This window comes from Hemiscyllium ocellatum, chromosome 1, assembly GCF_020745735.1.
Source record: "Hemiscyllium ocellatum isolate sHemOce1 chromosome 1, sHemOce1.pat.X.cur, whole genome shotgun sequence".
In the NCBI taxonomy this organism is placed as follows: Eukaryota; Metazoa; Chordata; class Chondrichthyes; order Orectolobiformes; family Hemiscylliidae; genus Hemiscyllium; species Hemiscyllium ocellatum.
This window is the reverse complement of record NC_083401.1, coordinates 34,345,204-34,489,382: the sequence shown is the minus strand read 5'-3', so window position 1 is coordinate 34,489,382 and position 144,179 is coordinate 34,345,204.

The following is a 144,179-nucleotide window of genomic DNA, read 5'->3' as shown; positions in this document are numbered from 1 at the left end:
TGAATGTCTATAAATCAGATGTTGTCAAGTTGAGTTCATTACATTCTCAATCATTTACATACTGTTGTGTCAAATGTGCAGTTGTAATATAGTGTTACAAATTGTAATCTCGTTTTAAAAATGGATATGAAGGACTTTTAAGCATAGTGCCCAAAAGTCATCTAAATTCTCAAGTGGATTCAACTCTAATTGGAACCAATTTATATCCAGAAGGATCACGAGAAGTATTTGAAATTTCCATAGGGGCAAACAGGAATTTGAGGACAGTGGTTCCCCTGGTGGTGTAAATAGCTTTTTCCTACCTCACCAAATCTGGAAGAATGGCAGCCATTCAAATTAATGGCCGAGACAGTTCAAAGTCAATTACACAGCTAAAATACAATGGAAGTGTAGTGGTAGTGTCTCTGCCTCAGAAATGTGTCATAACATCCAAATAGGATGGTTAAAAATACAGGGTACCTACAATGGAAGTGGCTATCCTGCAAATCTGAATGAATACCTAATAAAGAGGTGTAATCATGAGTTTGGGATAGCGGTATTTTAAGTTTCAAGCTGTATAAACATGTCTTTGGGAATAGCTACTTTGTTACGAGATCGTTGAAGAACCTGTAGGATATTTCCAGATATCACTTAGAGCTGAACTAACCGTGGACAGAACGTGATAGTTTTGGTTTTCTCTCTGGCACCCCAGAAGGTACAGTAGAAACCCTCCCTGTTTTTACGTGGAATCCATGTTCATGTCAAATGTTGAGCCAGCAAAACCAGGTAAGAAAAGGGACCTTGACCAACTCCTGAAGCTGCTCTACCTCCCAGGTCCACTGACAAAAGTAAACTCTTATTGTTTACTGCCTGAAGACATTGCTGCTATTGGGAAACATGTACTTACATACATTCTTAGCTCACATACCAATTGGAGTAAACACCTTTTGACATGATTGTGACACTATTTACTTTAATGTTCATACTAGATACAGGTCTAGTAATGGTAGAAGGATGGACACTGATATTAAGAAGGACTGCTCGAAGAGAGAAATAGGAATAGCTCTCCTTGAAGGCTACAGACTGAGTTTATTTATGGTGGAGTTTAGAAGAGTGAGGAAAGATTTTATTGAAATATATAATCCTGAATTATGTTGATGACATAGAAAACATAGAAACATAGAAGACAGGAGCTGGAGAAAGCTATTCCACTCTTTGAACCTGCTCCACCATTCATCAAGATTATGGCTGATTGTCCAACTCATTAGCCTAATCCTGCTTTCTCTCCATAACCTTTGATCCCATTCAGCCCAAGTGCAATGTCTAGTCATCCCTTGAATGCATTCAATGTTTTAGCATCAACTACTTCCTGGGGTAATGAATTCCACAGGCTCACCACTCTTTGGGTGAAGAAATGTCTCCTCATCTCTGTCCTAAATGGATATTCATGAAGAGGATATTCCCTTTTATGGGTTAGTCCAGACTAAGGAGAGCTGTTTAAAACTTAGGGGTCAGCCTTTCAGAATAGAGATAAGGAGAACTTTGAGTTTTTAGAGTTTCTTGTTTTTTTTGCCTGGCTGTGGAACTGTGCTTCAGAGTAGGGTGGACACCAGGTTATTCAATATGTTTAAGGCAGTGGTAGATGCATTCTCATGAGGAAGTGGAAACAGAGATTATCAGAGATAAATGGGGGCATTGTGGAAATCGAAACTGATCAGTCATGATCTTATTGAATGTCAAAGGATACTGGAAGGGGCTGAATGGCCTCCTTTTGCTTCCAACCTGAGTATTTGTCTGATGAACTATGACGCCAGCTGGAGGGGCGTGACTTTCTCCTTCTTGTCATGCCTCACTGCCTCCATGTTCACTTTTACAGTTCTCTTGATAGGATGGTCCCATTCCATGATAACATCGTGGAGATACAACATATAATAAAGAGCGTGGAAAACCAGCAGTGCTGTCTAGTTAGTGGTCACACTTCTGCAAGATATGACAGGTTTCTCCTGACAGGGAGACATGACTTTTTTCTAAAATGAATGACCTCATCCTCCCAATTATAACTGGGTGGCACGGTGGTTAGCACTGCTGCCTCACGATGCCCTGAACACATGTTTGATAACAGATTTGGGGGTGACTGTCTGTGCGGAGTTTACACGTTCTCCCCATGTCAGCGAGGGTTTCCTTCCACAGTCAAAAGATGTGCAGGTGATGTGGATTGGCTGTGCTTAAAAACAATATTGTTCAGGGATGTGCAGACAAGATGGATTAGCCATGATAAGTGTGGGGATATAGGGTAGGGGGCTGGGTCCAGGTGGGATGATCTTTGGAGGGTTGGTGTGGACTCAATGGGCCGAATAGCCTCTTATTGCACCGCAGGGATTCTGTCTATTCACTTTTTCTGGAAACTGAAAGTTCCAGTGTAGAATTAATCAGATAAATTTCTGAAATATTTAATGTGAATTCAAAAACCTAAAATACCAAAAGCCACACCCTGGTTAAAGAGAATAAACAAATAATTTACAAGAGAGCAAACTATGATCATTTTAAATATTGGTGGCTCCTGACTCACTATGGGGCTGTTATGGAATTGACAGGCAGTTGTTCAGATTGCATTTGGATCCCATACAGGAAATTTAAAGGAACAATGAACTGTCTTTAAAAAAGTGATGATTCCACTAAGTTGGGAGCAATTCCCACAGGAGGAAACAACAACTGAAGCAAAGGTTCTCTCAGTGATGCAAGAGACAGAGAGGGGAATGAAACTTAAAAAGGGTGCCGATGAAAAATGTCAGACTAAAAGTGTAAGGGTGAACCAAGCTGAATACAGAATATCATGAGGGGAAGTGAAAAAGGAGAGGCAATGAGACAGTATGAGAAAAGACTAATAGAGCATGGAATTCAGTAATCTCCAGCAGGCATATAAGTAGTACAGAGGCAGTAGGAGGAAGGATGGGAGTGATTAGGGATCAAAAGGGGAATCAATGCACAGAGGAAGATGACATGTCTGAGGTGCCAAAGGAATACCTTGAATCTCTCTCTTTCGCAAGGATGAAGATGCTGCCAAAGTCATTGTGAAAGAGGAAGTCATTGAAATTCTGGGTGAGTTAACATGCTGATAAAGCATACGGAAAAATAAAGTGAAGAAGTCACCAGGATCAGATGGAATGCATCGAGATTCTGAGGAAAGGGACTGTGGAAATTGAGGAGGCACGTGCCCAAAAGTTTCCAAACGCCTCAAGAGCAGAAGAAGCAAAGGACTGAGAAACTGTAAATACCAATACTCTGGTTCAAAAAAGGTATAAAATAAAGCAATAGACAATTTAGTTTAATACATTGGCTTGGCATCGACCGGAATAGTGTGCTCAGTGCTATACATTGGAAAGGATAGATTAGATTTTAGAGAGAGTACAAAAAAGATTCACAAGAATGGCTCCATGATGTATAACTTCAGATTGATTGGAGATGTATGGTAGATGTCTTTTCACCAGCATGGGGGATTTCAAGATGCAGGAGAGCATTTTAAAGGTGGGAGGAGAGACATTTTACAAAAAAGATAGAAGGTATATAAATATTTTACATAGAGGGTGGTTCATGTGTGGAATGAATTTCCTGAGGAAGTGGTGGTTCACTTACAACATTTAAAGTACATTTAGATAGATACATCAATAGGAAAGTTTTGGTGGGATTTGGACCAGGAGCAGGCAGGTAGGACTAGTTTAGTTTGGGATTATGGTAGCATGGACTGGATAGACTGAAGGGTCTATATCTGTGCTGTACTATTCTATGACTATGACTCTAAGCTGTAACTCTCCTCTTTGGAACAGAGAAGATCGAAAGGAGATTTGACAATGGTATTCAAACTCATGTATTTCAAAATCAGAAGGGACCCAGACAGATTAGAATGAGAGAAACTGTTCACATTGTGGGAGGGGATGGAAAATCAGAGGACGCAAACATAAGGTGATTGTTAAGAGAAGAACAACAATATTAGAAAACACTTTTACACGGCAAATGGTTAGGATGAACTGTCTGAAATTGAAATGGCTGATTCAGTTGAAGTCTTGAAAAGGCAATTGGATAAGCACCTGAAGAAAATAGCAAGGCTGCAAGGACTCAGGCTGATCAGTGTATCTAGGTGAGCAACACTTCCAAAGAGCCAGTGTGACATCACAGGCCTTCCGATACTAGCTCCATAGTTAGGTGGATTAGCCATGTGAAATTGCTCAGAGTGTCCAAGGAATAGGCAGATTAGGTGGATTTGCTTAGAGAAATGCAGGTTTACAACATTAGCATACAGATGGTAGGTCTGGCTGGGATGGTCTTTGGAGGGTCGGTGTGGATTAGATGGGCTGAATGACCTGCTTTCACACTATAGGCTTCTATGATTCTATAAGTCTTCTCCTGTTCTATAGTCTGTTACATTTAGACCAAATGTATCTCATAGGAATTTAGGAATTAAAAGCCGGAGTAGGCAGTTCAGCCCTTCAGGTTTGCTCCTCTCATTTTCTGCTTGTCTGTTTGTTCCGACCTGTTGCCTTTTCTCTTGGTAAGGTGTCCACATCTCCTATCTTCTGAGTCTGACTGTATAGACATTTATTACTCACGTCTTTATGGGAAAATTCAGAGGCCAGTACTGGTATTGTGGACTGACTTAACTAAACCTTGATTGGATTTTTGTTCCTACTGAGTGGAACATATGGGATATCCACAGTTCTTCCTTAGTTTTTTTTTAAACTTGGTAGCTCTTTTTAATCTTTCATTTTCTACTTTTGACTTTTGTCTCAGTTGATAGCATTCTTCGTTCACCATTAGAGGGAAATGGTGCCTACTGTCTCATTGGAGAACTTGATCACATGGTCTTGGTTGACTCCCTAAGGCATTACTTGAGGTGATTCTGCTTTGTCTGAGGTTCCATCTTTAATGTGACATTAAACTGAAGTCTATCTGTCTCTTGCGACCTCTCAAGTTAATGTTAAAGATCCCATGACACTTATTAAAGATGAGAAACAGTTCTTCCGGTATGACGGTCAATATTACAAACAGCAGCAGTAATAAAAACATTATTGTTATTCATTCCTGGGATGTGGGGCTCAGTTAAAAGGCTCCATTATTGATTCTGTGAATAGCTGTAGCTGATTTAACACACATAGTGGCTACGTTCAGTGCCCTACATTATTCGTCATTCAAAAGATCTGGAGATGGAAGTGACTGGAAAGGTGATCCTAGTTGGATGGACATGGAGATTAAACTATGACATGATGGTAACATATTTATATCATGCCTTTTACAACCTCAGAATGCCAAAAAGAACTAAACGTAAAATTATATTGTAACCATTGCTGTGGGAAACATAGCAATCAGTTAGTACACAGCAAAGTGATCATGACCAGGTAACCAGTTTTCATAATGTTGACTGATCGATATCACATATTGACCAGTGAGCCAAGAACAAATCTCTCGTCTCATAGAAGTAGTGCTGTGAAATATTTTATGTCCACCTGAGAGAACAGTTTAACACTAGCCAAGGAGGTGGTCCTAACTGTTTTGGGGGAATGTTACAGGCAGCATTGGAAAGGTAGTGCTGAGTGCTTTCCTGGGGTGACCTTAACCGTCTTGGAAAGGTGCCTATAGTTGCTTTGAGGACAGAACTGATAACGTCGCTTTCGTTTGGAGAAATTCAGTCATTGTTACAAGAGCTGATCACTACAGTCTTCAGCATCCAAAATGGGCTTTCCTTGAATGCAGTAACCATTTTGGAACTTCACAACATATCAGCATTTTTTGCTTCTACAAGGTATAATGATCATCTGATTGAAGAGGTCAGCACCAAATAAGTATGACCTTCCCACCAATGGCATACCCAAGCTGCACACTCCATTTTGATATCACAAAGTCAAAAAATAAACAAAAAGGCTCCCAATTCATTTATTATAATAGTCTTCCTGGGTGAAGGGAGATAAATAATTATAGTGTAAGATCCTGAGTTCGTGGCTCTTTAACCAGAGCTTGTTCCAAAAGGTTAACTATTTAGCTGCTACTGAAGAGTGTGTTAGTGGCCAAGCAAGCATGAGGAGATTAGCGAGTGCTTTTTCCTTGCCTGTTCTGGTTAGCTCCTTGGTCTCTGCATAGCATTACTCTGGTTTCATTACTGGTTCAATGGTGGAATTCTCAACTGCCATGTGGAAGGCCAGGGTTTAGTTACCAGCCAATTCAAAATAGGCCTTTTTGTCCATTCATGCCACACTCTTTCTTTCATGTCATTATATTTCTGAGTCTGAATCCTAGTACACCTCAATGGCTGCAGCCTTTAATTGAATTGAATTGATTTGAATTCATTGTCATGTGTACCAAGGCACAGTGAAAAGCTTTGATGGTTCTTGATAGTTCTTCTGATCCAGAAGGCCTGGGTTCAAATCCTATCTGTTTCAGGATGCCTCATAACACATCTGAATAGATTTATTCAGAAAATATAGTGCTCTGCAATCCCTGAAGTTAATAGTTGATGCATAAAGACAGGTGAATCTCCCTCCAGAGGTATTAGTAACACTTCTGATGGGTTTTGAGTACGCGATACCCAACAGTCTGTCTTTCCTGTGCCCTTTTGTTACATAGGAAACCATCCAAATCAGTTTGTACACAGCAATTAAGATCCCACTAACTGGGATAAATGACCAGCCAGGTTACTGGAGTGATTTTAGATGGAGGAGGAGGCCCTGATCTATTTGGAATGAAGGCACATCCAAATGAAATCTAAATGTTTAGAATTCTTGAGTTTTCTTTTGAAAACAGACTCTGTTTAGGGGTGGCTGGTATTAAAATTCCACACCGAGATTAGCTCAACATTGAATGATAACTGAGTCAGCTTTGATATATCCTCCATGTAATTGGCTTGTCAGGTCGCAGACTCCAGGCCTGACCATGCGAGCCAGGGCCCTTCATTTTATTTTATAAGCCTGAGGATAATGTATGAAATAGTTTCAAAAGTGAAAAGTCAGCCATCAATTCTTATCACAGGTAGAACTGTTCTTCTAGTTAATCTTATGGACTGTGTGATCAGGCCCTTGCGTTGAAAGACCCAATAAACCTGCAGGTAATGATACAAAATGTGTTTCTGTTTATGTGCTCAGAGCTTTACTGAGCATTGTGTTCATAAAACAGAATAAAGTAATTGTAACAATGTTCACTTCACAGTTTTGCACTTTCTGAATATGATTATAAGTACTGTGCTGCTATGGTGCCAATCACAGAGAAAAAACAGCGAACCCTCTATACTCTAAGAAAAAAACATTATATTTGCTGCTTATGTGAAAAATGATGAAACTCTAAATGAATAGTTGACCTTTACCAAATGACATGAGACCCACTAGGTATACTGCCACTACATCTACAGTAGCTGTTGGAAATTGCAGTCCACTGACTGAAATAAACAATAAGATATCACATATAGGTCTAAAATTGACTGGATTTAACACTGGGAAAGTGAATTATTTTGACTCGCCAGTCAGAACGCATCAGCTCATTTTAAATCATCTGTATCATCCAGCAAGAAATGCTTTTTGTTATTTTACACAGCAGTTTTAGAATTTGAATGCTCACACTGAGCCAAGCGCCATCCGTTTATGAACCCTTTCACATCAACAATCCACAGCACCAGAGGGGGCAGCTTCCCCCTAAAACCTAACATTTTCATACACTTCAAAATCAACCAGCATTGTTGTAAAGAAAAAGCTAACGGCTCCTACCAAGAGTATTAAGTGGTCTTTGAGTGTGATGTCGTCTGGGTTTGTGTATTGACCTTTGGCCTGTCATGCCAGTAAGTCAGTGAATCAGCTGTCAATTGATGGCTGGTGTAAATGGGAGCCTGGCCAGTCTGATAAAGCTTGATTACCTGAAATGGCCTGGGTTGGATAAGGTTAAGCAATGATGAACTCCTAGGACTCTCGACATGAGAAGGCCCTCTCAGTAAAAGAAACATACATCTTGTGTCAGAGTACAGCCTTTGGAGACTTCCATTTGTTACATGGGATAACAAACAATTCATTTTCCTTTATTGCATGCCCCCTCCTCCAACAAGTCCCCACAAACCCTCTCTCTACACTGCAGCAGAACAATTCAGCAGAGAGTTCCTGCTGGTAAGAAATGAACTTTTGGTTTCATGGACTTCCATAGTTCTGCTTGTCATCTTTAGAATTGCAAACTTGTAAAAGTTGACTTCTAAATATGGAGGAGATGTGCATGGCTTTTAATCTGTAACATTCAGATGAAAGAAAACTGTCATCATACATTTCGCACTGGAGTGGGCATGGGAGACTTCGAACATCTGCTTGATCTCACTAACCATCGAAAAAGATCCAAACTCAAGGTGCTTTCACATAACAAATGAACATTGTAAATGGGGGAACATTTGATGAAATGTTGTTTTGCTACTTTTTTTAGTTTATGCACTAAATTACATTTAAAAGAGTCAGATCATGAAGACATTTTTTCACCTAAGGTCTGAAACTTATTATAATTTAATGAACTATGTACTTGTGTATCAGGGTCAGGTTTGCAGAGCATTCTGAATGGGGATGGTGAATTGCCAGCATTTGTGAGGCCACCTGGTTAGAGCAGTCATTTTGCTGGGATTATACTAAAGGCCTCCCAACAGTCAGAGGGAGACAGAGAATCAGATCATATGAGGTGCGAGTTGAATAGGGTTATAATAGGGATTTTAACTTTGCTCATGTTAACTGAGAATGCCTTAGCATGACAGGATTAGACACGGCGGATTTTTTAAATTGCATGGAGGAGAGCTATTTATGCCAATTTGTAGATAGTCCTGCCAGAGAAGGGGCAGTGCGATACCTAATCCTAGGGAATGAAACCAATCACATATTTAAAGCTTCAGCTGGTGAACATTTTCAATGTCATGTTGAAAAGGGATAAAGATTGGTGTCTAAATTGGGGGAAGGCTGTTTTCAATATCATGAGACAGGACTCCTCTAAGAGTGAAGGGCAAGGACTTGAATGGGAACCCTCAATGTCAAGCAATATTGAGAAATTGATAAAGACAAAGAAGGAAGCAGTGTTAGATACAACATATTAAAAGCATTTCATTGAGTGTGACATCAGGGAGCCCAAGCAAAACAAAAATCAACAAGTATCAGGGGTGAACGCTCTGTTGGTTGGAGTCATACCTGATACACAGGAAGATAGTTGTGGTTGTTGGAAGTCAGTCATCTCAGCTCCAGGACATCTCTGCAGGAGTTCCACAGAGTAGTATTCTAGGCCCAATCATCTTCATTTGCCTCATCAATGACCTTCCTTCCATCATAAGGTCAGAAGAGGGGATGTTCACCAATGATTGTACAATGTTCAGCACCATTCACAACTGCTCAGATACTAAAGCAGCTCATGTTCAAATGTAGCAAGACCTGAACAATGTCAGTTGCAGCAGTGTGTACTGTCTACAAGATGCACGGCAGAAATTCACCAAGGATTCTCAGACCGTACCTTCCAAACCCATGACCACTTTTATCTAGAAGGGTAATGGGAGCAGATATACACCACCCATACACCTTCAAGTTCCCCTTCAAACCACTCACCATCCTGATTTGGAAATATTTTGCTTCACTGTTGCTGGGTCAAAATTCTGGAATTCCCTCCCTAGCAGCATTTGGATCTACCTACATCCGGTGAACTGCAATGGTTCAAGAAGGCAGCTCACCACCACCTTCTCAAGGGCAACAGGGAATGGGCAATAAATGCTGGCCCAGCCAGTGATGCCCACATCCCACAAAAGGATTAAAAGAAAATACGACTTTATTTTAAAAGAACCTAAAAATAATTAAGGTGGGTATTAAAACATCCACTCCTTTTTTTCAAAATAGGATTATGTGAAATGTTGGCATGCAATGTAGGAATTGTTGGCTATGTCTGCAGTTAGTGCCCGACATTATTTGCCACAAAAATGCTGGTGGTGATCTGGCTTTTTGAACTACCTGGGGGTGTAGAGATACCACTGCCCTGTTAGAGAGAGAGTTACAGCATTTTGACTCAGCGACAGTAAAGGAATGGTGATATAATTCCAAGTCGGGTACTGTCTAGAGGGAACCTGCAGGTTGTGGTGCTTCCATGCATTTGCTGTCTTTGTCTCTCAAGATTATGGGTTTGGCAGATGCTATTGAAGGGGAATTTCTGCAGGACAATGGCAGGGAGTATGGTATTGCTTCTTTAATACCCAGCTAACAAACTGATTGGCTGGTAGATCTCTGAGGACGGTCATTGATCTTGCTGATGGCTTGATACTTAGATATCAGAGAGTAACTTATGTTGGTGGGTCTTCCCCAAATTAGATAATGTACCAATTCTCCAACCAGGGGGCACAATACTCAATGCCTGTATTAAATATCACCCTTTCTATTAAGTTCGTAACTTGCTTTCCTATCTCTCCTTGTATCATTAGCAACTTGGGCATCAACATATACATTCAATCCATCTGTCCAAATAGTTAACATAGAACGTAAATAGCTGAGGCTCCAGCTCAGATCCTTGTGACATTCTATTCATTAAAGTTTTATCCATTTATCCTTATGCTCTGTTTCCAAACTTATATTGATGCCAACGTATTACTGCGAACATCATGAGCTTTTATTTTGTGCAGTAACCCTCCATGTGACACTTTACTGAATGCTCTCTGAAAATCTGAACAAATGACATCGACTGGCTTTCAATCCTCAATGAGCTCCCACAAATATTTCAAATACAATATCCCATCCCCAAAACGTCGATACAGCCTGATGATTTTGTTGTTTTTCCACTGCCACTTGTTTAATGGATTCTTACAATTTCCAAATTGGCAGATGTTAGACTAACTAGCCTTTGCTTTCTGGTTTCCATCTCCCTCCTTTCTTAAGTAGACATGTTCCATTTGCAGTTTTCTAATTTGGGTCAGATTTTTTCCAGAAGCAAGGAATTTGGAAGGTGACAAATAATTCCTCCACTATCTATGCGGAGAGGCTAGAAAAACTCTGGTTGTCCCTGGAGGGGCGGAGGCTGAGGAGGGACTTGTTAGAAGTCTGTAAAATTGTGAGCTGCAGAAATAGGGTTGATGGTCAGTATCTTTTTCCCAGTTGCAATGCATTTAAGATGGGGGGGGGGGGGGGGGGTGGAGTTCAAAATAGTCGTGAGGGGCAAGTTTTTTACGCAGCGTGTGGCAGGAGTCTGGAACGCACTGTCAGGGATGGTGGTGGAGGCAGATGCGATAGGTACATTTGTGGGCGGCACGGTGGCACAGTGGCTCGCACTGCTGCCTCACAGCGCCAGAGACCCGGGTTCTATTCCCGCCTCAGTCGACTGACTGTGTGGAGTTTGCACATTCTCCCCGTGTCTGCGTGGGTTTCCTCTGGGTGCTCCGGTTTCCTCCCACCGTCCAAAAATGTGCAGGTTAGGTGAATTGACCATTCTAAATTGCCTGTAGTGTTAGGTGAAGGGGTAAATGTAAGCAAATGGGTCAGGGTGGGTTGCACTTCGGCGGGTCGGTGTGGACTTGTTGGGCCAAAGGGCCTGTTTCCACATTGTAAGTAATCGAATCTAATCTTAAGGGACTTTCAGATAAGCACATGAATATGCAAGGAATGGAGGGATTTGGACAGTGACAGGCAGAAGGGATTAGTTTAATTTGGTATCATGTTCAGCACACCACTGTGGGGTTAAAGGGCCTGTTCCTGTGCTGTACAGTTCTATGTTCTACATTCTATCTCTGTAGCCACTCCTTTAACACTGAAACACTTTAACACTACAACACTGAAACAGACCCTTTGGTCCAACTTGTCCATGCTGACCAAGTTTGCTAAACCACTTGCTTGCATTTGGCCTATAACCCTCTAAACCTTTTCTATTCATGTATCTGTCCAAATGTCATGGAAATGTTGTAATTGTACTTGCAACCATCACTTCCTCTAGCAGTTCATTTCATATATGCACCACCCTCTGTGTAAAGATGTTGCCTCTCAGGTCCCTTTTGAACTTTCCTCCTCTCATCTTAAAAATATGTCCCATAGTTTTGGAATCCCCCACTCTAGGGAAAAGACGTTCACTATTTTCCATGTCAATGTCCCTCATGATTTCATAAATCTCTAAAGTCAACCCTTAAGCTCCTACACTCCAATGAAATAAGTCCCAGCCTCTTCTTATAACTCAAACCCTGTAGTCCAAGCAATATCCTAGTTAAATCTTTTCTGAACCATCTCCAATTTAAACATTTCCTTCCTATAGCAGGGCGACCATAACTGTACACAGTATCGCAAAAGTGCCCCTAACAACACTCTACTTCAATGTGACGTCCCAACCCCTGTACACAATGGTCTGAGCAATGAAGGCAAGTGTGCTAAATGCCTTCTTAACCACCCTAGGATACAGGACATCAGGGAAATTATCAGCCTTACTTCACATTGGTTTCCCTAGTATTTTTTTCTCTATTGTTTCACTGTTTTTAAGTTCCTCCCTCCTTTTTGTGTCTTGATTTTATATTGCTTTGGGAACGTTTTTTGTGTCTTTCATTGTGAAGACAAATGCCAAACACTTGGTCAAAATCTGTGCATTTTCCTTGTTTCCCGTTATTAATCCCCCAGTCTCACCCTGTTTAAAAAAACGTTGTAAAATACTCTAAGTTCTGTCAAATACATAAATTCTATTGCTAAAGAACATGTCTTTTTGTCTATTTCATTTGTTGACTTTTCCCTTCAAGGCATGAAGCAGTGTGGAGAAAGATAACTAATGTTCAGTATTTTGAAGCAGTTTAACCCAATTACAACAGTTATTTTTCTGTACTACCATAGCTGAAACATTTGTCAGACTCAGTTATTGCAGCCCAGAGCATGGTAATGGCAGATGGACTACCCTGAAGCAGGTGCATTTTATCAAATCCTCAGCACAACAACATATTCAATCCTTACACTCACAGAGGCTCCCGATTTTATCGAAGTCCTCCAGAATTGAAGCAATTGCCAGAAGATTTCCAGAAATTAAAACATTCTGTCTTTGAAAACAAAGGGAAACTCCATAGGAATCCTATATCATTGTTGTCAAAGGATGCACGAAAGAAAATTTGGATTAGGCAGTGGAGAAATTGAAGCATTTGTCGTCAGATATAAAGTCAGTGTCACCAGGATTTTCTTCGAAATTCAAATAACACATCAAAAATAAATTAAATACCTTTAGCCGATGTGACGTTAATTCCAATGTGGGAATGCAGATTTTTGCTTTCCCCAATCTCTCCCCCATCCATCCTAAACTCATTTGTGTATATTAAAATAATACAAGACCTACAGTAATATGGGAGTCTTAACAAGTTAAAAATGAATTAGATACTTATTAGGGCAGATCTTGACCAACTGGTATAGTGTAAATTAGTGTGGATTAGCAGCCAATTTTGCATTCTGTTCTGAAACTTATTTTCATCGAAATAAGTCAATGTAAATAAAACTCAAGAGAAATGTTAAAAAGTTGTTGGCTTGACATCATCCATTTCCAATATTGAGCGAAATTACTGATGTATGCCAAATGAGTTAAATATCACGATAACAACAAAAATGAGTGGTTTCTTCTTCCTTGTAAAATGATAAGAAGTATCTCAGTTTAATGTCCACTTTGTATTTTCTGACCCACATATTTATTTCAACTGGGAGAGGGCAGGATGGGTACTCCAGAATGAATGTTAGCAGAACTTTATATCATGCTAACAGGAGATGCACTGGATAACATTAGTTGACAATCTTCCTGCACCTTTGTGCTCCTAACATACTGAAGGGGCAAATCAATAAAAAGGAGAACTCTGACTTGTTCATCTAAGTTAAAAACTAGATTAATGAAAAGAATATATGCCGTTTAAATAAAATAGCACAAATCATTTCTCTGAATATGTATTATTAGGTTCCTTTATTCAATCACAGAGTGACCACACAGTTTTTGCAGTGGCATAAACAATACCTCTGTGAACACATGGTGAAATAACTCCAGAGGCCAATATCCCATCACCAAATCACCCTTTATTTACAAATAGAGAGTCCTTGACACTGATCCAGCTCCCTCAGTGCCAGCTCTCAGAGGGAACAGATTCTTCTTAAAACACAAATCCTGCATTCTGGCAACATCATTGTAAATCTTTTGTGAATCCTCTCCGATTGAATACTATCCTTCCTATAGCAGGACAAGCAGAACTCTATACTGTACTCCAAAAGTGGCCTCACCAATGTCCTGTACTACCTCAACATGACATCCCAACTCCTGCACTCAATAGTCTGAGCAATGAAGGCAAGCATGCTAAACACCTTCAATAACCACTCTTAGGATGCAGAGCAACAGGTCAAGGGAAAGAGGAGTCCTCTGACTCTTATTTATATCTGTGAACCTTGCCTCTCTGAACGGACAAAATTAACAGCCCCAATCAGGGAGCTCATATCCTATGACATCCTCCTGGCTGATCGTGTTACAATTATTACATGTGGCATTTCCTATTTGTCTGTAGTAGGGGCATGTTAACACCTGACGATGTGGAGGGATGGCATAGTTGTATTGTCAGTGGACTTTTAATCTAGAGTCTGGGCTAATGTTCTGCAGAGAAGAAAAAAGAACTGTGGGTGTTGGAAATCAGAAACAAAAACAGAAATTGCTGGAAACCCCTTCCACCCACCTCATGGCTTCCCAGCAGGTCTGGCAGTATTTGTGAAGAGAAAGCAGAGTTAATTTTTGAGGTAAATTGATCCTTCTTCAGGACTATGTAGAACTTTTTAGAATTCTGGGGACGTGGTTTGATCTCTACCACGGCTGATGGTAGAATTTGAATTCAATTTAAAAATCTGGAATTAAAATTCTAATGATCACCATGAAATCACTGTCATTTGTCTTAAAGCCCCCCTGGTTCACTAATGGCCTTTAGGGAAGGAAACTGCCAACTTGACCTTGTCTGGTCTGAATGTGACTCCCGACCAACAGCAATGTGGTTGACCCTAACTGCGTCTGGCCATTCAGTTCAAAGGTCAACTCAGAATTAACAAGAAATACTGTCCCAGCCAGTGATGCCAATATACATTGAATAACACAAATGAGGTGTTATATTTCTGGACGAGCAATCCTGATAGGTTCATAAACTAGAAAAGGTGCATTTAAAGTCCAACACTTTGGATTCAGTTTTAAAAACGTGAATCTCAAAGTTGTTTTTTTGTTAGAAGTGACCACAAAGCTGTCACATGATCAGAAAAAAAACCCAACGTTTCAATGATGGACTGGTTTTACCTAACTGCCCTACATACATGCACTATCCCACAGCAATGCAGCAGACCCTTTCAAACTTCCCCTGAAATGGTCTAGAAACCCATTCAATTGTAATAAACCTCTTGTGGTTCAAAATGCAGGAATAGGGCAGGTGCCTGAATTGGGGCATGACCACATTTCAAGGCAACCAGGAACAGATAATAGATTATAACCTTGTTCATCTGAATGAATGCAAAGAATTATAGGGAATTATAGGGAAACCCCAAATGGGTTTTTTTGACAATTGGCAATTGATTCATGGCCATCATTAGACTCTTCGTACCAGATTTTTTTCTTCATTTTCTTTTAAATTCATTTCAAATTCCACCATCTACTATGGCAATGAGCTGAATCCACCAGGTGTTCACTGTAGTTTACTTGTCAAGTCTTCCCAATATCAAGCTCAGTTTGCAATATTAGCAAAATGAAGGCAATAGAGCCATAGAGTATAGAAGCAGACCCTTTGGTCCAACTTTTCCATGCAGCCAGACATCCCAATTTGACTTAGTCCCATTTGCTAGCATTTGGCCCATATCCCTCTAAACCCTTCCTATTCATATACCCATCCACATGCCTTTTAAATGTTGTAACTATAGCCACCTCCACCACTTCATCTGGCAGTTCATTCCATACATATACCACTCTCTGTGTGAAAAGATTGCCTCTCAGATCCCTTTGAAATGGAATGCCAAACATCTTCTTCACCGCTCTGTCTACCTGTGACTCCACTTTCAAGGAACTATGCACCTGCACCCCTCGGTTTCTTTGTTCAGCAACACTCCCCAGCGCCCTACCTTTAACTCTTTAAGTATTAATGAGACAATCTATGCCACACCAAGATACTTAAAAATCATTCATCTCTATCACTTGTGGAAAGCATAAAGGATGCTGTGAATTGTTCCAAACATTGATATGAACCTTGCTGCACTTGTTGGCAGATTCTGCTACACCTCTCACTGTAGCCCAACCCTTATAACATTCTCATAGGATCACTACAGTGCAAGAAAAAAGGCTATTCAGCCTGCACTAACCCTCCAAACAGCATTTCATCTAGATCTACCCCCATCCCTGTAACCCAGCATTTGCAATGGCTAACCCACATAGCTTGCATTTCTCTGGACACTATGGGCAATCTAGCATGGCCAATCCACCCAACCTGCACATCTTTGGATTGTAGGAGGAAACCAGAACATCCAGCAAAAACACACAGATGTAAAGAGAAAATGCAAACTCTACACAGTCACCCAAAGCTTGAATCAAGTCTGTATCCCTGGATTGCCTGAGCCACCATGCCTCTCTCTCTCTTTTTTAATTTTGCCTTTCAAAGTGAATGACTTCATTTTTCCCATGCTATACTCCACACGTCAATTCTTTTCCCATTCACCTAACCTAACTAGATCAGTCTGCAGTTGAGAGTGTAGAGCTGGAAAAGCACAGCAGGTCAGGCAGCATCCGAGGAGCAGGAGAATTGATGTTTCAGGCAAGGATTCTTCATCAGCCATTCTTGATGAAGGGCTCTTGTCTGAAACGTCGATTCTCCTGCTCCTCGGATGCTGCCTGACCTGCTGTGCTTTTCCAGCACCACACTCTCGACTTTGATCTCCAGCATCTGCAGTCCTCACTTTCTCCAAGATCAGTCTTCAGCTTGTTATGTTATCTTCACAAATTACTTTCCAGCTTATCATTGTGTCATCTGTAAATTTAGCCAACATGCCTTGAATCTCTTCAACTAAGTCATCGGTATAAATTGTAAAAAGTTAAATGCTCAATGCATTCCCAGTGGAGCCCCACTTATCACATCCTGCTCATGTCGAAAAGGCCCATTTATAGTAAAAAGCAAAGTTCTGCAGATGCTGGAGATCTGAAATAAATGTAGAAAGTGTTGGAGAAACTTAGTAAGTCTGGCAGCATCTGTGACAAAGAAACCAAATTAACATTTAAAGTCCAATAAGTCTTCTTCAGAATTATCAGCACTCTGAAACTTGTCAACTTGTAGCTCCATCAGTTGGCTCAGCACCACTTTCTGAGTGATTTTAGTTTCACCCCAAATTCCTCTTTCCACTCAACCTCTTGATTTAAAGATATTGCTACAATTTTTTTAGCTATATAGGGCAGGGTCCACAAGTCATATCATCCCTTCCTTATTTCTTATGTCCTTAAATGTGTTCACAATTTTTATCCTCTACAGTGAAGACAAAAGCAAAATACTCATTCATTACATCTGTCATTTCTTTATTATTTACAAGTAATTTCCCAATCTCACATTCTAGAAGACCAATATTCACTTTTTTAATCCTTGAATATTTTAAGATAGCTATAGAAACACTTGCTGCCTGTTTTTTCTAGTTAACTCCCTCCCATGCTCTATTTTATTTTAATTCTGATTAACCTTTTAGTCACGCTCTGCTGCTTTTTGTACTTTGACCAGTCACTGACATGTCACCTATCTTTGAGCCCTAATATTCTTTTTCCTTAAGTTTGATTCCCTCACTAAATTTATTACTTAATCATGGATTGTGGGTCTGCCCCTTGAATAAATTGTTTCTAGCAGGAATGAAGTAGACGAATTAATGGAATCCATACAGATAAATGGCTTAAACCTGATCATCATTACCTGACATGATTAGAAAATGACCAAGGTTGGGAAACAAATATTTCAGGGTACACAACATTGCAAAAGACAGGCAGAATAGTGAAGGAGAAGTGACAGCCCTGAGAATATGGAATTTTGTAAGGTCTTTAATCAGACAGGATATTGACTCATAAAATCAGTAAGTAGAATCAGCCCTGGTGAAGAAAGCAGAGAACAAGGGTGACAAAATACAACTAGGAGTAGTTTATAGGCCCTCGAACAGTCATTATTCTATTAGGCACAGCATGAAACAAGAAATTATTAGTTTATAAGAAAGAAAATATCGTAGTTTTTGGGGACTTCAATCTCCATAGAAGTAGGACCAATCAAACTGACAAAATGGATGAGTTGGACCGTAGAATCTGTTTCCATGCTGTACATCTCTATGACTGTAAGGTAAAGTTGCAGAAACCTTTCACAACAGTTTCCTGGGAAACATGATGTTGGAGGAACTAGGGATAAGATAATTTATATCTGTTATTGTACCATGACACCAGTTTAATTAGTAATGCCATAATAAAAGGTCCAATGGGAAATAATGATCATAATACAATTGAATACCTAATTAACTTTGTCAAGTGGGCTCAACAGGCCATATCGTCCTTTCCTTATGTTATTAAATGTATTCACTTTTACTTGTGTCTGCCAGCTTTCTGCTTATTTCATTCAGTCCTTTAATTGTCCTGAACTCTTTATGGCTTTTGTAATTATTTTACAAAGGGCCTCAGCAGCAACATTTCAACATGTTTAGTTGTAATCCTCCTAAAACATCCCAACAAAGGGAGACAGAACAATGACCCATGGAGTACACTACTTGCAAATCTTTTTTGATCTGAGAATCCGCAAGATCATGAATACTTTGTTTTCTGTCCATCCACCAACTTGCTATCCATGTTGTTCTACTTGCTAATATATAACCTATCTTTTCAAAAAGCCTTTTGTGAGATATCTTACTGAACTGCTCTGAAGAACACTTTCAAACATTTTCTCTTTCAGGTGAAAGTCTTTTGCAGGCTACCAACTGTGTCTGATGCAAAATTCCAAAACTATTTCTTGGCAAAACTCTTAGCAACATAGAGCCATAGAGTCATAGAAATGTACAGCATGGAAACAGACCCTTCAGTCCAACTCGTCCATGACAACCAAATATCCGAACCCAATCTAGTCCCACCTGCCAGCTTTTGACCCAAATCCCTCCAAACCCTTCCTATTCATATACCCATCCAGATGCCTTTTAAATGTTACAATTGTACCAGCCTCCACAACTTCCTCTGGCAGCTCATTCCATACACATACCACCTTCTGAGTGAGGTCTCTTTTATATCTTTCCCCTCTCATCCTAAACTTATGCCCTCTAGTTCTGGACTCTTCCATCCCAGTGAAATTTCGGTAGGGGCAATGATGACTCATTTAATATCCCCAACCACCATAGCTGCAATTGCCACAGAGCTACAGTTACAGATGTAGACCACTCTACAGTTGGGTTCTCTCTCCATACTTAGAGCCACATTTCAATTTGGAACATTGGAAGATCTTTTGAGCACATCTCCACATGGAGGCGGTTTCTTAGTCTCCCACATGAAGCTTCTCCAGCTCCCTCTCCAGGTTGGTCCAACTGAAACATTGAGCCTTGGATTTGCTTGTTGGTCTTCCATACTTGGGAAACTATGCATCCTATGTATGTATCCTATCCATGCCCCTCATGATTTTATAAATCTCACATCTTTGTGAAAGATTCTTTTATGTAGTCTTTTTAAAGTAAAAGCCAAAATATTGATTCTCTTTTGAAGCTAGAGCCCTACTTGCTTCTCTGCAAGATAATTCTCCAACTCTAAGGGCCTATTTATGACAGAATTTAAGAAAATAGCTATTAGATTCGAACTTAATTTCACCATTGCACAATTAAATAAAAGCAATTACATTCATCTCATCCTCGTTCATTGCTATAGTAAAACTTTGCACTGCCCTTCAGCGGATGAACAAATTTTCAAATGCAGTTCAATTTTTATTAGCCAACATTGAATAATTGGCATAATAAATCAGACTATTCTACAAATATGCAATGCATCAGGCTACATCCAAGGGTAGAATTTCATTCCCATATCCTGTTTTTGAGATGCAATGTAGAGTGGGAATGTTGGCAGTGTACACAGAGGGAGATTTTAGTTGAGGCAGGCAATTCAAGTCGTTGCCTCTGGGGGCCCTCTTGAATTAAGGACAGATTGCAGTTTTGAAAAGTGTGGTGCTGGAAAAACACAGCAGGTCAGGCAGCATCCGCAGAGCAAGAGAATCTACGTTTCGGGTGTAAGCCCTTCTTCAGGAATGAGGCTGATGTGCCAAGCGGGCTGAGCTAAAAGGTAGGGGGGAGAGAGTTTGGGGGAGGGGTGCTGGGAATACGACAGGTGGAAGGAGGTGAGGGTGAGGGTGATAGGCCGGAGAGGGGGTGGAGGCGGAGAGGTTGGGAAGAAGATTGCAGGTCAAGAGGGCCGTGCTGAATCCGAGGATTGGGACTGAGATAAGGTTGGGGGAGTGGAAATGAGGAAGCTAGAGAAATCTACATTCATCCCGCGTGGTTGGAGGGTTCCTAGGCGGAAGATGAGGCGCTCTTACTCAAAAGTGTCGTGTGGCCAGGGTCTAGTGATGGAGGAGGCCAAGGACCTGCATGTCTTGGCGGAGTGGGAGGGGGAGTTAAAGTGTTCAGCCACGGGGTGGTTGGGTTGGTTGGTGCAGGTGTCCCAGAGGTGTTCCCTGAAGCGTTCCGTAAGTAGGCGGCCTGTCTCCCCAATGTAGAGGAGATCACATCGGGTGCAACGGATGCAGTAAATGATGTGTGTGGAGGTGCAGGTGAATTTGCGACAGATATGGAAGGATCCATTGGGGCCTTGGAGGGAGGTGAGGGGGGAGGTGTGGGCGCACGTTTTGCACTTCTTGCGGTTGCAGGGGAAGGTGCCAGGAGTGGAGGTTGGGTTGGTGGGGGGGTGTGGACCTGGCGAGGGAGTCGCAGAGGGAGTGGTCTCTCCTGAACACTGATAGGGGTGGGGACGGATATATATCCCTGGTGGTGGGGTCTATTTGGAGGTGGTGGAAATGACGGAGGATGATACGATGTATCCAGAGCTTGGTGGGGTGGAAGGTGAGGACCAGTGGGCAGATGGCAGTTTCCCAAGTATGGAGGACCAACAGGCAAATCCAAGGCTCAATGTTTCAGTTGGACCAACCTGGAGAGGGAGCTGGAGAAGCTTCTTGTGGGAGACTAAGAAACCGCCTCCATGTGGAGATGTGCTCAAAAGATTTTCCAATGTTTCAAATTGAAATGTGGCTCTAAGTATGGAGAGAGAACCCAACTATAGAGTGGTCTACATCTGTAACTGTAGCTCTGTGGCAATTGCAGCTATGGTGGTTGGGGATATTAAATGAGTCATCATTGCCCCTACTGGAATTTTACTGGAATGCAGCCTCTAATCACTGGATATGCATTGGCCTCAGTGTGCCATCTGGAACCTTTAGCTTATGTAGAGTGTTGTATGTGTAGCTTGTCTTCAGCCTTATGGACTCAATGTGCTGTATGTATACAATGCTGTGACTCTGCCTGATGATTAGTGTGCTCTGTGCCTGCAAGGGGAACACATCAAAACCAGGTGGTTTCCCATAAAGTCTGCGTCATAAGTTGCAATGTCTTTTCCTATTTTAAATAAATTAGCCCACTGGGTAAATCAATTCCTAATGACCAAATGATTACTAGGCCATTATTAACATGGGAGAGAGTGTCCTCAATTAGCCTAATAAGCTGTGGGTTTGTATGCACCAGTCATCACTCCATCCACAATCTTCAAGCAGCCATCACTGCACTAAATGTTGGCAAATCAGTACCCTGGATAATAGTTTGGAACTGTTGGCTATTGACCACCTCTAGCTGCTTCTCCACACTGCTACATAAATTTAACCCGATATTTCATTTTCATGACCTTTCATTACAACATCAACTCTGAAATATTCACTCAATTTCCCCCTACAGATGCTGCCTAACCTGCTTCCAATGTTTTAAAATGTTTGCTTCAGTTTTCTAGCATTAACAGTACTTTGTTTTTCACAGATGGAACACAAACCATGCCGACACACACAGAACATATATAAAGTTGGTTCCATATAATCTTGGATCATTTTTTCTTTATTCATTCACAGGATGAGGGTAGAACTGGCCAGGCCAGCATTTATTGCACATCCTTAATTGCCCAGCGGGCAGTTAGAGTCAACCACCTTGCTGTGGGTCTGGAGTCACATGTAGGCCAGACCAAGTAAGGATGGCAGTTTCTTTCCCTAAAGGACATCAGCAGATCAAATGGGATTTTCCTGACAATTAACCAAGATTTCATAGCTACCATAAGACTTTTAATTCCAGATTTTTAAAAATTGAATTTAAACTTCACTGTCTGCTGTCATAGGATTTGAACCCAGTTCCCCAGAACATTACCTGGCTCTCTAGATAAACAGTCCAAGGATAGTACCACTAGGCCATCACCTCCCCTAAGCTACCACTTCCTGTTCTTATTGTTACTTTGTGGAGGTTTATAAAATCATGAGAAGCATGGATAGGGTGAATAGCCAAGATCTTTCTCCCAGGGTAGGGGATCCAAAAGTAGAAGGCATAGGTTTAAGGTGAGAGGGGAAAGATCTAAAAGGGATGTAAGTGGCAACTTTTTCACACAGAAGATGGTGCATGCATGGAATGGACTGCCAGAGGAGATTGGGGAAGCTGGCACAATTACATTTAAAAGGCATCTAGATGGGTACATGAATAGGAAGGGTTTAGAGGGACATGGGCCAAGTTTCGGCAAATGGGACTAGATTAATTTAAGATATCTGGTCGGCTTGGATGAATGGGATGGAAGGGTCTGCTCCATGCTGTACATCTCTATGATCCTATAAATCGGTACTTGCAAGAACAGCTCATTGAACCGTTCTGCTGTCGGTGACAAGAAACTTAATCGGAGCAACAAAGTCCCCAGATTTTAACTATCTAGATCAACCACTTTTGATTTCTTGTGTCCTAGTTAGAAAGAATGAAAGAATTTGCACTGATACAGCGAATTTCATAGCCTCCTGGTTTTTCCAGTATTCTACAATGAGTTACATATTGAAATATGAGCACTGGTACAACATAGTGCATCACATTCGCCAAAGTAACCACAGCAAACTTCTGCAAAAGGTATTGAGAAAAACATACAAGTGTTCTGTTTTAGGAATGTTGGTCAGTGCTACATATTGGTCAGGACATAGAGGGACTCTGTCCCGCTGACGAATCTTCAAAGTGCGCCACAGAGGGCTGGCAGTGGCTCAGTTTAACAGCTGACTTCAAAGGCAGCAATTCTGATAAGCAACATTCTCTCAAAGTTTTTTTGAGTACATCAGCAATTTCTTTAATTTCACTTTCAATATTTTTGTGTGGCTGCACCAGGAGCATTATGGGTCAGGACCAATTTCCTGCCTTTTCTCCATTACCCTGAACATTATTTCTATTTAATAACCATCAAATGCCCTTTGGATTGCTCCATCCACCATATTTCCAGAAAATGCATTCCAGGCCCTGACTATTCATTGTGTCACAAGATCTTTCCTCATATCACATTTGCTGCTTTTGCAAATTAAATTATGTCTGTGCTCTTTCATTCTTGATCCATTTATGAGAGGGAACAGACTCCCTCCACCCTCCCCCCCCCACCTCCACTCTGCTCAGTCTCTTCATGATTTTGAAAACTATCAAATTTCCTTCTCCTTTCCAGGGAAACAGTCCCAGCTTCTTCAATCTATCTTCAAAGCTGAAGATATTATGTGAGTAAATCCCTTCAGTTTGCTACATTCACAAAAGATTCTGAAAAAATTGAAAAACACAACTTCCTTTCATAAAATCCATAAAATTGTGTCTAATTCTATTATGCTTTTCTAAATGTCCTGCAATTACTTCCTTAATAAAGGATTCTAATATTTCCCCAATAAGAGATGATGAGCTAACTGGACTATAGTTTCCTTGTTCCTGTCTCCGTCATTCATTGAATAGACATTTTACATATGCAATTCCCCAAAGCTATGGAACTCTTCCACAATCTGGGAATTTTTGATGATTACAACAAATGCATCCATCATCACTATAGCTGCTTCTTTAAAAAAAAATACCCAGAATCTCCAAATCTTAGTCAATAGTGAAGGTGGTGGTTGGATTGTCAAAGTTAGCCTCAATGTCATGGGGAAGAGGGAGAAAGATTTTTCTTGAAATGCTTCTCCAGGCAGGCCTGGGTCCTAGATAATTCTCTGCTGAGAAGTTCAAGTTGATGAAAGTTGAGTAAGGACATGGTGGGTGGTTTAGTGGTTAGTACTGCTGTATTACAGAGCCAAGGACCTGGGTTCGATTCCAGCCTTAGATGACTGTCCTACAAATGTGTTTGCACATTCTCCATGTGTCTGTGTGGGTTCCTTCTCGGTGCTCTGGTTTCCCATCCCAGCCCAAACCTGTGCAGGTTAGGGGGATTGCCCATGGTGTCCAGGTTAGGTGGACTAGACATGGTAATTGCACTGCTGATGGGGTGGGTCTGGATGCTGTTCAGAGGGTTGGAGTGGACCTAACAGGCAGCATGGCTTGCTTCCACACTGTAGGGATTCTATGATTTCTATGACAGGATTGGACTCAGCTGGGATGCATTGAATGTCTAAATAATTCCTGAATATTTATTGTAAAGTTCTATGTGAAGAATAGCTGCACCGAAAGGAGCAGTGAGCATCCACCAGAATGTAAGCGAGCAGAAGCTGCTGCCTTGTGTTCCCTGTCACTTAGTGGCAGCCTCATTGCCTCTGAGTCAGAAAGTTATGGACTCAAGGCCCACTCCACAAATTTGATCACAAATTGTAAGTTCCCAGCTGAATGGGGTGCTGCACTGTTGAAGGTGCTGTCTCACAGATGGGATATCAAACCAAAAACCTCATCTGTCCCTTCACATGGGATATAAAGATCCTCTGGCACTATTGACTGATGAGGAAGGGAATATTCCCCAGTGTCCTGGCCACTATTATCCCTGAACAAAAAGCACCAAATACACATTATGTAGTCATTTATCTTATTGTTGTTTGCGGGTCTAGGCTGTGTAGCTATTAGATTCCCTGCATTATAACAGGAGCTACATTTCAAAAACACATCATTGCAATCAAGTGCTTTGGAAAGGTCTGACTTTGTGCAAGACTTCACAGGAATGCAAAATCTTTCTTGCTTCCAAATTTCAAATTATAAATTACAAGTGGAGGGAAACAATAGGGGAACAGGAATCAAAACAAAACAATACGTGGGATCAAAAATTGTTAGGTTTGTTTGGATTTGATTCCAGATGTTAATAGATTTATTTTCTAACAGCCTTATGCCTGCATCTTAACGTCCTTTCCAAAAAAAAATGTATTAGCATTTATTAGTAATAGTCAAAAATGGCGTTAGTACGTTTCAGAAGCAGAACCACCATTAAAGGGTTCGATTCAGATAATTCATTCCTGCTGAAGAATACGTTGTCATTATTCCACTCTTTCTAATTCCTATTAGCCAGTGTAATGTCATTTCTTCATACAGCAGGACTTGTCACAGCAAAAAAAAACAGCATTGTGTGCTCTGTTCAGAGCTGGGGTATCATTGATTTAATTACCCTAGGCTGAATGAATATAGCCTAACCTAGAACAGGTACTTAAAATGTAAATCAATTCAGCGATGCATAAAAATACCATGCTGATAACAACGGCTGCACAGAACCTCCAGAGAAATAAGCTTCAGCTCAGCTACAATGTGACTGCATTAACCAAAGTACTTTATGACAGAATATTCAGTGATTTTCCTGTAGAGGGAGTCCTTCCCTGCTGGAACGAAACATATCAGCACTTCCAAAACACAATGCCGTGTTAGCTAAGTCACTCCGTTACCAGCCCTCGATTGAGTTTAGTTTTATGTGAAAAATCTGCAGGAAAAATGTACAGGATTTTGGAGGAATAATAATGGAATGGGACTAATTGGATTGCTGTAACTAAAGACCTGACAGAGGCATGTTGGACCTTTCTGTGCTATTTATTGTAATTCTACAAACGCATAGGGACAGCAGAAGGTGGGAAAGAATAGAATATTGGTTGAATTGAGTAGCATGTATTTTTTTTTGCCAGATGAGCTAATTGGAGTTCCCTAAACCTGCACTTTTCAAACAATTAAAGGGATGGTGTTTCTATATTAGTGTGCTTCCTGGATTCAACATCAACCAAGACTTCCAGTTCCTAAGTAGCTGGCTGCATGGAAAAGGTCACTACAGTTCTGCAGCACTTTAACAGATGACATGGCAGCAAAGTTGTATCTATTTGAGCAAAAAATATTATCCAGAACGTTCTCTTTATGATTAACTTTATTTATAATTAAAAGCATTAATTTGTGGTAATTGATTAATATAGGTAACTGGAAAACACCATTATATTCATTCATCTGCTATCTCGACTTGAAGCTGAATATGTTCAATTTTGTACGAGATTTTGAAGTTCTAGCATTTACCACAACCTCACAGCAATTGAAGTACTTTGGAAGTGCAGACGGAAGTCGGAATGCAACAATAAATTTGCACAAGCTGGATCCCCCAAGCAATGTCAAGATAAGTGAGCAGATGATTATGTTTAAAGGGTGCTGTTTGGGGGCTATTTCAGTTGAAGTTAAGAAAACTCCCCTGCCTCCTATCAAAAGGCTCTTGTTAAAAATCTGTTAAAATGATGGCAACCTGACCTTTGAAAAAAGTTATAGCTCTTGGAGTAAATGGAATAGTTTCAATATGGATATTGTTTGAGGTATAAGAAATAAAGTGTAATTGTTAATGGATATTTTTTAGGCTACAGACAGGTTTGAAGTGCAGCTTCCCACAGGATACTCTCAGCACCCTTGTTTTGATAATATATGTTAACGATCTAGATCTTGGAAGGGAGGAATGGGTGCAACTCCCAAGTTGATGGATAGTACCAAATTTGATGAGCACTGTAAAGGAGGACAGTGTAAAACTACAAAAGGACTTTGAATCATAGAAGCAGGTCATTTAGCCCATCACACCGACATTGACTCTTTGAAGAGCATCCCACCTGGACGCAACCCCATCTGTGTAACCCTGTAATTCCCACAGCCAATCCACCTAACCCACCCAGACACAGGAAGAATGTACGGAATTGAATGCAGGTCCCTGGCACTGTGGGGAAGCTGTGTTAACCATTGAGCCACCATGCTGCCAACTTATGCAACTAAGTGAAAGCATAAAAACATACAAACTAGGAGTTGGTGTAGGCCATTCAACTCTTCAAGCCTGTCCTGCCATTCAATACAATCATGAATGATCCTCTATGTCAATGCCGTATTCCCGTTTTCTCCCCACACCCTTGATGATGTTAATATCTAAAAGTTAATTTATCTCTTATTTGAATATATTCAGCAATCCAGCCTTTACAGTGTTTTTTAGTAGAGAATTGTACAGGTTCACTACTCTTTGAGTGAAGAAATGTCTCAGTCCTAAGTGGTCTCTGCATACCTAGTGGCTGTTACCTCTGGTTCTAGACTTCCCCAACCAGGGGAAAACACGCTCTCAGCATCTCGTCCATCCAGCCCTGTTAGAACTTTACACATTTCAATCAGATGTCCTCCCATTGTTCTAAACATTCATAAATAAAGGCCAGATGAAGTGATCTCTCCTCATGCCATGATGTGGAGGTGATGGTGTTGGACTGGGGTGAACAAAATTAAAAATCACACAACACCAGGTTATAGTCCAACAGGTTTATTTGAAAGCTTTTGGAGCGCTGCTCCTTCATCAGGTAGCTAGTGGAGCAGGATTATACGGCAAAGAATTTATAGTAAAAGATCAAAGTGTCATGCAACTGATGCGATACATTGAACAAACCTAGATTGCTGTTAAGTCAGTAATTGATTAATATGTAAATTGATTAATTTGTAAATCCCAGAATTTCTTTCAAATCACAGTCTAGAGATAATACAGACAGACTCTAACCTCACACTTTTAATGCACTGAGTTGAGGTGTCACCTTTCCTTTGTACTAGTGAAACCTTAAGTTATCTCGGGACTGTGACTTGAAAGAAGTTCTGGGATTTACATATTTTATCAATCGAAACCTGCATCTCCATTCTAAGTGATTAAAGACTTAACTGTAATCTAAATTTGTTCAATACATCACATCAGTTGTATGATACTTTGATCTTTTGGTATAAAATCTGTGTCCTATGGTCCTGCCCACTAGCTACCTGATGAAGGAGCAGCACTCCAAAAGCTTGTACATTCAAATAAACCTCTTGGACTATAACCTGGTGTTGTGTGATTTTGAACTCTCTTCATACAACAATCTTGTGATCCCTGGCATCAGCCTAGTGAATCTCTGCTGCATTCCCTCTCTGGCAGGTATATCTTTTCTGAGTTTGGGAGTTCAAAATTACAAGTAATACTCCAGATGTGGTCTCACCAAGGTTCCATATAACTGCTCGTGGGACATTGTTACTTCTGAACTCAAATCCTCTTGAAATGAAGACCATTTGTCTCCCTAACTGCTTGCTGCATCAGCCTGTCAAATTGATTTTAGCAAAATATTGCAAAACCAGAGTGGTGAGAAAAGAAGTGATTTTGACATTTAGTTTAGGTGTTTATGGGCAGACAAATATAGTGCTTTAGTGTAAAAGGTGAGAGAATTGTGCCTGATTGAATATAACAAAAAGGGAGTTGTCTTTGTTTTGAAATCCATTCCAAGCAGGAAACAAGTAATCTGATCACATCAATTTCATACATTAATTTCATACATTTAATTGTAAGATCAAAAAGACCCAGCAACAATCTGTAAACTTATTTGAAAACTGTCATTCGGTAGCTGTTCAACTTGGTGTCTGTGCAGGCGTAGTGCTATGTTGTCTGACAATTAATCGGCCTTTATTTGATTGAAATCAGGGAGTCTCCAACCAAAGAAATGTACAGACTGATTACAATTGTTTTCCTGGATCTTGTAAACCAATTAAAATTCACCATTATGCTGGAGTCACATCACTACCATAGCTGGGCAAATGGACCATGATGGGTTTTTTTTGTGTTGGGAATATGCACTGTTTCTTTTGTCAACTTTAGCCTCCAAAAAAATTGCCAGCAAGACAGAAAATATGTAACACTGAAAGAATACTCAATGTTTTGATCACAGCTGAGAGGAAATGATTCAGGAAAACATTGAATACAATAACCCAGGCCCTTGCCAAGTCCTTCCATTGGGCCTAATGGAATGTTCTATTACTGATGTCCACAATCACTCAAGCATCTGAACAAAAAATGGGTCTTCTCAATGATAAAATTAATATTTTATATTTGATGAATTCTTTGAACTAAATGAAGTCTTCAAAACCATGGAAATACATACCAGTCATAATTTACACTGAAGAATGCAGAGATTTGATGTCAACAGTTTGAAAAATGCATTTGATATCATCAGCCATTGTTGAATCCATTTAGGTACAAACTGAATTACTGGTGACAGTACTAATCTCCCCTGTGTCAGGTATGATGAAGCAGCAATGGGGGGGAGGGAAGGTGATTTTTAGTGGGGGAACCCAGGAGGATGGTGTGTGGAGTTAGGGTACATACAGACAAAAATCTTTGGGTGTTGATGGTGGCTGTGTTTACATCTTCAGAAAAACTGAAAATACACCTTTTGCAAACAGGAAAATGTTTTCATTTCCACCAGATTTGATCTGAAAACAGTCAAAAAAATGTTCAGTCTGTATTGCTGAGTCATAAGTACCTGACTAGACATTCAGTCATCACACTGCGTCTGACCATTCTATGCACAGAGTTATATTTCATCAATTATATACACAAGCTTCTAACTGACTAATTCAACACAACCGTGGAAACTTTTATTTTTATCACACCTTCAACAAAATGAAATTTTCCAAGATGCATCACAGAATATACAGAAAATAATAGACAACATTGTATTAGCATAAAAGGTTTTTTGAAATGTATTTTTTTTTTCATAAGATATGGGCATCACATTTGTTGTCCATCTCTAATATCCCTTGAACTGAATGGCTTGCTGAGTCATTTCAGAGGGTAGTTGAGAATCAACCAAATTGCTGTGGATCTGGAATCACACGTAGGCCGACTGGCTGATTTTCTTCTATAAAGGACAAATGGTTCACTAATCAATGACAATTGACTGGTCACTATCACTGTAACATGTTTTGTGGGGTTTTTTTTCAGTCAGTTGACCAAAAGCTTGGTCAAAAAGATCTGTCTTTTGGAGTGGCTTGAAGGAGGGAAGTGATATAGAGAAGTAGAGAGGAAAAGTGAGGGGATTGCAAATCTTAAAGACTGGACAACTGAAAGCAGGATGGACATTGGTAGTGTAGTTATAATTGGAAATACATGAATTCAAATTTAGAGGAATGCAGCTACCTCTCAGGCACAAGGGACTGGAGAGATTACAGGATTAAGGAGGGGTGAGGCCATTGAGGGTTTTGAAAATAAGATTGACAAGTTGAAAGTTATGATGTGTTTGGCTTAACTGGAACCATGTGCACGAGGCTGTCATGGCATTGGGACTTGCCATAATTCAAGATAGGTTGCGAGGTAATGAAAACATGAATGAGGGTCCCAGCAGCAAATGATCTGAGGCAAGGGTGAAGAAAGCTGATAGAACTAAGCACTTTTACTGATAGTATGAACATGACATTGGAAGTTTGACACTATTTAAATGCCTATTGTATTATAGATTTACTCTCATACTGTGGGCTCTGTTCTTACTCTATGCTGCATACACATAGCCGGCTGTCTGAACGCATTACAATGACACACAGAAAGTAATTCAAGACGAGAATGACAAATGTCATGATGTCATGTAACTGGTTTAAAGGTACAGACCTGTCTCATCTAAAATAAGAAAATGAAACATAGGACCATTTGTCCATTAAGTCGGCTCCACGATTCAATGAGAACATTGCTGATCTTGATAATCCTCAATTCAACTTCCTCTACTTTTCCCATAACCTTTGATTCCCTTAGTTATTACAAATCTGTCTCAGTTTTAAACATACTTAACAACCAGCCTCAACAGCACTCTGCAGGAAAGAATTCCACAGATTTACTACTCATTGGGAGAAGAAATTCCTCCTCCATTTGTCCAAAATAGTGACTCCATGTTTGTCTAGTACGAGATTCTCCCACAAGGAAATCAAACCATCTGCGTCTCCCCTGTCAATTGCCCAAAAAATACTATATGTTTCAATATGATCATCTCTCAGTTTTCAAAGCTTCAAGGAGTACAGACATAACCTTCTCGACCTCTCCTCATAAAGAGAGTCCCTCCAAACCCAGTATCAGCCTAGTCAACCTTCTGTGCTTCCAATGCCAGGATGTCTTTCCTTTGATAAGACAAAACAAAACCATGGTGCTGACTTTCTAGTGGCTGACTTTTACCAAATTCTCTTTTGTGAGATAAGCCACAGGTGCTCTTTGAGCAAGGGTGTTGACACATTGACTACCGTTTTCAGTATGTGTGGAATGCCTCAACAGATTGTGCCCAGAAATGGTACTCAGTACACGAGTGTACCTTTTCAAGTGCAGGAAATGGGGTGAGCAACATATTAGCTCCTTTCCTCACTACTCACAGTCAAATAGTCTAATATAATGCACTTCTTGTCTTGTACATGAATACATATTATCTCTATATATTCAAATAATGCCTGATGGATATACAGCCAGATATGCACCTCACACAGTTATCATGACTTGGTGATGTAATTTCACTTTGTGGTGTCCTATCAAACCTCATTCATGGGTGTGCATTATTTGTCATAGATATGTGATGGTTGTCTCTCATGATGTCTTCAGAATCTGAGTCACTATCTTTTGTGACGTGGCATTTGAACATAGAACATTGCACTGTACAGCACAGGAATGGGCCCTTCAGCCCATAATGTTCCGAACATGACACTAAAAATGTGCAACTTCAATATTGTCATCTACTTCTTCACAGGACTTGGCCATTGTTCATTACAAAGTCATTGATCTACACTGGGCACAATGATGTTGTATATTTTACACATCTTTGTGTCCCTATGAAAATCTCAAATTTTTACACCTTATCCTGATTCAAGTTGGGATAACAGTCTGCATGCTCATCGATCATGTTCTTTGTGCTATTTTCTCCTATTGCCTCAACAACATAGCAAATATAGATGGGTAGTGAGAGTGTGTAAGGGGAGAACCACATGGACCTTCTCTTAAACATGAAAGGGGATGGAGAGGTAAATGGATGCCTCGAGGAGTACCATGGACATTTAAAGATCATGGATATTACAGGACAAGCAGTGAATTATGTGAAAGTGAGGACTGCAGATGCTGGAGATCAGAGCTGAAAATCAGAGCTGGAAAAGCGCAGCAGGTCAGGCAGCATCCAAGGAGCCGGAGAATCGACGTTTCAGGCATGAACCCTTCTTCAGGAATGAAGAAAGTGTGCCAAGCAGGCTAAGATGAAAGGTAGGGAGGAGGGACTTGGGGGAGGAGCGTTGGAAATGCGATAGGTGGAAGGAGGTTAAGGTGAGGATGATAAGGTGAGGGTGATAGGCCGGAGTGGGGGTGGGGGTGGAGAGGTCAGCAAGAAGATTGCAGGTTAGGAGGGTGGTGCTGAGTTCGAGGGTTGGGACTGAGACAAGGTGGGGGGAGGGGAAATGAGGAAACTGGAGAAATCTGAGTTCTCCCTTGCGGTTGGAGGGTTCCCAGGCGGAAAATGAGGCGCTCTTCCTCCAGCCGTCGTGTTGCTGTGGTTGGGCGATGGAGGAGTCCAAGGACCTGCATGTCCTTGGTGGAGTGGGAGGGGAAGTTGAAGTTTTGAGCCACGGGGTGGTTGGGTTGGTTAGTCCGGGTATCCCAGAGGTGTTCTCTGAAATGTTCCGCAAGTAGGCGGCCTGTCTCCCCAATATAGAGGAGGCTAAATCGGGTGCAGCGGATGCAGTAAATGATCTGTGTGGAGGTGCAGGTGAATTTGTGGCGGATATGGAAGGATCCCTTGGGGGGAAGTGTGGGTGCAAGTTTTGCATTTCTTGCAGTTGCAAGGGAAAGTGCCGGGAGTGGAGGTTGGGTTGGTGGTGTTGGGGGGTGGGGGGGGGGGGGGGAGGGGGTGGACCTGACAGTGGAGTCACGGAGGCAGTGGTCTTTTCGGAATGCTGATAGGGGAGAGCATATATCCCACTAGGGATATATTTCCCTCCCCTCCCCTATCAGCATTCCGAAAAGACCACTCCCTCCATCACTCCCATGTCAGGTTCCCCCCCACCAACCCAACCTTCACTCCCGGCACCTTCCCCTGCAACCGCAAGAAATGCAAAACTTGCACCCACACCTCCCCCCTTACTTCTCTCCAAGGCCCCAAGGGATCCTTCCATATCCGCCACAAATTCACCTGTACCTCCACACACATCATTTACTGCATCAGCTGTACCCGATTTAGCCTCCTCTATATTGGGGAGATGGGCCGCCTACTTGTGGAACGTTTCAGAGAACACCTCTGGGACACTCGGACCAACCAACCCAACCTCCCCGTGGCTCAACACTTCAACTCTCCCTCCCACTCCACCAAGGACATGCAGGTCCTTGGACTCCTCCATCGCCAGACCATAGCAACGGCTGGAGGAAGAGCGCCTCATTTTCCGCCTGGGAACCCTCCAACCACAAGGGATGAACTCAGATTTCTCCAGTTTCCTCATTTCCCCTCCTCCCACCTTGTCTCAGTCCCAACCCTCGAACTCAGCACCACCTTCCTAACCTGCAATCTTCTTGCTGACCTCTCCGCCCCCACCACCACTCCGGCCTATCACCCTCACCTTGACCTCCTTCCACCTATCGCATTTCCAACACTCCTCCCCAAGTCCCTCCTCCCTACCTATTATCATAGCCTGCTTGGCACACTCTCCTCATTCCTGAAGAAGGGCTCATGCCCGAAACGTCGATTCCCCTGCTCCTTGGATGCTGCCTGACCTGCTGCGCTTTTCCAGCAGTGAATTATGTGAGACCATTTGACTGAGAGAAGTCAGGAGAGGACCTAATATGTTGATACCCCATTACTTGCACTTGAAAAGGTACACTTGTGTACTCAGTACCATTTCTAGACACAATCTGTTGAGGCATTCCACACATACTGAAAATGGGAGTCAATGAGTTGACACCCTTGCTCAAATGGCACCTGTGGTTTATCTCACAAAAGGGAATTTATTAAAAGTCAGCCACTAGAATGTAACCATGTCCATGGCCACAGAAAAATATTAATCTCAATATTGCATTATGGTTCAGAATGTTCCTTGGCACTTGTTACTTGAACAAGGGGCATCATTCCTGATTCAATTGAATGTGCAGGAGCAGCACCAGGTATACCTAAAAATAAGGTATCAAACTGGTGAAGCTACCAAAGAGGACAACTTGCATGCCAAACAACATAAGCAGCAAATGGCAGACATAGATAAATGATTCCATAACCAATCAGCAGCTCTGCCACTTTCAGTTATCATGATCTGGCAATGTCGCTTCACTCAGTGGTGTGCTATCAGACATCATTAATGGTGGTGGACAATTGAACATCTCACTGGAGAGAAGGCTCCACAAATATCCCCATCCTCAATGATGGAAGAACCCAAGACATCAGTGCAGAAGGTAAGGCTGAAGCATTAGCAACAATAGTCAGCCAGAAGGGTTGAGTAGATGATCATCTCACCTTTCTCCAGTGGAGCCAAGGATTACAGATACCATCTTCATCCAATTCAAGTCACTTCATGTGATATGAAGAAACAAATGAAGGTTATGGATACTGTAAAGGCAACAGGCCCTGACAACATTCTGGTAATGATGCTGAAGGCTTGTGCTTCAGAACTTGCCATACCACTTAACCAGCTCTTCCAGTATGTTACAACACTCGGATCAACCTAACAATGTGGAAATTTGCCTAGGTATGTCCCATACACAAAAGAACCAACCTGGCTAATTACTGCCCCATTCAGTCCACTCTTGGTTATCAGTAAAGTGATGGAAGGTGTCACCTTCTTAGCACCTGCTCAGCAATAACCTGCTCAGGGATGCTCAGTTTGGGTTCCACCAGGGCCACTCAGCTCCTGAACTCATCACAGCCTTGGTTCAAACATGGACAAAAGAGCTGGATTCCAGAGGTGAGATTAGAGTAGGATCCTTGACATCAAGGCCACATTTGACCAGGTATGGCATTAAGGAGTTCAGGCAAAAGTTTAGCCAGTTGGAATTTAGTTGAAGACCCTATGCTGGTTGAAGGACTACATAGCATGAAAGAAGATAATTGTTGGAGTTGAGGATTGGTTATTTCAGCTCTCTCCAGGATAGTGTCCTGGGCCCAATCGTCTTCAGCTGCTTCATCAATGATCCTACCTCAATAATAAGCTCAGATGTGGGGATGTTCACTGATGGTTGCACAATGGTCAGCATAATTCATGACTCCTCAGGTACTGAAACAGTCCATGTCCAAACTCAGTAAACCTGGAGGGCTGTCAAGTGGAAAATGACATTTATGCCACATAAGTGCCATCTTTAACAAGAGACCGTCTAACCATCAACATTCAATGGCATCACCATCAATGAATCCTCCACTACAACCATTCTGGGATAACTACTGACTGAAGAGGAGGAGAGTCTGGATCAGTGGTGCTGGAAGAGCACAGCAGTTCAGGCAGCATCCAACAAGCAGCGAAATCGATGTTTTGGGCAAAAGCCTTTATGTGGAAAGTCAGGAGGCATGGGATAGAGGGAAATTTGGCCAATTGGATAGAAAACTGGCTAACCGGTCGAAGTCAGAGAGTGGTGGTAGATGGTAAATATTCAGCCTCGATCCCAGTTACAAGTGGAGTTCCGCAGGGATCAGGGATCAGTCCTCTGCTGTTTGTAATTTTTATTAATGACTTGGATGAGGGAGTCGAAGGGTGGGTCAGTAAATTTGCAGATGATACGAAGATTGGTGGAGTTGTGGACAGTGAGGAGGGCTGTTGTCGGCTGCAAAGGGACTTAGATATGATGCAGAGCTGGGCTGAGGAGTGGCAGATGGAGTTCAACCCTGCCAAGTGTGAGGTTGTCCATTTTGGAAGAACAAATAAGAATGCAGAATACAGGGTTAACGGTAGGGTTCTTAGTCAGGTGGAGGAACAGAGGGATCTTGGGGTCTATGTACATAGATCTTTGAAAGTTGCCACTCAGGTGGATAGAGCTTGTAAGAAGGCCTATGGTGTATTAGCGTTCATTAGCAGAGGGATTGAATTCAAGAGTTGTGAAGTGATGTGGTAGTGGGCGGCACGGTGGCACAGTTGTGGGTGGCACGGTGGCACAGTGGTTAGCACTGCTGCCTCACAGCGCCTGTAGACCCGGGTTCAATTCCCGACTCAGGCGACTGACTGTGTGGAGTTTGCACGGTCTCCCCGTGTCTGCGTGGGTTTCCTCCGGGTGCTCCGGTTTCCTCCCACAGTCACAAAGATGTGCAGGTCAGGTGAATTGGCCAAGCTAAATTGCCCGTAGTGTTAGGTAAGGGGTAAATGTAGGGGTATGGGTGGGTTGCGCTTCGGCGGGTCGGTGTGGACTTGTTGGGCCAAAGGGCCTGTAAGTCTAATCTAATCTGTACAGGACTTTGGTTAGGCCACATTTGGAGTACTGTGTGCAGTTCTGGTCGCCTCACTTTAGGAAAGATGTGGAAGCTTTGGAGAGGGTGCAGAGAAGATTTACCAGGATGTTGCCTGGAATGGAGAATAGGTCGTACGAGGATAGGTTGAGAGTTCTCGGCCTTTTCTCGTTGGGATGGCGAAGGATGAGGGGTGACTTGATAGAGGTTTATAAGATGATCAGAGGAATAGATAGAGTAGACAGTCAGAAACTTTTTCCCCGGGTACAACAGAGTGTTACAAGAGGACATAAATTTAAGGTGAAGGGTGGAAGGTATAGGGGAGATGTCAGGGGTGGGTTCTTTACCCAGAGAGTGGTGGGGGCATGGAATGCGCTGCCCGTGGGAGTGGTAGAGTCAGAATCATTGGCGACCATTAAGCGGCAATTGGATAGGTACATGGATGGGTGCTTAATCTAGGATAGATGTTCGGCACAACATCGTGAGCCGAAGGACCTGTTCTGTGCTGTATTGTTCTATGTTCTATGTTCTATCAGGAATAAAGGCAGAGAGACTGAAGCGTGGAGAGATAAGCTTGGGGAGGTTGGGGCTGGGGAGAGAGTAGCATAGAGTACAATGGGTGAGTGGGGGAGGAGATGAAGGTGATAGGTCAGGGAGGAAAGGTTGGAGTGGATAGGTGGAAAAGGAGCTAGGCAGGTCAGACAAGTCCGGACAAGTCATGGTGACAGTGCTGAGCTGGAAGTTTGAAACTAGGATGAGGTGGGGGAAGGGGAAATGAGGAAACTGTTGAAGTCCACATTGATGCCCTGGGGATGAAGTGTTCCGAGGCGGAAGATGAGGCGTTCTTCCTCCAGGCGTCTGGTGGTGAGGGAACGGCGGTGAAGGAGGCCCAGGACCTCCATGTCCTCGGCAGAGTGGGAGTGGGAGTTGAAATGTTGGGCCACGGGGCGGTGTGGTTGATTGATGCGGGTGTCTCGGAGATGTTCTCTAAAGCGCTCTGCTAGGAGGCCTCCAGTCTCCCCATTGTAGAGGAGACCGCATTGGGAGCAAAGGATACAATAAATGATATTAGTGGATGTGCAGGTAAAACTTTGATGGATGTGGAAGGCTCCTTTAGGGCCTTGGATAGAGGTGAGGGAGGAGGTGTGGGCACAGGTTTTACAGTTCCTGTGGTGGCAGGGGAAAGTGCCAGGATGGGAGGGTGGGTCGTAGGGGGGCGTGGACCTGACTAGGTAGTCACAGAGGGAATGGTCATTGTGGAAGGCGGAAAGGGGTGGGGAGGGAAATATATCCCTGGTGGTGGAGTCTTTTTGGAGGTGGTGGAAATGTCGGCAGATGATTTGGTTTATGCGAAGGTTTGTAGGGTGGAAGGTGAGCACCAGGGGCGTTCTGTCCTTGTTACGGTTGGAGGGGTGTGGTCTGAGAGCGGAGGTGCAGGATGTGGATGAGATGCATCGGAGGGCATCTTTAACCACGTGGGAAGGGAAATTGCGGTCTCTAAAGAAGGAGGCCATCTGGTGTGTTCTATGGTGGAACTGGTCCTCCTGGGAGCAGGTACGGTGGAGGCGGAGGAATTGGGAATACGGGATGGCATTTTTGCAAGAGATAGGGTGGGAAGAGGTGTAATCCAGGTAGCTGTGTGAGTCGGTGGGTTTGTAAAAAATGTCAGTGTCAACTCGGTCGTCATTAATGGAGATGGAGAGATCCAGGAAGGGGAGGGAGGTGTCAGAGATGGTCCGCGTAAATTTAAGGTCAGGGTGGAATGTGTTGGTGAAGTTGATGAATTGCTCAACCTCCTTGTGGGAGTACGAGGTTGCGCCAGTGAAGTCATCAATGTAGCGGAGGAAGACGTGGGGCATGGTGCCGGTGTTTTCTATGGTGGAAGTGGTCCTCCTGGGAGCAGATACGGCGGAGGCGGATTTCCTTCTTTAGAGACCGCAATTTCCCTTCCCACGTGGTTAAAGATGCCCTCCAATGCATCTCGTCCACATCCCGCACCTCCGCCCTCAGACCACACCCCTCCAACCGTAACAAGGACAGAAAGCCCCTGTTGCTCACCGTCCACGCTACAAACCTTTGCATAAACCAAATCATCCGCCGACATTTCCGCCACCTCCAAAAAACCGCACCACCAGGGATATATTTCCCTCCCCACCCCTTTCCACCTTCCGCAAAGACCATTCCCTCCGTGACTACCTGGTCAGGTCCATGCCCCCCTACGACCCACCCTCCCATCCTGGCACTTTCCCCTGCCACCACAGGAACTGTAAAACCTGTGCCCACACCTCCTCCCTCACCTCTATCCAAGGCCCTAAAGGAGCCTTCCACATCCATAAAAGTTTTACCTGCACATCCACTAATATCATTTATTGTATCCGTTGCTCCCGATGCGGTCTCCTCTACATTGGGGAGACTGGAGGCCTCCTAGCAGAGCGCTTTAGGGAACATCTCCGAGACAACCGCACCAATCAACCACACCACCCCGTGGCCCAACATTTCAACTCCCCCTCCCACTCTGCCGAGGACATGGAGGTCCTGGGCCTCCTTCACCGCCGTTCCCTCACCACCAGACGCCTGGAGGAAGAACGCCTCATCTTCCGCCTCGGAACACTTCATCCCCAGGGCATCAATGTGGACTTCAACAGTTTCCTCATTTCCCCTTCCCCCACCTCATCCTAGTTTCAAACTTCCAGCTCAGCACTGTCACCATGACTTGTCCGGACTTGTCCGACCTGCCTAGCTCCTTTTCCACCTATCCACTCCACCCTCTCCTCCCTGACCTATCACCTTCATCTCCTCCCCCACTCACCCATTGTACTCTATGCTACTCTCTCCCCAGCCCCAACCTCCCCAAGCTTATCTCTCCACGCTTCAGTCTCTCTGCCTTTATCCCTGATGAAGGGCTTTTGCCAGATACGTCGATTTCGCTGCTCGTTGGATGCTGCCTGAACTGCTGTGCTCTTCCAGCACCACTGATCCAGAATCTGGTTTCCAACATCTGCAGTCATTGTTTTTACCTTGAAGAGGAGTAGTGTGAATATTTCAGGCAGGATTCTTCACCAGATGCTGCCTGACCTGCTGTGTTTTTCCAGCACTACAATTTATTAACTCTGACTCTCCAGCATCTGCAGTCCTCACTATCTCCAAAGGACCAACCTTATAAATACAATGGTGACAAGAGCAAGTCAGGTAAGGCAGGGCAGGTAACTGAGGTGTCAGTGGGGGAGCGACCATAATTCTATTAGATTTAAAATAGTGATGGAAAAGGATAGACCATATCAAAAAGTTGAAGTTCTAAACTGTAGAAAGGCCAATTTTGACGGTATTAGGCAAGATCTTTCAAAAGCTGATTGGAGGCAGATGTTTGCAGGTAAAGGGATGGCTGGAAAATGGGAAGCCTTCAAAAATGAGATAACGAGAATCCAGAGAAAGTATATTCCTGTTAGGGTGAAAGGAAAGGCTGGTAGGTATAGGGAATGCTGGATGACTAAAGAAATTGAGGGTTTGGTTAAGAAAAAGAAGGAAGCATATGTAAGGTAGAGACAGGATAGATTGAGTGAATCCTTAGCAGAGTATAAAGGCAGTAGGAGTATATATAAGAGGGAAATTGGGAGGGCAAAAAGGGGATATGAGATAGCATTGGCAAATAGAGTTAAGGAGAATCCAAAGGGTTTTTACAAACATATTAAGGGCAAAAGGGTAACTAGGTAGAGAATAGAGCCCCTCAAAGATCAGCAAAGTGGCCTTTGTGTGGAGCCACAGAAAATGGGGGAGATAGTAAATGAGTTTTTTGCATCAGTACTTACTGTGACAATCACCTGATGAAGGAGTGTCGTTCCGAAAGCTAGTGTGCTTCCAATTAAACCTGTTGGACTATAACCTGGTGTGTGATTTTTAACTACTGTGGAAAAGAATACGGAAGATATAGACTATAGGGAAATAGATGGTGACACCTTGCAAAATGTCCATATTACAGAGAAGGACATGCTAGATGTCTTGAAATACATAAAGGTGGATAAATCCCCAGGACCTGATCAGGTATACCCGAGAATTCTGTGGGAAGCTAGAGAAATGATTGCTGGACATCTTGCTGAGATATTTGTATCATCAATAGTCACAGGTGAGGTGCCGGAAGACTGGAGGTTGGCTAACACGGTGCCACTGTTTAAGAAGGGCGGTAAGGACAAGTCAGGGAACTATAGACCAGTGAGCCTGACGTCGGTGGTGGGCAAGTTATCAGAGGGAATCCTGAGGGACAGGTTGTACATGTATTTGGAAAGGCAAGGACTGATTAGGGATAGTCAACATGGCTTTGTGTGCGGGAAATCATGTCTCACAAACTTGATTGAGTTTTTTGAAGAAGTAACAAAGAAGATTGATGAAGGCAGAGCGGTAGATGTGATTTATATGGACTTCAGTAAGACATTCTCCCCCATAGGACACTGGTTAGCAAAGTTAGATCTCACGGAATACAGGGAGAACTAGCCATTTGGATACAGAACTGACTCAAAGGTAGAAGACAGAGGGTGGTGGAGGGTTGTTTTTCAGACTGGAGGCCTGTGACCACTGGAGTGCCACAAAAATCGGGGCTGGGTCCTCTACTTTTTGTCATTTATATAAATGATTTGGATGTGAGCATAAGAGGTATAGTTAGTAAGTTTGCAGATGACACCAAAATTGGAGGTGTAGTGGACAGCGAAGTGGGTTACCTCAGATTACAACGGGATCTTGACCAAATGGGCCAATGGGCTGAGAAGTGGCAGATGGAGTTTATTTCAGATAAATGCGAGATGCTGCATTTTGGGAAAGCAAATCTTAGCAGGCCTTATACACTTAATGGTAACTTCCTAAGGAGTGTTGCTGAACAAAGAGACCTTGGAGTGCAGGTTCATAGCTCCTTGAAAGTGGAGTCGCAGGTAGATAAGATAGTGAAGAAGGCATTTGGTATGCTTTCTTCTATTGGTCAGAGTATTGAGTATGTAGTTGGGTGGTCATGTTGCGGCTGTACAGGACATTGGTAAGGGCACTGTTGGAATATTGCGCGCAATTCTGGTCTCCTTCCTATCGGAAAGATGTTGTGAAACTTGAAAGGGTTCAGAAAAGATTTAGAAGGATGTTGTCAGGGTTGGAGGATTTGAACAGGCTGGGGCTGTTTTTCCTGGAGCGTCGGAGGCTAAGTCGTGACATTATAGAGGTTTTCAAAATTATGAGGGGCATGGATGAGGTAAATAGACAAAGTATTTTCCCGAGGGTCGGGGAGTCCAGAGCTAGAGGGCATAGGTTCAGGGTGAAAGGGGATAGGTATAAAAGATACCTAAGGGGCAACTGTTTCACACAGAGGGTGGTACGTGCATGGAATGAGCTGCCAGAGGAAGTGGTGAAGGCTTTAAATTGCAACACTTAAAAGGTATTTGGATGGGTATATGAATGGGAAGGGTTTGGAGGGATATGGGCCGGGTGCTGGCAGGTGGGACTAAATTGGGTTGGGTATCTGGTCAGCATGGACGGGTTGGACCGAAGGGTCTGTTTCCAAGCTGTACATCTCTATGACTCTATGAAATCCTGCAGTGAGTAATTCAACTTGTAACTCCCCAATGCTTATCCACTTTCTGCAGTTCACTAGCCAGGGGTTTGATAAAATACTCTCCACTTGCCTGAATGAGTGTGGCTCAAACAACACTCAAGAAGTTTAACTCCATCCAGGACCAAGCAGCCTGTTTGCTTGGCATCACATGCACTGGCATTCATTTCCTCCACCACCAATACAATGTGATTATCTGCATACCATTTACAAGATGCAATTTATCAAGCAAGGTTCCTTAGATCGCACTTTCCAAACCTCTAACTATTGGCCTCAAAGAGGCGAAGGCAGCAGGTATATGGGAACACCACCATCATTACACACCAGTATACAAGATTATGAGAGGTATGAACAGGGTGAATAGAGAACAGCTGTTCCCCTTGGTTGAGGGACTAATGATGTGACAGTACAGTTTTATAGTAAGGGATGGGAGATTCAAAGGGCATTTGAGAAAAAAACTTTTTTCACTCAGAGGATGGTGGGAATCTGGAATGCAGTGCCTGGGAAGTTAGTGAGGACCAGAAACCTTACAACTTGTAAAATACTATTTGGATGAACACTTCAACTATCATAACATTCAAGGATATTAGCCAAATGCAGGAAATTGGGATTGGCATGCCTTTAGTGGTAGTTATTGTTGGTGCAGGCTCGATAAGCTGAAGGGCCAATTCTGCGCTATGTGAATCCAAGAGTCTGTGGATCTACAACTTCCTGTCCAAGTGCTCACCATTTTGGTTTGGAAATATATCATCATTCCTTCAGTGTTACTGGGTAAATTCCTCCCTAACTGTATTGTGGGGCTGCCTCTAGCATGTGGAATGCAATGGTTCAAGAAAGCAGTTCACCAGCACCTTCTGAAGGGCACCAGGGACAAACAATAAATGCTGGCCCAGCCAATGATGCCCATGTCCCATGAATGAATACAAATAAGAGAGGATCCTGTGTGGAAGAAGATATCCTCTGAATTTTTGAGGCTAATGGAATGAAAATTTTTCTCTTAACTGGATTAGTTAATTGATGTTGTTATAAATGCAGGGTCATTATATGGCTTGATTGCTAATCTCTTAGACTACATGTATATGGTCTAACATGTGTTGCCATAGAGCTTGCACAATTATGACTTGCTTGTCTTTGATGATTAATTCTTCGAGAGTTCTAGTTTGCCTCTCAATGACGGGGATGAAAGGACTAGCTCAGGAACCAGTGAGATGTGATCAGGCCACAGGCTGATTTTGAGCTGCGGTACCTGGTCATTGTTTGATTAGCTTGTTAAATTGGCTCTGCTCTTTTGTGACCAAAATTTGTAAGAGTAACGTTTCAGGCTTGGATTTGTAGTGTAGAAACTAATGTTGCCTCCTGCATCATCTGTTCCAACTATTAAAACGATTTCAGGTTTGGATCCCAAGGATCGCAATTGGCATTAATGATGGATGACAGCAATGCATGGGATGTCAGACTCCACATAAGCAGCTAGCTTATCATGTGTGGATTGCGCCACACTGTGCCAGTTTCTTCAGTATGCCTCATTTACATTGGGTAAAGGGGTGACATTTGCCGATGCACCAGTGTTGATTTTGGCATATAGTAGGCATCAAGCTTTTCCAAAAGTCTTCAGATTCTAGAGAGGTACTAGAGGATTGGAAGGGACGGAGGCAAAAAGCAGGTGAATATTGGCCGATTAGCCTAATATCTACTGTTGGAAAGTTTTGGAATCAAATGTTAAGGAAGTATAGCAGAACGTTTAGAAAATCACCATCTGATCAAGCAGAGGATGCCGGACTAATTTATTGGAGGTTTTTGAGAAAGTCTCACCCAGTGTGGATTGAGGAGAACTCGCAGATGTGTTGCATTTGGACTTCTAGAAGGCATTTGACAAGGTACCTCACAAAAGATTAAATCATGAGCTATGAGTTCAAGGAGGTAGTATATTTGCATGGATAGAGAATTGCTCAAGAGCAGAAAACAGTGAGTGAGGATAAGGGGTTGTTTTCAGATTGTCAATCTGTAACCAGTGAGGATCCACAGGAATCAGTACTGTGACTGCAACTGGTTACTGTATATACTCATGACTCAGAGGAAGGAAGTGAACGTAATGTAGTCAAATATGCGGATGACACAAAAAGAGCGGGAAAGGCAGGTTGTGAGAGGGATACAAACAGTTTACCGGGACATATTGATAATTAAGCAAGTGGGCAAAAAGTTGTCAAATAGATTAGGATATGGGAAATTGTGAATGTGTTCACTTTGGAAGGGAGAACCTAAGAACAGAATTTTACTTAAATGGAGAGAAACCACAGAAAGCTCGAACATAAAGGGACTTGGGGGGTTATTTGTGCATGAAACACAGAAAGCTGGCACACAGGGGTAGCAGGGAATCAGGAAGGTCTATGGAATGCTGGCCCTTAGCTCAAAGGGGCTGGAGTATAAAAGAAGGGAAGCCTTACTCCAACAGTTGAAGTAAAAAGTGAGGTCTGCAGATGCTGGAGATCAGAGCTGAAAATTTGTTGCTGGTTAAAGCACAGCAGGTCAGGCAGCATCCAAGGAACAGGAAATTCGACGTTTCAGGCCAGAGCCCTTCTCTGGCCCGAAACGTCGAATTTCCTGTTCCTTGGATGCTGCCTGACCTGCTGTGCTTTAACCAGCAACAAATTTTCAGCTCCAACAGTTGAAGGCCACATCTGGAGTACTGTGAACAACTTTGATCCCCTTATTTAAGGAAAAATATTACTTCATTGGAGATAATTCAGAGAAGGTTCACTAGGATGATCCCTGTTATGGAGGAACTGTCTTATGAACAAAGATTAAACAGGTTGAGATGCTACTCATTGTAATTTAGAAGAATGAGAGGTGATCTCATTAAAACATATAGGATTCTTAAGGGGCTTGACAGGGTTAATGCAGAGAGAATGTTTCCCTTCCCAGGAGAGCTGAGAGGACATAGTCTTAAATTGGTGTTCCTTAATTCTGAGACTAAGATGAGGACAAGTTTCTTCTCTAAGAGGGCTCCGTGTCTTTGGAAACCTTTGCCATAGAGAATTATGGGGTCAGAGTCTTTGAATAGACATAAGGCTGAGATGGATATATTCTCGTTCAGTCAGGGAATCAAGAGTTATGGGGGAATGCAGAAAAGTGCAAGTCTACAGTATTGGATCAGATGTAATCCCTTTGAATGGTGGAGTAGTCTCAAGGACCAAATACCCTACTCCTACTGCTGTTTCTTATGGTCTTATGTCCTAAGTATTCCTTTTGTAGTATAACACTTCGATAGAGTTAAAAAATTAGCTTGTGTGATAGTGTCCATGTGTTGTGTCAAGCTGACCACATGTACTGTCTGAGTGGATCTACAAGATATGCCATTGTGGTTCACTTTTGGATTTTATTGACACAATTGAGCACCATATATGGACTTTGGCAGCTTCTGTAACATTGTTCCTTGATTGGTTCTTCCTCACATGCTGCTGTGGAACATTTGAGTTTTGCTTGGTAATTGGAATTCCTATATATTCTTGTCCAATGTCCTGTTGTGGAACATAATTTACATATATCACAACATGCTAGAAATTGCAGAGGTGGCTTCATTGAATTGCTGATGGTTGCAGTAGCTGTTCCAGATGTTTCGATCCTGCTCCAATTGCTTTGATCTTGTGTCTTTCTCGTAAAGAGTCAATTTCATCAGGTTTGTCCAGAAGTGATTTTTCTGAATGATTTGATGGGTGTAGAGGCAATGGCCAATTCCTTCAGCTTCTCAGCTTAGTGCTGCTAGGAATTGGTTGAATATCTGACCTGGCTGTGGTCAATATGACGCACAAATGATCCAATTTACCTGAAATTTCCTGAACTTGAATTTGTTTTACTAAAATCCAAATTGTTTTGCTATTATCAGAAATATTTATGGATTTTAACCTCTGCATCCTTCTATGTCCAAAGGGGGAAGAGGTTTGACACACTTTTGTTCTTAATCAGCATGTCCAACCGACTTATTGGATGCTTCTGAACATTAGTATACGGAGTCAGACAATTATAGAGAAACAGACCCTTCAGTTCAACTCGTCCATGCTGACCAGACATCCCAATCTGACCTGATCCCTTTTGCCAGCATTTGGCCCATATCCCTCTAAACTCTTCCTATTCATATGCACATCTTATCTGGTTGTTTCTGCACACAGGGACATATTTGCATTGAGCAATTAGTTTGTGCTGTCCATGTAGCACCTTGGTCCTGGAGGAATGCTGTCTCATTTTTTAATGTATCAGTTGTATATGGTAGAAATGACAAACACAAGCAACTCTACACTCCAGAAGAGGTGAGCCAACATCATTTCAAAGATGGGGGATATTAGTTACAAGGTTAGATGGGAACAGCTGAGCTGTTCGAGCTGTTGAGATTTAGGGGAAATTTGTTAGAAGGGTACAAGTTGTGTCTGGTTTGGATAAGGTAGACAATGAGACATTCCTGAAGAAGAGCTTATGCCCAAAACATCGATTCTCCTTCTCCTTAGATGCTGCCTGACTTGCTGCGCTTTTCTAGCAACACATTTTTCAGCTAAGGTAGACAATGATAAACTGTTCACATTAGCTGATAGACTGGGAACATATTTAATGTTTTGGGACAAAGATATGGGACAATATGAAGAAAAACTTTTTGACACAGCAAGTGGAAATAACTTGGAACTTGCTGGTGGAGGCTAAAACAATCACTGATTTCAAAAGGAAATTTGGTGGCACTTAAGGAAAGAAATTTGCAGGACTATGGAGACTGAGCAGGGGGAATTAAACTTCCTAGACTCTGTTAGGGTGAATAACCACCCTGTTATTCTTACAGATAACTGAGATCTGCTTACAAGTTTGTTTCTCAACTTCCCTCTGACTATTGGGGGGTCTATAATACAATCCCAATAAGGTGGTCATCCCTTTCTAATTTCTCAGTTCCACCCAAATAATTTCCCTGGATGTATTTCTGGGAATATCCTCCCTCAGCACAGCTGTAATGCTATTCCTTATCAAAAATGCCACTCCCCCTCCTCTCTTGCCTCCCTTTCTATCCTTCCTGTAGCTTTTGTATCCTGGAACATTAAGCTGCCAGTCCTGCCCATCCCTGAGCCATGTTTCTGTAATTGCTATGATATCCCAGTCCCATGTTCCTAACCATGCCCTAAGTTCATCTGCCTTCCCTGTTAGGCCCCTTGCATTGAAATAAATGCAGTTTAGTCATTAGTCGTACCTGCCCTGGCTGTTTGACTCACTTCTGTTCTCAGATCAATCTCTTTCTGCACTATCTCCCTAGGTCCCACCCCGCCCCCCCCCCCCCCCCCCCGCCTCAGCTTACTAGTTTAAATCTTTCCAAGCAGTTCTAGCAAATTTCCCTGCCAGTATATTAGTCCCCTTCGAATTTAGGTGCAACCCGTCCTTCTTGTACAGGTCACGTCTACCCCAAAAGAGATTCCAATGATCCAAAAATGTGAAATTTCTCCCATACACCAGCTCCTCAGCCATGCATTCATCGGCTGTATCCTCCTATTCTTGCCCTCACTAGTTAGTAGCACTGGGAGTAATCCAGATACTACTACCTTTGAGGACCTCCTTTTTAAATTTCTGCCTAACTCTCTGTAATCTCCCTTCAGAATCTCAACCTTTTCTCTTCCTATGTCGTTGGTTCCAATGTGGACAATGACCTCCTGCTGGCCCCTCTCCCCGTGAGAACATTCTGCACCCTCTCTGAGACATCCTTGATCCTGGAACAGGGAAACAACACACAATTCTGCTTTTCCTCTGCTGGCCACAAAAATGTCTGCCTGTACCTTGGACTACAGAATGCCCTAACACAATTGATCTCTTGGAAGCCGACGTACCCCTTGTGCATTACAGCCAGTCTCAATACCAGAAACTTGGCTGGCCGTGCTACGTTCCCCTGAGAATCCATCACCCCCTACATTTTCCAAAACAACATACCTGTTTGAAATGGGTATATCTACAAAAGATTCCTACACTAGTTGCCTACCTCTCTTACCCTTCCGGGAGTTAACCCATCTATGTGACTGTATCTGTGACTTGCCCCCTTTCTATAACTGCCATCCATCACATACTGTTGCTGTTGCAAATTCCTCATTGCTTCTAACTGTCTCTCCAAACCGATCCACTCGATCTGATAAGATTCGCATCCAACAGCATTTATGGCAGATATAATCCGCAGTAACCCTTAAACTCTCTTTAACCTCCCGCATCTGACAAGAAGTACATATCACTGCAAAGGCCATTTTTACTCCTTCGTAATCTACAGACCCAGAAAATAATGCCGTCTTATTCCTCTACAAACACTGCCCCAGGTTAAATTAATAGCTATGGCTTATATTTTAAGTTTAATCAAGAGACTTATGTCCAAGAAAGAACCCACCGTACACACTAATACAGCCTTTCTCTTGGACAGTCCTAAAACAACAATTAAGTTACCTGATTCTGTGCTGTAAACTTTGCTCTAGACAAGGATTAATACTTGGGCCCCAACTGTTGTACAATATATCCATGATTTGGAGATGGGGACCAAACGTAATATTGCCAAATTCCTAAAAAATGTTAAAATTAGGCCAGAAGCTGAAGCTTTTGCCTTGTATTCATCATAACTGGGATGCAAGAAGCAGATCTGAAAAAAAAGGCTGTTTTATACAGTAAGAGAGTAGTTATGATTGGTTGTACAATCACAGGCATAGTGATGCAGCAAGAACAGTTAACTAGGAGAAAGTGAGGTCTGCAAATGCTGGAGATCCGAGTCAAAGAGTGTGGTGCTGGAAAAGCACAGCCGGTTAGGCACATCTGAGGAGCAGAGAATCGATGTTTCGAGCATAAGCTCTTCATCAGGAATGAGGGGGGTGGCCCAAGGGGGCTGAGAGATAAATGGGACTGAGGTAGGGCTGGGGGGAAGGGAGCTGAGAATGAGATAGGTAGATGAAGTTGGGGTTGAAGGTGGCAGGTGGGAGAAGAGGGTGAAGCAGATAGGTGGGAAGGAAGGTGGACAGGTAGGACAGATCTTAAGAGGGCAGTGCCAAGTTGGAAGTTTGGATTTGGGATAAGGTGGGGGGAGGAGAAATGGGGAAACTGGTGAAATCCACATTGATCCCATGTGGTTGGAGGGTCCCAAGGTGGAAGATGAGACATTTTTCCTCCATGCGTCAGGTGGTAAGGGTTTGGCGGTGGAACAAGTTAACTGTCAAGAACAGTTTACTGTCAGTTTTAATTCTCAGGCCAGGCAGGTAGATTCTGATTGGTCAGGGTATTGCCATAGGGATGCAGCACATTTGGCTGTCTCCATGATTCCTTTCCTTTACTGAGAACCATGCAATGAATGAATGTACAAAGACCTTCTGCTGACATAAAGCAGGGTGCCCTAGAGTATTTGTGTCTGTAGTTTCTGGAACATGCAAAATCATTGCACCGCAACCCTAACTAATGATCTTCAATGTATTCTAGATGTAATTCTTATCAGAGTCTGTATTATTCAATAAATGATTACTAATAGCAGAATCATCTAAGGTTTACAAGCATGGGGCTGGTTGAGTGTGAGCAGTATGCTTCCAGTTGTGATTGGTCATTTGCGTTAGCTGATCATCTCCCAGAGGTAAAACTAGTAGCAATTCTGAGGGACAGAACTAAGCTGCACTGGCAGAGGCAGGAACGAATCAAGAACAGGCAGCATGGTTTTGTTCAGGGGAGGTCATTTCTGACCAACTTGATTGAATTTTTCAAAGATGTGACCAGGTGTGTAGATGAGGGCAATGATTTTGATGTGGTCTACTTAGACTTCAGCAAGGCTTTTGATAAGGTTACACATGGGAGAGTGATAGCAAAGGTAACAGCCCATGGGATACAAGAAAATTTGGCAAATTGGATCTAAAATTGGTTGAGTGGCAGGAAATAGAGGATGATGGTTTTGAGGTGTTTTTCTGCCTGCAAGCCTGAGTCCATTGGGATCTCACAAGGGGTCAAAGTTGGTCCCTTGCTGTTTGTGGTTTATATAAATGATTCAGACTTGCATGTAGAAGGGTTGATCAGAAGTTCACAGAAGACACAAAAATGGGTGGGGTGGTAAATAATGAGGTCAATACCCTTAGACTAGAGGAGGATATAAATGGGTGGCTGAGATGGCAAATGGAATTCAATCTGACAAACGTGAGGTGATGCACTCAGGCAGGATAATCAAGGCAACGGAATATATGATGAATTGTAAGACCCTCAGAAACATCAAAGATCAGAGCAACCTTTATGCTTATGTACACTGGTCTCTTAAGGCAACAGAACAGATGAAAAAAGTGGTAAAGGAGGTATGTAGGATATTTGCTTTTTTTGGTTGAGGCATGGAGTTTAACAGCAGGGAGGTTATGCTGGAACTGTATCAAACTTTGGTTGGACCGCAGTCACAGTGGCATGAACAGTCCTGGAATCCATGTTGTAGGAGGGAGGTGCAGAGCAGATTTACCAGATGTTTTTGTCTGGTTGGAGAGCCTCAGTGATGAAGAGCGATTGGACAGATTGGGGTTGTTTTCCTTGGGGCTGAGGAGATTGAGGGGGTCATGACTGAGATGTATAGAATTATGAAGGACATAGTAAGGGAAAACAGGAAGAAACCTTTCCCCTTGATGAAAGGATCAATGATGGGTGACATAGATTTAAGATAAAAAAAGCTGAAGGTTTAGGGCAGATGTTGAAGAAAAGCTTTTTCACACTCTCTGCCTGTAACGTTAAAGGCAGAAACCCTCATAACATTTGAGAAGTATTTAAAAATGCACTTGCAATGCCAATGCAGAAATGGCCAGTGGCCAAATGTTGGACAATGAAATTAGAATAATTAGGTGGCTGTTTTCGACTAGTGCAGACTCGATGGGCTGAAGGGGCTTTTTTCTGTGCTGTACATTTCTGTGCCTCTTTAGGCCCTTTTATGGGTTTTTGTGATTGACAGTGAATTATGGTTTGATCAGGGAATCTGTTATCATCCAGGGTAGTTTCCATATGTCCTTTCTCTACATCAAGTTTCAATGATGAGCAGATGGCTAGGGCCCCATACACAAGAAGCACATGGGATAGTAAGTGTGCCAAATATTAACCAGTGAACCTAGGCTTTCAGTGGACAGCAGTTAAGAACTCAACTCAATTAGTACATTGAGGAAGGGGAGCTCATTTGATTGCTCCATGTCGGGATTTGAGTCCCAGACGTAGTTTATTAAGCTGTGTGGAGACATTCTGAGATGCAGCTGTAGATTGAAACATTATGCATACTGGAAGCTTACAAGCGCTAGGAGGTTAGTGGTCTTTCCCACTCAGCCAGTGATACGGGACCTCTTATCTGCACTAGTTGTCACACACATTTACATAACTGCACCTTTCCAAACACAGGGTGGGATTTTCACCATAAAGAAGAACCCAATGAGTGTAAAGGTAGTAGGAGGATCCTGGTGGAGGTACAGATTGATCATGGCACCGGAAAATGGAGGAATAGAAAACAGCAGAAATATATTGACAATTGGAAAGAAACTGAGATCACACCCTTCAGCAGAAGAATGCTAATGTCAATTGTAGAAATTGGTTGCTGTAACAGGTCCTCCACTGCAGTTGGGGAATTCTCAGATTTTACCATTTTGGAGAAAACATCAGCTTCCACACAGTGGAAAGAAAAAATGGAAAGAAACTCCGTGCCTTGCCCTAATCCTGTTACGTGTATGAGGTACTGAGAGAAGATGGTTAGCAGCAGACCTGACTGGACTGGAAGAAATCCCAGTCATGGTGGGAGTCTCACCGCCAGAATTTTCCAATGTTCTTCTTTCCAATTTTTGGTGAGATACTTGAAGAGAATTCTCTTGCAGTTGTAAGCTAATTAGTAAAGGTTGACTTCAGTAAGTAATCATAGGACACACTGGTTGAAGTAATAATAGAGAATAAGGTTTGAGTGTAAGTATTTTAAAGTGGTCTGTAGCCAAAATGGTAAAATTGTTTGGTATTTTGGATTATGATTGAAGTGGCACCTTTCTAGAGGCTCACAATATATAAGATGTTGTCAGCTATTATTTATTTTGAGAAGTCTGCTTCAAGTAATGTACTTTCTTTTGAGACTCAATAACAGGCTTAATCACTGATTATTTTTAGATACCATTTCCCAAATTCTTTTGCAAGAAAAATATCCTTTGAGCAATTCTTTATTCAGGACCTATTATCATAGAATACAATGTGGAAGCAGACCATTGGGCCCATCGAATCTACACTGTCCCCTCCAAAGACCATCCCACCCAGACCCAATCCCTGTAGCCCTGCATTATCTCATTGCTAACCTATACATCCCTGGCCACTATGAGCAATTGCTCATGGCCAATCCGTCTAACCTGCACAAACTCCACACAGAGTCATCCAAAGGTGGAATTGAACCCATGTCCTTGGTGCTGTGAGGCAGCAATGCTGACCACAATGGCATCCCATTTTATTCTTTCAGTGATTGCAGTGTAGCTACCATTCGAAATGATTATTTGTATGAATAGTTGAGTATATGCTGCAACTCCTTGGTAGATTAATCTGTAGCTAAATCAGTTACATCCTGCTTTATTGCAATGCATGCTTATGTAAATTAGCCTGAAGGCAAACTTGAATGTTGATAGATTAATGTAATATGAATGAAGTCCTGGCCTATATTTACCCTTTAGCTAATCCTAAATAACCAGATCATCACCCAATTTATTTTCTTGCTATTTATTGGAGCTTATAATGTACATACTGGCTCCCACACAATCACAGAATTAAGACCAGATGACGCAGGAACAGAAGTAGGCCATTCAGCCCACAGGGTCTGCCCCACTAATCAATGAGATCATGGCTGATCTGATAATCCTCAACTTCATTTTTCCTTATAACTCTTGAAACCCGTAATGATTAAAGTTCTGTCTAGCTCAGCCTTGAATACACTAATGACCCAGCCTCAACAGCCCTCTGTGGTACTGAATTCCACAGATTGAGAGAAGAAATTCCTCCTCATCTCTATTTTATTCTAAGATAATGCCCTCTGGGCTAGACTCTACCTTAAGGAGAAACAACTTTTCTGCATTAGATTCCCTACAGTGTGGAAACAGGCCCTTTGGCCCAACCAGCCCACACTGACCCTCCGAAGAGTAACCCACCGAGACCCATCTCCATCTGACTTATGCACATAACACTATGGGAAATTTAGCATGGCCCAATTAACTTAACCTGCACATCTAGACTGTGGGAGGAAACCAGAGCACCCAGCGGGAACCCACGCAGACATGGGGAAAATGTGCAAACTCCACACCGACAGTTGCCCAAGGCTGGAATTGAATCTGGGACCCTGGTGCTGTGAGGCAGCAGTGCTAACCACTGAGCCACCGTGCCACCCGCACCTACCTTGTTAAGTCCCGAGAATCTTCTCTATTTCAATAAGGCCACCTCTTGTTTTTTTTATATTCCGATGCACACAGGCCTAACATACTCAAACTCTCCTTGTAAGATAGCCTATCTATACTTGGTATCAGTGGAGTGAAGCTTCTCTGGACTGCTTTCAATGCCAACATATCTTTCCTTACATAAGGGCCCAAACTTGTTCACAATATTCTAGTTGAGGTCTGACTAGTCCCTTGCACAATTTTAGCAAGAACTTCCTACTTTTACATTCCATTCCTTTGAAATAAAGGCCAACATTCCATTTGTCTTTTCAACCAACTGCTGAACTTGGATGCTGGCTTTTTGTATATCATGACTGAGGACTCCCAAATCATACTTTCCTACAGTGTTTTTTTTCTGTAGTTTTTCTCCATTTAAATAATATTCAGCTCCTTTATGCTTCCTGTCAAAATGCTTAATCTCACATTTCCTCACATTATGATATATGCCAAATTTTTGCCCATTCGCTGAACCTGTCTATAATCCTCTGCAAGTTCTTTGTCTCATCCAATTGTTTTCCCATCTATTTTTGTGTCATCCTCAATCTGACAGTACATTTCACTTTCTTCATCCAAGTCATTAATATATATTTTAAATATCTGTGGCCCCAGCATGGTTCCCAGCAGCACTCCAATTATAAGTTGCCATTCTAAAAATGCCCCTCATCACAACTCTCTGTCTTCTATTAGTTAGCCAATCCTCTCTCCCTGCTAATATAATTATCTTCAACACCTTATCTTATATGGGCTCTTATCTTATTAAGAAGTTTAATGTGCGCTACCTTATCAAACGCTTTCTTAAAACCAAAATATATTACATCCATTGCTTCCCCTTTATCTATTCTGCTTGTCATCTTCTCAAAGAATTCTACTAAATTTGTCAGACATGATTTCCCCTTCATGAAACCATGCTGACTTTGTTTTATAACATTTAAGTGCTCTGCTATTTCATCCTTTACAATAAACTTTAACATTTTCCCAAAAACACATGTTAAGCTAACTTGTCTATAGTTACTGTTTTTTGTCTCCTTCCCCTTTTAAATAAAGGTGCTACATTGGTAGTTTTTGAATCCTCTGGGATTTTCCATGAATCTAAGGATCCCTGGAAGCATACTCCCAATGCATCCATTGTTGTGGTACAAATGGAGGCCATTAGACTCCTCACACATGCATTGTTTCTGTTAACTAGTGCCAAGATCTTTCCTGTTTTTTCCTCATACCCCCATACACCATTTCTATCCAAAAGATACCTGCCTCCCTGATTTTTTCCAGACATTTCTTACATAACAACATTTGTTGTGTAATGTTGACTTAACTGACATCATGGGATAAGATCTGTCATCAAGGTATAAAGAACTGGTCCTGGGAGGAGTTACGCAATTCTAGTTCAGGGCTGGTTCCGTATTAAACTCTATGGATTTATCAGTAATGTGTGCTTTGGACACGAGACTGAGATCTCACAACAGGTAAAAACAATGACAGTCATTGTTTTTACCTGAGATCTCACAACAGTCTATCATGTAACTCAGATGTAGCTGGCTATTAAGTAATATGTAATAAATCCACTCTGTTAAACTCTTTTGCCAAAGATTTCATATGACATCCTTCCACACTAGGTCTCAGTAACTTAGGCTAATAATTAGAAGAATTGGTGGCAGTGAAAACACTTAAAAGATGAGTTTTTACCTGTTGTGAGATCTCAGTCTCGTGTCCAAAGCACACATTACTGATAAATCCATAGAGCTTGAGTGGGGGGGCTGCAGAAGAATCTAGACAGTTTGGGAGAGTGGTCCAGGAAATGGCTGATGGAATTCAATGTGAGCAAATGCAAGGTCTTGCACTTTGGCAAAAAGAATACAAGCATGGACTACTTTCTAAATAGTGAGAAAGTTCATAAAGCCAAAGTACAAAGGGATCTGGGAGTGCTAGTCGAGGATTCTCTAAAGGTAAACATGCAGGTTGAGTCCGTGATTAAGAAAGCGAATGCAATGTTGTCATTTATCTCAAGAGGGTTGGAATATAAAAGCACCATTGTGCTACTGAGACTTTATAAAGCTCTGGTTAGAACCTATTTGGATTACTGTGTCCAGTTTTGGTCCCCACACCTCAGGAAGGACATACTGGCACTGGAGCATGTCCAGCGGAGATTCACATGGATGATCCCTGGAATGGTAGGTCTAACATACAAGGAATGGCTGAGGATCCTGGGATTGTATTCATTGGAGTTTAGAAGATTAAGGGGAGATCTAATAGAAACTTTGAGGAGAAAGTGAGGACTGCAGATGCTGGAGATCAGAGCTGAAAATGTGTTGCTGGAAAAGCACAGCAGATCAGGCAGCATCCAAGGAACAGGAGATTCGACGTTTCGGGCATAAGAAGAAGGGCTTATGCCCGAAACGTCGAATCTAATAGAAACCTACAAGATAATACATGGCTTGGAAAGGGTAGACGCTAAGAAATTGTTTCCATTAGGCGAGGAGACTAGGACCCGTGGACACAGCCTTAGAATTAGAGGGGGTAAATTCAGAACAGAAATGTGGAGACATTTTTTCAGCCATAGAATGGTGGGCCTGTGGAATTCATTGCTGCAGCATGCAGTGGAGGCCGGGACGCTAAGTGTCTTCAAGGCAGAAATTGATAAATTCTTGATGTCACAAGGAATTAAGGGCTATTGGGAGAATGCGGGTAAGTGGAGTTGAGATGCCTATCAGCCATGATTGAATGGTGGAGTGGAGTCGATAGGCCGAATGGCCTTACTTTCACTCCTATGTCTTATGGTCTTATCTCACTCTGCCCATAGTGTCAGGGGGAAATGAGTCTAGGTGGGTTACTTTTCAGAGGGTCGGTGTAGACTTGTTGGGCCAAAGGGGCTGTTTCCACACTGTAGGGAATTAAAAACAAACACGCTGGTATCTGAAAATATCCAAACTACACCTCAATAGTACTTTATCATTTGGTATCCCGTCTAATCCTGATTTAAATTGTTCCAACACTGCAGATGCGGTTTCAGTTCCTGAGTCCTAAACTCTGGAATTCCTTCACTAGGGCCTCTTGACTCTTTAGTCATGAGCAGAAGCTGACCAGCTGATTACTGGAAACCAGGCCTCTCCCTTTCCTTAACAGCTACCTTGCTGTTTGTGTTCCAATGAGTGGATAGCCTTTTTTGGTCTACAGTGACTATGAGTGGCATAAACATTATAAACGTTGAGCAACCTATATTCTATTCATATATTTTCTTTACTTGGCTTTGTGAGACGATCGCCTGACTTGTCAGAGATATGCTGCAACACTTTGTTGTATGTTATTGAGACTTTGGAATATATTCACCAATTTCTGTGCTGTTAGTACTACACTCCCTGTGTCTCCAACTCTGTCCTTCCATTCATGTGCAGGGATTATCAACATTTTCTCATCAGCAAGTGTTAAATTAAAATTGCCAGAGGTGAATATAGCTGGGCAATGGTAATTCTATGTAGCTGCATCTTGGACAAGTTAATAAATTCCCCTGCTCCCATCGCCCAAATTCCAAATGGAAAAACAATTCAGTAACAAGATGAGATTTTATTTCCCATATGTTGGTGTCAGCCAGCTCTACCTCCCCGGGTCAAGAGTTATCCTACAGAGTCTTTTATGTTTAGAATTTAATTGTTCGAGTCCTTTGCTGTTAAAGGGATCAGTAAAAACTGTTAATTTGATCAATACTTAATTTTTTCACCTACAGCTCTTTTCTTCTGCTGAGTGGTGATAAGCAGTCAAAAGGGCAGTAGGACAAGTAAATTGTCAGAATTTTTTCCGCTCTCTTTGGGCCACTCCGCCACTTAGAGTGATGTAATTTATACCACAGTAGTGGCTCTGCAATTACCCTGTCTATTGCTGTCGACAGTATCTCACTATCTTTTAAATAGATCCAGCTTCAGTCGTCTAGCCAAGCAAACAGTACAAATGATGCCATTCCTCATACTGCAAGTCCTAAAGAGATAAGTTCCTTAAAGAGGGGGCCATTTATCAGCTGATACAAGCAGGATACTTACACGCTCACTCCATTGTCTAGGCTCTTTTGCAGTCTTTTCAGATTCAGCTGCTTTAGCTGTACCTGACGGAGAGCATGAACGAAGCCCAAAGGGAGAGAAAATCAGCAAATTAAAGCAAAAGAAGCAATCAGCTGATCGATGTGCCAGTATTGCTATCAATACTGTGAGATTCTGCAGCAAAACCACTATAGGTGTGAGGTGATACAACACTGTCATGAAAGAAGCAAAATAATATACAGCAAAACGGCTCCCCATAATGTACATCTGGCATATGCAGAACATCATCCTGTATGGCTCTGCTTTTGTTATGTTTCAATCCTTAACAGAATGCTCCTTTATCCTAGTTTTGTTTTATATAATGTAAGCCCTTACACAAAGTAAAATAGTTGCTCCTCGCAATTTAATCATTGTTTAACATGTAATAATTCGCTCCCTACACTAATACTCTGACAGAGCTGCAAGGAACAGAAAATATCAGTAAAAAGAAAAAAAAATAGTTTGCAATGCTCCTAGATAAGAATATAAACAATGTAGTAAGCTACATGAGCAGAAGGACCTTCTGTCATTCCTATGTTCTTCTGAGCAAATGCCTCTCAAGGTGAATACAAAATAGAGTTTCACTGTCACACCAACCTGAAAATGGAAATGATTTGCCATCCGAGGCAGCAGGGGTCTTCTGTGCTGTTCGTAAGGGTCTCTGAGAATCTAGTTTGGTCATTCTACAGCTTCCATTGGCATTTCCTTCTTTGTCTTTTATCTGCTTAAAGGAATAATGAATGGTGAAGCATGTCTTACTGAATGGTCAGGTGATCCATGATGTGAATGAGAGGCACATCTGTATAAGTGTTGGGACACTTGTCTCTACTCAGTCTTGAAGAGATGCCAAATAATAGTAATGGATAAAGGCTGAATTTGTGAAGTCATGAAGCACTACCTCAGTGGCATTGGGGATGGGGTTATTGGGCCGCGATTAGTGTTTTAAGAATTAGCTAATCTTTAAACCAAGTGGATGTGTTCTTCCAGCTTCTTCCTGGCTATTAATTGGTTGATGCCGAGCTCCAATGTTGCTCAGGCTAATGACAGAACAGTACAAATCATCCAGCAATTTGTGGCTGACATTTAGATATATTCTTGATTAGTAGGGGAATCGAGGGCTATGGAGGAAAATGGAGGTGAGGAGTGTCAGATCAGATATGATCCTATTGAGTGGTGGAACAGGCTTGAGGGGTCAAATGGTCTACCCATGTTCCTATTTCTTACGGCCTTATGACTCTCAATTCTTTATATTTTTTTCACTGTAATTTGTAACAAAATACATGTGACAGTAAATAAATCAATCAAGTCAAATAATTTTAAAAAATCAATTTGCTGGAATTTTATACATTTATAATGGCATGTACTGTGAATTGACTATTATTTTCCTATTTATACTGTGGTTATTTTTACAGGAAGGTTTAGGCCATTAACACATTTGTTCATCAATAAATTAAACAGAAATAGAACTTGAAAGTAAGAGAATGGAAAATTCTCGATTTGTTAAACTTATTAATGAACCCAAACATTTGATAAAATTGTAGTCAAAGGAAATTAAAGAACTTAGATAGGCAGGAACTACAATTTTATTGTTATTAGTGCGATAAGTTACTCTTAGAAATGGGAGCTTGCTGTCAACCTCCCTATGAGTGTCAAGGGATTTCTGGATTTGTGCCATGAATATAAATTAACATCAGTGCAGAGATTCCAGGATGGTATTACATATCATAAGGAGTCTTTTAAAAGGGTGATTTATGGTCCTTACATGATAGTGGAAGTTCAAAAAAGGGAATAACGAAACTTTGGGGTTTCCTTCCTACAGGTAATAAATTACTCCTAGTTTTTTTGTACTTTTATTTCAGTCTTTTTCTTTTTTCCATTAATACATTAACTCTTTGTAACTCTTTGTTGTGCTTTCTGTTTATATGTTAGTGCTAAATAATCCTTTGTCCTCAGTCATTCACTCGGTTCCTTCTTCTCTCTTTAAACCTTCACTGTGTAAGGAAATAGAACATTAGGTGCACATTCAAGAAACCCTGGGCTCCATTTATGGCCTTATTATCAATTCATATTCGCAGCAATTTGCAGAACAAAAATAACATAACCTAAAAGGTGAAATCAATTAAGAATGATTCTCATTGCCTACGAGGTCAGAGTTTCTCTCCTCACTGCAACAGATTCAGGTCCAAAATAAAGCATATTTTTATCATGGTACAAGCAGTTACGAAAAAGATGGAGCACGTAAACTCTGGATGAAAGTTGATACATTTTAGTAAGTTTTAGAAATATAGGACAGAATATTCCCGGTCCTTAGATGATGTAGACATAAAAGCTAGGAGCAAGAGTTTGACCCCTCGGGTCTGCTCCACCATTCAATGTCATCATGGTTGATCATCCAGCTCAATATCTTAATCCCACCCTCTCCCTAACCCTTGATCCCAAGAAAGTTGGGAGATTTGTGTGAGATCAGCCATAAGGGAATTCCTGATGCCAACAATAAAAAGTCCCATTTTCCAACCAAGTATTGAATGGTGAGATGAGATTCTAATTAGTTAGTGACCAGAGGCCTACTTGCACTCACTAGAAGGTATTAACGTCATCTAACCTTACTGACACACAGTTTCCCATTTTCCTAATGATTATATAGAAACCTGACAGTAACAATTCCTGAAATGAAGATCAGAATGATTACCAGCATACCACTCATTCTCTTTCAGGTCTCACTCCATAGGCAGTAACACCCCCACTATCAAAACCCCCATGTAGCCCCATCTCCAGGTCCCGATTGGAAACAAGAGCTCATTTTCCCTCATGTCGGAGGCAATTGACAGGAACTGTAAAATGCTACTCTAGACTATCAGGGTTTGGTTGGGGACACAGTTGGCCTTTGTAGATAGATCCTAGGGGGTCCCAAGAATGAACGTTATCTCCACCTACAGAAAATGGGGGAATACAATAAGTGAGATATCATACAGCATGGTGCACACGTAAGGTGAGTTTGGGAAGATAGCATGAGCCAGCATGGCTTCATGAAAGGGAAATCATGACGCTGACTAATATATTAAGAGTTTTTCAAGGATGTCTCATCCAAAGTGGATGAAGGGGAACCAAAAGGAGTGTTGTATTTAGACTTCCAGAAGGGTGTTCAACAAGGTATCTCACAAAAGGGTGAGTTCTTAGAGCCCACTGTGTTCCAGTTGTATTTTAGCATTGATAAAGAATTAGCTATTGGGCAGGAATCAGTGAGTGGGGTTAAGGGATCAAGCTTGGTGTACTGTGACCAGTGGAGTTCCACAGTATTTAATGCTGGAACCATAACTGTTTACTATATATATAAAATGGGAATGTGGGAAAATATGAAGTTGTTAATTTTGGAAGGGGGAACAAAAGAACAGAATATTAATGAAATGGTGAAAAACTGCAGGAAGTTGTAACACAAAGGGGCATGGGGGGATACTTGTACATGAGTCACAGAAAGCTAGCACACAGGGCAACAGGTAGTCAGGAAGATTAATGAAATGTTGGCTCTTGCTTCAAAGGGTTTAGAGTATAAGGGAAGTCTTACTGTAATAGTACAGGGTGCTGGTGGGATCACATCTCAAGTACTGGAAACAGTTTTGGTTCCTTACTTAAGAAAAGATACTATTTCACTGGAGGCAGTTCAGAGAAGGTTCACTAAGATGATCCCTTGTATAGAGGGATAAGCAAAGATTAAACAGGTCAGCACTTTACTTACTGGAACGTAAAACAATAAGACTAATTTCATTGAAACATATAGGATTCTTTAGGGGCTTGACAGGGTATTTGCTGAGAAGACATTTCCTCTTCCAGGAGAATCCAGGACCAGAGGACATAATCTCAGCACAAAGGGGCCTTGATTTAAGATTGAGATGAGGTGGAGTTTCTTCTGTCAGAGGTTTAAGGGTCTTTGGAACTCCTTGCCATACAGAGCTGTGGGGGTAGAGTCCTTGTGTTTGTTTTAACACTGACATAGATATATTCTTGATCAGTTAGGGAATCAGAGTTACGGGGAAAACACAGGAAAGTGGAAGTGAAGAGTGTCAGATCAGCCATAAGCATATTGAATGTGGAGTAGACTGAGAGGCTGATTGGCCCACACCTATTCCTATCACTGAGGGCCCTGTGAGAAAATGCACTAGAGCGCATGGAGAGAAATCTTAATGAAACTCAGCGAGAATGCCCATAGACAATAGGAATTGGAGAAGCCCATGTGGCCTATCAAGCTGGCTCCACCATTCAATATGATCATGGCTGATCTGTTATTTCAATATCATTCTCCTGCGTTCTCCCCATATACCTTAAATCCTTGAGTGAGAAGAAATCCATATCGTTATGAAATATATGATGCTGTCGAAATGTAGATTGACTTCCTTGTGCCTGTACTAAACCTTCCTGCAATGAAGGCCAACAGATGATTTACCTTCTTAACTGGACCTGCAAGCTTGCTTTTAGTATCCAATGTACAAGGACATTCAGTTCTCTTTTTACATCCAACTTTCCAATCTATCACCATAAAAATAATAATCTGCATTTATGTATTTTCTTCTTAAGTGGATATTTTCAGTTATCCATATTAGACTGCCATATATTTGCTCACACACTCAACTTGTCTAAATCACCTTGAGGCTTCTTTGCATCCTTCTCATCACTCATACTTCCATCTAGTTTTGCATCATTAGCAAACTTGGAATTGTTACACATGATTCCCTTATCCAAAGCATTGATACATGGAATGAAAGCTGGGACCCAAACACAGATCCCTGCCATGCCTAAGTAATACTGAACTATCCTGAAGAAGTTAGACCAGACTCAAAGCTATAACTCTGTTTCTCTCTCCAAAGATTCTGTCAGGCCTGCTGAGTTTCTCCAGTATATTCTGTGTTTGTTGCATTTATGCCTACTCTCTGCTTCCTGTCAGCTGACCAATGCTCAGTCTATGCCAGTGCATTATCCCAAATCTCAGGCACTTTGATTGTGCCTGCTACCCACTTCATAGAATCCCTAATGTGGAAGCAGGCTATTTGGCCCAACAGATCCATACTGATTCTCCAAAGTGCATCCTTTCCAGACTCACCACCCCCTCACCCCACTACCCTATCTCTGTAATCCTGCATTCCCTATAGCTAATCCACCTAAGCTACACATGTCTGGCAAATATGAACAATTTAGCATGGTCAGCCATTGCACATCTTTGGACTGTGGGAGAAAGCCAGATCAGCTGGTGGGAACCAACACAGACACGGGGTGAGTGTTTAAACTCCACGCAGTCACCCGAGGATGGAATTGAACCCGGGTCCCTGGTTCTGTGAGGCAGCAGTGCTAACCACTGAGCCAAATCTAAATATACCACATCCACTGGATCTTCCTTATCTATTTTACTCGTTAAGGCCTCAAAAAATTCATCTTAACTTTGTGCAATACTATTGGTCTAAATGTCTGGTTAGCACATCCTTTTTAATAGACTCCAGCATTTTCCCAACTATGAATGTTAATCCCTCTGTTCTCGCTCCCTCTTTTGTTTTGAACTGTGGGGTTACATTTTCCTCCCTGCAAACTGCTAAAACTGTTGCTGAGTCTTCATTGTTTGGAAGATGACAACCAACACATCCAATGTTTCCATTGTCACCCTCTTTAGTAATTTGTCACATAGATAATCAGACTCTGAGAATTTACCAGCTTTTAGTCCGAATAAGCCAAGACCTAACCCCAGACCGGCAGCAATGTGACCCCGAGAATGCCTGACCAGCCCAGGCCTGGTCCCTGATCTCGCAACTACTCAACCCTGAGGAGGCCTGGCCCACCCCAAACTGACTCACTAACCTTCTGCAGCAGAAAACTCACACAACCGACACCTGGGACCGTGCAGGAGCAGAAATCCCACCACCGCGACCCATCCTTGAGGAGACCATGCCAGCCCATGGCTGAACTCTGACCTCAGGGCGTCCTGCCCCAGGGAAGACCCAGTCAACCCAGACCCGACTCAATTACCATCTGGAGCAGCAGGCTTGCACCACAGATTCTCAAGACCATCCAGGTGCAAGAAACCTACAAGGAAACAGGGAAGCCAGCCTGGCCTGCAGGTAAGTCTGAAGCAACACGGTTTCAAGTCCCCTCATCCCAGCATACACCTAACTAATGGCCAAATGAACAAAAACAAAATGGAAGAATTCAGATTTAAACTTACTTTCCAGATGGAACTGAGAGACTGCTGTGTGTTCTGTTTTATGGAGATATGGCTCACTCCTGCCATTCCTGACTATGCCCTGGGCTGAGGGCTTCTCCATACATCACATGGACCGCACATTCCCCACGGGGGACAGAGGGGTACGCTTCCTGATCAACCTCTCCTGGTGCTTAGACATGGCGAACATGGCAAACCACTGCTCCCTAGAGAGAGAATACTTTACAGTGAAATGCCATCCCTATTACCTGCCATTCGGGTTTACTTCCGCCATTCGGACAGCAGTCTACATCCCAGCCCATGCGGATGTGAAGAATGCTCTGGATCAAATTTACAACATCACAAACACTCTGGAGATGGAATTCCCCGAGGCCTTATTCATCGTGGGCTGGTGATTTCAACCAGGCTAACCTCAAGAGGGTGTGCTGTCAAAATACCACCAACACAGCCCCTGCCGCACCAGAGGACTGAATATCCTGGATCACTGCAACACAGCCATCAAAGACGCCTACCGCTCTATCCCCCACTCACACTGTGGAAAAACAGACCACAGTGCTGTGTTCCTCCTACCAGCTCACAAGCAGAAATGGGAGGAACCTTCACACAAAATAAGGTAATGCTGGTCCAAGGCAGCAGAACAGCGTCTCTGGGACTGTTTGGAATTGATGGACTGGACCATATTCAAGTATTCTGCAGAAAGCCTGGACAAGTAGGCCACCACCATCACAGGCTTCATTAACAAATGTGTGGAGGACTGCATTCCAAAGAAGTCAATCTGAGAGTTCCCCAACCAGAAACCTTGAATGAACCGGGAAATCCACTGCCTACTGATGACCAGACGGGCAGCATTCAAGCTGCATGACCCAGACCAATACAGGAAATCCAGATATGACCTCAGCAAAGCCATCAGAGATGCCAAGAGGCAGTACCGGACCAAGATGGAGGCCCAAACCGACCATACAGACTCCCGTCATCTCTGGCAAGGCCTAGACAACATAACCAGATACAAAATGAAACAGAGCAAGCTAGCAGACATATCCCTCGCTGATGTGCTTTATGCTCGGTTCGAACAGGAGGCCAGCGGCACAGTGATGCCTGCCCCTCATGCACCTGTTCCCACGGTCACCGCTGCAGACAGCAGATCAGTCTTCCTGGGAGTAAACCCAAGGGAAGCGACAGTCCCAGACAGAGTCCCCGGCAGTGCACTTAGATCCTGTGCAGACCAGCTGACGGAGGTATCCACTGACACTTCAACCTCTCCCTCCTACAAGCCAAAGTCGCCACCTGCTTCAAGAAGACCATCATCCCAGTACCTAAGAAAGCACATGCAATGTACCTTAATGACTACCACCCAGTGGCTCTGACCTCCATAATCATGAAGTGCTTTGAGAGGCTGGTCATGACCCACACCAACTCCAGTCTCCCAGCCTGCCTCGATTCCCTACAATTTGCCTACCAATGTAACAGGTCCACAGTTGATACCATATCCCTAGCCCTGCACTCACCCATGGAACATCTAGACAACAAGGACATCTTCATCAGACTTGTGCTCATTGACTATAGCTCCGGCTTCCACACCATTATCCCCTCCAGACTGATCTCAAAACTCTGTGATCTTGGACTTGGGTCTGCCCTCTGCAACTCAACCCTCAGCTTTCTGAGCACAGACCACAATCAGTGACGATAGACAACTGCACCTCGTCCACAATAACCCTCAACATTGGACCCCACCAAGCATGCATTCTTAGCCCCCTACTGTACTCCCTATACACCCACAACTGTGTTACCAAATTCCAAATGAACACCATCTACAAGTTTGCTGACAAGACCACTGGTGGTAAAATGGATATCAAACAACGATGAGAGAGAATGCAGAAAGGAGATAGAGGGCTTGGTGATGCAATGATAGCAACCTCTCTCTCTTAAAGAACAAAGTCTCTCAGCAAAAATAAAGAATTGATCATTGACTTCAGAAAGAAAGGAGAGAACAGAGCTGAGAGGGTGAAAAGCGTCAAGTTCCTCAGAATGATGATAACTGACACCCGGTCCTGGACTTCCCACTTAATGCGACGGTTAAGAAGGCACACCAATGCTTCTCCTTCCTCAGGCGACTCAGGAAATTTGGCATGTCCATAAGGACGCTCACAAAGTTGTACAGATACACCATAGACAGCATTCTGTCTGGGTGCATGATGGCCTGGTATGGCAACTACTCTGCCCAGGACAGTAAGAAACTCCAGAACTTTGTGTGCATAGCCCAGATCATCATGGAAGCTAACCTCCCATCCAAGGTCTCCATTTATACGTCTTGTTACCACAGAAAGGATGCCAACATCATCATCAAATATTCATCATGCCCCAGTAATGCTCTCCTGCAGCCTCTCTCATCAGGAAGAAGATACAGAGACTTGAACACACGCACCAGCAGATTCAGGAACAGCTTCTTCACTGCCAGCACTAGACTGATGAATGGACTCTAACTTCAACTAATGCTGATCTTGTTAATGTTGATCTTGTGTAGTGCATGCCCTGTGTGGTATAACCTGTATGTCTTACTCTGTCCAAGTTTTTGTTTTCACCCTACGATCTGTATGTCCTTGCTTACTATGATCTGCCTGTACTGCTCATAAACAAAGCTTTTCACTGTACTTAGGTGCACATGATAATAAATCAAATCAAATTTCACCGACACTTTTTTTAATAATACCAATTTCCCTCAATCCCCCCCCCCCCCTTCTAACTACTGCCTTGGTTCCCTAGAATCTCTATGTAGTTCTTTGTGTCTCCTATGAAGATGGAACTGAGACAGTTGTTTGCTTGCCCTGCCAATTCCTGGTTCTCCATTATAAACAGGGCCAGAGTCAGGAGGGCCAGTGGTGAGCTAGAGCTGGCTTTTGTCACAATACCTCTAAAAAACGAATAGCGTGTCTCTGGAAGATGTCATCAAGGGCCAGGACATCGATGAGAAACAGAAGGGAGCCAAGGTGCAGGGGAAGGAAGAAAGGTTACTTCAAGTGAATTGAATTGAATTAGCTTTATTGTCACATGCTCAAATGAGTGCAAGTCATCACCTACAGCGCCATCTTATGTTCAAGGTACCTAGGTACAGATTCCTCAGCACAAGTTTCTTAAGGGAAATAAAAATTACGAAAATAATAATAAGTCCAGCATTACAGATTGTAGGAATAAATTAGAAAATAGAGAAACAAAAAGTCCAGAACACAGCTCTTCCGACCCAGTCTGCTCCAGCCTGCAGTCCCCACCATGCCTCAACTCCAGATCGTGCCGGGCTTCCCTTCAAGGGTCTTGAGGCTGAACATCCAAGCTGAGGCCACGCTGAGCTGAAAGTCCACCATGCCGGGCCGAGAGACCACCACATGCTGCCAAGAGACCACCATGACCACCAAGACCACCAAGATACCGTCACACTGGGTCAAGAGGAAATGATAAACTGGCGACAGATAGTTATAGCAGAATAGAACCGGTGAGAGCAATCCTACCCATGAAAAACAGGGAAGGGGCCTGTGAGGAGATTATGCACTCAATTGAATTGGACATTGCAGACAGAACAGGAAGGATGGTAATTTATAGCTTACCATTATCACAAGGAATGTCATAATTCCAGGGAAATCCTGCAATTCAAAGATAACCCTGGCTTCTTTTCTCTATTTCAATTTTTTTTAAGTTCTTCTCCCCTGTGTCCTCACCTTACCCTGATACTACTGTGTGAGGAGCCAACAAAATTCTTTGTGAATGAGATTGACAGTGTGGATCTGGGGGTCTAGATTAGAGTGGTGCTAGAAAAGCACAGCAGGTCAGGTAGCATCTGAGGAGCGGGAAAATCGACGTTTTGGACAAAAGCCCTTCATCAGGAATGACTGACCTGACCTGCTGTGCTTTTCCAGCACCACTCTAATCTAGAATCTGATCTCCAGCATCTACAATCCTCACTTTTGCCATTTAGGAGCTGTTGTTTCTGTCACATTCCTCTCTTCCACTAGCCTACCAGGCCAAACATCCTCTTAGATTCCCCTTCCACCCTTGCCCAGAACTTGCACATTTATATATATAGACTCTCTCCCTTACACCTCATGCCATTATTACAGCTGCTATTGATGGTAACTTTGGACAAGTCAGATCTCATGGTGAAACCTTGTTGATAGACAATAAGTTTTACTTCTGTAATTTATTTACTGTGGTGGTCGGTCATTGAACATATTCACATGAGGCTGCACAAATACATTAAACAAAAAACATTGTGTTTCTTACACACAAAAAGAGACACAACAAATACTATATAAGATTAGATTACTTACAGTGTGGAAACAGGCCCTTCGGCCCAACAAGTCCACACCGACCCGCCGAAGAGCAACCCACCCAGACCTATTCCCTTACATTTTACCCCTTCACCTAACACTACGGGCAATTTAGCATGGCCAATTCACCTAACCTGCACATCTTTGGACTATGGGAGGAAACCGGAGCACCCGGAGGAAATCCACACAAACACGGAGAAAATGTGCAAACTCCACACAGACAGCTGCCTGAGGCAGGAATCGAACCCAGGTCCCTACCCCTGTGAGGCAGCAGTGCTAACCACTGTGCCACCATGCCTGAAACAGGTTTATGACTAATATCAGAAATAAAGATTTAAAACTTTGTCTCTGTCATATTAAAGTAGACAAGCAGAATGCTGGAAGAACACATTTCAGATAAACCCTTCTCCACCTCCTGATGCTGCCTGGCTTGCTGTGCCCTTCCAGCCTCCTACTTGTCTACCTTTGATTCTAGCATTTGCAGGTTTTTTTTGTCTTTTGATACATTAAAACCTTCTGACTCTGGAACTTTTGAGTTATTAACCTCTAACCCTTTAAGACTTCTTTCCTTCTGCCCTTTTGAAATTGATAAAGCTTGCTGCTGATGTCAGAGGACTTTTCCTCATCAAATTGCCTGCTTCTCTCTTAGAGAAACTGCAAACTCATTGACCTTCTGGATGGTTCTGAATTTTCCAAATTTGTTTGTCTCTGACTCCCTGTGACCTCGGACAACTTGTTGCTAGGCAACAGCCCAATTTTCCTTCCTTTCTTCAACCTTTGTTTTCTAAAACACTGAATTATTCACCTCAAGATTTATTTTTTATACTTCCTTTATAGGAACATAAACAAACACCAGACAATTGGTTGCCACTCACAGAACTCAAAATCTAAAATGAAATTAAAACCAGGTTTTGTCTTTTTTTAATATGAATAAATAACAAAGTACAAATAAGCATACTTATGTCAGTCACCAAATAACCTGTTCAATCTGGTCTCCTATATTCGTTGCTCACAGTGCAGTCTTCTCTACACTGGGGAGGGAAATGAAATGCAGATTGGGTGACCACTTTGCAAAACACCGACATTCTGTCCAAAACAAAAGACCCTGAGTTTCCAGTTGCCTGTCACTTCAACACACCACCCTGTTCCTTGGCCAACATCTCTGTCTCAGGCTTGTTGCGATGCTCCAGAAAAGCTCAGCACAAGTTGGAAGAGCAACACCTCTAATTCCTCTTGAGGACCCTGCAGCTTTCAGCTGTCAATAACTTTAGGGCCTGAACACCTTCTCACATGTCCTTACCATAAGCCTCTCACACTAGGCCTTGTCATTACATGGGCGCCAACAACAAACAACCCATTGTCAGTTCCTAATGGTACCCATTAGCAGCTAATTTTTCTCTCAGGGTGACCTTTCCCCATTCCTTCATCTGCCCAACTGCTTTTCTCTGTCTCTGGGGTCTCCACCTATTGTGTATTCCTTCCAGCTCCCTCCCCATCCCTTCTTTAGCATAAATGCCTTTTTCCAGCTACATTCAATTTTGAAGAAGGGTCAATCAACCTGAAACATTATGTTAACTCTGCTTTCTCTTCACAGATGCCGCTAGACCTGCTGAATTTTACCAGCAATTTCTGTTTTTGTTTCTGATTAAATAACCCAGCCCTGCTCTGAGTCACTGCAACGTGAATGAAGGAAATGTGAAGATTAGATTACTTACAGTGTGGAAACAGGCCCTTCGGCCCAACAAGTCCACACTGACCCGCCGAAGTGCAACCCACCCATTCCCCTATATTTACCCCTTTACCTAACACTACGGGCAATTTAGCATGGCCAATTCACCTGACCTGCACATCTTTGGACTGTGGGAGGAAACTGGAGGACCCGGAGGAAACCCACGCAGACATGGGGAGAATGTGCAAACTCCACACAGTCAGTTGCCTGAGGCGGGAATTGAACCCGGGTCTCTGGTGCTGTGAGGCAGTAGTGCTAACCACTGTGCCACCCACAAAGGGTGAAAAGGGGATGAGAAACAAATTTACAAACATGGAGAAAAAGCAATCACAGGTAAAGACCAACTTATTTTAATGCTATTTTTGATTAGTTTCCAGGCTGTGAATGACCCTGACTACACAATATTTTGGTGCCCTGAGGACATTTCTCAATCTCATACTATGGGATTCTATCCATAGATTCCCTGTCATGTGGAAACAGGCCATTCAACATAACAAGTTCAAACCCAGACCAATCCCCCTACCCTGCGCCACTGAACATTTCTCATGGCTAACTCACCTAACCTACACATCCCTGAACACTACAGGTAATCTAACATGGTCAATCCATGTAACTTGTACATCTTTGGACTGTGGGACCAAACTGAAATACCTGGCAGAAAGCCACACATACAGGGGGAGAACATGCAAAGGCACGTTCCTGTTTGAGGGTAGAATCGAACCCAGGTCGATGGCACTGTGCGGCAGCAGTGTTAACTACTGAGCCACTGTGCTGCCCTAGTCAGATGTTTATGTGATCAGGCAGAAAATAGCACATTTCCTTTCCAGGAACAACTCAGTTTTTCTGATGTCAAGCTACAAATGATCAGATCTAACAGCAAAATACTGATTGGGTGTTAGAAACCTGAAATCCTAACTGAAAATGATGAAGAAACTCAGCAGGGCTGGAAACATTTGTGGAGAAGGAAGAGGTGGCCCTGGTGAGTTCCTCCACCACTTTCAGTTTTTGTTATAAATAGTCAGATCTGTCAAATTTGATTTTTTGCTTTGATATGGAGGGATTCAGCCTATGAATAGCATGACCATTGGGATACTCAGAGACTCAGGACCCTCAAGTTTAAAGTAGTTTTACTGTAATACATTTACATGTTGGGACGCACATTAGATTTTTCTGTAGATTACACTCTTTCCGGCCTCTTGCCCATCCCACATCATTGCACAAGCTTCTTGCAAATGTTTCTGAACCTTGTTCAAATCACATGAATCCCCAATGATCTGTTCCTGATTAAAATTGCTAGAATATGTTGCAGCCCTTGAATAAATCTCCAGCCTGCAAAACATATTTCTACTTTTGAAAAGAACTGAATACAAATGCAATCATGTTTTATTTATTCAATCAATTGATCATGACTATCCAGGTCAGACACCAGAAAGACTAAGTTTACATCAGTGCTCACAGATTGAGAGCTGATTCAGGAGGAAAAGTTCAAGGGTTGCCTTTAACACTTGGTTACTTCCTCTCCTCAATCAGTTCTCTTATCTATGTACCTGATGTAAAGGTAGACTTGCTCGCAGTAGCCCAGGACAGGCATAATCAATCAAGCCATTATATAAAAAAAGTACTGCCACGTTTTATTATTTTAAAATCCTGTAACTACAAAACAGCACTGAATCTACTTCTACTGTGCCAGAGGCCTGTTCTTTTAACAGTTATGGTTTAAAATTTAATCAAGTGGTCTTAACAGCTGATGAGGGTTGCTCTGAGGTTTTTAGAATGTGTATGAAACAGATCTTTCACATAATGATGTGGGAATGGATTAAATCCCAGGCATTAATGTAGTGAGTATGTACCAGATCCTTCATATTAATGTAATGGCTATGTGCTGATCCTTTGAATTAATGTAATGGGTGTATACCACATCTTTTATTTGAATGTAGTGCAGCACAGTGGCTCAGTGGTTTACACTGCTGCCTCACAATGCCAGGGACTTGGGTTTGATTCCAACTTCGAGTGACTGTGTGGAGTTTGCATATTCTCCCCGTGTCTGTGTCGGTTTCTTCCAAGTGCTTCAGTTTCCTCCCACAATCCAAAGATGTGCAGGTTAGGCGGATTGGCCATGGGAAATGCAGATACAGGGATAGGGTTGGGTGCTGGGTCTGCATGAGATGCTCTGGTTCAGCCTCAATGGGCCAAATGGTCTCTTTGTGCACTGTCAGGATTCTATAATTCTTCCAATGTGGTCGTTATGTACCAGATCCTTTGTATTAATATAGTGAGTACCAGATCCCAGATAATGTCTATCCTGCAGATCCCAGGTTTTAATGTAGTGGCTATATACCAGATCTCTGGTGTAAATATAGTGGGTACATGCTGGATCCCTTGTAATAATTCACCTGGTAGGGATCATAACCTTGGTTTTAAGATTGAGTTTATATATTGTTCCCTCATTACTCAACAAAGACCATGAGAACCTTTTTCCACATATGGAGTCAGCTATTACGAGGGGGCATAGCTTTAAATTAAGGGGTGGTAGGTATAGGACAGATGTTAGGGGTAGATCCTTTACTCAGCGAGTCATGAGTTCATGGAATGCCCTGCCAGTAGCAGTGGTGGCCTCTCCCTCTTTATGGGCATTTAAACGGGCATTGGATAGGCATGTGGAGGATAGTGGCTAGTGTAGGTTAGGTGGGCTTGGATCGGCGCAACATCGAGGGCCAAAGGGCATGTACTGTGCTGTATTTTTCTATGTTCTATGTTCTAAAGGGAATTGGATTATAACACCCTGCTGTATAATCTGGGTTCTGAAATTGCAAGAACACAACAGATCACAAAAACATTTGAATATGCATTTGGACCAGGGCTCTGAATACCATATTGAATTCCAGGTCACAGTCCTGCTGCTCTAGTTTGGATCAGATCATTGTGGAACATTTTGAAGATTTATTTAGAAATTGTTTAGATAGTTTTTCACATAATTTGTGTCAGATGACATCTGTAACTGATTCCCAGCTTTCTGTGCCTGACAGAATTCACTTGCTGAGATTTATTTGGAAATTTATTTGGCACTCAGAGATCACACAGAGAAACCTATTCAGTTTATTTTAGCTGCTGGTTTTATAATATATCATCACATTAAACTGTTCGTATTCCAAAGATAGTGAAATAATGTTACACAAGATTTTGACTTTGGTTTTTATTGTAAAAGAATAAATGTACTAAATAATAATAATAATAATAATAATAATAATAATGTGAAATTGGGAATGTGTGATCTCTGAGTGCCAAATAAATTTCCAATTAACTCTTACACTCTTTTGGCTAAGAGCAAATTGTGTGAATCTTTTTGGAGGATTTCCCAGTGGGAGATCTGGTAAGATTTCTTGCCATATCTTATCATACTCATCTCATTAATGATCAACACCACCCCATGGCATCTCACTTACTCAATTCTAGCTTTACTTTACCACATGCTACTCCCAAAATAACTAACCACTCAGTGAAAGCCCTCCAAAAAAGAGCACTGTCCTTGCCACCTGTGCCATCTTTAAAAGAGACAAAAAAAAACTGCAAATGCTGGAGTCCAAAGTAGACAGCAGGAGGCTGGAAGAACATAGCAAGCCAGGCAGCATTTTGAAAAGGCTGGTGTACACCTGAATGAGCACTGGCATTGTATGTATGCTGTCTTCAGTGACAGTCATTTGGAAAATGCTAGAGAAGGAGAAGATGATTCTCTGACTTGGGGGTTTTAGTGGAGGGGATGATGCAGAGCAGGGTCAACCTCTTCCTAGAAGGCCACAGAGAAGTTCATGAAACCAGAACCTGGGCAATCTGATCCAGGGCCACACTCAAGTCAGTGTGGTCACCTCCCATGGTGCAGAGAGATAGCCAACAGTACCCAAGAAGGATTTGCTGTGCTAGGTAAGTGCCACACTCTTCTCTCGGTCATCTCACACTCACTATAATTCTGCCACTTGCCCCCATCTCCCAGCAAGGCTGATGTTCTACTGACCTTGTGTGACTTCCTTTCTCACTCACTGTTCTCCTCCATCCTCAGAACACATCACCACCACTTGTCAACCTGCATTGCTAACAGCTGTACCACCAACTTTCACTGCACTCAATCCATCGCTTTCTCTCATTCTGGGAGAAGACAGCCCACAATAGGGGAGAAACGGCCTCGCTGAGGGAGGGAAGTCTGACAGCAGGGAATCCTGTCCTTCATAGGGAAGACCTTGACCACTTCTGCAGGGATGCTAAGAGATCCACGTCCCTGTAGAAGACACAAAGAGGGAGGGAGATTTTAAGGAAGCAGGGAGGTTGCAGAAGGACTTGGACAGACTTGGAGAGTGGGCAAAGAAGTAGCAAATGGAATATAATGTGGGAAAATGTGTGGTTCTGCACTTTGGTAAGAAGAAACATAGACTATCTTTGAGATGGGGCAAGACTTCAGAAATCTGAAGCACAAGGGGATTTAAAAGTCTGAGTTTCGGATTCTCTTAAGGTTAACATGAAGGTTCAGTTGGCTGACTGGAAGGCAAATGCAGTGTTAGCATTCATTTTGAGAGGACTAAAATACAAGAGCAGAAATGTAATGTTGAGGCTGTATAAGGCTCTGGTTAGACTGCAGTTAGAATATTGTGAGCAGTTTTGGGCCCTGTATCTAAGGAAGAATGAGTAGTATTAGAGGGCGTCCAGAGAAGGTGTACAAGAATCATCCTGAAAATGAAGGACCAGTCATATGAGGAACATTTCAGGACTCTTTGTTTTCTTCCATGGAATTTAGAAGGATGAATGTGGATCTGATTAAAACTTAGAGACTACTAAGAAGCTTAGGTAGTGTGGACATGGAGAGGATGTTTTCAATAGCAGGAGAGACTAGGACCTAAGGGCACCACCTCAGAATGAAGGGGTGACCCTTTAGAATTAAAATGAGGAGGAATTCCTTCAGCAAGTAGTGAATATGTGGAACTCATTGCTGCAGAGGGCATTGTAGGCCAAGTCATTTAGTATAGTTTAGTCAGAGATAGATAGGTTCTTGATTAGTTAGGGATCAAAGATTATGGGAGAAGGCAGGAGAATGGGATTGAGAAACATATCAGGCACAATCAAATGGTGAAACAGAGTGATCAGCTGAATGGCCTAATTCTGCTGCTATATCCTTTGGTCTTATCGTCCTGCCAACCGAGGAAGTGCCACTTTTTATTCTAGAGCAATTCTTACATTAATCTCATTCATTGCATACCACTTCTAACCATTAGCTGTGACACTTTCACTCACTTTTGTCTTGCAGGTATCAGAGGGCTGTTTATGATCTCGGCAGAGAAATGGCTGTTCCTCCCTAGTCTATCAGGAGGCATCTCCTCGGCCTCAGAGGAAGCAAAAGCCAAGCTGTTTTCTGCACAAATTGTGATCTGGTCAAGGTTGACTTACCTCTGGCAACAAGGCCCTCAGCATGTCAGGGCCTTCCAACAGCCTGACCAAGCCTCCAGGACAATGGGCTGCATCTCAAGCCGACCCCTCCACTCTGCCTGTGGAACCTGGAGGAGCACTGAGGCCTAATGGAAGGGAAAAGAAAAAAAACTTGGAGGGCTCATTGGTGGCACAGGCGATAGAGCAGCGTATATGGAGAATCACATGTGTATAATTTGTTTTGCACTACATCCATTTGTTTGACTCTCTGTGTAACCAAGAGTGCTTTACCTTATCCTCCTGGTACAAATAGTGTCACTCTCTACACAATTGTTATCTCCCTGCTGCCCCTAGTCCCAACAAAAACGTTCCTGAGTTTCCTTTTTGCACCACTTAAGGATAACTAGTTCAAATAAAAGATCCATTCGGCCAAAGAGAAAACAAATTCCATAGGAAATGGGTTTACGTCATTAAGGACATTACCACTTTAAGATGCTCATTCGGACACCTTCTGCAAGCTCTTAAATAGGGAAGCAAAACAGACAGTAGTGATTAAAAAAAATTACTCCAAGCAAAAATCTCAGAGCTGGAAAGGGGCACAAAAAATACATGTTGTCAAGTAAAATATGAAATGGCTAGTCTCACAGAGTGATCACAGAGCTCATGGGGGTGCAAGAGCATCCCCGATTCAAGGTTTGATTGGAAAGATCCAGACACAGCGATAAAGATCCCTCTAGACAAGGGGAAACAGGTATCAAAATGATGCAGCCTATGACCAGGCTGGAAAGGATAGAAGGTAAAGAAGAGCACTCACCATTTGCAACAGACGTCACCTCCAGCATGAACACAGACCTCAAGGCGCGGCTACAGTAAAGTAAAGGGCCATTACATGAATTCATACCAAGGCTGCAACACTGGGAACATCGCTGAGGTAATTTACAGTGACAAATGGTCAATTTAAAGAGACTGTCAGAAGAAGATAGTTAGAAGAATTTTAAGACTTTGATAACGTTGGGAAATAAATAATTTATACCATGGATTTGGCAGGAAGATTTATTAAGGCTGCGGCTGCAGAGAGATTTTGTTTGAAAAGGTTCTGGAAAAAGTCCTGTTTTGTGTATCTTGCCATAGGAAGTAGATAGGCATCCATTACACTCAGAAAAAAAAGTGGGAAAACTCCACCTCGGGGGCAAAAGGTAGGAAAAGCTCGATTTTGCCAAATGGAAAGTAGGAAATCATTATTTTCACTGGGAAAGAAGTTGGGAAAACTCCCAGCAAGCACTGCAGGATCACAATGTTGTTTGTTAGCAGAATTAAAAACTTTAAAAGAGTAACATAATAAAACATTTAAAACATTTAATGCAGAGTTTACAAACATGCAGTGGTTTTAAAAAGTGGGGGTTTGAGCAGTATTGAGCTATTCCAAGATTACAAGGTTATAAGCCAGTAGATTACAAACAGCATGGAGATGCTGCAAGTAACTTCATATTAATAAGAATAAATAAGCACATTAAGAAGCAATGGAAGGAAAAGTAGTAACACCTCAAAGATTTAATGTCAGCGATGAACCAATCAGACCACAGTATCATACATTTAGAGAAAACTTAAAATACTGAATTCCTTCAAAAGTAAATATTAAGTCTCAAGTTGAACAAGTAAATTGACTATTGTATTTCATAGGGGCCTACCATGAATGATGTTATAAATCACGAAAATATATAAGAAAGCATAGATGCTTTTGAAGAAGTTCTAAGTGCTTACATAATCACTTAAATCTAAGAACAAACAAATTTCTTGAAAGAATAAGATGTACCTGAAGAGTTCAATATTCAGGGCATCTATTGATAATTTCACTCATGAACTCTACATTTAGTAGTGAACTGTAACTATGGAGTTTTTAAATCAGAATTTATAAGCAACAAATTGTTTTTGGAGTTATTATGAGAGTTTTTCAGATTTGTTACAGTCCAAGGAAGAATCAGATGGGCCAATGGGCTGAGGAGGAGAAGATGGAGTTTAATTTAGATAATTGTGAGGTGTTGCATTTGGTAAGACAAATCAGAGCAAGACTTATACACTTAATGGTAGACACATGGGGACTGTTGCCAAACAAAGAGACCTAAGGATGCAGGTGCAAAGGTCTTTGAAAATGGAGTCGCAGGGAGGCTGGATTCTGAAGAAGGTGTTTGTTATGCTTGCCTTCATTGGTCAGTGTATTGAGTACAGGAGTTGCGATGTCATGTTGCAGCTATATAGGATATTGATGAGGCCATTTTTAGAATACAGTGTACAATTCTGGTCACTCTTGAAGGACATTGTAAAACTTGAGAGAATGCAGAGTCGATTTACAAAGATGTTGCTGGAACGGGATGGTTTTCATTGGAGACACAGGCTGAATAAGCTTTGGCATTTTTCTTTCCCATGGAGCGTTTGAGGCTGAGGGTTGGTCTTATAGACATTTGTAAAATCATGATGTGCATAGAAAGGTGAATACTAACATCTTTTCCCTCGGGTGAGCCCAAAACTAGACGGCATAGGTGTAAGGTGAGAGGGGAAAGATTGAAAATGAATCTCAGGGGTAATGTTTTCATGCAGAGAGTGGTGCGTATATGGAATGAGCTGCCAGAGTAAGTGGTGGAGGTGGAACAATAAAAATATTTAAAAGGTATTTGAATGAGTACATGAACAGGAAGGGTTTAGAGGGATACGGGCCAAGTGCTGGCAAATGGATCTAGGCCAGATTGCAATGTCTGGTTGGCGTGGATGAGTTCAACGGTCTGAAGGGTCTTTTACATGACTTCATGACTCTAATTGACTTTGAAGAAAGCCATGAAAGCAAGAAAGCCTGAAACACAATTCCTGAATGTAGAAGGGCAACACAGGAGACAAATAGCAGCTATTCACTTTACAGATACTCTATACACATGTGTATTAAGACAAACATGAAGAATAGGCCAAAAAACAAGTAATAAGAGTCCAAAGATGTGCGGGTCAGGTGAATTGGCCATGCTAAATTGCCCGTAGTGTTAGGTAAGGGGTAAATATAGGGGTATGGAGGGTTGTGCTTCGGCGGGTCGGTGTGGACTTGTTGGGCTGAAGGGCCTGTTTCCACACTGTAAGTAATCTAATCTAAAGAGTCGATGACTATGCTGTAGAGGAAGAAAGCCTCACAGGAATAAGCAATGCCCAGTTAGGATACAAGAACATTTAATTTATACAACACCTTACCAAGAAGACAACTGGTTCAGAAATAAACAAACCAGGAAAAAGTAATTGGTAGAAAATTTCATTAAGCTTCCTAGATTTATTATTGAATCCAGAAAGAAGAAAGAATCTATTAAGATTACATCTGTTGCCTTAAGAGAATTGTTACATTATGTCAACAGGAAAGATGAATATGACTCCAACTGAATGATGGAAGTGTTCTCCATACCCATTATTACCAGAGAACCTTCAGAAGAAGAAAAAACAAGTTTTGCCGGAGAAACCAAATACTGTACTACTAACAAGAACCAACAGTATGTCTACTCAAGCTCATTGATTAATCTTTAACTGAAACTTTTCAAAGCTGAGCAAACTGTTACAACAGATCTGATGCAGAATGATGCGCTCATGCAAACTCAAGAAAATTAGTTTAGTCCTTTGTCATTTAAATAATACTTATCAGTAGCAGTAAATAATGCTGAGTGGGTAGCAATTCTCCAGTGACTGAGGGATGTGAAAATGACTGGTGATATCCACAAAGACCAAATGAAGATGCTTAATCTACTGAACATATTGATGGAAGGAGTTTATATAGACCAACACAGCTTAGTCAGCAGATTGACAGTTAAGGTCTCCTTCACAAAAGTAGAGACAAGCTACGTGAGCAACAAAGGAACCCAGAACCAAAACTATAGATTCAGGACATGGTTAAAAAGATGGTCTAAAGATATAGAATAAACAAGACCAAATTGCCTCGTCTGAAAATTCTGAAAAAAAAATTCAACAAACAATCACTTTCATGATGGACCTTCACGAGATTAAGGATCCCCAGATGATGTATTAGGACAAATATCAGAGTTGATGGGGAAGAGATCCTCTGCAAAGTGAACTTCGAAGACAAGGGTTCTCTAGAGAAGAAAATGGACTGATTATCAGATTTAGCAGGAACAACATCCTTTGTGAGAGACATCCATGAGGTATAAAATCCCCCAGCAGAGGAAAGTTTTACAGATGATCAGAATCAAGGTCAACAGCGCTCAAACCAAAGACCTACCAATCTGCCTAGTCCAAAGGGCAAGAATTTTGGGAAAATCGTGATAAATTGTCAGACCAGCTGAAGGTTTGAAGTCAGGCATTAGAGGGGGATAAATGTATTGGCAAAAGTAAAATTGAGCATCTTCTTGCATGCATAAATGTTGGCTACACGGATCAAAGGGGATAAAAAAAAAAGATGCTGTATAGGTGCTGAAAGGGTTAATGTTGGAAAATGTATTAGGGTCCACCTGGTCTGATGATGTCACAAAGTCTCAGGTGGAGAATCGAGGCCTTTTGCTGTAAATCCCATTGGGGTCAGAAATTCCGTCTCTGGCCACTGTTAGTCTCAGTCATTGTGCCTTTTTAAAATTCACTAATGGAATGTGGGTATTGCTGGCGGGGTCATCCTTAACTGCCCTTGAGAAAGTGGTGGTGAGATAACTTCTCCAATTGCTGCAATCCATTTAGTGTCAGGACATCCACAATGCTGTGAGGGAGGGAATTCAGGATGGTGACCCAGCGACAGTGAAGGAATGGCGATAATTTTCCAAATCAGGATGATGAGTGGCTTGGAGTGGAGCCTCATGGTGATGGTGTTCACATGTACCTACTGCCCTCTCTTTCAAGATGGGTTTGGAAGGTGCTGTCTGAGAGTGTTTGGTGAATTTCTGTAATGCATCTTGTAGATAGTACACACCCCTGCTACTGAGTGCTGGTGGTGGAGAGAGTGGATGCTGCTGGATGTGGTGCCAATCAAGTGGCTGTTTTGTCCTGAATGGTGTCAAGCTTCGTGAGTGTGGTTGGAGCTGTACCCATCCAGGCAACAGGGGAGTATTCCACCTCATTCATGACTTGTGCCTTGGGCTTTGGGGAGTCAGGAAGTGAGTTTTTGCTTCAGGATTCCTTGCCATTGACTTCCTGGTGTAGCCATTGTGTTTACATAGCAATTCCAGTTTGGATTCTGGTCAGTGGAAACCTGCAAATAATGAGGCACTGAGCAATGGTAATCCCATTGCATGTCAAGGGGGATGGTTAGATTACCTTGTTTTGAGTATTGTCATTGCCTATCATTTGTGTGGTGTGAATGCTACTTATCATTTGTCAGCCAAAGCCTGGATATTGTGTTGCATCACAGAGCCGCAGAATTGTTATGACAAAGGAGGCCAATCAGCCCATCTTGTCTTCAAATGGGGTCCCACATGCCAATGCCTCCTTGAATGCCTGCCTCCACCATTTTTCTAGGCAGTCCATTCCACACCCTCACTATTCACTGACAATGTCTTTTTTCTCACATCCTTCTTGCTTTGTTTGCACATCAATTTAAATCAAGATCTCGTTCAAAAACATGAGCTACTCCTAACCTTATGCTCATTGATGAAGCAGCTGAAGATGGTTGGGCCTAGAACGCAACTTTGGGGAACTCCTGCAGAGATATCCTGGAGCTGAGATGACTGACCTATAACTACCATGACCGTCAGCCTTTGTGGCATGACTCCAATCAGCAGAGAGTTTTCCCTATTGACACTAGTTTTGTGAGTGTTTTTTGATGCCACTCTCTGTTAAATATGCCCTTGATGTCAACAGCAGTCGCTGACACCTCACAGAATTCAGCTCTTTTGCCCATTTTTGATCAAGGCTGTAAGCTTTGTGGCCCTGATGGAACACAATCTAAGTCTTGTGAGCAGCTTATTGCAAAGCAAGTGCTGATTATACAGTTCATGATATGATTCATCACTTCATTGATATTTGAGACTCGTCTGATGGAGCAGTAATTGGTGTGTTGGATGAGGGCATCACTGGCTGGAACAGCATTTGTTGCCCATGTCCAACTGCCCCAAGGTTAATTAATAGTCAACCATTAATAGTCAACCCCTAGGTGAGCACTTCGGGGACAGTGACCACAACTCGGTGACTTTTACTTTAGTGATGGAGAGGGATAATCGTGCGCCGCAGGGCAAGAGTTATAGCTGGGGGCAGGGAAATTATGATGCAGTGAGGCATGACTTAGGATGTGTGGATTGGAAAAACAGGCTTCAAGTGAAGAACACTAATGAGATGTGGGGATTGTTCAAGGAGCAGCTACTGCGTGTCCTCGATAGGTATGTACCAGTCAGGCATGGTGTAAAGGGCCTTGTGAGGCAGCCGTGGTTTAGTAAGGAATTGGAGTCCCTTGTGAAAGGGAAGAAGGCGGCATATGTAAAGATGAGGCGTGAAGGTTCAGTAGGGGCGATTGAGAGTTATAAGGTAGCCAGGAAGGAGCTAAAGAGGGAGCTAAGAGAAGCGAGAAGGGGACATGAAAAGTCTTTAGCTGGTAGGATTAGGGAAAACCCAAAGGCTTTCTATAGGTATGTCAAGAATAAAAGGATGACTAGGGTAGGTATCGGTCCAGTCAAGGATAGTAGTGGGAAGTTGTGTGTGGAGGCGGAGGAGATTGGAGAGACATTAAATCAGTACTTTTCATCAGTATTCACTCAGGAACAGGACACTGTTGCTGATGTGAATATGGAATCACAAATAATTAGAATGGATGCCCTGGAAATATGCAGGGAAGAGGTTTTGGGAATATTGGAAAGGATGAATATAGATAAGTCTCCTGGGCCTGATGGCATTTACCCCAGGATCCTATGGGAAGCTAGGGAGGAGATAGCAGAGCCATTGGCCTGGATTTTTATGTCGTCATTGTCAACGGGAATAGTACCAGAGGACTGGAGGATAGCGAATGTGGTCCCATTGTTCAAGAAAGGGAGTAGGGATAGCCCTAGTAACTATAGGCCAGTGAGTCTGACTTCAGTGGTGGGCAAAGTCTTAGAGAGAATGGTAAGGGATAAGATTTATGAACATCTGGGTAGGAATAACGTGATCAGGGATAGCCAGCATGGTTTTGTGAAGGGCAGGTCGTGCCTCACAAACCTTATTGAGTTCTTTGAGAAGGTGACTAAGGAAGTGGACGAGGGTAAAGCAGTAGATGTTGTGTATATGGATTTTAGTAAGGCGTTCGATAAGGTTCCCCATGGTAGGCTAATGCTAAAACTACGGAGGTATGGCATTGAGGATACATTAGAGGTTTGGATTAGGAATTGGCTGGCTGGAAGGAGACAGAGGGTAGTAGTTGATGGATTATGTTCATCTTGGAGCGCAGTTACTAGCGGTGTACCACAAGGATCTGTTTTGGGACCATTGCTTTTTGTTATCTTTATAAATGATCTAGAGGAAGGACTTGAAAGCTGGGTAAGCAAGTTTGCGGATGACACAAAAGTCGGTGGAGTTGTGGATAGTGAGGAAGGAAGTGGTAGGTTACAGCGGGATGTAGATAAGTTGCAGAGCTGGGCGGAAATGTGGCAAATGGAATTCAATGTAGCTAAGTGCAAAGTCGTTCACTTTGGTAGGAATAACAAGATGATGGATTACTGGGCTAATGGTAGGCTACTTGGTAGTGTGGATGAGCAGAGGGATCTTGGTGTCCATGTACACAGATCTCTGAAAGTTGCCACCCAGGTAAATAGTGCTGTGAGGAAGGCATATGGTGTACTGGGCTTAATTGGTAGAGGAATTGAGTTCCGGAGTCCTGAGGTCATGTTGCAGTTGTATAAGACTCTGGTGAGGCCTCATCTGGAGTATTGTGTGCAGTTTTGGTCGCCATACTATAGGAAGGATGTGGAAGCTTTAGAACGAGTGCAGAGGAGGTTTACCAGGATGTTGCCTGGAATGGTAGGAAAATCTTATGAGGAAAGGCTGAGGCACTTGGGGCTGTTCTCATTGGAGAAGAGAAGGTTTAGGGGAGATCTGATAGAAGTGTATAAGATGATTAGGGGTTTAGATAGGGTAGATACTAAGAACCTTTTACCGCTAATGGAGTCAGGTGTTACTAGGGGACATAGCTTTAAATTAAGGGGTGGTAGGTATAGGACAGATGTTAGGGGTAGATTCTTCACACAGCGGGTTGTGAGTTCATGGAATGCCCTGCCCGTATCAGTGGTGAACTCTCCTTCTTTATGGTCATTTAAGCGGGCATTGGATAGGCATTTGGAAGTTATTGGGCTAGTATAGGTTAGGTAGGATTCGGTCGGCGCAACATCGAGGGCCGAAGGGCCTGTACTGCGCTGTATCCTTCTATGTTCTATGTTCTATGTTCACATTGCTGTGGGTCAGGAGTCACATGTAGGCCAGACAAGGACAACAGATTTCCTTCCGTAAGGGCATTGGTGAACCAGACAGGATTCTCCTGACCAACAATGATTTTGTTAGACCCTTAATTCCAGATTCTTTATTGAATTCAAATTTCACTACATGCCCTGGCGGGATTCAAACCTAGTTCCCCAGATCATTACCTGGGTCTCTGGATTAATAGTTGAATGCTGTTACCAGGAGGCCATCCCCTCCCCAATTTGTGCTGCTTTTTGTGTACAGAGAATTCCTAGGCAATTTTCACTTGCCATGTTGTAACTTTACTGGAAGAGCTGAGCACTGTTTCCAGAATATTGTCAGGGTTTACAGCCTTTGCAGAATCCAATGCCTCCCATCTTTTCTTGATTTCAAGTGAACAAATTGAATTGACTGAGGACTAGCTTCTGTGATGCTGAGGACCACTAGAGGACAGCAAGATAGATCATCTAACAATGAACAGGCCCTTCAGCCTTTCAGGCCTGTGGCAACACATGATGGCTTTCTAAACTAAAACTCTTTTACCTCAGTGTGGTTTGTATCCCTCTATTCCCTGCCTATTTGTATATCTGTCAAGATGCCTCTTAAACATTGTTATTGTATCCACCTCCATCACCTCTTCTGACAGTACATTCCAGGCACTTACCACCCTCTGTGTTAAAACTTGCCTCTCACATCTCCTTTAATCTTTCCCCCTTTGCATTAAGCTTATGTCCCCAAGCATTTAGCATTTCTACTGTCTGACTATCCATGCCTCTCATAATTTTGTAAACTTATATCAGGTCACCCCTCAGTGAAAACAAACTGAGTTTGTCCTCAAAGCTAATACCCTCCAAATCAGGCGATGACCTGGTAAACCATTTCTGTACCCTCTCCACATCTTTCTGGTAGCGTGGTGACTGGAATTGTACATGTTTTTCCAAATGTGGCCTAACTAATGCTGCAACGTGACTTGCCAATTTTACATTCTATGCCCTGACCGCTTGCATGCTACATGCCTTCATGACCACCTTATCCACTTGTGTTGTCACTTTCAGGGAACTGTGAACCTGTACATCTGGATCCCTCAGTACATTAACGCTTCTGAGGGCTCTGCCATTTATTGTATATTTCCCTTCTGCATTAGACTTTCCAAAATCCATCACCTCGCATTTGTATCGATTAAATTCCATCTGTCATTTCTCTGTCCAGCAACTACATCATGCTGTATCTGTTGGTAATTTTTAAAATCCATTCATAGGATGTGGTCATCACTGGCTAGGCCAGCATTTATTGCCCAACCCTAATTGCCCAGATGTCACTTAAGTGTCAACTACATTGTCGTGGGTCTAGAGTCAAATGAAGGCCAGACCTGGTAAGATTGGCAGTTTCCTTCCCTAATGGACATTAGTGAACCAGATGGGTTTTTTCAACAATCCATGGTCATCATTAGACTCCTAAGGAGTAAGCCATCTGGCCCTTCGAGCCTGCTCCACCATTCAGTAAGATCATGGCTGATCTTTTCATGGCCTCAGCTCCACTTACCTGTAACAGTTTAAAAAATTATCTAGCTTTGCTTTAAAAACATTCAACGAGGTAGCCTCAACTACTTCACTGGGCAGAGAATTCCACAGATTCACAACCGTTTGTGTGGAGAACTTCCTCCTCAACTCAGTCCAAAATCTGCTTCCCCTTATTTTGAGTCTATGCTCCCTGTTCGAGTTTCACCCGCCAGAGGAAATAATCTCCCTTCTTCTATCTTATCTACTCCCTTCATAATTTTTTATACTTCTACAAGATCTCCCCCATTCTTGTAAATTCCAATGAATATAATCCCAGTCTACTCAGTTTTTCCCCGTAAGTCAACCCTCTCAACTGCAGAACCAACCTGGTGAACCTCCTCCTCACCCACTCTTGTGCCAGTATTTCCTGTCTCAGGTAAGGAGACCAAAACTGCATGCTATACTCCAGGTGTGACCTCACCAGCATCCTATACAGCTGCAACATAACACCCCTGTTTTTAAACTCAACCCCTTTAGCAATGAAGGACAAAATCCCATTTGCCTTCCTAATTACTTGTTGTACCTGCAGACCAACCTTCTGTGATTCATGCACAAGAACACCCAGGTCCCTCTGCACAGCAGCATGCTGCAATTTTTTACAGTTCAAATAATAGCCTTTTTTACTGCTATTCCTACTGGAATGGATGACATCACAATTATTAACATTGTACTCCATCTGCCAGACCGTTGCCCACTCATCTACATTCCCTTTGCAAACTTTCACAGTCCTCTGTACACTTTGCTCTAACACTATTCTTAGTGTCAATTGCAAACCTTGACACACTGCATGCAGTCCCTAACTCCAAATCCTCAATGTAAATTTTAAACAATTGAAATTCCATCAGTGATCCCTGAGGCACACCACTAGTCACTGATTGCTAACTAGAATAGCACTCATTTATTCCCACTCTTTGCTTCCTGTTAGTTAACTAATCCTCAATCCATGTTAATATACTACCCATAACGCTGTGCAGTTTTATCTTACGCAGCAGCCGTTTGTACGGCACCTTGTCAAATGCCTTTTGGACACCCAGGTACACCGCATCTACTGGGTCCCCATTGTCCACCATGCTTGTAATGTCATCATAGAATTCCAATAAATTAGTTAAACATGACATGCCTTTCATGAATTCATGCTGTTTCTGGCCAACGGAACAAGTTATATCTAGATGTCTTGCTAATTCTTCCTTAATGCTAGATTCAAGCATTTTCCCCACTGTAGAAATTAAGCCAACCAGCTAATAATTCTCCATCTTTTATCTACCGCTTTTTAAAACTGTGATGTCACATTTGCCAAATTCCAATCTACTGGAATTGCCCCAGAGTCCAGCAGAATTTGGAAAATGACCACAAGCACATTCGCTACTTCTCCTGCTGTCTCTTTAAGTACCCTGGGATGCATTTCATTAGGGCCAGGAGACTTGTCTGCCTTTACCCCCATGAGCTTGCCCAACACTACTTTTGTGACGATGATTGTTTCCAGGTTCTCACCTTTCTTAGTCTCCTTGTCAATTTTTGGAATGTCATCCGTGTCTTCCACTGTGAAGACCGACACAATCTCTTCAATGCCTCGGCTACTTCCTCAAATCCTATTATTAAAATTCCCTTCTCAATCTCTAAAGGACCAATGTTTACCTTAGCCACTCTTTTTTATTTTATATATTTATAGAAACCTTTGTTACCAGTCTTTATATTCTGACATTCAGCATGTCCATAAGAACCCTCACCAATTTCTACACCACTGAGAGCTTACTGCCCGGCTGCATAACAGCCTGGTATAGCAACTGCTCTGCCCAGGAAGGTAAGAAACTACAAAGAGTTGTATGCACAGTCCAAACCATCACAGAAGCCGAGCTCCCATCCATGGTGTCCACTTACACGTCTCATTGCCCATGGAAAGGCTGCCAACATCATCAAGGACCCATCACAATGTAGTCTCCTTTGTTTCCACACAGGGCCCTGGTATTGGATTTTATCTTCACACTTTCTATCTGTTTCCTAAATTCAACCAGATTGTGATCACTCCTTCCAAGATGGTTATACTCTCAGGTTTACTACCCAAGCCACATGCAAATTGGCTTAGGGATAAGAAAATTAGGGAAGTAAACACATGGCTAAAGGAGGAGTGTGGGAAAGAGGGTTCCATTTCATGCATTGGCATCAGTTTTGGAACTGGGACGATCTGTACCGATAGGACAGTATCTACCTGAACTGATCTGGAGCCAGTGTTCTAGTGAAAAGGATAAATAGGGTGACCACTAGTACTTTAAACTAGCGAATCGAGGGGGAAGGGAAGGGGAAAATGGCAGCAAGTATGGTGGAAAATTAAAAGGAAAGTATGATGGTAAATGGAAAAGAAAGCAGCAGGTTAGCATGTGTAGAGAAGTGCTTAACTATATGGCAGACTATGAAAGAAGTTCAAAAGAAGGATAACTCAGAAGATATTATTAATAGAGATGTTAGAATTTTTAAAAAGTATAAAAATTAGCATAAAGGTACTTTACCTGAATGTTCATGGCATTCGGAACAAGATAGATAAAGTTATGGCAGACATCATTGCAAATGAATGGGATATAGTAGCCATTGCGGAGACATGGTTACAGAATGGTCACGACCGGGAATTAAATATCCAGGAATATCAGTCTATTCGGGAGAATGACAGGAAGGTAAGGGAAGTGGTGTAACCTTGATATTTAAGGATGACAACAGGGCAGTGGTGAGAGATGATGTGGTTCAATGGGGAATAAAGTCGTAGAATCCATTTGGGTAGAAATTAAAACTTCTAAGAAGAAAATGTCACTGATAGGTGTAGTCTATAGGCCACCAAATAATAATATCACATTGGAGTGGGCAATAATCAAAAAAAACTAACTCCTGCAAAAATGATACAGCAATTATCATGGGGAATTTTAATCTATGTGTGGATTGGCTGAACCAAGTCAGTCAGGGTAGCCTTGAGGAGATGTTCATTGAATGTACCTGTGATATTTTTCTTGAATAGTGTGTATTGGAGCAAGCTATCCTAGATGTTGACATATGTAATGAGACAGGAACAATTAATGATCTCTTAATTCCAGATTTTTTTATTGAATTCAAATTCCACCATCTTCCATGGCAGCATTTGAACCCTGGAATCACAGTTTAGCAATAATACCATGATGCCATTACATCCCCCTAATCCTCCTCACTACTGACAGCTTCGCTGACCTTCGTTTCATCAGAAAACTTACTAATCACGCCACCCACATTCTCCTCAAAATCATTGATATATTTTACAAACAACAGCGGTCCCAGCACTGATCTCTGCAGAGCATAACGAATCCCATCTGCCTATGTTTGACCACATCCAGCCAAATGTTTCCTATTCATGTACTTATCCAAATGTCTTTTAAATGTTGTAACTGGACCTGCATCCACCACTTTTTCTGGCAGTTCATTCCACATATGAACCCCTCCCTACCTAAAACTTTCTCCTCTCACCTTAAAAATATGCTCCCTAGTTTTGAACTCCCCCATCCTAAGGAAAAACTCTTGCTATTTACCTTATCTATGCCCCTCATGAATTTATAAACCTCTATAAGGTCACCCCTCAATCTCATATGCTAGAGTGGAACACATTCCTGCCTATACAACCTCTCCCTGTAACTCAAACCCTATATTCCCAGCAACGTTCTGGTAAATCTTTTCTGAACTCTCTCCAATAAGGATTATGGGCCAAATGCAGGCAACTGGGATTGGTTTAGTTTGGGAACATGGATGGTGTGGAGTAGCTGGGCTGTTGGGTGTTTCCATGCTGTATGACTCTATCACTCTATAGCACCACTGGTCACAATACACAGCACTAATTAACAATTGTTGGACCGTAATTCATAGGAACAGAAGTAAACCATTCAGGTTATTGGCTCCACTCCACCATTCAACGTGACCATGGCTGATCTGATCTGAAAATGTGTTGCTGGAAAAGCGCAGCAAGTCAGGCAGCATCCAAGGAGCAGGAGAATCGACGTTTCGGGCATGAGCCCTTCTTCAGGAATGGCTGATCTGATAATCACTTTCCCGCCATTTTCCCATAGTCCTTGATTGAAATTCTGCCTATCTCAGCCTTGAATATACTTAATGACCCAGCCCCTCTGCAGTAAAGAATTCGACAGACTCACTACCCTCTGAGAGAAATAATTCTTCCTCATTTCTGTCTTAAGGGTGTGACCCCTTACTGTGAGATTCTGCCCTTTATTGCAAGTCGCTCCCACAAAGGGAAAAACCTTTCTATATCTATCCTGTCAGGTCACCTACAAATCATGTAGTATGCTGCTATTGCTCCCAATCTAGTCGCAGATCCCATTGCTACCCTCTGTTCTTACCATCAATGTCGCCTGAGTCCACTTTTTCTCTGGATCCTGTTCCAAACTTCCACTGAAATCCTGGCCTCCATCTAGTGGCTGAGAGTATTTAGTCAGTCTGTCATTCTGCCTGCATGGACCATCTTCTGCCACTAGATGGGGTCTACACAATTAAAACTTCTTCAGATGAGAATAATTTTAACTTGTATTTACTCTTTCTCTTATATTTTAAATGTTATTTTATTTTAAATTTTATTTTAGTTTAATGTAGATGCAATCAACATAATAATGCTTTAAGACTGTCTTCTACTTAGAACAGTCCTAAAGTACCTGACTGTACGGTACTTGTATAATTTGTGGTTTATTTTACTTTGCAATTTATTTCAGATAGGAATACATGGTAATGCATACGTACAGGATTTCAAACCTGCATCATCATTTATCTGAGCAAGAAATATCTGAAAGAATCTAACTCCAGTTTTGACTTAGGCTTCTTTGGGAACCACTGATTCACTTAAAGCTGTTTCACTTCAATTAGTATTTTTCAAGAATACATCCAGAATTTTAAGTGAATATGTATTGTATTGCTATTGTGGTGTTGATAATGTGATACATATTGATGTTAAGTTTGCACCTTTTGAATTTTGAAGTTTTTTTTTGTCTGAAGGTATTAATGATTCATTTTCAAGGTGTCTCAGTAGCCATGGTGTTTTGTGTAGATGTTCGTGAGGGCTAGTTTTCAGAATTAAAGGATTTCTATTTATCCACAAGGAAGGCTTACAACCTTGTGAGGTACATAATTTTGCTACAAGGCTTTTGGTACAAATATGTGGACTTAAGACCATAAGATCATATGGCGTAAGAGCAGACTTAGGTCATTTGGCTCATCAGGTCTATTCCACCATTTGACTATGGCTGATATAGTTTTAAGTAAAAAGTGAGGTCTGCAGATGCTGGAGATCACAGTTGAAAATGTGTTGCTGGTTAAAGCACAGCAGGTTAGGCAGCATCCAAGGAACAGGCCTTGGATGCTGCCTAACCTGCTGTGCTTTAACCAGCAACACATTTTCAACTGTGATATAGTTTTAATCCCACTTTCCCGCTTTCTCCCTGGAACCCTTGACACCCTTTCCAATCAACAATCTATCTATTTCTGTCTCAAATTCACTCAATAACATGACTTCCACAGCCTCCTATACCAATGAGTTCCACAGATTCACCACCCTCTGGCTGAAGAAATTCCTCATCTCAGTTCTAAAGGATTCATCCCTTCACTCAGAGGCTGTGCCCTCAGGTCCTAGTCTCTCCTACTGGCAGAAACATCTTCTCAATGTCCACTCTATCCAGGCCTCTCAGTATTTTGAAAGTTTTAATGAGATTCACCCTAATCCTTCTAAATTCCATCGAGTACAGTCACAGAGTCCGTAACTGTTCCATATGACAAGCCCTTCATCTTCGAGATCATTCTTATGAACATCATATCCATACCACTTCCAATGCCAGCACATCCTTCATTGATATAGGGCTCAATCTGCTCACAATATCCTAAATGAGGTCTGACCAGAGCCTTATACAGCTTCAACAGTACACCTTTGCTCTTGTATTCTTCTTAAGGTTTGAAGGAAACTCCCATAACTTGGAGACAGAGAGAGTTTCATTTTACTTTCAATTTTAGGCAATTCTACGGAAACTTTCATATGCAAAGTTGATCCTGAGAAAGGGAGAAGAGTTTGTTAATACTGGATTACCTTTGAGTAAGGAATTAGTGATGGTCCCAGACCAGAGGTGTTTGGATAAAACCCTGCAGCGATTACCTGAAGCTGAGACAGTTTAAGATGAGGTGTATGATAGCTTCAGGATAAACCTATCAAATTATCCATTGAGGTGTTAGAGAAAGGAATTTTCTGGGTACTGTACAAGGGGTGCTTTCAAATATCATAGAGGAAAGTTTTTGGGATCTGTAAAGGAGTTTTTTTGTGGAATATTATATTTCATTGCGTGGTTCAAAATAAGGTTTGTATGGAAAATAGTCTGATTCATTCTATCTTATCTTCATTTATTTTGTTTAACAGACTTCTGATTCATTGTGGATAACAAAGCTGCAACATTGTATGCTTAGACTTCAGAGAACCACCTCATCGTAACCAAAACCAACTATGATTTATTAAACCAGTCTGGGGATCTGACTTGTCCAGCTGGAGTCATAACACCATCATGCAATGAACTATATTTTGAACAAGGGCCTTTTATTATTAAGACTCACTACTAGATGATCTTCTAGCACTGCTATAGATTAGTGGATGTAGCATAGAAATGAGGATTAGTGGCAACAATCTATCCCAACTACAAAATTCCAGTGATTGGTGCGATAACACACCACCAACATTTGCTGTCCATGCATAATTGCCTAATTAACAGTAGGCCTGTAGTCTCTTGCAGATTTCAGGTAAGGATGCAAATTTCCTATAAAGCGCCTTTGTGTGTCAAATGGAATTTTGCAGCTATCAGTGGTTGTTGACATGATCACTCTCATCGAAAGTGGCTTTCAATTCCAATTTAGTAATTGAGTTGAAATTCCGGCAGTTACCCTGGTAAGATTTTAACCCATGTCCATAAAGTATTTGCTTGGGCTTTGGTTAGTCCCATATCACCATGTCACCATGTCGTCAGTAGCAGTCTCGCCTTTGAACCACAAGGGTCTGGGTTTGAGTTTAGGCTGTCAGTTCAGTGCAACACTGAGAGTACACCACACTGTTGGAAGTACTGTCCTTGCATATGAGGCATTCAGCTGAGGCCCCCAAATACCTGCTTGAATTTGTGTAAAAGAAGTTATTGCATTATTTTTGAATGAACTGAGTTACCTGCAATGCATGGGACAATATTTATTTTTCACTTATACAGTGATGGAATCTTTCTCTGATGAAGAGTCGAAACATTAGCTTGCTTTCTCTCCATGGATGCTGTCTGACCTGCTGTGATCTCCAGCATTTGTTGTTTTCAGATGGGATCTGTCTGCCTTGTCAAAGGATGGGCTGCACTATATGTCATATCTGAACTGAACCTTGTTATGCTGCAAAGGCTAACTTCTGAGTGATAGTCACAGCTGCATTGATGAATAGCTTTAGTCCAATGCTGATTTATTTTCTCCTTCTGCTGGGCTTTCTTTGCCACTATCTGGTAACTTATATTGCACTCTGCATATGCATTCCTGATTGCATGTCTCCTAGTACTCCAATCACCAGGGAGAATTTACAAATACATATATTTACAAACATATAATTTTGGAGCACATGTAGGCTACTCCATCCCTCAAGCTTGTTCTGTCATTCAATAAGATCTGATGTGATTACTCCACATTCCCAGCTACTCCTGGTAAACTTTTACCACCTTGTCAATCTACTTCTACTTTCAGAGTATCAAGGACATGCCGTCCAACTCATGTTTTGAGGACGATAGTTTCACAACACTCTAAGAGAAAATCAATTCTCCATAACTCAGGCAGCACTGCATTTTTAAACAGTGACCCACAGTTCTGCATTCTCCCACAATAAGACCACAAAATGTAAGAGCAAAAGTAGTGAAAAAAACCTTTAAAAGTTATATTAATGAGGGTTTTGAATCTGCGGAATTCTTTACCATGGCTGGATCGTTACCCTGTACAACCCTTAAAATATTTGATAAGTTTGAATCAGACCACTTCTTGTTCTTCATAGTTGTTGAGAATGACAGGGCCAGTCTGTGTAATCTCTCTTCATAGGACAGTCCTGCCATCCCGGGGGCAAATCTGATGAACCTTCATTGCACTCCCTATTTGGCTTTAATATCTTTCCTGAGATAAGGAAATTAAAACTGTACACAGTACACCAGATGCAGTCTTACCAAGCTTCTAGACAATTGAAGAAAGATATCACTATTCCAGTATTTAAATCCTGGATGTAGGTTTGCTCAGTGAACTAGGAGAAAGTGAGGACTGCAGATGCTGGAGATCAGAGCTGAAAAATGTGTTGCTGGAGAAGCACAGCAGGTCAGACAGCATCCAAAGAGCAGGAGAATCGACGTTTGGGGGAAGAGCCCTTCTTCAGGAATGCTCAGTGAATTGGAAGGTTCATTTCCAGATGTTTCATCACCTTACTAGGTAACATCTTCAGTGGGCCTCTAGGCGAAGCACTGCTGACAATTCCTGCTTTCTATTTATATGTTTGGGTTTCTTTGGGTTGGTGATGTCATTTCCTGTAGTGGAGTCATTTCCTCTTCTTTTTCTCAGGGGATGGTAATGGGGTCTAATTTGATATGTTTGTTGATAGAGATCGGTTGGAATGCCATGCTTTAGGAATTCTCATGCATGTCTCTGTTTGGCTTGTCATAGGATGGATGTGTTGTCCCAGTTGAAGTGGTGCCCTTCCTTATCTGTATGTAAAGGTACTAGTGAGAGAGGGCCATGTCATTTTGTGGCTCATTGGTGTTCATGTATCCTGGTGGCTAGGTTTCTGTGTTTTTGACAAAAACTGGAGCACCCAGAGGAAACCCATACAGACACAAGGAAAATGTACAAATGCCACACAGGCAGTCACCCGAGGCTGGAATCAAACCTGGGACCCTGGTGCTGTGAGGCAGCAGGGCTTACCACTGTGCCAACGTGCCATCCTAAAGTCACTTTACATCTTCTTTGCTATTTCCACTTACCTTTGCATCAACTGCAAAGTTGGAAACACTTTCTTTGGTGCCCACAACCAAATTATTGCTATGTATTGCCAACAGCTGAGGTCTGAGTACTGAACCTTGTGTCACCTCATCACCTTGTGACCCATTTATCCTAATCTCTGTTTTCTGTCCATTAGATAATTGTTAATCCATGCTTTATGCTTTAACTTTGCTGACCCACTGCTTTCGTAGGACTTTATCAAAAGCCTTCTGAAAATCCAAATATACTACGTCAATCAACACCCCTCATCAGTTGTGTTACTAACTACCTGAAAAGAAAACAAGTTCATCAAATATTTTTTCTTGGTCACAAACCCATGCTGACTATGCACAGTCAGATCATTATTATCCAGAAGTCCATTTATCAAAGCCTTTTTGATACATTTTAGTGGGTAGATGATGGTGGAGTGATATTATTGCAAGAATCTTAATTCAGATGCCTAGATATTATCTCAGCCCTGTGCTTGAATCTCGACATGACATATGGTGGAGTTTGAATTCTATAGTAATCTAGAAATAAGACTTTAGTGATAACTATAAAATCATTGCTAACTGTCAGAAAAACCCCACCTGATTCATTGATGTTCTTTAGGCAAGGAAATCTGCCATCCTTATCTGGTCTGGCTGACATGTGACTCCAGACCTACCGCAATATGGTTGACTCTTAACTACCCTCTGGGCAATTAGAGATGGGCAATAAATGCTGGTCTAGCCAGTGATACTACATTCTGTGAATAAATAAAATTAAGTTTGACACTCTTGCTTCAGATTGAATCATCTCACTTTCAAGCATAATGTAAAATTCTTTCATATTGAGATCACTCATCCTTAAAGGCCCTTTTACTACAAGATTGTAAATGAGCTCTTCTTATATTATACCAGATCTCAAAAAGCTTTCCTCAACATACTGCTCGAGAAACCTATCCCTAAGACCTTCCAGAAATTCATCATACACAATTTCAGTGTTGACTTGGTTTACACAGTGTATATACAATTTGAAATTAGCCATGATCACTGTGTTGCTCCTGCTACATGCTCTTCTTGTCTCCTGATTAGTATCATGCCACTACTATTTGAAGGATAAATATCTTCAACCAATGTCTGTTGTTTCTTAGCTCCACCCAGATTCCATCCATTGGGTAGGATCTTCAGTGTCTCTGGTTTCCAGCATCTGCAGTCGTCACTTTTGCCTAGTTGATTTCAACCTTACTGCAAATCCTCTTGCAAGGATGCCTACCTTGAAGAAGTTCTCCTCCCCTCTCCACAAGAATCTCAGTGAGTCTCTCTCTCTCTCTCTCTCTCACTGCAACCCCCAGGTCATCCCCTCTACCCTGAAGCTCTTCAACCATGTCCTGAAACAGACTCGCAATGTGGACTTCACCAGTTTCCTAATTTCCTCTCCCCCACCTTACCTCAGTTCCAACCTTCCAGCTCAGCACTGTCCTCATGACCTGTCCTGACTGCCAGTCTCCCTTCCCACCTATCCGTTCCACCCTCCCCTCTGACCTATCACCTCCATCCCCACCCCCATTCACCTATTGTACTTTTTGCTACCTTCTCCCCAGCCCCACCCTCCCCATTTATCTCTCCACCCTGGAAGCTTCCTGCCTGTATTCCTGATGAAGGGCTTTTGCCTGAAACGTCGATTTTCCTGCTTCTCAGATGCTGCCTGACCTGCTATGCTTTTCCAGCACCACTTCTGACCTAAACTAACCTATGTCACTCTGACATGGTCTGCTGGTATAGTCTTCTCTGCTGCTCCGGAGGGAAGAGAATGACCCTCCTCAATGCCACCTGTCCTTCAGGACCCCAAGGTCCCTGTTGGCAAGTTGGGGTGTCAATATGCCTCTGCCCACCATCTTCAGACTCAGGAACTGCACAGGGCAGCAGTGCACTGATACAGCATAACTCCGTTTGAATATGGAATCATGGGAGATGCCAGCCATACTGAGTACTTCCATCTTAGAGCAAGAGGGAAATCAGTGCACTCAGCACATTATAGAAGTGTGGGGCATAGATAACAAGGAAAGTTTTGGAAAGTAGTGTGAGAAATCTAATTAGAGCTCAATGACAAAAACCTTCCATGAAACTATCCAAAATTGACATCTGAGATCATCACTTTCATAGTCGCATCTTTAGCCAGCGGATTGGTAAGGATGAGGTCAAGTATGCTTTTGCCTCTTGTTGGTTCCCTCCCCACCAGCCTCAGACCCAGCAGTAATGTCCTTTAGGACCTGACCATCCAGCACTGCTGCCAAGCCACTCTTGCTGGTGGACATTGAACCCCCCCCCACCCACAGTATACTTTGTACCTTTGTGATCCTCAGTGCTTCCTCCAAGTGCTGTTCAACATGGAGGATCATTGCTTCAACAGCCGAAGGAGATTGGTACATGGTAATCAGCAGGAGGATTCCTTGCCCATATTTATCCTGAAGCCACACGACTTCATAAGGTCAAGGGCAACTCCCTTCTGATTGTACACCACTGTACCACCACCTCTGCTGGGTATGTCTGGGTATGACAGGATATACCCAGAGATGGTGATTGTGGTGTCTTGGAATTATCTGTCAGGTATGATTGCGTGAGTATGACTATATCAGGTCACTGTTTGACTAGCAGTGAGACAGCTCTCCTAATTTTGACACTAACCCACAGAAACTAGTAAGGAGGACGTTACACAATCGACACGACTGTTTCTCCCATTGCCTTTACCCATACCCAGGTCATTCCACTGTCAAGTTTTGCTAATGAAAATTAATTTGAGCCTCTTTCATTTCAAAAGGATCTTAGGTGCTGAGGATGTTATATATATAAGCAAAAATACATGTTTTTTTAATTGGCTGCTAATGTCTTAAAACATTAATTATGAATAAGAATGATTTTTTCCTTCTTCACCTCTTTATTTACAATCTTTATGATGTTATAGTGATGGTAGGATCACCAATGTATATACTGCTACAATCCTTATGCATTTCAGGAGATGATTAACACCAATTTGTACTCATTGTACTTATACTGATTGGATTTTTATAAAAATGAGAGGCAACCTTATTAATACATAAATTTCTGCAGAGGATTGACAGGGTAGATGTGGAGAAGTTATTTTCCCTTGTGGAAAAGTCTCAAACCTGTCTTAGGATAAATATATTTAAATTCACATGAGAAGGAGTCTTTACTTTTCTCTGAGGGGAATGAATCTGTGGAAATCTTTACCACAAAGGGCTGACAAGGGTGAGCTATTGAGTATACTCAAGAGAGACAGATTTTTAATCAGCAAGAGAATCGAAGATTATGGGGAAAAGACAGCAAAGGCGAGTTTGAGGATTAATAGATCAGCCATGATCTCATTGAATGGCAAAGCAGAATGACCTACTTCTGCTCCATTGCTCATAAGAGCAGGAGAATCGACGTTTCGGGCATGAGCCCTTCTTCAGGAAATCTCCTGAAGAAGAGCTCTTGCCCAAAACGTTGATTCTCCTGCTCCTTGGATGCTGCCTGACCTGCTGCACTTTTCCAGCAACACATTTTCAGCTCTGATCTCCAGCATCTGCAGTCCTCACTTTCTCCTATCTCTCATAGTCCTGTGTAATATAGTAAAACATAGCACGTAATAGGTTTTGAATGTATTAAAATGTCTGAATCTTACATTTAGAGGCTGTTTGAAGTCTAATAATAGTGTTATGTAAACTGTAAATGAGTTCTAAAAGACTAGCATTAACATTTTGGAAGGTAGGATTTACAAGAACAGGGCAGCCCATTTAAATTCTCGAGCTGCAGATCATCTAGATAAGGTTGATCCACACCTCAACTCCATTCAGCCATTCTTTGCTCCAAATCTAACCATTCACCAATGACAACTGCTGTGATTACAGGGGAGACAACAGCCTCCCTAGATATTGTGTTTGTGGCTCCTTCAGTGAGGTAGTTCAGTTACCACATGACATGACCTCCTGTTGGCAAGGATTCCTGAAGTAGTACCATTAGGAGTTATTCACTGATCTTGCAAGCAGTGTACAATTTTTCTTCCTTTTTTGAACTGAACCCAAAGAGCCTGTTAAATGGAAAGTGATCAGGTAATATTGCTCTAAGGAATGCTCATTGTTACTGACACCCTGCAAACATTCAACTTTAATAAAGATTAAAAACTGCAAATTATAATTACACATTTGATGGCTAAACACACTCCAAGAAACATATAAAACAGCACATCACAGCACTGCTACATAATCGAAAGGATTAAACAAGAAAATGAGTTTGTGGTTTTCTCAATTGCCGACTGAGCAACACTTTAATATTTGGAGTGAAAAAAAATTATTTATAACACACAGCATTAGGCAAATAAAATTTAGTTCAATGTGCGTAACTAATGAAAGTGTAAATCATTAGTGTATTTCAATACAGACAGCTTGCCCTGCTGAGGGGGATGAAGACACGCAGTTTTCCACTTCACCAGTTGGCTAGTTTCCATCATCTCAGCCCTTGAGTTACAGCATGATTTGCATGGTGTGTTTGTCTTTGGTAATCAAGCTACGTACTTTGACAAGGCTGCGACATTGGACATGGATGTTCGTCTAATTAAGGTGCTAATTGAATTAAATGGCTGCAGTAATGAGCAGATGAGCAGCATAAAAAGTAGAGTCAGATAGCCCAATTAACAAAAGAGCCAAGCATAGTTATAACATTTAAAATACATGCAGCTCTGCACTCCAATATTGTTAATTGTTCAGGGGATTTATGATAATTGGCTCAACAACAGGCCTGTGCTGCTATAGGCCAAACCTCGAGCCATGCTGAATCGTGGAAAAGAAAAATTATATTGCAGCGAAACATATGAGCCTTGTGTTGATTACTCCATTTGTTCTTTTATAAAAATATAATTTTTAAAGCAAGGATAATGCAGATTCTAAACAGAAAAAAAACTAATTTTCACCTCACCTATCCAAATTCAATCACAGGTTTTTATAGTGGAATTTCAATTAATAGATTGCAATGGAGTCTGATTAATATTTATAAATGTATTTTACATCTAGTGTGTCATATAGCATTGTTATATAAATTAAATCCCCCACTTTAAAATATCTATTGAAAATCAATATTTGTCATTAAGTATTTATATATTAATTATACGATACATATCAATTAAAACAGATTTTACGAATTAAGAACCTGGATTTTGGCTTCATAAAATCAATGCTAACTTGCGATTCTAAGATCTAATTGCCTATTAGTAATTATAGCTTGTTTACTCTCCCATGCTATCCTAGTGGATATCCCTAACCGATTGACACCACGTTGTTAATTACTGTTTAAATGCTGGATTCTTCAAATTATACAAGAGGCAAAGACAGAAATCTTGCCACAGCATATGTTTTCATTTACAATATAATGCAATAAAGAGGTTCAATCTTAAAGACTCAATCATTACCTCACAGGTTCAACAAGACTGTTTATTGGAAGTATCTCCTCACTGAACTGAGCTGAATGTAACAATGATACATTTTAAATTCTGGTTCAGATTAGCGTGTTGCAGGGATATTATGTTAACATATAGTGACAGAAATAGAGGAAGGATTCTGTCAGAATCTCCTTATTTGAATAGATTCAAGTAACATTGAGTTCAGGAATTCAGAAATATAGAAATAGATAGAACAAATTATTTAAGTGAAACAGTGAGAAACTAAACTGCAACATATCCATCCGCGAATTTATTATTTGGAAATATGACATGTCCAGAATTTTGTTATTTCAGCAGACAGAAGCAATTCTCAGATTCACCCGACTATTGCCCGTACACTGCTTTCGGAGCAGAAACATGAAGATGCAGTACTTGAATAAGTAAAACCATTTTTTTTCTGCTTTATATTTACATTTGTTCTCATGTTTATATTAAGGCATTCTAACATCATTCAATAATCCAGAACATTCCAAAATCCAGAAGTCTTTCGAATTCCATGCATGGTAGAGTTCAGCCTGCAGTTTGAAAGAGAGAAGGCAAAATCGGATGTAATGGTGTTACAGTTAAATAAAGGTAATTATGAGGGCATGAGAGAGGAACTGACAAAAATAGACTGCAAGCAGAGCCTAGCGGGGAAGACAGTAGAGCAAAAATGGCACGAGTTTGTGGGTACAGTTGAGGACACTGTACAGAGATTCATCCCCAAAAAAAGGAAGATTATCCAGGGAGGGATTAGACAGCCATGGTTGACAAAGGAAGTCAGGAAATGTATTAAAGAAAAACAGAGATCCTATAAAGTGGCCAAGAGCAGTGGGAAATCAGAAGATTGGGAAGGCGACAAAAACGAACAGAGGATAACAAAGAGAGTAATAAGAAAGGAGAGGATCAAATATAAAGGTAGGCTAGCCAGTAATATTAGAAATGATAGTAAAAGTTTCTTTCAATACATAAGAAACAAATGACAGGCAAAAATAGACATTGGGCCACTTCAAACTGATGCTGGAACCCTAGTGATGGGAGATAAGGAAATAGCAGGAGAACTTAAGTACTTTGCGTCAGTCTTCACAGTGGAAGACATGAGTAATGTCCCAACAATTAAAGGGAGTCAGGGGGCTGAGTTGAGTATGGTTGCCATTACAAAAGAAAAAGTGCTAGAAAAGCTAAAAGGTCTTAAAATTGATAAATCTCCTGGCCCAGATGGGATACATCCTAGAGTTCTGAGAGAGGTGGCTGAGGAAATAGCGGAGGCATTGGCTGAGATCTTTCAAGAGTCACTGGAGTCAGGGAAAGTCCCGGATGATTGGAAGATCGCTGTTGTAACCCCCTTGTTCAAGAAAGGATCAAGACAAAAGATGGAAAATTATAGGCCAATTAGCCTAACCTTGGTTGTTGGTAAAATTCTAGAATCCATCATTAAGGATGAGGTTTCTAAATTCTTGGAAGAGCAGAGTCTGATTAGAACAAGTCAACATGGATTTAGTAAGGGGAGGTCATGCCTGACAAACCTGTTGGAATTCTTTGAAGAGGTGACAAGTAGATTAGGCCAGGGAAACCCAGTGGATGTGGCCTATCTAGACTTCCAAAAGGCCTTTGATAAGGTGCCACACAGGAGGCTGCTGAGCAAGGTGAGGGCCCATGGTGTTTGAGGTGAGCTACTGGGGTGGATTAAGGATTGGCTGTCTGACAGAAGGCAGAGAGTTGGGATAAAATGTTCTTTTTTGGAATGGCAGCCGGTGACAAGTGATGTCCCGCAGGGTTCAGTGTTGGGGCTACAGCTGTTCGCATTACATATTAATGATCTGGATGAAGGGACTGGGGGCATTCTAGCGAAGTTTGCCGATGATACAAAGTTAGGTGGACAGGCAGGTAGTACTGAGGAAGTGGGGAGGCTACAGAAGGGTCTAGACAGTTTGGGAGAGTGGTCCAGCAAATGGCTGATGGAATTCAACGTGAGCAAATGTGAGGTCTTGCACTTTGGCAAAAAGAATAAAAGCATAGACTACTTTCTAAATGGTGAGAAAATTCGTAAAGCCAAAGTACAAAGGGATCTGGGAGTGCTAGTCGAGGATTCTCTGAAGGTAAACATGCAGGTTGAGTCAGTGATTAAGAAAGCGAATGCAATGTTGTCACTTATCTCAAGAGGGTTGGAATATAAAAGCACCATTGTGCTACTGAGACTTTATAAAGCTCTGGTTAGGCCCCATTTGGAGTACTGTATCCAGTTTTGGTCCCCACACCTCAGTAAGGACATACTGGCACTGGAACGTGTCCAGCGAAGATTCACACGGATGATCCCTGGAATGGTTGGTCTAACATACGAGGAACGGCTAAGGATCCTGGGATTGTATTCATTGGAGTTTAGAAGATTAAGGGAAGACTTAATAGAAACTTAAAAGATAATACATGGCTTGGAAAGGGTGGACGCTAGGAAATTTTTTCCATTAGGCGAGGAGACTAGGACCCGTGGACACAGCCTTAAAATTAGAGGGGGTCAATTCAGAACAGAAATGCGGAGACATTTCTTCAGCCAGCGAGTGGTGGGCCTGTGGAATTCATTGCCACAGAGTGCAGTGGAGGCTGGGACACTAAATGTCTTCAAGGCAGAGATTGATAGATTCTTGATGTCACGAGGAATTAAGGGCTACGGGGAGAATGCGGGTAAGTGGAGTTGAAATGCCCATCAGCCATGATTGAATGGCAGAGTGGACTCGATGGGCCGAATGGCCTTACTTCCACTCCTATGTCTTATGGTCTTTCTCAGAGAAGTGTCATTTTTTTTAACATAATTTAGGTTCAGGTCTGTCAGATCAGATACAACTGTAAATTTGCATTTTAAAAATCAATTTGCTTACAGGCATCAAATGTAAGAAATCAGCAACATTTAAGAGCAGAAAAGTGATCTTTTGATTTGCAGAACCTTATCCAAAAACAGTACACAATAATCACAAGCATATTATGAAGAACAGCAGCAGATGAGGATTTTCCATGGAGAATTCTCATTATGGAGTGACTCCAAAGGGCAGATTCGCTAGTTTTATATCTTTTCTTATCACTGTTTTGTGAGTTTCAGCATGTCTCACTAAATGTGCTCCTTATTGTTTTCCCTGACATTATATGCATTTTATTATATTTGGCTACGTAGCCTTCTGTCTCAATTGTTGAAGTACAGGTAGCCTTGTAGCTCCTATCAGTGAGTATCAGCATCTTTTATATTTAATATCAATTGGTATATGCAACAAATGCTGACAAATCCTTTATCACCAACAGCATTCTTCATCAAAAGTTTGTTCCCACATACTCAATATGCTACAACAACAAGCTTCATGAACTTCAACTCAATGAGAAGAATTCCTACTGATTCCTTTTCCATTCCAATAAATGACATATCCCAAAGTTATGACCCAAATGGGATGGGGATGCACTTTGTAACAAGAACACCTCATTATTAATGCTCCAAAGCACAATTTTTAGCCCTTAGTGGCCCTAAAAAGGAATGGTTTAATTCATTAATGCATAGTTGTATGTATATCCAAGTAAACAAATAAAATTTGCTGGTACCCCAGGTGCACCACATCCTGAATCTTGCCTCAGGCGTTACTTGTATGAAACTGAACTATTATCGGCCAACCCATTCCTAACGGTGACATAAATGTCCTTATTATCCACTAATTACTAGGCAATGGTAAAGTTTTAGATAACATATAAGCAATAGATACCAACTGGGTTACAAAAGAAGTATTTATTTTATCAAAATACCACTCCAGTAGAGAGTGTATTTTGTTCAATAGTGTAATAACAGTTACCTTGGATTTGTTCATCAGATTTCTTGGATTTTTTCATTCCATATTCATCCAAGGATATTTATCATGAGTCAACTGAATGAAGAATGTCTATAGGATGAAGACAGAACTTTAAAGTTTAAGTGTGGAAAGAGATTCAAGAATGCTGTACTGAGCGGAATCTGCTTTCATTTGTTGGAATCATGTCAGGTCATCATGTCAGAACCTAGTTTAAGATGTAATACCCAAGATAAAAGTTTAAATTACTGAGTTTACCTATAGTACAACAATGACTATCCTCAGCCCTATGTTTAAGTGCCCTGATGGGCTCACGTCTCACTACCTCTATTACTTTTTCAACCCTCCAAGGCATTTGCGTTCCTCCAACTTTGGCTTTTTTACATATCCCTGATTTCTTTCACCAAGAATTCTTTGGCTGTGAAGTTTAGAATATCCTGAGATGTAAAAGGCACGTGTGAGTCCTTTCTTCTTGAGTATGTAGCAATCCAAATGTATTCACAATTATTATTTTCATCTATACAGAGGCAGTTTGTTTCAATAACTGAGCAATCATCAGTAATTTGACATTGTTTCCACTAAATAACAAAGAAAAACAAATTCCAAACTCAGCGGCATCTGTTAGTTCTACATAGCAAGGTGTGTCAATGAACCATGGAAATGAAATTTTCTATTATCTCCTGCATTGGTTTTCTATTTACATAATGTAAAGTACAATAAACTATAGTTCTTTTTAACAGTAAAAATATTTAAGAGTAAAAGATGATTGTGAACTGCACAATACTACTTCTATTCCTGTGGGATTTAATTATTTGAGAGTCAATCTTTGCCATTTGGTTTGATGTTTATTTTATCTATTATTTGGCTGAATTTCTCATCAAAAATGACATTAATTGGATTGTTACTTGAATTGTCTTTTCCTCTACCTGTGAGGCCACATAAATGAAAATCTGCAAAATAACATGTTACCACAACATAGCATTCACTTCAGATATTGTATATATTCTGATTCCCTTCCCATCACCAGCAGCTGCACTGAGGTGAACAAGACCCCATGGAGAAACCTGCATCCAAGTAAATACCTTTCTGGTAGGATATCTAAGGCGGTCTAAGAAGGTACAATATAAACTTAACACAATCATCTGCTCACTCAATGCTTCTCCTATTTCTCGTGCAAATACACTAGAGTAAAGAACACAATAGGAAAAGCTTCAAATCTTTTACTCACACACAATCGTTGGTCTCAGTGCCACGTGATTTTAGATGATAAACTGATCCAGAGCAGTAAGTGCTTTGGACATAGCAGTACAATCGGATTGAAATGAAAATCCATCAGATGAGCCACCAGAACCTTTAAAGCTCTTACACTCTGTTCCTTAATGCCCTTCAAGCTTACCCTCTGGCACATCCTCCTTATCAGGGTGTAATTAATCATGGATCTTCTAAAACAAAACAAGGAACAAAAATTATGCTGCACATTATGCACAACAAAAAATGCCATTGTGCTTGAATGAAAATCCTCAATTAGTATCTGTACAAAGTCTGGTTCGAAAATTAAAAATTTGATGAAATTGTGGATAAGGAAATTTCAGGTAAACTTATGAATGATGTGGAAGAACAATGGGTTGCTGGAGATCAGAGATCAGAGTCAAAAAGTCTGGCACTGGAAAAGCACAGCCGGTTAGGCAGCATCCGAGGACCAGCACAGTCGATGTTTTGAGCATAAGCTCTTCATCAAGAATATGGCAAGGTCAAAAGTCACACAACACCAGGTTACAGTCCAATAGGTTTATTTGAAATCACAAGCTGTCGGGGTGCTGCCCCTTCATCACCTGACAAAGGGGCAGTGCTCCAAGGCATGTGATTTCAAATGAACCTGTTGGAATATAACCTGGTATTGTGTGACTTTTGACCATAAATTTATTAATACATTTGTTCTTCATTTGAATCATTTCAACTCCAAAGAGTGATAGGAAATATTGAATCTAAGTGGCTCTTTTCATGACTACTAGGCAACCTAAAGTGCTTTATAGCCAATAAATACTCTGGAAGTGCACCTACCATGTGGTGACAGAAAGAGGGTGACCATTTTGTGCACAGAGAGCTCCTTAAAAACAACAAGGGAGTAATGATGTTGAATTCATGGGTTTACAATCACTGTGACCTAATATAGGTAGTCAATGATTTGTAGCAATTTTCTGATTATTGAGAAGCAGCAGTTTAGATTTGGTACATTAGTTAATTAGGCAAAGAAAGGAAATATACAACTTGTGACAAATGAGAATGCTTCAGTGATCCTAAATCCATTCTGTAAAATGGAGGAGTAGAGGCAGCACACTCCCATGTCCCAGATGTCTTGCAGCTTTTCTGGTGGCAACTGTCATTGTTCTTCAATCGGCTTAATGTACAGGAACTTCTGGATTTTCTCAAGAAGGAGCTGGCTCATAACCCTGTATCACTGTCTCTCACCTGTTGTTGTATGTATACATTTTTCTGGGGTGGGGGTGGGTCGCAAGCACTGACCATCTCTACAGTGTCCATCATCTGTCAAAAACTTCTCAGCCATGGGCAGTAACTCATGATTCCAGAATGACCGCTGTCCCTTTGTCAACTCCTTGGAAGGTTAGTTACCACTCCTTTAAAGAACAGAGCCTTTTTATTTCTGAAAACAATACATCTTTTGTTTATGCTTGTCTAAGGCTAGTTACGACTACAAAACAGTTAAATGAAGTCTCATGCTACAGGAAATACGAGATATGGAATGTTGAGTGAGCACAGCTTTAAGGGGGATCCCAATTCACAACAACTAATAGATTCTTTTTTGTGATGTTAATTGAGAAATAAATACTGGCCAGGACTCAGAGAATAACTCCTCTACTCACCTTTGAAATCATACCATGCAATCTTTTACATTCACCCAAGCGGGCAATTAGGGCCTTTGGTTAACATCTTACCTTAAACACTGCTCCCTGTGTACTGCATTGGAGCTCATCTGTGAACTTTGTGTTCAAATCTTGTTGTTGGACTTGAACATAAAATGTTTTGACTTTGTAACACTAAGATATTGTGTGGAATTTTTTGCACTTATTTCCTGCCGAAACAGAGGGGGAAATTGCAAGGTGGGAAGCCACTTGATTATTTAGCAGACTTTGCCAAGGCTCTTCCGCTGAATCACCCTACCTCCAGGTTTCCCAAACACCTCGTAGGAGAGCAGTGAAATAAGGAAAAGTCCCGAGCTCACAATGACTGATGTGATTAAAAATCACACAATATCAAGTTATAGCCCAACAGGTATATTTTGAAGTATTTGCTTTCAGAGCACTGCTCCTCCACCTGACAAAAATGAGCTGCCAGAGGAAGTGGTGTAGGCTAGTACAGTTGCAACATTTAAAAGGCACCTGGATGGATATATGAATAGGAAGGGTTTGAAGGGATATGGGCCAAGTTCTGGCAGGTGGGATTAGATTGGGTTGGGATATCTGGTCGGCATGGACGGGTTGGACCAAAGGGTCTGTTTCTGTGCTGTACATCTCTATGACTCTGTGACTCTATGATTTCCAAATAAACCTGTTGCACTATAACCTGCTGTTGTGTGATTTTTAACTTTAAGACCATTAGACCATAAGACATAGGAGTGGAAGTCCACTCTGCCATTCAATCATGGCTGATGGGCATTTCAATGCCATGTACCCACACTCTCCACATATCCCTTAATTTCTTGCGAGAGTAAGAAGTTATCAATTTCTGCCTTGAAGACATTTAACGTCCCAACTTTGTACACCCCAGTTCAACACCAGCACCTCCAAATAATGACTGCAATGATTAAAGTACTGAATGCATTGAAGCAGATCATGGCAGGGCTGCCTACCTCCACTGTAAACCCCCATTTGTTTCTCAGGCTTGTCTTTGGAGCTGGAGGCCATGTTGAATCAAGAGAGAGAAATGAAAGATGTCCTTTTCTCAGGGTGACAGGAAGAAGCCAGCTAGACTCTCCCATTTGGCTGTATATCTAGCAGAGCTTGTGAATGGCATAAATGTGGTGCTAAGGATTCAGAATCCATGCTAAAATGATCAATTTAAGGCCACCAGTGTCTGTCCTGAAACTCTCAGCTGTCAGGCACTGTTGTATAAGTGAATGATTCTGAAAGAATTAATGTTGAAATTGTACCAGCTCTACCCAATCTGATAATATCAGTCTTTCAGTGCAGAAACATTTACCTTGCCCAAGTTTCCAATGGAGATAGGTGTAACATTCCTGGATCATAATATTTGCAATTATACCCACGAGTTGATGTTAATTATACCTCTGTCATAACACAATAAACACTACCTTGTTATGTAAGATAGGTGCCTTTTCTCGTTAAGACTCTCGAGTGTTTTGTCCTGTGTGACTGATAATTAAGTAGGTCCCTTAAATCAGCGTATCACAAAAGAACAAAGAAAACTTGCAGCCCAGGAACAGGCTTCGGCCCTCCAAGCCTGAGCCGATCCAAATCCACTGTCTAAACCTGTCGCCCAATTCCTAAGCCTTTGTATCCCTCTGCTCCCCACCTACTCAAACATCTGTCCAGACGCATCTTAAATGAACCTACCATGCCTGCCTCTACCATCTCTGCTGGCAGTGTGTTCCAGACACCCACCACCCTCTGTGTGAAGTACTTGCCACGTGCATCTCCCTTAAATTTTCACCTCTCACCTTGAAAGACTGACCTCTCGTTATTGAATCCTTCACCCTGGGAAAAAGCTTATCCCCATCTCCCCCCTTTATACCCTTCATGATTTTGTAGACCTCATCCAGGTGCCCCTTCAATCTTCTTTTTTCTAATGAAAACAAATCTAACATCGTTAACCTCCCTTCATAGCTAGCTCCTTCCATACCAGGCAACATTCTCATAATCCTTCTCTGCACCCTCTCCAAAGCGTCCACATCCTTTTGGTAATGTAGTGACCAGAACTGTACACAGTATTCTAAATGCAGCAGAAGAAACGTTGTGTACAATTTTAACATGACCTGCCAGCTCTTATACTCAATACCCCATCAGATGAAGGCAAGCAGACCATATGCCTTCTTGACCACTCTATGCACCTGTGCAGCAACCTTCAGGGTACAATGGACCTCCACTCCCAGATCTCTCTGCTCATCAACTTTTCCCAAGGCTCTTCTGTTCACTGTATAATTCACTCTAGAATTAGACTTGCCAAAATGCATCACCTCATATTTGCCCGGATTGAACTCCATCTGCCACTTCTCCACACAACTCTCCAGTCTATCTATATTCTCCTGTATCCTTTGACAGTCCCTTATGCTTTCTGCTACTCCACCAATCTTCGTGTCATCTGCAAACTTGATTATAGCAACGGTGCCCTCTTCCAGATCATTTATGTATATCACAAACAACAGTGGCCCCAACACTGATCCCAGTGGAACACCACTGGTCACCTTTCTCCATTTTAAGAAACACCTTTCAACTATTAATAGTCAGAGGGAAATTGAGAAACAAACTTGTAAGGAGATCTCAGCTATCTGTAAGAATAATAAGGTGGTTATGGTAGGAGATTTTAACTTTCCAAACATAGACTGGGATTGCCATAGTGTTAAAGGTTTAGATGGAGAGGAATTTGTTAAGCGTGTATAAGAAAATTTTCTGATTCAGTATGTGAATTTACCTACTAGAGAAGGTGCAAAGCTTGACCTACTCTTCGGAAATAAGGCAGGGCAGGTGACTGAGGTGTCAGTGGGAGAGCACTTTGGGGCCAGCGGCCATAATTCTATTAGATTTAAAATACTGATGGAAAAGGATAGACCAGATCTAAAAGTTGAAATTCTAAATTGGAGAAAGGCCAATTTTGACGGTATTAGACAAGAGCTTTCAAAAGATGATTGGAGGCAGATGTTCGCAGGAAAAGGGGCAGCTGGAAAATGGGAAGCCTTCAGAAATGAGATAATAACAATCCAGAGAAAGTATATTCCTGTTCGTGTGAAAGGAAAGGCTGATAGGTATGGGGAATGACTAAAGAGGGAAATCAGGAAGGCAAAAAGTGGACATGAGATAGTGTTGGCAAATAGAATTAAGGAGAATCCAAAAGTATTTACAAATACATTAAGGACAAAAGGGTAACTAGGGAGAGGATATGGCCCCTCAAAGATCTGCAAGGCGGCCTTTTGGTGGAGCCTCAGAAAATGGGGGAGATACTAAATGTGTATTTTGCATCAGTATTTACTGTGGAAAAGGATATGGAAGATATAGACTGTAGGGAAATAAGTGGTGATACCTAGCAAAATGTCCATATTACAGAGGAGGGAGTGCAGGATGTCTTGAAACACATAAAGGTAGATAAATCCCCAGGACCTGATCAGGCGTTGGAACATTGTTGGAAGCTAGAAAGTGATTTCTGGGCATCTTGCTGAGATATTTGTATCATTGATAGTCACAGGTGAGGTGTCGGAAGACTGCAGGTTGGCTAACGTGGTGCCACAGTTTAAGAAGGGCGGTAAGAACAAGCCAGGGAACTATAGACCAGTGAGCCTGACATCGGTGGTGGGCAGGTTGTTGGAGGGAATCCTGAGGGACAAGATGTACATGTATTTGGAAAGGCAAGGACTGATTAGGGATAGTCAACATAGCTTTGTGCATGGGAAATCATGTCTCACAAACTTGATTGGGTTTTTTGAGGAAGTAACAAAGAATTGATGAGGGCAGAGTGGTAGATGTGATCTATATGGACTTCAGTAAGGCGTTCGACAAGTTTTCCCATGGAAAGCTGGTTAGCAAGGTTAGATCTCACGGAATACAGGGAGAACTAGCCATTTGGATACAGAACTGGCTCAAAGATAGAAGACAGAGTGTGGTGGTGGAGGGTTGTTTTTCAGACCGGAGGCCTATGACCAGTAGAATGCCACAAGGATCAGTGCTGGTCCTCTACTTTTTGTCATTTATATAAATGATTTGGATGCGAGCATAAGAGGTACAGTTAGTAAGTTTACAGATGACACCAAAATTGGAGGTGTAGTGGACAGCGAAGAGGGTTAACCCAGATTACAACAGGATCTTGACCAGATGGGCCAATGGGCTGAGAAGTAGCAAATGGAGTTTAATTCAGAAAAATGCGAGGTGCTGCATTTTGGGAAAGCAAATCTTAGTAGAATTAATACACTTAATGCTTAGGTCCTAGGGAGCGTTACTGAACAAAAAGAGGCCTTGGAGTGTAGGTTCATGGTTCCTTGAAAGTGGAGTCGCAGGTAGATAGGATAGTGAAGAAGGCGTTTGGTATGCTTTCCTTTATTGGTCAGAGTATTGAGTACAGGAGTTGGGAGGTCATGTTGTGGCTGTACAGGACATCTGTTAGGCCATTGTTGGTATATTGCGTGCAATTCTGGTCTCATTGCTATCGGAGAGATGTTGTGAAACTTGAAAGGGTTCAGAAAAGATTGACAAGGATGTTGCCAGGATTGGAGGATTTGAGCTACAGGGAGAGGCTGAATAGGCTGGGGTTCTTTTCCCTGGAGCAACAGAGGCTGAAGGGTGATCATATAGAGGTTTATAAAATCATGAGGGGCATGGATGAGGTAAATAGACAAGGTTTTTCCCTGGGTTAAGGCAGTCCAGTCCAGAGGGTGTAGGTTTAGGATGAGAGCAGAAAGATTTAAGAGGGACCAAAAAGGCAACTTTTTTTTTACACAAAGTGCATGCGTGTATGGAATGAGCTGCCAGAGGCAGTGGTGGGCGCTGCTACAATTACAACATTTAAAACATACCAGGATAGAAATGATTTAGAGGAATATGGACCAAGTGGTGGCAAATGGGGTTAGATTAATTTAGGATATTTGGTCAGCACGGATGAGTTGGATCAAAGGGTCTGTTTCTGTGCTGTACATCTCTATGACTCTATGACTGCTCCAAGACACAGATGGTCATTCAGCAGTTGGAATGCGAAAACCACCAAATAATCAGCAGCATCTGTGGGAAAGAGAAAATGCAGCACTGAGAAGAAAATATTCCTGTCAGAGCTGGTAAAATTAGAAGGGAGAATAGTGTAGGCTAAGAAAAGCTACCAACACGGGGAAGAGGTACAGACCACAACAGTTGACAAATTTGAGAGTAAATTGAATATTCAAATAATGGTACAAAGACCAAGTTGGAAAGGAAAAAGGTGAAGGATAGTACCATGAGATGTAGGGACAGAAGTAGTCCATTTGAGGCATCAAGGCTGCTGCGCCATTCAATGACATCTTGGTTGATCTGAAGATCCTTACATTTCAAAATAAGCCATTGTGAAAAGGCTCCATGGGACACAGTTACAGTAGACAGAGAATGTGATAAAAATTACTTTTTTTTTTAACAAGGCCACGGTTTCAGAAAGCAAATGTATAAGGCAACATGACAAGAAAGAGTCTAATGGAAGAAGGAAGTTAAAAGAATTTTAAGGCTTTTAGAAGAACAGCACATTTAATTTGAACTGCAACTGTGATGGGTGGAGTTATTAAGACTGCAGTCACAAAAAGAAATAAAAATTGTGCAAAGGGGATATGCCCCATCTTTTGGCCCAAAAGGCAAGAACGTATCACTTTGTGCAAGAAGAATTGAAAAGAAACCACCATCTTGACTGCAGAAGGTGGAAACTTTCAACAAGAAGGAAACCACCATTTTGTTTGTTTAGAAAAAAACCTTAAGGCCTAGGAAAGCCCTAGTAAGCAGTACAAAGGTACAGTATTGCTAACAACCATAATTTCAATATAAGAGTAAATTACTGCAGATGCTGGAATCTGTACTGAAAATAAAAAAATGCTGAAGATCACAGTTGGTCAGGCAGCATCCATGGAGAGAAACGTGAACATCAGCTCCAATGAAGAGTCACCTAAATTCAAAATGTTAGCCTGTTTTCTTTCCATGAATCTCCAGCATTTTTTGTTTTAAGCACAATTTTATTCTGGAAAAATGTAATAATACAATGTATTTACTTGTTAGACTGTTGTTGGAATAGTTTCATACAGTATTGCTATAAGACAGAATTTAAAATCTTGCAAGCCAACGCAATATTACAACATTGCTGTAATAAGGCTTAAATGTCGCAAAAAGTTTTCATTCAGCAACATTTAAATAGCATTGTGTTAATGCAAGAATATTCAATTGTGGCATGGGCAGAACATCATTTTGAACTGGAGGCAACATTTTGCTGGTGGAAAATACTACTTGAATAACCATTGCATAGTAGCCATGTGAAATAGCTTGAACAAATTGTTGTCCGTTTTTTAAAAATACTTTGCTTTTCCTGGTAATTTCAGGAAGACTGGGCACTTTACAGGTGCAAAAGTGTAGTTTTGCAAGTTTGCATGGTATTCAATGAACAATCATCAACACAGAGTAGCCATTATTTTACAGGATAGCCTTGCTCACCTTGCAAGCTTGGCGCCGGAGTCTAGTGGCTACTTTGGAACTCACTGCCATAAGGAGAGCTTGAGGTAAATAGTACAGATGTACTTATGGGGAAACTAGAGGGACAAGGGATATTGCAATGGTAGATTTGGACAAGAAAAGGTTGGAGAAGTCTCAGAAGGCTTATAACCAGCAGTATGGACTGGTTGGGCTGAATATTATCATTTTTATGCAAAATATCCCACTTTTATGAACAGAACACAGGCATAGCTTGAATATTGACTTCTGCAATTTATAAAATCTGTTCCATAGATCGAAGTGAGCCAAGTCCCTTCTCATATCTGCAATTCATTTTTTTTTCAAAATGCAAATACCAAGTGGAAAGGAAAAAGATAAAGGTTAAGACCATAAAATGTAGGAGCAAAAGTAGGCCATTCAAACTCTCTCTCTCTTTAGAGAGAAATGTATTATTGGGACATTTTCTGGAAAGAAAAATTCATAAAATTAAAAATATCTTTCATATACTTATTCTGCCATGTTACTGTTAATTTTTTTTCTCAAAAATCCATTTTATCTAAGTGTTGAAACTGAGGGGGAGAGCTGTCTTGGAAGAGTCACTGAGCTTGACAGTGAGAGGGAGGTGTATTCATATGAAGAAAGCTGCTCTCATTAACCCTGGGTGCTTCAATGATTGTGTGATTTCAACTGTGCATGTTAATCCACCTCCGCCACACTGACAGGCTCAGTAATTTCTCAAAGCCAGTTTCCCAAAGGTATCGTCAGTGTTCCCAATTTAAGCTAAAAAAAGGCTCTTGAAACGTAATTGTTTTAAAATTAAAATAGAAATGATAATAAGTGATGTTAGAGTTAATCATGATGCAACTGCAAATTGTTACAATGAATCTCATGTGAAAACTTGAGGCAAACCTGTCTTGTAGAGTCAGCTTTGTTTTGTTTTTGGAGTTTTCTTTCAGTTTTGCCCTTTGTATTGTACTGGATATGATAAAACCCTGTCCCTACACATGGTTTTCTTATGTGTTCAGAAATACCGTGGGTTACATTAGACAACCAGCAAGCCATTTTTAACCAGCAAAAATCATACTTGAAAACTGACATTTTGCATTCATAGTAACGATGGCTTTTGTAGAGCCCATGGGCAGAATAGCAATTAGAGATGGGATTTAATATGATGGGCAAAATATCCAACAAGGAGAAAAAGTAGAATATATTTTACTCAGCAACTTGTTATGATTTGGAATACACTGCCTAAAAAGTGTTACAAGCAGCGTCGGTGACAATTTCCAAAAGCAAACTGAAAGGAAAAGTTTGCAAAGCTACGAGGGACAATCTGAATGCAGCTGAACCAATCCAATTGCACTTTCTGACAGTTTCTGACACGGACATCTTCTACAAACCCACTGACTCCCACAGCTATCTGGACTACACCTCATCCCACCCTGCCTCCTGTAAAAACGCTATCCCTTATTCCCAATTCCTCTGCCTTCACCACATCTGCTCCCAGGAGGACCAATTCCACCACAGAACACATCAGATGTCCTCCTTCTTCAAAGACTGCAATTTCCCCTCCCATGTGTTTGATGATGCCCTCCAGCACATCTCATCCACTTCCTGCACTTCTGCCCTTGAACCCATGCCTCCAACCGCAAAAGAACAGAACCCCCCTGGACCTCACCTTCCACCCCACTAACCTTCGGATACATCATATTATCCTTGCATTTCTACCAAGAACAAACAGACCCCACCACCAGAGATATATTTCCCTCCCCTTCCCTATCCGCTTTCCGTAAAAACTATTCCTGCCGCGACTCTCTTGTCAGGTGCACACCCCCCCACCAACCCACCCTCCCCTCCCAGCATCTTCCCCTACCACCACAAGAGTTGCAAAACCTACACCCACACCTCTCCACTCACCACCATCCCAGACCCCAAAGGAACCTTCCACATCCATCAAAATTTTACGTGCACTTCCACACGGCATTTGCTGCATCCGTTGCTCCCGATGCAGTCTCCTCTACATTGGAGAGACAGGACGCCTTCTCGCAGAGTGCTTCAGGAAACATCTCTGGGAGACCCGCACCAATCAACCCCACCGCGCCGTGGCCAATCAATTCAATTCCCCCTCCCACTCCGCCAAGGACATGCAGGTCCTGGGCCTCCTCCATTGCCACACCCTCATCACTCGATGCCTAGAGGAAGAACGCCTCATCTTCCGCTTTGGAACCCTCCAACCCAACTGCATCAATATGGATTTCACCAGTTTCCTCATTTCTCATTCCCCCCACCTTATCCCAGTTCCAAACTTGCAACTCGGCACCATCCTCATGAACTGTCCAATCTGCCCATCTTCCTTCCCACCTACTGTTCCACCCTCCTCTCCGACCTATCACTTTCAGCCCCACCTTCATCTACCTATCACTTCCCCAGCTGCCTTTTCCCCAGCCCCACCCCCTCCCATTTATCTCTCAGCCCCATTGGCCCACAAGCCTCATTCCTGAGGAAGGGCTTTTGCCCGAAATGTCGACTTTCCTTCTTCTCTGATGCTGCCTGACTGGCTGTGCTTTTCCAGTAACACATTCTTCGTCTCCACAATATGTTGAATATAAAATTCTAAATGGTTCAGTAACAATTCTTGTGAAACAATGACACCATTTTATGTCCCCCCCCCCCCCCCCACTCATGGGTTTTGGGGCAGGGAGAGGTGGCAGGAATATAGAGGAATCCCAGGAAATTTACATCCAACTCATCTGATTCTTCCCTCCCTCCCTTGACTTCTCTGATTCCACTTCCAGGAACAGCTTGTCCTCTAATATTGATTACAAACTCACTGACTCCCCCAACAGCCTTCACTACATTTCTCCACAGCCTATTCCCTGTAATGACTTCATTCTATTCTTTCAGAAACTCTGACTCTGTCACATCTGTTCTAATGATGCTACCTTCCACAGGGATGCTTCCAGCATGTCTCCATTTTTCCTCAACCACATTTTCCTCACTCTCTCTCCACATACTGTGTTTGACAAAGCCATCAATTATGTCCATGCTATTTCCCCTACTTCTGTGTTCATTCTTCCCCTCACTCCTAGAGCCATTGCCACATTCCCCTTATATACCCCTTGTTTTCCACCTCACCCACCAGCCTCTGTATTCAACTTAAATCTTCACCATTTCCAGCACAATGCCACCACCAAACAAATCTTACCCTCTATTCCTTGGTCAGTTTTCCAAGAGCCCTATTCTCTCCATGAAACCCGGCTCCACTCCTCAATCAACCCCAATCTGAAATAAACACAGTGCAATGCCCAAAGGAGTTTGGTAGCATCTGTGGAGAGAGGGAGAAGACTGCACATTTCAGCTTATAGCCTCTCACCTTTCTGTGGTGACTTCACATGGCCCTACATTATACAATTGATTCACATGTTCACCTAACCTGCACATTCTCCACAGCTTCACCTCACATGGCTTATCAGAAGTCTATTCTCAGCTCCCCCATCTAAGTTATTAATGTAGATTGTAAATAGACCCAGGCAGTGATCCTTATGAAAACTCACTAATCACAGACTGTCAATCCAAAAAAATTGTTCATGGATATAAGCATCTCTAGAAAGGCCAGCACACTTTGCCCATTCTTAATTGCCCTTGAAAAGGCAATGTTGCCCCAAATATTTGAATCTTTACTTAGTTTATGGTGTCAGTTGTCTATAGTTTGTTTGGTATCTATTTTCCACATATTAAAATGATTCTAAGTTCTAGCTCATTTATTAACCTAGTCCTATGAACTCCACTTTTGTGTCATGTTGTGTTGTGGCTTAATAAATGCATTTTGAAAATCCAAATACACTCCATCCTCTAATTCCAGCGATCTATCTTGTTAGAAAATGCAAAGTTTAGTCAAACACGATTTCCCTCTCATTAATCCATGTTGATTCCGCAAAATGATTTTCTAATGCCTTCCCACATAATTTTGGCACCAATTGTCTGGTATTCCAAAAATTACTGCTTCTTTTTTGGGGAGTTTTAACAGTAAGCTGAAAGAAATGGACTAGTAATTGAAGCACCATCTCCAGGCCATTTTGTTACATTGTATGGAAGTTATTTCGAATGATTAATGCAATCCTGATGCCGTATAATTAACTGATATAATCTCACTAATATAACATTGCAAATTCAGCAAAACAGTATTTAACCATTACAGGACTTGGTGCATTTACAGCTTAAAATTCAGGCTGACCTATTCCTAATTACTCTGTATCTTCCATTGCCAAAAATACTCCACATTTACTCAATATACATTCTATTAAAAAGATTGGAAACATGTCATTTTTATCGAAATGAAGTTTGTTGCACTTGCATGTAAATTAAATGCTTGCCTGGTATTTTTAAAACAAGACCAATTTGGAATATGATTTAGACAAGAAGATAATTCCCTAATTGATTGAGAGTATGGCAATACTGGTGAAATTTCTGATCCCTGAAATAATTTTCCTTCTGATTATGCATGCAGCTGATAAAGTCTGTAACTCTATATGGTATAAAACTGCTTCATTTTTAATTGGGATTGGAAAACATTCTCTTCCAGAGATTGGGACATTCAATATGGTCCAAACTATAGTGTCAGTGAACACATGTCTTCTATTGTAAATGCAAATTGCTGAAGTTATAATCAAAGCAGAAATTCCGATTGAGGATTCACAGAAACAAAGAAATAAGCAGCATTGATGACTGCATTGGCGCCAACTCGTGCTCCCGCGAGGAGATTGAGCAATTCATCAACTTCAACACATTCCACCCTGACCTTACATTTACCTGGACCATCTCTGACACCTCCCTCCCCTTCCTGGACCTCTCCATCTCCATTAATGACGACCGACTTGACACGGACATTTTTTACAAACCCACTGACTCCTACACCTACCTGGATTTCACTTCTTCCCACCCTACCTTCTGCAAAAATGCCATCCTGTATTCCCAATTCCTCCACCTCTGCCGTATCTGCTCCCAGGAGAACCAGTTCCACCACAGAACACACCAGATGGCCTCCTTCTTTAGAGACCGCAATTTCCCTTCCCACATGATTAAAGATGCCCTCCAACGGATCCATTCCAATGAATTCAGCCCATTCACTACTGGATGTGGCAGATTTGCAGAACTTAGATCTGATCTGTTGGTTAGCTCTCTATATCACTTGCTGCTTATGCTGATTAGCCTGCAAGGAGTTCTGTTCGGTACCTGCACCAGGTTGACACCTCATTTTCAGGTACACCCGATTCTGCTCCAGGAATGCCCATCTGTACTCTCCATTGAAGCAGAGTTGATCCCATACCTTGATGGCAATGGTTGAGTGGGGAATAATGCTGGGCCATGAGGTTACAGATTGTGCTTCATCCATTCATAAAGTCATAGATTCATGCAGCACAAAAAAGACTGTTCATCCTATCGAGCCTGCGCTGACAATAATTACAAGTAAAGGCGCACTAATCCTAATTTCCTGCATTTGTCCTATGTCCTTCAATTCTTAAAACATTGCAATCATTACATGCTGTGCCATCAACACACACAGACAAGTAAACATGTTCATCTTCTGGATGGCCATGGTCTCAGATGCAGTTCATGGAACCTAAAGTACAGTCGACTGTAATCTATAGAAAAATAGAACAGCATTGAAATTTGCTTAAACATGCAAGTCTCGGGACACCAAGATGCAACACAAGAGTTAGTCTCACCAGCAGATTGTTAGCCAGGATTCAAATCCTTGCACTGAATTCTAATATAAAATTGTTCCTTACTCACAAAGTGTAATTGTGTAATTGTTCTGTCATCAGTCTGCTCAAATGCAAAATATAGGCCCATACAAAGGAAGATATGAATTCAGAGCCGGGGTACATCAGCCTGCTCCACCATTTAATAAGATCATGGCTGGTCTACTTGTGGTTTCAACTTCGCATTCTCACCTACCTCTGATAACCTTTGACTCCTTTGTTGTCTCTCTACCTCTGCCTTGAAAGTACTCTGACCTTGCAAACACAACCCTCTGGTAACAGTTTTCCAAAGATCCACATGACCCTTCGAAAAATAAAAAGACTCTTCTCGGCTCTGTTTAAAATTGGAAGACCCTTTATTTTTTAACTATTTCCCCTAGTTCTTGCCTCTCCCACAGCACTCATCCTGCCAAGTACTCTCAGCATCTTATATATTTCTATAAGATCATATTTTATTCTTCGAAATCCAATGGGTATAGGCCCAGTCGAACCAGCCTCTCCCATTACGCATATCCCAATAATCACTTCAGTGGATCTTTTCCAAAATGCTTCCAACATATTTACATGTTTTCCTAATTAACAAAAACACAATACTCCATATGCATTCTCAGCAAATTATTCTACAATTGCAGCAAAACATCCCTACTTTTATATTCCAATTTCCTTGCATTATATGGCAAAGTTCCATCTGTCTTCCTCATCATTTGCTGTTAGCAACATAGGAACTTAGCTACTGAATCAGTCCATGCAGCCCTTTAAGCTTATTCTACCATTTGATGTTCCTGCATACCAACTTGTTGTGATTAAATCACTAAGACATCCAAATCCCTCTGGACTTCAGAGTCTTGCAATTTCTCTGCATTGAAATATTATGCTACTCTTCTATTCTTCCTGCCAAAGTGGAAAAGTTCACATTTTCCTACATTATCTGGCATCTGCCAAATTTTTGCCCAATCACTGAAACTATTTATATTCTTTTGCTAAATCCTAGGTCCCCTTCACAACATACATTATAGCATCATAGTCATAACGATGTACAGCACGGAAACAGACTTTTTGGTCCAACTCGTCCTTGCCCACCAGATATCCTAACCTAATCTAGTCCCGTTTGCCAGTACTTGGCCCATAACCCTCTAAACCCTTCCTATTCATATACCCATCCAGATGCCTTTTAAATTGAACCAACCTCCACTACTTCCTCTGGCAGTTCATTTCATACATACACCACCCTTTTCATGAAAATGTTGCCCCTTAGGTCCCTTTTAAATCTTTCCCCTCTCATCCTAAACCTATAACCTCTAGTTCTGGACTCCCCCAAGCCAAGGAAAAGATCTTGTCCATTTACCCTATCAATACCCCTCATGATTTTAGAAATCTCTATGAGGTCACCCTTTAATCTCTGACGCTTCAGGAAAAACAAGCCCAGCCTATTCAGCCTCTCTATAGCTCAAATCCTCCAACACTGGCAACAGCCTTGTAAATCTTTTCTGAACCCTTTCGTTTCACAACATCCTTTCAATAGGAAGAAGGCCAGAATTGCACACAATATTCTAAAATGGCCAAACCAATGTCTCATACAGCTACAACATGACTTCCCCTCCTATATTCAATGCTCTGACCAATACAGGCAAGCATACTAAATGTCTTCTTCACTATCCTATCTGGGATTCCACTTTCAAGGAATTATGATCCTGCACTCCAAGGTCTCTTTGTTCAGCAATACTCACCAAGACCTTGCCATTAAGTGTATATGTCCTGCTCTGATTTGCCTTTCCAAAATACAGCACCTCACATTTATCTAAATTAAACTCCATCTGTCACTCCACAGTCCATTGGCCCATTTGATCAAGATCCCATTGTAATCTGAGGTAACCTTCTTCGCTGTCCACTACACATCCAATTTTGGTGTCATCTGCAAACTTACTAACTATACCTCCTATGTTCACATCCAAATCATTTATATAAATGATGAAAAGCAGTGGACCCAGCACTGATCCATGTGGCAAACCACTGGTCACAGGCCTCCAGTCTGAAAAAAATACCCTCCACTACCACACTCTGTCTTCTACCTTCGAGTCAGTTCTGTCTCCACATGACTGGTTCTCCCTGTATCTAGCCTTGTTATCTCTTATTTATCTTTATGTCATCATCAAATTTAGCAACCATATATTTAGTTCCATCATCTAAATCATTGATTAATGTTAAATAGTTGAGACTCCAACGCTCATCCCTATGGAACTTCATTCACTTGTTTCATTTTCTAAACCTGAAAATGTGCCTGTCATGTCTACTCTCTATTTCTACTTAGCTGTAACCTGAATCTTATGGTCTTATATTACTGCAAATATCTAGGAGTTTGTGAGGAGTCATGCGTGCAATTTTCCAATCTAATGGGACCTTTCCAGAGTCTAGGAGAGTTTTAAAAGATGAAAACCAATACATCCACTATTTCAGCAGTTACTTTTAGGATGAAGTCCCTCAGCATCTGGTAACTTGTCAGCTTTTAGTCTAATATGTTTCTCAGATCACATGGGACAGTTATTCCTAACAGTAAGATTACAAATAGTTTATAATTGATCAATACATTTTTTCAAACATTCTTTAAACCAATTAGATTCCATAGGCACTTCAACACAACTACATTTCCAAACTGTCCTGTTTTTGTTGCAAAGGGTATTAGAGTATCAATTTACAGTCGATCTTCATCTTCTACAATGAGAGAGAAGTAGAGAGTGTGTGTTTATCATTACTAGGTAAAGATATTGATTCCTATTGTCTTTGTTTTCTGAATTGAAAACAAATAGCAAAAAAAAACTTCCAGTGGTACAATAACCCATGCTCAGTCTAATGCTATATTACAAGCACTGGTGTGTTGGCTTTGGAGATTGCTTTGCAGCACTAATTCTTCTAATTCATTCAGGGTATGTAGGCTTTGCTGACTGGACAACTACACGATATGTTCAAGTTGAATCACACCTACCTTCTGTCCCAAAGGTCATGGTGGAAATTGCTTTGCCGCCCCCTAATGTTTTCCCCAGATTTTTGTCTCTTCTCAGGGAATAACTTACATTCATTGCTGATGTTAGTGGGAGGGCAAAGTGACCTCTGTTTGACTGACAAGCTTCCTGGAAAAGTGGGCATGAGACTTATGAAAATGAGGCTGAAGGACGAATATTGATCATCCCACTTTTGCTCATGCCAACCCTATGACTTTGATGCATTTCCACCTCTTGTGACCCACAGGGTCATTCCAAGCCCACAAATTTTGATCTGCAAATAGGTGATGGCATGACATGCTTTTGACTGCCTTAGCACAGTTGGAACCAGACAATGAATAATGAAATAAATCATGGAGGAGAGGTTTACAAATGATCAATTTTAATCCACAATTCGTAGTCATCCTGATCCTGGCAAAACACTCCTTGGCAAAGTCATTCAGTATTTATCAGGATCCAACATGTCTGAAAGTTTCATTATCCCTTTCCTAATAAGAAACTTGTTAATTTCAGGTTAAATTCTCTTTTCTTTAAAATTCAAAGTCAGCTAACTACCTGCATATGTGTATCTCAACTGATTTAGTGGGGCTGGTACGTTTATGAATGGATTGATGCAATAAGATATGAAGAATGGAGCTGAAAATGTGTTGCTGGAAAAGCACAGCAGGTCAAACAGCATCCAAGGAGTAGGAGAATCGACATTTCGGGTATGAGCCCTTCTTTAGGAATTCATTCATGCCTGAAACGTCGATTCTCCTGTTCCTTGGATGCTGCCTGACCTGCTGCGCTTTTCCAGCAACACATTTGCAGCTCTGATCTCCAGGCCTCACTTTCTCCTAAAAGATATGAAGAATGCAAAGTAATTATTTGTGAGCTACCTGCCAAGTATGATTTACTTTTATTAATTGGAGTCAATCTTTACATACCTCTATATTTATAAAGTCACATATTACAAACTTAACACAGCCATCAGTTTCTTTTAAATCAACCCAGTTCAGACATACCTCTGGAGCAAGTGGGACTTGAACCCAGACTGCCTAATTGAGGAGTAGGAACACTACCACTGTGCCACAGGAGCTCCAAATGCTTGCATATAGTGATAACTATGCTTGAATACAATTTTAAAAATTGTGCTTTCTGACCTTCATGAGGACAACAGTGACAGTAATCTTTGACACGAATATTCAACATTCCCACAACAAATAATGTCTAATATGCTTAGATGCTCCATCATAACTAACAGAAATGTCTGACTTTTCGACACAGGAGTTAAAAACAATGACTGCAGATGCTGGAAACCAGATTCTGGATCAGTGGTGCTGGAAGAGCACAGCAGTTTAGGCAGCATCCAACGAGCAGCGAAATCGACATATCGGGCAAATGCCCTTCATCAGCAATAAAGGCAGTGAGCCTGAAAGTGTGGAGACATAAGCTAGGGGAGGGTGGGGGTGGGGAGAGAGTAGCATAGAGTACAATGGGTGAGTGGGGGAGGAGATGAAGGTGATAGGTCAGGGAGGAGAGGGTGGAGTGGATAGGTGGAAAAGGAGCTAGGCAGGTAGGACAAGTCTGGACAAGTCATGGGGACAGTGCTGAGCTGGGAGTTTGAAACTAGGATGAGGTGGGGGAAGGGGAAATGAGGAAGCTGTTGAAGTCCACATTGATGCCCTGCGATTGAAGTGTTCCGAGGCAGAAGATGAGGCGTTCTTCCTCCAGGCGTCTGGTGGTGAGGGAGCGGCGGTGAAGGAGGCCCAGAACCTCCATGTCCTCGGCAGAGTGGGAGGGGGAGTTGAAATGTTGGGCCACGGGGCAGTGTGGTTGATTGGTGCGGGTGTCTCGGAGATGTTCCCTAAAGCACTCTGCTAGGAGGTGCCCAGTCTCCCCAATGAAGTGGAGACCCCATCAGGAGCAACGGATAATGACGACCAACTTGACACTGACATTTTTTACAAACCCACCGCCTCCCATAGCTACCTGGATTACACCTCTTCCCACCCTATCTCTTGCAAAAATGCCATCCCGTATTCCCAATTCCTCCCCCTCTGCCGTATCTGCTGCTAGGAGAACTAGTTCCACCATAGAACACACCAGATGGCCTCCTTCTTTTGAGATCGCAATTTCCCTTCCCACGTGGTTAAAGATGCCCTCCAAAGCATCTCGTCCACATCTCGCACCTCCGCCTTCAGACCGCACCCCTCCAACTGTAACAAGGACAGAACGCCCCGGGTGCTCATCTTCCACCCTACAAACCTTCTGAAAAACCAAATCATCCGCCGACATTTCCGCCACCTCCAAAAAGACCTCACCACCAGGGATATATTTCCCTCCCCACCCCTTTCCACCTTCCGCAAAGATCGTTCCCTCCGTGACTACCTGGTCAGGTCCACGCCCCCCTACAACCCACCCTCCCATCCTGGCACTTTCCCCTGCCACCGCAGGAACTGTAAAACCTGTGCCCACACCTCCTCCGTCACCTCTATCCAAGGCCCTAAAGGAGCCTTCCACACCCATCAAAGTTTTACCTGCACATCCATTAATATCATTTATTGTATCCGTTGCTCCCGATGCGGTCTCCTCTACATTGGGGAGACTGGGCGCCTCCTAGCAGAGCGCTTTAGGGAACATCTCCGAGACACCCGCACCAATCAATCACACCGCCCCGTGGCCCATCACTTCAACCCCCCCTCCCACTCTGCCGAGGACATGGAGGTTCTGGGCCTCCTTCACCGCTGCTCCCTCACCACCAGACGCCTGGAGGAAGAACGCCTCATCTTCCGCCGCGGAACACTTCAACCCCAGGACATCAATGTGGACTTCAACAGCTTCCTCATTTCCCCTACCCCCACCTCACCCTAGTTCCAAACTTCCAGCTCAGCACTGTCCCCATGACTTGTCCGGACTTGTCCGACCTGCCCAGCTCCTTTTCCACCTATCTACTCTACCCTCTCCTCCCTGACCTATCACCTTCATCCCCTCCCCCACTCACCGATTGTATTCCATGCTATTCTCTCCCCATCCCCACCCTCCTCTAGCTTATCTCTCCACGCTTTCAGATTCACTGCCTTTATTCCTGATGAAGGGCTTTTGCCCGAAACATCGATTTCGCTGCTCGTTGGATGCTTATCTACACAGGAAACCAGTGGTATTCTGAAATCTTAGAAATAAGGAAGCTTCAATTAAAATCCATCAGATCAGTTACAAAAACACCATTGAAAAGTGGTCTGGAATGGCATTCAGCATAATTTTAGTCATTTAGACATGGACTTAACATTTTCAACATTTTAAGATTAGATATTTGGAGATTACGCCACTTTTCCAATGTTATATGCTTCTCTATTCTGTTCTCCTATGCCTGTGCCTTTGCTTCCCAATATTCCACATCAATTACAAGTTTTCAGAGTCATGCAAGTCAGTTGGTGTGAGTTAGGACACTTGTATACTCCATCAACAGGAGGGTAGTGTGATGAGATAATTTTGTGAGCATTACTTTTGGGACATCGAGAGTGTGTTAATGTCCAAGCTCGGTGGGGAGGAAAGTGAGAGTTAAATTAATGATGTATATCACTTCTTTATGCATTAGTGATCAGCTCCATGTCTGAGGAGGTTGGGAATTAACATCAGTGTCAGCTCTCTGCTGGTAGCATGACTGATTGGGATCCTGACTTAGAGGAAGGAAGATCCAAGAGTATAAGACTGTTGTCATGTACCTGATATAGGACAACTTGAAGAACTTCGTTAGAGAAGTTGGTGTGCTCTGATGTGCCTGACATTGTGGCATAGTGCATACTGATACAGCTGGGACCAAAACGTGTATGGTCCTGCCTCTCTACTACCTGAATGATTCGCTATATGAACATCTGAACAAAAAGTTGGATTGGGCCACTTGATACTCAAGCCTGCCCAACCTTTTAATAAAATCAGGGTTGACCTAATTTGTAATCCCAAATTCATATCCAAGCTTACCCTGATAATGTTCACCCCCTCGCTTGGAAAGAATCTATCCATCTCAGCTTTAAAGATTTTCAAAGACCCTACTTCCACTGCTTTTACAGGAAGAGAGTTCCAAAGAGTCATGATATTCTGTGAAAAAAACTTTGCTTTTTCTCTGTGTTTTTATGGACACTCCTTTATTTCTATGAATTCTCCCAAAAGAGGAAACAATCTCTAAACATCAACCCTGTTGACACCCCTCAGGATCATGCTGTAAAAGCTCAGCAGATCCAGCAGCATCTGTGGAGAGAAATCACAGTTAACGTTTCAGAGTGACCCTTCCTTAGAATAATTCTTGCCCTGAAACATTAACTGATTTCTCTTCATAGATGCTGCCAGAGCTGCCAAGCTTTTCCAGCAATTTCTGGTTTTGTTACTAATTTACAGTATCTGCAGTTCTTTCATTTTTTTAAATTCAGTATTTCCCTCAGGATCTTTATACATTATACTTTTCTAAACTTTGCTTGATGCGAACCTACCCTGTCCGACCTTCCTTCATAAGTCATCCTGCACTTTCCAGATATTAGTTTAGTAAGCCGTCTCTGAGCTACCTTGAACTAATTTACATCCTTCCTTAAATAAGGTGACCGATATAGTACATAGTATACAGATGTGATCTCACCAGTGCCCTGAATAAATGAGGCATCACTTCTCTACTTTGTATTCAATTTCCCTTGCAATAAATTATAGCTTTCCTGATTACTTACTGTACCTGCATACACTTAATCCTTGTTTTCCACTGATTCACTACCTACTTATCTGAGTACTCGCAAGGTCGACCCTAGACCCTATAGTCTTTTGTTATTAATTCATCTGGTCTGATCACATGGTCCTTTGCAGTCCATAGGAGAGTTATATTGGAGTGGAATCTGTGATTTTTGTTTTCTGCTGGAACTCTGTGCCCCTAACCACTTGGATAACAAGGAGTTGGTGTATCTGCCTTTTGTGATTCAACGCACAAGGATATCTAGAACCCTCTGCATCCCCGAGCTCCACAATCTCTCACCAATTAGATAACATACTTATTTTTTGTTCTTCCTGCCAAAATAGACAATTCCACATTTTCCCACATTACACTCCATTTGCCACATCCCTGTTCTTACTTGCCACTCACCTAACCTATCTGTTTTTCCCTATGTCCTTTTCACTCACTTTCCAATCTATCTTGCCAGCAAATTTGGCAACCGTACCTTTTGTCCCCTCATCCAATTTTAAAATGTTGAGGTCTCTGTAGTACACCATTTGTTATTATATATTGCCAATCAGAAAAAAATACCCTTTTATTCTTGTTCTTTGCTTCCTGTTAGTCAAGCCAAACCTTTATCCATGCCAATATACACACACTTTACTCACAGCACATGTTGTTCATACAAAGAACTCAAGTATGTGGTTAAATATAATTTGCCTTCCACAAAACCATGTTGACTTCCCTAGTTACCTTAATACCTTTCTAAGTATCCTGTTATAACTTCTTTATAATAGTGCTATAGTAATATGTGATGGCATATAATAACAATAATAACCAACACTTTCTCTATGACAGAAGTTAATTAAATAGCCTGTAGTTTCCTGTTTTTCTTCTCTGCGCTTTTTTGGACAAAGGAGTTAAATTCGTTATCTAACAAACTAATAGGAAGCTCCCCAAATTTAGGGAGTTTTGGAAAATTAAAGCCAACTGCAGCTATCTCCAGCCACTTCTTTTAAGACTCTAAGATAAAGTCTATTAGAACTCAAACACTCATCAGCACACAGCTCCAACAATTTACTCAGTATCACTTGTCTGTAATTGAAGTTTGAGGTTTTTACCCTGTTCCATTTCCTGGCTATTGTTGACTGAGGGAATATTGCTATAGTATCTATGGTGAATATATACAAATACCCCTTCAATTCATCTATTACTTCCTTATTTTTCATAATCTATTATCCAGACTCACTTTCTGTCAGACCAATGTTCATTTTGTTTATTCATTTTTTAAACCACTTACAGAAATATCTTATTGATATTTCTGGCTAGCTTTCTTTTCCTATGCCTCCTATGATAAAATCCAACATTCTATAAATTTCTCTGACAGCCTTGTCAACCTATGCTGTGATCTTTAATGCTCTGTGAATAGTTACCCCAGGTCCCTTTGTTTCCCACTGATCAATTCATCTTGAGGACATCAGTGCAGGATCATGAAACTTGCCCAGTCATTTCGGCTGATGTATTGATAACTTTCTTTCACAAAGGACAAAGTGAGATTGTTCTCAATGCTGATTCAGCAGTGTTTAGCCCTTCTCTGCAATAATAAAGTGACCCAGATCAATTTACTACAGGCCTCAGATATTTAGAAGTGCCAGATGATGACCATTCTTCCATGACCTTCCAGCAGTTCTTCACTGTCAACATGCTAGAGGTGATGAGAAGAGGATGATGGTCTCCACTGACAGCTAACTATTCTTGTCAAATGGCTACAAGAGAAGGACAGAAATCGAGAATACTGCAAAAAGAGAGTGTTTTCATCTCATGATTCCCCCCACTATTTACAAGGCTCACATCTGATAGAATACTCAGCACTCTGCTGAGTGCATAACCAACAATACTTAAGGACGTCAACGTTATCCAGAACAAAGCAGTTCACTTGACGGGTATTTCTGCCGCTGCTCTGCATGTTCAATTCACACCTCTTCCATCTTTGACAATTGTGGCTACAGTACATATGACCCGCAGGAGTCTATCAATGTTGTTTGCACACTATGTTCCCCCACTACAGCTTCTACTGTGGAAGGAAATCAAGAGCAGCAATACTTTTAGAATAACCTGTTTTCAAGGCCACCTCTAGCTCACAGACCGTCCTGATTTCAATATATATCACCATTTGTCATTGTCACTGTGTCACTATTCAAGAAAGCTAAAAGTGACAGCACTGCAAGGCAACCTCAAAAGAACAATAATCATTTCTGAAGAAAGACTACAGCTTATGAGGAAGACAAGGGATAAATGTAGACTTGGAGATGCCAACCACAACCTGAGAACATATAATGCTAAGAAGTTATCACACCAAGCCAAGTACATGGTCACATTCAGGGATGACTTCTACCCAAAACATTTAATGGCAGATTCATAGAGTCCTAGAGCATGGAGACAGGGCCTTCAATCCCAACTGGTCCACGCTGACCAAAATGTCTATCCACGCTAACCCCATTTCCCTGCACTTGGCCCATATCCTTCTAAACCTTTCCTATCTATGTATTTGTCCAAATGTCTTTTAAATGCTGTTAATGCATCCACCGCAACCACTTCCACTGGCAGCTTATTCCATATCTGCACAACTCTCTATGAAAAATAGTTGTCCCTCAAGTTCCCTTTTATTCTTTCCCCTCTAACCTTAAACTGATGCCCTCTAGTCCTCAATTCCCTAAACCTAGAAAAAAGACTGAGTGCATTCACCCTACCCAGGCCTTTACATCTCTATAAAGGTTCTCCCTTCAGCCTCCTACGATCTAAAGAAAAAGGTCCGAGCTTGACCAACCTCTCCCCATAACTTGGATCCTTGAGTCCTGGCAACATCATTGTAAATTTCTTCTGCACTCTTTCCAGTTAAATAACATCCTTCCTATAACAAGGTGACCAAAACTGAACACAATACACCAAAGTCCTGTACAACTGCAAAATAACTTTCCAACTTCTATACTCAGTGCCCTGACTGATGAAGGCCAGTGTTCCAAAAGCCTTCTTCACTGCCCTGTTTATCTGGGACTCCACTTCCAGAGAACTGTGCACCTGAATTCCAGTATGCGCTGACTGTTATCATTTTAACCAACCAGGACAATCTGAAGCAATGCACAGCTGAGTGTGACTGCAACATCAGACCTTGGCAGCACCAAGTAGAACCAAAATATGCTAATACTATTACAAATAGGAGAAAGCCAGATTAGGGATACAGGAAAGACAATACAGTCAGTGCTGGGAAAGGATTATTGGAACTGTGGCAATGCTTGAGGAGAGTGTATGTACTGTCAGACCTGAAACATGTACTACAATTCACTACAATACTAAATATTGAAAAATAATGTGCACTTGACTCAATTTCAGAGCAGGAGAGAGATATTTGCTGCATCACTGGCATCCAACATGAAGGTGTGGTCAGCTGACCCATGACCTCCAGGGTTGTGACAGAAATATTGACATTTTTTCATTACCACAGATAAAAACTGGAAATGTGGATGCCAAGTTTAACCCTAGCCTGACTCTGCAGTTTGCTAACTGCAGAGCTGGAAAAGAGTGTTTATACTGCCAGGCATTGGACAATCAACTTCTCTTCCCATAGAAACCAGACAGGCCTGGAACTGGCTGACCAGGTACTAACAGCTGTATTGTTTCAGAATGGACTGTTCTTTCCACTCCAGTGAACCTGCTTTGTTAGAAGAATGTTACACACACCTAGCTAAGTAGGAGGCCAGAGGCACCATGTGACAAGGGCAGTACTTGACAGTTAAAGGTTCAAAACGTTGCTCTGTGACCTCCAAATATGGGAAGTAGCCATCTCATTGGATCTTCCTGCACCCATCTGATACTAGTATTGGACACAGGTCACAGAATCTTTGAGAAGGGCATGAAGGGGGGGGGGGGGATCAAAGGGTAACTTGGACAATTTCACTCTGCTTTTGGCATCTTCTTTAACAGCATCTCCAGAGACACCAACTTGGGGAGACAATCCGAAGACTAGAACTAGCCCTCGAAGAGAGGTGAAGACAATTTGAGGACTACAGGTCCCAAAACATCAGTCAACCCTCAAGGACCAAGGAACAGCCTCTCCCAACCTTATTGAATGGGCATTACCAGTCCTTTCAGACAAACTGTTCAAATGCAACAGTAGGGACTTGTGGATAGGATGCAGCAAAATCTTGGAAGTGCACCTCAGAAGGAGAATGTAGATTTGTGACTGTTTACTGAGAGAATTAAGACTGTTTACGAAGAATCCTGTGAAGAGTTTGATATAAATAGAGTTTGATAGAGGTTAATTAAAGTATGATAGTAGAACCTGATAAATAGTATACAGAAAAAACCGAAGAACTGCAGATGCTGGAAATCAGAAACGAAAACAGAAGTTGCTGGAAACTCTCAGCAGGTCTGGCAGCATCTGTGGAGAGAAAGCCGACCCTTCATCAGAACAGGAATGTTAAGTCTGCTTTCTCTCCAATTTTACTGGGTTTTTGTTTCTGATAAATATTCTTTTTCCTTGATAAAAAGTGTTCAATAAAGTTGTGTTGGACCTCCCCTTGACTTTTGTCCCCTTTGTCTATGTCACTGTGTAGCATGCCTGAGTTAAAAAGCCGACTAGTCAAGGTTAGTCTGGGGACATGTATCCTTTCATTTTATAACAAAGAGGTGTCAGTCCTCTTGCATACACAAACAAAGGACATACGAGGCTTATCTTATAAGGAGGTCTTTCAAAAATTGAACAATGTTGAGTGGTACATGCAATTTTTCCAATTTACCTCTGAACGCTACAACTCTCCAAAAGGCTGCTGCTCACCCATGTTCGCTCTCTTCTCATCTTCCTACCAGAAGACCTCCTGAGGTCCAAGTTGTGTGGATCTAACTGGTGTGCTGTCTCTGGATACCAGAGTTATTCCCGTGTCTCAGTGGAGTTATCCTGATGAATCCTGAGACCAAATTTCAGAGAATGTCTCGCTTGAGCGCAAAATTTTTAAAGAGCAAATCTTGAAGCTTTCTTCATTTGAAAGCTCTTTTTATTAATCTAAAGTGCAGTTAAGACCATAAGACCATAAGACATAGGAGTGGAAGTAAGGCCATTCGGCTCATCGAGTCCACTCCGCCATTCAATCATGGCTGATGGGCATTTCAACTCCACTTACCAGCATTCTCCCAGTAGCCCTTAATTCGTCGTGACATCAAGAATCTATCAATCTCTGCCTTGAAGACATTTAGCGTCCCGGCCTCCACTGCACTCTGCGGCAATGAATTCCACAGGCCCACCACTCTCTGGCTGAAGAAATGTCTCCGCATTTCTGTTCTGAATTGACCCCCTCTAATTCTAAGGCTGTGTCCACAGGTCCTAGTCTCCTCGCCTAACGGAAACAATTTCCTAGCGTCCACCCTTTCCAAGTTATGTATTATCTTGTAAGTTTAAGTTGGGGATCATTATCGACTCCATTTCCCTCTTTGGTAGCACAAAGTGCTGTGATTATTGACATGCTGAGATTGTGAAGATGTCATTGATTTTACAGTTTTTTGAGCCAGTTACACAACACTTGGCTAACAATCCATCTAGCACGAGGGACAGCAGAATTAAGGCAACTGGTATAAAATGAGGAGAATCGTTTTAATGCAACAAGTTGTGATGAAAATTGCAATGCATGGAAGTGTGATAGAAGCAGATTCATTGATAGATAACAATTGTTTGTACACTTGGAAAGGAAAAATGTTTAAGGTAGGAGGAAAGAGTAGCAAAATGGGATTCTATTTCAAAACTCAGTCAGTGATTCAACACAGACACAATGGGCTGTGTGGCCTCCTGCTGCTCTATGATTCTATGCTTCTATAAAGGCAACAATGATCCATCATCAAGAACAACATTGTGGGGCCAATTGTATGTTCCTGCATGCATAATAAAGACTTAAAACATGCAATGGAAGTGGACAGCTCGGGGTTTTCCACATGTTAAATTGATAAACAAGGCACTTGTAATGTTTGCTGAAAATGTGTTGCTGGAAAAGCGCAGGAGGTCAGGCAGCATCCAAGGAACAGGAAATTCGACGTTTCGGCATAAGCCCTTCTTCAGGAAAGCCCTGAAGAAGGGCTTATGCCCGAAACGTCGAATCTCCTGTTCCATGGATGCTGCCTGACCTGCTGAGCTTTTCCAGCAACACATTTTCAGCTCTGATCTCCAGCATCTACAGACCTCATTTTCTCCACTTGTAATGTTTCACAAGCATTGTGTCCCAGTAAAAACAGGGAATGGGACATGGCAGGGACAATGGAGAAAAATGTAGTTAAACCAAATTTGTTTAATTAATTAACTTTCCATGGCATAACACACACACACACACACACACACACACACACGTTTCCAATTGGAGTGCTGAATGTTATGTTGGGGAAAACACATGAAATAGTTTCATTAGAAATGTTAAACATGAGTAATTCTGCCGCATTTTTTTAAAAAACCCTGTCAGTATACTGGAAAATAACTAACATTTATTAGAGAATTTTCTTCTTAATGCAATGCAGAATAATGTTGCATAGTCTTCTCTTAGTGCTCATGAGAGTATGATCCTGCCATAACAGTAATGGAATGTCAGTCCTGTACATGCTTATGTTCTCCTGAATTACAGCTGCAAAGATAGATTTACCATAATGCCCCCGAATAAAGAACTGTGGGTAATTTACAAATGTAATTTCAATTGAGAATAGTTTTCCAATCTTCTTTGATTTTGCTCTCAATTGAACTTTTATTTTTTTTTCTCTCCCTCCTCAGCTGACGGCATTGATTAGACATTGTAAGAACTGCTGGAGATTATACCATGCACAGAGAGCATAAATTGGCTGGGATGTTTTATCAGAACGCGTCACAATATATGAGAGCAGATGTGTCTGCTCGGAGCTGTTCCCCCAAATTACTGTTACAGACTAATTTAGCCCTGATTCTCGCAGATTACTGCGTCCACTGATCATACTGTCAAATCAAAGTGAGCACTTCATTCCAATTTATTCATGCCAGATCTATTTTGCTTTCATAATGAGCAGATATTACCCGGCACAAAGAGGATAAAGACATTGCAATGATAGATAGGCAAGAGATTAAATGGGATCTTTATGACTTCTTAGCCATCAGTTTTTGACTGCACGATAAGATGAGTCAAGTTGCAGGCTGATTTGTTCTTTATTGGAGGCGAAGTATTAGCATGGAGCTGGGCCGGCACAGTCTGATATCAACCGTTAAGACAAGGGGCAAATGATAATTTTTTTTTAAAAAATGGAGTTAGTGGAGGCAAGAAAAATAAATGATGGTATGCAGATCAAGCTATCTACAATTTTGGTGACATATATTAATGTATAAATCAGCAGCCCACTGCAGGTCTGGGCGGCTGATCATGTTCTTTGCAGAAATGTCACCTGTTCCTATCTAGCGATTTGCATAATGCAAAGCTTCTCACTCGTAAAATACAGATTAACAGGAGAAGCACAGAACCATTCACAAACCACGGAGCCATTTCAAACAGCACAACCTTCCAGGTTAACCCCATCACCACTAGCACTGCCTTGGTGGTAATTTGTTCTCTGCACCAACAGAATTCAGGGTGCAAAAACAGTTAAGCTCTATATCCTTTTTGTTAAAAAAAAAGGTGCAATTGAAATATTTTCCAAATATTACTGTCCTTCCAACCTGACCACAATACCTTTGCAACTAGCAGTTGGAGCAATAATAATATTGATGCATTGTGGCTAGCATAACCCATTAGTTTCTTGACCATTCGGCCCCTTTACCTGTACTGATTCTGAAAAGGGCTATCCTTATTGGCTCATATTTAACCAGAGCTGAAAATGTGTTGCTGGAAAAGCGCAGCAGGTCAGGCAGCATCCAAGGAGCAGGAGAATCGATGTTTCGGGCATGAGCCCTTCTTCAGCAATCATACTCGAAACGTCGATTCTCCTGCTCCTTGGATGCTGCCTGACCTGCTGCGCTTTTCCAACAATACATTTTCAGGCTCTGACCTCCAGCATCTGCAGTCCTCAGTTTCTCCTCATATTTAACCAGAGCAAGATTTTGGAAGCAGCCTTCCTTAATATTCTTGTGGGCCTCAGGATAGGAATGAACTGCTCTAACCTTGTCCATCACGCACTCTCAATGTTGAAGCAGGTACGTAGATGCAGCTGAAGTCTACAGCCACCTTCACAATCTTACCAGTGGCTTACAATTGTCTGTCATGTTGTATGTTCCAAATGTTTCTATCCACCCTGTCCATACCCCTCAACCTTAGACACCTCAATCAAGTCCTTCCTTCAGCCTCCTATGCTTTAAAGATAACAACCCAAGCCAATTTAGCCTCCCTCCATAGCTTTAAAGCTGTAACTGATGCAACACCCTGATAAATCTCTTCTGTATCCTTTATATTACAACCACATCCTTCCTATAGTGTGGCGACCAGAACTTCACACTGAACTCTAGCTGTGGCTTACCAAAGTCCTGATCAGCTTTAACATAACCTCCCTGCTCTCATAATCTATGTCAAGCTTGATAAAGGCAAGTGTCCCATAAGCCTTTATATCTAGCCTATTCACCCGTCCTCCCACTTTCAAGGATCTGTGGACAAGCACCCGAATAGTTTCCTGTTCCTGAGCTGCCAAATGTTTCAGACCATCATTTCATTTCATTGAGTACCATTGGCTTCAAATGCATGCTAATAGTATCTCTGGCTATCTGCAGCATACCACTACAGAAGAAGAATGTACTGCAGTTTGTGTGCCTTTCTCAACAGTGACTGTGCTAATGCTGGAAATCTAAACTACTGGAAAAGTGCAACAGGTCAATCAGTACCTGAAAGAGAAAAATTGCTTAACATTTCAGGTGCAACTACTCTCTCTTTAATTTTATTTCATTTTAAACAAGTTACCAGCTTGAACTCTCTCCTATTGAATTTAGCTGAAATGACAGATTGACCTTTTCGGTTGACTGACCGAGTTCAATGAAAGTCTCTATTGATTATACCTATAATCAATTGTGATTAATGATCAGGGAATCATCTGAGCTTCACTGCTTTGCAGTCTCATGTTTGTGCTGCTCTGTGGCTGTAAGAAATACTTTCCATGGAATCATAGCAAATAGGGAGAGGAGTAGGCCCTTCGGACCTTCGAGTCTGCTCAGCCATTCAATATGGTCATGGCTGATCATCCAACTCAGTATCCAGGTTAACCTGAGAGGGTTCATATAAACTCCTATGCATTTACAGCGTGGGAGGAGACTACTTAAACCAACATGTCTGTGGTAAATAACCTGACAATGAAACCGACTTTCCAGCTCTCGGATTGGCCAGTGGATTGGGCCATTTGACCCAAAGTATATGATCCTCATGTCTGACTTGATAATGTGCATAGTCAAAGGGTGACTTTAGATGATGGTATAAAAAGGACAATATCAGACTGTATTCTATTGGAATTAAAATTTAAAGAGATACGCAACAGGTTGGTGGATGCACAAATATTTACCCTTTAACGCAATAGCTCAAAGTCAAAATAACATCCAAGAACTTTCCTAAAAAGTGTCTCAAAGGAGTTGAACAACAACAATTGAAATTTCCAGAACAGTTAAGCTCAGAGAATTTTCTCTCTGACCGCTGAAGATGGTCTAATGACACTGCAGGATATCAATCCGTTCCAATCGACATTACTCAGCCCTGACGGGTTGGATCCCTATGGTGAGAGTTCTAATTATCTCAGCAACACATGATCTATTGGATTTTGTGAGCGTACTCATTGGCACCCAGTGACAAAGTTGTTACAGAGCAATTTAAAGAATTGTAACCTCTGTTGCAATGGAGGTACAATAATGAACCAACACTCTTCACAGTTGTATTGACTCTTACAATGTTGCAATGTTATGTAATATTGATAAAATTGTTTTGGATATTATTGAACATTAGCATTTTACCAGATTACCTATAACACACAGTGGGGATTACATTTTAAAGGATCAAACTCTACAATTCTTTACGATTTTATGACTTTGGGGAACTATCTGAATGATAGATCTCAAGTTGAATAACCAGGCGATTCACAAGAGATTAGTGTTAAATTTAACACATATTTAATTATATTAAAAGATTACTGTGCAGCATTGCAGTGCTATAGTAATGGATTAGATAAATCTTTCAAAGAGCTAGCATTGACACAATGGGTCAAATGCCCTTCGTTTATGCTGTAAGGTCAGTATGATCGGTTGGACTAGATTGCCACACAATCTAGAGAGGGACCAGTAATGTTTACTTTTGAGATGAAGTGTAAGTTCCAAAGGCCTTACCAAAAGAATAAAGCCACAAAATTCAACAGTTTTAAGCAAAACCAATGAACCCAACTCGACAACATTAGAAGAGGAATACAATCTACAATATATGCACAACTTATTTATAACACCCAAAATTAACATAGGTAATGGACAGTGATTAAACACTCTAGAGTGCACATCAATAAGCAAAGGCTAACAAGATCCCATGAATTTCTCATTCATTCATTCTAGATGTCAATGACAGTGTGGGTCATCAAATTTAACTTCAGAAAGCTTTACAATTTCTTTTTCACAATTCCAATTCCAAAGGATTAAAACTTTTGACGATCTAGACTTGCAACTTCCTCTCAAACCCATTTTATCATAGACTGGCTCAACAACTGCTTCTGGTCTGGTCAAATCATCTTCTCTCCTCAGTTCATTGGATACCAAAATTACACTCCCTTTACAAATCTGATTGTAGAATATGCAGAAATGGCCAAAAGCCAAAATTGCAAATCTCCTTTTCCTATGGCATAAAAGTTGAGGGCAGTGGTGGCTTTAACTGCAGCATATAGTCAGTACAACAGATCTGCTCTTGCTGCTGATCTTATTGACTCCAGCTCTTCACTGACATCTAGCCTAACTGAGCCAGCCTTGCTCTTGGGTTTTTGAACTGAGTGACAATCTTGCTCAGTTACATCAAGCAAATACTTGACTACAGTGTTTTAAATAGTTCTCTTAGCTGTATGAAGAGCCAATCCCTACAGGCCTCTGCCACAAGCCTCACAGAGAGTGACCTTCTCACTCCTCTCACTCACTGGCAAGTGGGACTAGATTGGGTTAGGATATCTGGTCGGCATGGACGGGTTGGACCGAAGGGTCTGTTTCCATGCTGTACATCTCTATGACTCCTTCTGAGAGATAATAACAGTTAGCTGCCTGCTAACTGCAAGAACCTTTGTCCAAAGTTGAAATAAACAGCCATCCGGCTGCTCATAATGCCTATTGTGTTTTCTACATAGAACCTATGTAGTTTAGTTGTCTTCTCAATAGAATGGCTGTACTCTTAAGACGGAGTCCTAAATCTCTATATGTCTCTTTCTCCACCTGGCTGAAACCTTGAATTCCTCTTCAGTTACCCCCTAAGTGACTTGAAAACCTTATAATAAACTTCTCTTCTGTTGTAGGACAGATGTGAATGTTGCCACCTAATAACTCTTGGAACTATCTCTTCAATAAATAATACAATTTGGTTTATTTATAGGATTTTATCATAGATCCTTAAAATCTAATGTTAACTTACTTCCTATAATTTATTTTGTTATTATTCTGCAATTACAAATGGACAGTGTTGATCCACTGTTGTATCCTGTAAACACGTTGCTGCCATTCCTGTTTGCTATTGGCCCATATTGCAAAGAAAGGCTGGTTGAACAACAATTTTACTTTTTGATGACACGTTTTGTGAACATGAAAAATCACAATCAGCATCCTCCTTGACTTTTCCAATGCAGACATAGTTTCCTCTTTTGTTCAAAAAGCTATCTTTGAAAGAGTACCTTGTTAGCAGTGAAATACTGGCTCCACGTAATTCTGGAAATGCTATTTATTGCTAAAGGACAGAGTACAGAAGAACAATGGGAAGACAGCCAGCTACAAGTTCTCTCTCTTCATGATCTTTTACCATACGTGACGCAATGAGCTGACCCTGTAATAAATATAACTGAGGAACATTTATGAATCTGGATATGGAATATGCAGAAATGGGCAAGAGCCAAAGTTGCAAATCTCGTTTCTCTTTAATATAAAAGTTGAGGGCAGTGGTATATTAAACGTAGCTAGCAGTGCAGCACCATTGATTTACGGTTGCTGCTGGTCTTCATGGATCAGGTGCCACACCTCAGCAGAAATCTCTGTGCTGAGTCTGAACTGTGCTGCACAGCCTTCTTAGTTACTCTGAGGTAGCTAACGTATTCCCAGGTTGTTCCCGGAAAAGGTTAGTTAAGCCTATGAGTCACGTGTGTCCTCTGTATTGCGGGCTCCTGCTGCTCTTGTTTATCTGATGGAATATACAGTATCATTACTATCTGTTATATTATCTCATTGATAGACAACTCAACCCAAGACTGTGCAGCAAAAAAAAAACACCTGTGTGCGGTTTATTTGTTATTGTGTTATTTGCTGAATGAAAAGTCAAGCTACAGCCTTTCAATGAATGTGTGTAACACTGAAAGTGCCTCCAACGAAAACTTCGGAGAAGGACCAGCAAGAAATCCATCCACGATCTAATTGTTGGGCATCTTTTGCAATTCCTCAATTACTGAAGCTGTCCATGTCCAAATGCAGTAGGATTTGAACAATGTACAGGTTTGGGTTGACATTGATAACCTACAAACTAGGAGCAGTGTCGGTCATTTGGCTCTTCAGGCATATTCTGTCACTCACTGTGATCATGGCTGATCCTCTACCTCAACACTATATTCCTGTTTTCCCTCCATACCCCCTTAATGTCCAAAAATAACCTTTTCCTTGAATATATTCCATGACTTGGCTTCCACTGCCTTCGGTGGCAGCAAAAACAAAGGTTCACTACCCTTCAATTAATTCTTATAATTCCATCTCACTCCTAAATGGTCTTGCCACATTCCTGACAACTTTGACCCCCTAGCTCTAGTCTTCCAAGCAGGGAAGATATCTTCCCTGCATCTAGTCTGTCCAGTCCTGTTAAAAATTTTGTACAATCATTATAGACCTCACAGTAGCCAGGAAGAGAGACAAAAAGTCATGTGACCAGATCACAGGACAGAGTATAGAAGAACAAATAGAAAACAGACAGTTACAAGTTCTCTCTCCTTATGATCTTTTATTGCACATGAAGCAATGAGCTGACCCTGTAATAAATATAACAGCAGAACATTTATGTATCTGGATATAGAATATGTAGAAATGGGCAAGAGTCAAAGTTGCAAATCTCATTTCTTTTTAATATAAAAAGTTGAGGGCAGTGGTATATTAAATGTAGCAAGCAGAACAGCACCATTGATTTACTGTTGCTGCTGGAAAAACAACAGGGATGTTGTAGTGGGTGATTTTAACTTCCCCAATGTTGACTGTGACTCCCTTAGAGTCAGGAGCTTGAATGGGGCAGAATTTAACTGCATTCAGGAGGGTTTCTTGTGGATAGTCCAAATGGGAAAAGGGCTTTGCCAGGTTATCAAAATTTCAGTGGGGGAGCATTTTGGGAACAGTGACCAAAATTCTATGTGTTTTAAGACAGTTATAGATAAGGATAAGATTGATCTTTGGGTGAAAATGCTAAATTGGGGTAAGGCTAATTACAACATATTAGGCAGGAACTGGAGAAAATAGATTTCGAATGGCTGTTTGAGGCTAAGTCCACATCTGAAATATGGAAGTCTTTTAAAGTTGTTCAGAGTTCAACTTGTTCCTGTGAAGATGAAAGATAAGAATGGCAAGTTTCAGGAACCCTGAATGACAAGAGATAATGAAAGATTAGTCAAAAAGAAAATGGAAGAATGTGTAAGGTTTAGTAAACTGATATCAAATAAAGCCCTTGAGAAGTATAAAGGAAACAGAAAATAAGTTCTCTGGTTCTGGGCTCTGGGATACTCTCCAAAGGGGTATAGCTGTGATGTACTGATAAGGCTATCCAAGGTTCTGGTCAGATCACATTTGGAAGATTGTGAGCAGTGTTGAGTCCCAGAGTTAACTAAGGTTTCGTGTGAGTTAGCTTGGATTAGAGCGCTAGCGAATTGTGAAAGTCATAGTTGAAGAACTACCAACTCATCACCCCTGCCTTGCAGGTAAAAGTCACAGCCTGAGTGCTAGAACCTAACTAGATAACAAGACAGTCAAAAGAAAACAGGACAGACTTCCCCTCTGAGTGCTACGAACAAATCACCATTAAAGGGAAACAGATGAAAAGATTTCAGTTTACTTAATTTCAATGAACTACAAAACTAAGAATCCCAAAATCAATTGTTCACCTGCCAATGTTCCACTATCTACTCTTCATGAATGACCCAGAGAGACAGATCCATATATCATTTAACTTACCCCTTTTTTGGGGTTCACTTTTTGTTTTCCAAAAGTATGCATGTGTGTTATATTATTCTTTGTTGTCACATTTAGAACTTAGAAACTCACTCGTCAGTTACTCAAAAGGAGCCTGGTTAAATTGGCTCTTTCAAAAGCATAAATTCATTTGGTCTGGGGGAAAGGAATCCACAAGGAGGAATTTTTTTTTTAAACTGACGTTGTTGTGAAAAGCCAAAGCGGGAGGGTGGATAATGAGGTGGAGCCAGAGCATTCCGGAGCTTGAGACATCCTAGTGGAACCGTAATAATTCAGGTAACCTCACCTGAGGACTGGTCATAACAAGGCAAGAAATGGTGTGGTTGCAGAGATTATTATGCTAACATAGGGAGTCATAAAGTTGGATTTAGCACACCCCCAGCTGAACATGTCAACTCCGTTGGGTGGCCTTCGTGCCAACTGCCTTCTCACCTCTGGCCTTCCCTATCACTCATTCACAGGTTACACCAGCATTTATTACCAAGCTTGAATTACCCAGAGGGCAGATAAGTGTCAACCACATTGCCTGTGGGTCTGGAGTCACATGTAGGCCAGACCAGGTAAGGATAGTATTTCCCTTCTCTAAAAGGGCATTAGTGAAAGAGATGAAATTTTCTTAATGGCTTCATGGTCATCATTAGAGTCATATTCCCTGATGTTAATTGAATACAAGTCCCACCACGACAAGATTCAAACCTGGGTTCAAAGCATTAGATAGGTCTCGGGATTAATAGCCTAGTGTAAATACCACTAGGCCATCGCATCTGCTGCTAGTGATACCATTTCTCCTGCTGTTTAATATGTTAGGTAGCATAAATGCCACTGAAAAGCTGAAACAGACATTTTGAAATGTACTTGTAACACTATTTGCGCAATACAACATCACAGACTGACACACAAAGCCTGGGTCTGTACATTACATATACACAGGTAACTGACTAAGGACATGACACTGACTCCATTACACAGACAGAGTGACTGAAGATGAGATAGGTACCAAAATATCACATGACATGATGCCATGTAACTATCCTGAACATGGAACAGTACAGCAGCACACCAACAGGCCCTTCGGCCCATCATGCCTGAGCCAACCACGATGCCATTCTAAACTACTTCCATCTTCCCAAACATGGTCTATATCCCTCTATTCATGTATCTGTCTAAATGCCTCTTAAATATTGCTATTGTCTCTGCTTCTACTATCTTCTCTGGCAGGAAGTTTCAGGCACCCACCACCATCTGTGTAAAAGGCTTTCTTCACATTTCTCTGTTAAACTTTCCTCCTCTTACTACGCCTCCGAGCATTTGACATTTCTAGGCTCCAACTAACCATACGTCCATGCCTTTTATCATTTTATTAACTTCGAATCAGGTCATCCTCATTCTCCGATGCTCTAGTGAAAATAATCTCAGCTTATCCACACTCTCCAGCTTCTTTGGCACCCTCTCCAAGGACTCCACATTCTTCCAATAGTATGGCAACCAGAACTACAGTATTCCAAACATAGCCGAACTCAAATTTACAGTTATAATATGAGTTGACAACTTTTATACTGGGTGCCCTGAATGATGAAAGTAAGATGCCTTATGGGTGGAATGGAGAAGCCTTATGAGAATTAAAACCACAACAGATGTCATATATACATCATCATAAAAAGTTGAATTCCAAATTTGCTGATGACACAAAATTGGCCAACATTGTAGATAATGTTGACAACAGTATAAAATTACAACAGGATATTGATACACTAGGTTAAATGGACAAAGCTGCAGCAGATGGATTTTAATATTAGGAAATGTGAGGCTATCCTTTTCAGCCTGAACCAGGATAGATCAGGATAGTTTTTCAGAAGGCAGAAAGTTAAGGACAACGGATTGCAAGCAAGATTTGCAATTCATGGGGCATAATTCTTTAAAATGTCACAAACAAGTACACAAAATAATCAAGAAAACCATTGGAATGCTCATCCTCATACCCAAAGAGCTGGAGTACAATGATGCAGGCATTATGCTACAGTAATACAAAATCCTGGCTAAACCACACATAGTATTGTGAGCAGATCTGGGCACCAACCTTAGGAGGGATGTCATTGCTGTGGAGAGAGGTCAACGCAAAAATTATACCTGAACTTCAGGGGTTAAGTTATGAGGAAAGGTTAGACAAATTTTTTATTTTATTATCTAGAAATTAGAGTGTTAAAAGGGTGATTTAATCAAGGTCTTCAGGACATTAACAGGGAAGGACAGGATAGATAAAGATAAACTTTTTCAACTCTTTGAAGATTCTAGAACCATGGGGCATAGTCGAAGGATTCAGGCCAGGCCATTCAGGAGGGATGTTGGAAAGCACTTCTATACTCAAAGAGTAGTGGAAGCTTGGAACTCTCTTCCTCAAATGGTGGTTGATGTGAATTCAATTGTTAAATTTAAACCTGACAGATATATCTTTATGAAGTAAGGGGTGTAGGTCCAAGGTAGGCATATAGAGTTAGACCACAGATCGTCCATTTTATTGAATAGCGGAATGATAGGGTAAATGGCTTGCTCTTGCTGCTATGGTCCTATACATCTGAGTTCAGATCTGTTATCTGTTATCTCCTAGCAGATGTGTGCTGTCTCCAAGATGCACTGCAAATATCCACCAATGTTCCTTAGGCAGCACCTTCAAAAACTCACAACACCTACCATTTAGAACGATTAGGGCAGCAGACAAATGGATACACCACCACCTGTAAGTTCCCCTTCAAATCACTCACCTCCTGACTTGAAAATATAGCGCTGTTCTTTCCGTATCGTTGAGTTAAAATCTTGGAACTCCAAGTCCTAATTATGGCAACTATGGATGGGTAATAATTGCTGGTCCAGCCAGCAACACCCTCATCCTATGAACAAATTTAAAATTTCCTAAATGTGTGCTGCTTAAAGCACTGGCTGTTGAGCGCATTCTGGTTTTATACTGTCCTATATCATTAAAAATCTGAAATGCTTCGTCTCACTGTGGGCTAATTTGCTGAGTAGTCACTTTTGCAAACATGAGAAATCTAGTCTGGTCACTGTGAATAGAATGATAAACCTGCATTGATAGCGATCACATTCAGGACATCGTCCAATATTCCATGAGATGTCAGATTGCATTCATTGTATGAGCCCTATCCATTGGAAAAGGAGGAACAATGTTCAAAACTAAATAACCAATAGTAGTTTAAGTTTTAAATGAGGAATTTTGGTGTTCCCTCACATCCTGAGCACTTCCTTTCTGATTTTTACGTCTCAAAAATATTTAGCAAAGGGACCACATTGATAATTGTGAATGCAGAATGAATCCTGTTTTGGGAAAGGGGGGGAAGAACGTAGATGCGATCGCTTCACCAGAGTGCTACGTTTG